Source organism: Humulus lupulus, chromosome 6, assembly GCF_963169125.1.
Source record: "Humulus lupulus chromosome 6, drHumLupu1.1, whole genome shotgun sequence".
Taxonomy (NCBI): Eukaryota; Viridiplantae; Streptophyta; class Magnoliopsida; order Rosales; family Cannabaceae; genus Humulus; species Humulus lupulus.
Genome location: NC_084798.1, coordinates 71,749,221 through 71,893,399, shown reverse-complemented (window position 1 = coordinate 71,893,399; position 144,179 = coordinate 71,749,221). Strand labels below are relative to the sequence as shown.

The 144,179-nt window shown below is 37.8% G+C and overlaps 3 protein-coding genes and 1 non-coding gene across 4 annotated transcripts; 2 read left to right on the top strand and 2 right to left on the bottom strand.

Moving 5' to 3' along the window:
- The first annotated feature begins 19,683 nt into the window (after positions 1–19,683).
- On the top strand, positions 19,684–19,790 carry LOC133787322 (small nucleolar RNA R71). Its single transcript, XR_009872350.1, has one exon. It is a non-coding gene; the product is annotated as a small nucleolar RNA R71 (small nucleolar RNA).
- A 4,066-nt stretch (positions 19,791–23,856) lies between these two features.
- On the top strand, positions 23,857–24,360 carry LOC133785207 (uncharacterized). The gene has a single exon (XM_062224459.1). It carries the CDS (start codon positions 23,857–23,859, stop codon positions 24,358–24,360), a length of 504 nt encoding a protein of 167 aa, XP_062080443.1.
- A 24,067-nt stretch (positions 24,361–48,427) lies between these two features.
- Positions 48,428–93,965, bottom strand: LOC133785206 (zeaxanthin epoxidase, chloroplastic-like). Its single transcript, XM_062224458.1, has 9 exons — positions 93,490–93,965; positions 76,956–77,118; positions 76,742–76,816; positions 51,985–52,097; positions 51,422–51,521; positions 49,383–49,613; positions 49,090–49,181; positions 48,903–49,017; positions 48,428–48,538 (listed from the first exon to the last, which is right to left on the bottom strand). The coding sequence occupies exons 1-9, from the start codon at positions 93,963–93,965 to the stop codon at positions 48,428–48,430; spliced, it is 1,476 nt and encodes a 491-aa protein (XP_062080442.1).
- A 27,663-nt stretch (positions 93,966–121,628) lies between these two features.
- LOC133785205 (secreted RxLR effector protein 161-like) lies at positions 121,629–122,535 on the bottom strand. The gene is made up of 2 exons (XM_062224457.1): positions 122,005–122,535; positions 121,629–121,742 (listed from the first exon to the last, which is right to left on the bottom strand). The coding sequence occupies exons 1-2, from the start codon at positions 122,533–122,535 to the stop codon at positions 121,629–121,631; spliced, it is 645 nt and encodes a 214-aa protein (XP_062080441.1).
- Between the last annotated feature and the right edge of the window lie 21,644 nt (positions 122,536–144,179).

Genomic DNA, 144,179 nt, shown 5'->3' with positions numbered 1-144,179 from the left:
TTTGTTGTGTCTTCTATGCCATTAATTTTTATATATGCTTTGTTTTAATAAAACATGTTAAAAATTAATTAAAAATAGTATTGAAATGAAAAATTGCACAAAAAAAAAATTTCGGAAATTTTTTTGGCCTAGCTGCCCATGCGCACGCAATGAACAGTACCGGGTGCTGTTCATCCGATTTTTTTTTTTTTAAATTAAAGAACATAAAAAAAATTGTGGAAATTAATTATTTATAATCAAACCCAAAAATATAAAATTTGTTTTCGTATTTAAAAATGTTTTTTTTTAATAAGATATTTTTGTTAGTTGAGATTTAAATAATTATATATTTTCTACAAAGATTCAAATTCAAATTTAAAAATAGACTAACAACTTAATTTTAAATCTTTTAATATGTTAAAATATTATAATTAAGATATCAGATATTTAAGATATTTTCTTTTAAATTCTTGATATTTTTATTAATTTTTTATTTGAAAATATAAACATCTTTTTATTCTATAGTTTTTAATATTTAAATTATTTGAAATTTGAATATTATTAGTTAGATATTTTTATGAATATTTGAATTTGATTAACTGTTTTAAGATATTTTAGGGTTGATATAACTATTAATATATATTTTTTAAATGGTTAAAATATTTGCTAATAGTTGTAACAACACAAAATATTTTTTTAAAAACAGTTAAGATATTGATTTTAAAATTTTAAATTGGTTAAATTTTGAAAAATATCATTTCTTTCAACCAATTAATAAAATATTTTTTTAATAAATGGGATTTAAATTAATTTTGGTTAATTGTTGATAAATCCTATTTAAATTAATATATATATTTTTTCAAATTAACCTAAAACAAGTTGATTGTTGATAAATGAAATTTAAATTAACTAATGTTAATTGTTGGTAAATTTAATTTAAATTGACTTTTTTTAAAAAAAATTTAATTAATTTGAATTTTTTGATAAATTCTAGAAAATTAATTGTGGTATTTTTTCAAATGAAATAAATTGTTGTATTTTTGCATAAATTCATAGAATTTCTCATATAGTAACATGATTAGGCCCATCCAATTATAACATGTCTGTTTGCACTATATGTGATATTTTTGCAATCGGGCTTAGATGCATATAGTGGCCCATATGTTTGTTTGATATATGGATTTTTCCAAATAAAATATTCATAAAATGATAGGTTTTATTTGGGCCCATTAGAAAATGTAAAGTTTAAATTCCTCTCTTGTAAGTGATTCCACTTGTGAAGGCTCATTTGCTTTGCATGACTATAGTGGGCCTAATCAATTAATAACAATTAATAAAATGAATGTTTAAATTCCTGTCTTTTGGACCTTGTATGGAAGATTGGGAGCCTTTGTAGTGGAAACGACATACTGGACTCAGCCCTCCTCCATACAAGACCAATTGTTAAGGCCCATTTACCTGAGTTGGACTTAATTGTATAGGTTCATTATATTGGTTAAACCTAAATATTGATTAGCAACAAATTAATTCTAAATTTATTGAATTTGTTTCAATGTGACACTTTAGAATTAATAGGAAATTATAGAACTTTGGTTTTAAAAAAATTAAACTTTTTTCTTGAAAAACCATAGTCATTAATTTTCTAAACATAAATAATAAAAATATTATTTTTTAATTTTATAATGAGCTTATTTTAAGTATTTTTATTTGATCTCCACCGTTGGTTTAACATAGTCAATAGCTTAATGGGGCCTCGAGGCGCTTTGATTCGTCCCCCTACAAAAGGTGTTCATTAGTTATTTTGACAATGTTAGATTTCGAAAGATAGATAATTATAGGTCAAATTCTACTAGACTCACCCCTACGGTGACTACTAGGAATAAATCTATGATTATCGAAATCGTGAGTCTAGCTCATAAAATAAGAGATTTTTTTTTCTTATTTTGATCGAATAGTAGGTTGTTAATAGTGGTGTCCATTATTAAATGATTTTACAACTCTATTAAACTAGTGTTATTTTTTACTATTGCCAACCAAGAAAAGGATATCATAGATTAGTTAAAAACCTAAAGAAATAGAGATATGATTGTTTTTGGTATTTTTTCTCATATCTTACATATTTTTTGTATATGTTGTGCTATAACTTGAAATTTTGTGAATAGAAGTTTTATTGAGCAAAAGTGATTGATTTCTATTTTATTGATAATTTGTAGTTTTAAGCTAAGTAGTGGCTGTGTCTACTCCCATCCTTTCTCAACTTTCGATGGAGAAACTCACTGGAGACAACTTCCTTAATTGGAAGCAGAGTATCAACATAGAGTTGAAAGGTGACAACTCTGAGTTCGTCAAGATTGAGGAATCCCCAGAACGAGCACCGTGTCCACACGTTCGTGATGGCACCGTCAGTGCTCATGATGACACCATAAATGCTTGGATAGCACCGTCTCCGCACATTCGTGATGGCAACGTAAATTCTCGGATGGCACCATGTCTGCACGTTCGTGATCAACTCAACTATGGTTTGACGCAGCTCATGAACGAGCATCAGACTTTCGAGTCTATCATGGGTGGACCTAGTAAGGGAGGAGAAAATAAGACTACTGTTGTTGCTGCTAATCCAGCTAAGGTTGAAGCTAACCAAGCTTCGTCTTCGAAATCTGGAAACAAGAGAAAACATGGACAAAACAACAACCCCAAGCCTGCAAAGGCTACAAAGACGAGTGCACAACCAAGTGCACAGACGCCTAAGGGGAAGAACAAGAAAAACAAGAAAGGTAAAGGTAAGTGTTTTCACTACAAAGAGAAGGGGCATTGGAAACATGATTGCTCCAAGTTTCTAGTAGCGAAAAACAAAGGTAATGATTATAGTTCATTTATCTTAGAAACAAGTGTTTTAGAGAATGATAAATCCATTTGGATTATTGATTCTGGAACTACCAACCATTTTTTCAACTCTTTATAGCTTCTTGAATCGTGGGAGGAAGTGAACAAAGGCATCTTAAATCTTAGAGTTGGGAACAGAGCATTCGTTAAGGTCCAAGCTAGAGGAATAGTTCGTTTGAAGTTCAGAAATAAATACTTAATTTTAAAAGATGTATTTTTTATTCCAGATTTTTGTAGAAATTTAATTTCAGTTTCCATGTTGCAATTAGAACAATTTGTTATGACTTCCACAAGTTCTAATATATCTATTTCTTTCAATGGATCACAATTGTGTATTGCATGTTTGGAAAACGGGCTTTATATTCTACGACCTAACAAACCCCTCGTTTTTAACAATGATTTATTCAAAGTAGCTAAACCTAGGACCAATAAACGTCAAAAGACCGATAACGATAATATGACATATTTATGGCACTTGAGACTAGGTCACATTGGCTATGATAGGATTCAAAGACTTACAAAGGATGGGCCTTCGAGGGAACTCACATTAGGTGAATTACCTATATGTGAATCTTGTCTAGAAGGCAAACTGACCAAGCGTCCATTCTCTTCAAAGGGTGATAGGGCCAAAGAACCACTTGGACTTGTTCGTTAAGATGTTTGTGGACCTTTGAATGTACAAGCCAGGGGTGGTTTTGTGTATTTCGTCACTTTCATTGACGATTACTGTAGATACTCATGTCTTTACCTAATGCATAGGAAATCAGAAACATTTTCAAAGTTTCAGGAATTCCTAGCAATGGCTCAGAACCAATTAGGTAAAATGTTAAAGATCTTGCGATCTGATAGGGGTGGAGAATATTTGGATATGCAATTCCAAGATCATTTAACTGAACTTGGGATTTTATCACAACTTAGTGCCCTAGGTACTCCGCAACAAAATGGTGTAGCGGAACGCCGGAATAGAACTTTATTGGAAATGGTTAGATGCATGCTTAGTTACTCAACTCTACTATCTTCATTATGGGGACATGTAATTGAAACCGCGAATGACATTCCCAATGTCGTGCCGTCTAGATCAATCCCCAAAACACCTTTAGAACGCTGGAATTGTCGTGAACCTAGTTTACGCCATTGTAGAATCTGGGGGTGTCCCGCCCACATCCTAAGGAAAAAGGAAGGAAAGCTAGAACCGTGAACTGAAGTTTTTATGTTTTTTGGCTATACTAAAGGTACTCGGGGTGGACTTTTCTATAGTCATTCATAAAAGAAAGTGTTTACTTCTACGAATGCTACTTTTCTGGAAAATGACTATGTCCAAAATTTCAAACCTCGCAGCAAAGTAGTTTTAGAGGAGATGGTTAAAGAATTGACTCCAACCAATGTTCCATCGTCATCAATGAAAGTTGAAGATTAAATTCCCACTCTTCATGTCCAACCGACATAAGTCGATTTAAATGAAGAAAGTACCACTGTTTCTGAGCAAACAGTCATGGAGCCCGTCGTAGTGGGAGGGTTTCTAGGAACCCAGTTTGCTATGGGTTGGATGGTGAAACCAATATGGTTGTTGGTGACACTAGTGATGATGATTCGTTGTCTTTCAAACAGGCAATGGCTAGCCCTGAAAAGGAACTATGGCTCAAAGCCATGAAACAGGAAATGGAGTCCATGTACTCAAACTCCGTCTGGGATCTTGTGGAAGCAACTAGTGACTTTAGGGCCATTGGGTGCAAGTGGATCTACAAGACGAAATGAGGTGTTGATGGAAATATCGAGACTTATAAAGCTCGATTAGTGGCCAAGGGTTATACACAAAGAGAAGGCGTGGACTATGAGGAAACTTTTAGTCCGGTAGCCATGCTCAAGCCCATTCGAATCCTCCTATCCATAGCAGCCGCTCTCGACTATGAGATCTGGCACATGGACGTCAAGACAACTTTTCTTAATGGAAAGCTTGACGAAGTCATTTATATGGATAAGCTAGAAGGATTTAAAGTAGCCGGACAAGAAGAAAAACTTTGTAAGTTGAATAGGTCCATTTATGGACTTTAGCAAGCTTCTCGTTCCTGGAATCTTCGATTTGATGAAATAATCAAAACCTATGGCTTTGAACAAAATATTGATGAGCCTTGTGTTTACCAACTGAAGGCAAATCAAATAGTGGTATTCCTGGTTCTTTATGTAGAGGATATCTTACTCATTGGAAACAATGTTAAGAAATTATTAGATTTGAAGAATTTGTTGAGAACTCAATTCCAGATGAAGGAATTGGGTGACGCAAGTTATGTTCTAGGTATCCAGATCATCAGGGATAGAAAGAACAAACTCTTAGCTCTATCTCAAACAACTTACATAGATAAAGTGCTTGAACGTTTCTCTATGACAAATTCCAAGAAATGGCATCTACCATCTCGCCATGGAATTCATCTTTCAAAGAAGCAGTCTCCCCAGACTGCTAAAGAGGAAGATGCAATGAGAAAAGTTCCATCTGCAGTTGGAAGTCTGATGTATGCCATGTTGTGTATGCTATGTAGTGGGAGTAGTGAGCATGTATCAGTCAAACCCTGGACCGGAACATTGGATAGCCGTTAAGCATATCCTGAAGTATTCAAGGTAAACTAGGGATTATATGTTAGTCTACAAGGGTGGTGTTCTGAACCCTGTAGGCTACACTGATTCATATTTTTCAAACAAATGTCGATGACAGGAAATCTACTTCTGGAATGGTGTTTACACTTGGGGGTGGAGCTGTGATATGGAGAAGCGTAAAGCAGTCTGCAATCTCAGATTCCACCATGGAGGCTGTGTACATAGCCGCGTCAGAAGCAGCTATGGAAATAGTCTGGCTAAACACGTTCTATTCAGATCTTGGTGTTATTCCAGAAATGGATAAACCGCTTGTGTTGTTTTGTGATAATACAGGAGCGATAGCCAACACGAAAGAACCTCTAAGTCACAAGAGGAGTAAGCATATAGAAAGGAAGTATCACATTATTCGAGAATATGTGGCCAGGGGAGATGTGAAGGTTATGAAGATTACATTTGAAGATAGTCTTGCAGATCCGTTTACAAAGACATTACCAGAAGCTACATTTGACAAGCATATCAAGGAAATGGGATTAGTAGAATTAAGGCATTAGTTTCAATTAGTGCAAGCGGGAGTTTGTTGGGGTTTTATGCCCTAATTAAAACCCAATTTCTTTGTAATCTCATTTTATTATCAATAAAAGAATAGAAATTATTTTTTGACTTGGTCATTCACTTTGCTCACATGTTTTATTTTCATGATTATTTGTTTAATATAAACTTCTATTAAATCCTGAGAATATAGCTAATCGTATTTATAGTGACGTAATCACATTGGAATATTAATATGATTATATGTTCAAAATAAGTTAGTCCTAAGATTAGTCAGTGCACAGGATTTACACTGACTTGCCAATCTACGATATGATCTACTTACACATTGTGGTGTTATGTTCTTTCTAGAACATTAGCAAGGTAGATAAGATCGGATGCATTTGTTACATCGGACAAGACCGATATTGACAGTTGATAAGATAAATAAACATACCGTTATGATCTATTCTAGTCATATCATATAGTTGACCATAGGTCAATTCAATCTCAATTTTGAGTGGTTAGTATTCTAACTGATTGCATTATTTGAGTTCTTTGACTTGTTCATTACCAGCTTACCCTACGGACTAGCCCATACTTATATCTTGGGAACTCGATAGTATAATTGAGTGGGAGTGTTAATCATAGATATGAACATCTATAGCTTCTGATGAAGAAGTGAAATGATGGGTTCCTTTTAGTTTGGTTCAAGATGTTAAATGATAGAGATCTCTTTTCAGTAACTGAAATATCATTTACAAGGAACTAAGTGTTTTAAGGATAAAATACAATGAGGGGTAAAACAATATTTTAGTCCCATCTCATTGTAGACTGTCTATAGAGGATTGAGTGACAATTATGGTTGTAACAATGGATAATTAATAGCATATCTATATTTGTTATAGAGCGTTCTATGAATTCAAGAGTGCAATTCCGAGTCTTTAGTGGAGTCACGAGCAATTAATAAGTTAGTAAATTTATTTGTTAGATTTATGATAACTTATTGGAGCTTGATTTCATAGGCCCATGGTCCCCACTGTACCTTGGATAAAATCATCTATATACTCTCAATTAATTGATATATTATCAATTAGAATTATCAAAGTTGACCAGGTCAATTTTGGATAGTTTCACAGAGTTATGTAATTTTGAGAAGAAAAGTGAAATTAAGGCAGATTTATTAATTAAGATAAATTGGTATCTAAATTAATAAATAAGTTTAAATCAAGGGTCAAATTATAAATAATTAATTTGATAAAAGATTTAAATAATTATTTAATTAATTAAATCAATAGAAAATAATACAGACTTTGGTTGTAAAGTCCAATGGGCTTATAATCAAATGAGAAATTTCACGGGCCTAAAGCCCATGATAATTTCGACCTAGGACTTAAAATTGGCTATTATTTTATTGATTTTTTAATTAAATAAATGACATAATTGAGTCTATAAAATGAGTGCTTAGAGAGAAGTCAAAACACAAGTTCACAAGTCACAAGTAAGATTTTTTCATAATTTTTAGATTCTTTCTAAACATAAGTCATTTGCTAAGCCTCTTTGTTATTTTCTATTCTTCTCTCTGTGTCTATCTCATGTGTTGAGAATTTCCCACTCTAGTCTAGATGATTCTAAGGATACTTTGGAAGACTGGGAAGAAAATTGAAGATCGTTTCAGTTTCTTGATAATACTCTGCGACAGAAAGTATACAAGGGTTAGTGAAACTGAAGGAATGACTCATTCATTCCGCTGCGTATACTGTAAGTATTCTTATCATTGTTTCTCTTTGAATTTAATTTTAGAAACATGTTCTAGGTAATCTCATATTAATTTGTTTAATATTAGATCTACATGAAAATAAATAAAGATCATGTATGAGTTTTCCCAACAACATATTGTCTACTTTCTTATATGCAAAAAGATAGAAAAAAAATTCAAGTTTATCTAAAAGCGGAAGCTAAACTAAATTTCTCTAAAAATTTGAAACATAAAAGATATTATTAAAAACAAACTTAAAAGTAGACTGCAACTCAAGGACATTCGTTCCTATATAGCAAACTTTAACTCTAATATCATTTCCTACTTTTACCTTTGACTCCCTCTCACTTGGCTTCATGAGATCCTTTAGCCCATTCTACATTGTTCCTCTTTTCTAGCTAGGTCTTAAACTTGCGACATTTGTTATTGGCCTTCTTCAAAGCATTATTCTTATTGTTTTTGTATGTCCCTTTCCCTTTATTGGGGTTGAGTTGAGTGACATAGTGAATAAATTCTTTCTTTTTTTTTTCTTTTCAGCTTGTCTTCCTTACAACACACTTGGAAATTAAATGAAGCAGATTTAATTATATGTGTTAATAGGTCATCTTAATATGATTAAATGACACAGTAACAGAATTAAGAGTATGATGAATGTTGAAGTTGTCAGGTCAAGGAATCTTGTGATCTTTCAGTTTGGACTGAACATGCACAATTTTTAAGATATAAACTTTCGTTCCCTTAGTTCCATCATACTTGATGCTTACAATTTCATTCGTCGGAGAGTCAGTTTTAACATTTTCAATAGTTTGATTTCTATCCCACTACAGTGAAAAATTCTTTGACATTTGTTGTTTCTAGCAGGCCACTCAATAGATGCTCAACAATAGACCTTTTCATGGTTATGATGCTAAGACGATTTGAATTTTCTATTGGATAAAGTAATTCCTCAGTAGTGCTCAAATCAATAAGAGCAGCAGGTTGTGGCGCAAGCACATGTCTATGTTCTTTATCCCTAAACTAAAATCTACGCCTTGTTTTCATTTCTTGAAGTTCAATCGAGTTAGGACTTGAATAGTGATGTTATTGTTGTTCACAGAAAAGGAGTGTATATTCATAAATGAACGACTTGATTAAAATATGAGCAACTAATTAAGAAAATATTCAAATAGAGTCAAGATAGTCATCATAAACGTCATTTTGAGGCATATAATCTCTCTTCTTGAAGCTTAATAGACAAAATATATATAACTTAAAAATTTGTTCTTAAAAAGATAAATATGTATATATTTTGATTCAAACCAAAAAAATAAAAATATACACATTAAAAAATTATTTATCTTGGTCAAACAATTTTAAACACGAACATTTTTCATAAACACTTCATAGTTCATTAAATAATATATGTAAGCAAGTAATTACACATATTAATCAGACAAAAAGAATATTTTCTATGAACAAAGAAATCATTGAAAATTAAGATGATAAAATCATTGTGGTGATAATAATCATTATAATTTTCATACAAATTTTTTTTTAAAAAAACTTCCTCATATATATTGGATGATTAAATCAAAGTGTCCCACCATAATACCTTTTTATAATCATCAACTAATCAAGTGTGTCACTTAGAACAACAAAAGAATATAGTTTAATTAAGAAAACTCAATACATAGTGTTGTCCGTATTTTCACCTTCGACACGTGGCAACCCCCAGGGACTGGCTTGGACGTTCGTAGGCATCCTCGAGGCATGTTACTACTCGAGGTCTTTATTCGGAGCAAGGGTCCTCTTAGGTGAGACCTTGCCTTTGACAGTGGGCCGTGGGTGCCTCAGTAGATTACTCCCCAATGTTCGTTCTCGGAGCTAGAGGTTCTCCAGCACAAGAAGTTAAGGCGAGGGGTCTCGTCTCCCAGGTCCGAGGTTCTGGTTCTCAGACCTAAGATAAGGTGCAACGTGTCAGCAAATGCGGATTTTTAGAGCCAGAGGATCGTTTGACAACCTTTATGGGCAATCCGTCAACAGTGTTGGCAAGTGTACGACTCGACAATTTGCACACCCACTACGACGCCTGACATGGAGGTACTTACAGCACGCCTTGAGAGTACCTAGGGCGTGTTCCCTATAAAGTATGTGAATTTCGGCAGTGGGCCCTGCAAATCTCATTTGGGCCATGATCTCTATTCAATGCAACCCAATGCATTGAATTGGTATTAATCCTTCAATAATGGGAATAATGTGTATTAATTACTTACGATTAGTATTAATGACCCCAACCTCTATAAATAGGGATGAGAGTCTCATTGTAAAGGGTTCAGTTTTTTAGAGAGAAAACACCTTGTACTCAGAGCAATCTAAACACTGCCTGAGAATACACCATTTGAGCTTGCAATCACAAGCTGACAATCCTCTTAATACTGGAGACTCGTGGACTAGGGTTCTTTTATAGCCTGAACCACGTAAAAATCCTTGTCTTCTTATAGTTTATTTCTTTATTATCTCTTATTAAGGTAGAGACCCTCATGGCCTACATTAAGTGATTCAAAGAAGAAGCAGCGAGAACCAAGAGGGTCGATGATGGCCAGCAGTTGATGGTATTGTAGGCTGGCATACGCGCGGGGTCCCCACTTTGGGATGATCTCCAGCGGAGGGGATGCCGGCGTTTCGATGACTTTATTCGTCGAGTACAAGAGTACATCATCTGGGGAGACGCCCAGATCGGGGCATTCGGAGCGCCCGCCCTCTTCCCTACGTCAGCCACACCTGGCCCTGTGGCCTTGGGGATCCAATAGTCCCCCTATGTTCACATTCAACAAGGCTCGGGGGGAGTCCAACCCAGCCAGGGTGCCACCCCTTCCGGTTACAGCGCCATGTCTTCTCCTGGATTAGGTATGGCTCCGGCAGGGTTCGGGGCAGCGCCCACCGGATACAGCGCTTTTCAGCTTGCATTCAGTGCTGGAGTTGTTGCCCCATCCCAGCCTGTTGAATCTAGTAGAGCTCCCAATGGCACAAGGCACGTAGGTAAGGGTAAGGACCGCAAACCCAGAGGGAGCGAAACCACACAACCCGAGTAGGGAGTCACATCAATCGAGAAGTATGTCTCCCAGTATTCCGAGTACACTGACTTGGTAGACTCCCGAGAGAACATCTTTGTGGCCACAACACAACATGTTCATTATAGGAAGCCGCAGCCCATCCGAAGAGACAAGGATAGGAAAGACCCTAGCAAAATTTTTCATTTCTACAATGACATAGGGCACCACACCAATGAGTGTCATCAACTCAAGGATGAGATTGAGAATCTCATCAAGCTGGGACACCTCCATCAATATGCTAAGGGTGGAGCGCGTCAAGCACAGCCTCTCGTGGCAGAACCGGTGGTTCCACTTGTCGCACCACAGGCCTGGGCAACAGCTCCTGTAGTTCCCCAACATCTAGTGGCCCAAGGACCTCCTCCAATGAACGATCAGGTAGGACCCATCTCAGGAGGGCCTCACTTGGGGGACACTTCATGGAGCTCGCAGAACAGGTATGCGTGAGCTTTAAATCACAATGATGAGGTAATGACTTTGGCCCAGCTGCCTACCCAAATGCCATGAATGACTGACCAAGTCATAACCTTATTCGAAGACGATGCTCGGAGAGTGCATTTCCCACATCATGAGTCGTTGGTGATTGAGAGCCAAATCTCCAACAAAATGGTGGCATAGATTCTAGTAGACAGTGGGAGTTCGGTGAATATCTTGTATAAGTCAGCCTTCAAGAAGATAGGGTTGACTGCGACAGACTTGTCCCCATGCGCCTCGACACTCTATGGATTCTCGGGAGAAGCCCTCATCTCGATGGGGCAGATAAAGCGCCCTATGACACTTGGAGAGGTACCTTGCCAAGCCTTCAAATATTGCACCTTCATAGTGGTGGACTGTTCCTCGGCGTACAATGCCATCTTGGGATGACCTGCATTGGTGGAGTTTGGGGACGTCACCTCTATCCGTCATCTGTGCATAAAGTTCCCCATGGATGCAGGTATCGACACAGTCCATGGTGACCGGATAGAGGCAAGACAGTGCTACAATGTCTCCATCAACGCTCTAGTGATGATGGTAAGGGAAGAAGGTCCCGAGAAGTTCGAGGCCTCGGAGGTACAAGTTGCCCAATAGTCAGGGCCCGACGAGATAGACCCAAGGGTTCAAGAAGAGAGGTCCATTAAACCAATAAAGGAGGTGGAGGAGATAGTTCTTGATACCTCCACCCAACAGGAAAGTAAAATTTGGGGGAAGCTTGAAAACGGAAGTCTGTGAGGCATTGATGGGCTTCCTCTGAGGAAACCAAGAAGTGTTTGCATGGTCACATTCCAACATGACTGGCATTGATCCGAATATCATATGACATGCCTTGAATGTTGATCCTAGCTTTGCTCTCGTCCAGCAGAAGCAACGGACGTTTGATCAAACTCGGAAAGAAGCCCTTAAGGCTGAAGTGGACAAGCTCCTACCCAATGGGTTTATTCGAGAAGCCCAATATCCCAAGTGGCTATCCAATCCTTTCCTCGTGCCAAAGCCGAATGGCACCTGGAGGACATGTATTGATTTCTCGAACCTTAACAAGGTCTGTCCGAAGGACTGCTTTCCACTTCCCAAAATAGACCAGATGGTCGATGCCACCTCTGGTTATGAGTTGTTGTCGTTCATGGACGCATACTCGAGATATAACCAGATATCCATGCATGTCATCGACCAAGAGCACACTAGCTTTCGAACTGACAAGGGTGTCTATTGTTATGTCGTGATGCCTTTTGGGTTGAAAAACGCTGGCACAACCTACCAAAGGCTGGTTAATAAGATGTTCAGAAACCAATTTGGTCAAAACATGGAGGTCTCTGTGGATGATATGTTGGTCAAGTCCAGGACTGTCCTAGATCACGTAGGCAATCTGGCTGAGGTCTTCACGGTGCTCCGCCGGTTCGGGATGAAGCTCAACCCCCAAAAGTGCACATTTGGGGTAGCCTTCGGCAAGTTCCTATGCTTCATCGTAAGCGCTCGGAGGATTGAGGTGAACCCCGAGAAGATCAGGGCTCTAATCGAAATGCCCTCTCCCTAGAAGCATAAAGATGTTCAAAGCCTGACAGGAAGGATCACAGCTTTGAGCCATTTTGTCTCCAAGGCAACAAACAAGTGCATCCCTTTCTTCAATGTTCTCAGAGGAAGTAAAAGGTTTGAATGGACAAAAGAGTGCAAACAGGCATTCCAACAGCTCAAAGCGCACATGGAAAAACCTCTGATCCTACCCAAGCTAATAGATGGAGAGCCACTCTTGCTCTACATGGCTGTGTCAGAAGATGCCATCAGTACCGCATTGGTAAGGGAAGAAAGTCGTGTTCATTACCTTGTCTATGATGTCAGCAAATGACTCATCGGGGCAGAGTCTAGATACCCACTGATGGAGAAGTTAACCTTTTGCTTAATGGTTTCCTCTTGGAAGCTAAGACCCTACTTCCAGGCACATCAAATTAAGGTCCTCACAAACCATCCCCTCAGACAAGTCCTTCAGAAGCCTGAGTTTTCGGGAAGGCTTTTGAAGTTGTCGGTGGAGTTGAGTCAGTTTGACATCATCTATCATCCGAGTACTGCCAGAAAAGGTTAGGCATTCACCGATTTCATTACCGAGTGCAACGAGAATCAAGAGAGGACTGAGTGCACCATAGTGGTCGGATGGGCCTGGAAGTTGTTCATGGATGGGTCTTCGAACGAAAATGGCACTGGGGCGGGTCTTATTTTGGTTTCCCCCGAAGAACATAGGGTGCATAGTGCCCTCTGCTTTGGGTTTAGCACCTCTAACAACGAAGCAGAGTACGAAGCCTTAATAGCTGGGCTCTGCGTGGTACTGGAGCTCAAGGCCGAAGGACTCGAGGTCTTTAGTGATTCCCAACTCGTGGTAACCAATTTCTCAGAGAGTACTAGGCCCGGGGAACAAAGATGGCAGTGTACTTGGCAAAGGCTCAAGAAATGCTGCATATAACTTCTGAAGATTCATTATTCGGCAAGTGTCACAGGAGCAAAAGTCCAATGCAGACACCCTGGCTAAACTGGCCATGACAAAAGATGCTGAATTAATCAATGTGGTCCTCAATTACTACTTGGAGTCTCCTAGTATCTTGGCTCCAGACGAGGTGGAGTCAATACAACCCCAGGATGGGTGGATGGAGCCAATAGTTAAATACCTTGTCTCTGGGGAGTTGCCCCAAGATAAGAAGGTTGCTTGAAAGTTGTTGTACCAAGTATTGAGGTACATAATTATGGACGGTAGGCTTTACAAGCAAGGTTATTCTTTTCCTTTGCTTCGTTGTGTATCCAAGCGGGAGGCCAGTTTAATACTACGAGAGGTACACGAAGGTTTTTGCGGAAATCATGCTGGGGGGCAGAGCCTATCCAAGAAAATCTTAAGACAAGGGTATTTTTGGCCCACCATGAATGGAGACGCGATGGATTACATCAAGAAATGCAACAAATGCCAATGCTTCACCAACATCCCCCGAGCACCTCCAAATGAGCTTACTCAGATAACCAGCCCATGGCGTTTTGTTGTCTTGGGCATCGACCTTATCTGGTCCCTACCTACAGGGAAGGGAGGGGTGAAATATGCCATAGTGGTCGTCGACTACTTCACGAATTGGGTTGAGGCCGAGCCACTCGCCACAATCACCTCTGAAAAGGCCTTGGATTTCATCATAAACAATATTGTTTGTCGGTATGGGCTTCCGAGGAAGATAGTCTCCGACAACGGATTACAGTTCAATAGTGAAGTGCTCACGGACTTTTTTCAACGACATGGTGTCATCAAGAGCTTCTCTTCCGTGGCCCATCCACAGACCAATGGCCAAGTGGAAGCAGTTAACAAAACACTCAAGTCCACTTTGAAGAAAAGGCTGGAGTAGGCAAAAGGAGCTTGGCCCGAGTAGCTACCTAGGGCATTGTGGAGCTACCGCACTACTGCCCGGACCTCCACCGGCCATTCTCCCTTCTCGATGGCCTATGGGTATGAGGATATGCTCCCAGTTGAAACAGAAATCTCCACACACCGACAGGATACCAATGATCTGACCACGAACCATGCTTTACTTCAGGAGTCTGTAGAGTCCAAGAACTTTACTTAGCTAGTTAGATATTAGTAGTAATAGTAATGGCTAGTAGTAGTTGTAGTATGTTTATGACTGTGAATTTTGGTTCAAGCCGGGACTTAGTTGGACACTCGTAGTAACACTTGTAGATTTTATAAGTTTAACCTATAGTTTAAGAATATTAATTATAACATAAGGTTTGATTAATATTGCTGGTTATTAATATGACAATTATTATAACCTAAGGTTTAGATAGAGCCAATAAGAATATGACACTTGTCATATGCATGATTATTAAGGAATTATTATTTTAATGATAAAATAAGGGAAATATAAGACTTAGTCTTCACCAGAATCTGTTAGGAGCATGACATTTGTCACAATTTTATTTATTTGTGGATTAGGTTGTAAATAAATTTTTCGTAACTTTAGGGTACTGTAACTTCCAGCCTATTTTTTTCCTAGTTATGTTATGAATTGCTAAAAATAGTATTTCTAGAAAGTTGTAGATAATTGAATTTTCTTTCTAACGATATAAAGAGAGTCTAAATCAGAGTCCTACAGCTCCAGATATATTGATTTTAATACAGGTGAGTTTAGAGTTGTGAGATTTAGGGAGTTAGAAGTTAGGATTCTATTTGTTTTTATTATTTTTTTAAAAAAAAATCATGCTTTGACTACTTAAACCTCTCTCTGAAAAATTTGACCAAGTCCTAAGCCTTTGGCTGAAGAATATTCAAATATTTTCAATTAAATTCATTATTTTTATTCAAAGCCAAAAAGAAGATTTTTATTCCTAGAACTCTATAAATAGGACCTAGGACCAAGCCTTTTCATTCATTCTTCAAGCATTGATCAGAGCCTTCTAGATGCTAGTGAGACTATAGAGTGATAAACACTTGGGTTGGGGTTATAAGCTTAATAAACACTTGGGAAGTAAGGTTATAGTGTATTTCAGTTTCGAGGTATAGTTCGGTCATAGAAGCATTCAAGGTATTCCTAATTCTAGTTCCTTTCTGTATTGATTCTTATAGCTTTTCTACTCAAATCCTAACTCGTATTCTTTATTCTTGGTTAGGCATCTAAGTTCTTTGAACTTAAGATTTTCGTTGGTAAGTATCGTTTCGATGGTGTACTTTATTCTTTCCATCTCTTTTCTTTAGTATACTCACCTCTCTATTATGGTTTTTAGGAGTGTTCCAAAGTCCTGATCTTGTTCTCATATTCCGATATTTTTGGTAAGGAAAATAGGGTAGATTTGTATGCTTTTATGTTGTTGATATATGTTTATGTTGTAAGTATGATATGTTTTTAGTTGTTTTATGTATATGGATTGTTTAGATAACAATCACATAATTTGTTTAGACAACAAATATATATAACTTGTTTAGATAACAAGTCCCAATAGTAGATTCCTTGGGCATATGATTGTTTAGATAATAGCCCCATAAATTTATATGACTTGTTTAGATACTAGCCCCGTAAATTTATGGGCATATGATTGCTTAGCTAGCAAGTCCCAAGAAGTATGATGGCCATTGTAATAGATGTTGTAGTTATATAGTTATATGATTATAGTTTACAGTTTATAGTTTATAGCTTATAGTTTATGTGTATGTATATGTTCCATGCTTATAGTAGATTTTCCTTGTTGGGCATTAGGCTCACTCCTTTATGTTTTATATGTGCAGGAAAATAGTTATGGTGGCGGGAAGATTCTTGGCAGTTTGGGGATGTATATTGAGACAGGATGGAATCGGTGGATTGCGCATTCAATTTGAGGATGAAGTTTTTAAGTCTTTTAGCTATGATTTCTATGTATTATTTTTCCACACTTAATTTTGTAACCAAATTGTTTAAGTTATGTTTTGTTTTATTTTCAAAATAATGGGATCCCATATCCTAAGTGAGATTTTTATGTATTTAAACCTTTACTTTACAATTTTAAATAAAGTTATGGTGTTTTCATACGTACGTTTTCTTAAGATTAGTATAGTAGTTATTAATGGTCCAAGGTCTAGAATAGTTGGGTCGTTACAGAGTCCCTGGACCTTGTGGAGGAGCTATGCGAAGCTTCTCAGCTTCAAGTAGCATCCTACCAGTAGAAGGTAGCCAGATATTTTAACTCCAAAGTAAAAGATAGAAAATTTGGGGTCGGAGACTTGGTGTTGCAAAGAGTCTTCTTAGCCATCCCAGACCCTGGTGCGGGTGTGTTGAGACCTAACTGGGAGGGTCCATATCAAGTCGAGAGCGTTGTGTGTCCGGGAACATACAAGTTAGCCCGAATAAGAGGGGAGCAGATTCCTCACGCCTGGAATGCCGAGCATCTTCGCTGGTATTACCAATAGTATGAGCAGCAAATATTGTCTATTTCTGTAATACCCCATGTAGCCTTCGAGCACATATAATGGAAACTGTGTATGTAAAACACGGTAAGAAATTTATTTTCTGCTTATATTCCTTGTTTCCCTTTACTTTCTATTAATGTTGTGTAAGAACACCCACTTGCCTGGATAAGTGATCGCAGACTAGTCTCTGATCACCTGGGGGGCATAGAGTTAGGGTAGCACTACGCCTCACAAGGAACGACCTAGGAGACTAAACTTGTTAATTGTCAAGAGTAAGCCTAGCGTCACCATACTGATAATATAAAATCCTAGGAAACTAATAAAGTCTGGCCTAGAAGGCCGCTTGTTCTAGGTAGAACTAAGCTTAGCACCTAGGAGATAGATAACTCAAGTAGCGCGAAAATAAACTGTTGTCACCTCCCGTGGACACCAAGCCCGAGGAGCTCTGGCTAAGTCTCTTGGTCTCGAGGTGCAAACGGAAGGTTGAGTACCCTATACTTGGCCTCGTGATATCCATGACAGGGGAAGTTTGGCTAGTCGATGAGTGAAGTGCCCCTAATGTCACTATATCCCATATCAAGAAAACCCAGTGTAGCACAGACTAAGAATTTAGGTTACCTCTCGAGGATAGCGCGCGTCCAGAGAGTAATAACCAAATCCTAATATGTGCGATACAAACGGATTCCTAGGCAGCCTACGCCTGGGCACCTCGTTAACATCACCCCTCGAGGAGGTGTAAGATGGCAGGGAAACCCCGACCTCTCGAGTAGTACATACTTAGGGGACAAGTGGTTTCACATGCGAGGGCATGAGACGCTGAGTGAAGACCAACGGTGAATTCTGCGTCAAAGTTACTTCTAGGACTACGGGCCTACAAGGGATTGAACGTGTGAGCCACTGTTGAGTCTAGTTTTTTTTTCATGTTTAGGTGGTGCTTTAGGTAGTCTTTTATGTCATTTTTCTTTCATTTAGTGCGGGTTTATGCTTTTGTTTGTTTGTTTTGCAATTTTTGTGAATAACAGGAAGATTTGAGTACTTGGAGGAAAAATGTCCAAAAAGAGAAGAAATATCAAAGTTTTGATAATATTTTTTACAATGGATGGATCTCAACATGATTTGGATGTGTTGGTGATTTTTCGGGCTTAAAAAGGCATGAGTTGAAAAATTGCTTAAGAGCCGCGGCATGAGCACTGTAGAGCCGCGACTAGCCCTTGAAACAGAACTTATGTTTCGGAGGAGAGACTTGAGCCGCGACATGGCTAAGGAGGGCCACGGCATAGAAGGGCCAAAACCATGAAATCAAAGACACAGGTCGCGGCATGGCTTTGGGAGAGCCGCGACCCAGCATTTCAGATCCTTGTGAATTTGGGACACGGGCCGTGGCATGGAACATGTAGAGCCATGGCCCGCCTCCTCAAAAATTGAAAAGATTAGGTTTATTGAAAAAGAGGAAATGAGAAAATGAGATAGATGGATTTTGGAGCATCTTGGAGGCTAAGAAGGCTACTGCATGTTTTTCATCTATTTTCTTATGTTATTTTTAAATTTCTTTGTGATTAGAATTACAATTATGAACTAATTTGCTGTTTAGGATTTTTAATTGAATCACTTGAATCCCTATTATGAATTAATGCAATTTCAATTTTCTTCTTCAATCTCTTTTCAATTCCTTATAGCCCGTTCTTATTGATTGATTATTGATTGGCCATCTATAGTCATTATTTATATGTTTTTGAATCAAAATCTGAGAAGTGTGATTTGAATTTGCTTTGGTTATATTGGACATAATTCTAATTTGGAACGAGAGTATCTAGATTAATTGTGTAACTATTTATTGAGTTGTTAAGATTAATGCTATCTTTGTGATTCAATTTACCATAGAAATATAGGAAATTGTCACTTAGGTTGAGTTTATAATTCATAATATGATTATAAGCTGTTGTTGTCAACTTGTTAATTGAAATAGGCAGAAAGAAGAAGAATTTAGTGTTTTGTATTAGGGAGGATAGGTGATGAGATTTAATATACTAATTACTCTTTCATTGTTTAAATCCAAGGTTTTGCTATTATTCGTTGTTTTATGTAATCTTTAATTATTGTTTTTGCATTTTATATTTTCTTTTGCTTTGTCTACAAGAATCAAAATTCTAATTGACCAAATAGACAAAAAGATTAATTGACTGGTAATTGAGGATTCGGTCCTTTAGGACTAAACTTGGTTTTACCAAGATTATTACTAAATTGTGATACATGCACTTGTGTAGCATATAAAATCTGCAACAAGTTTTTGGTACCGTTGCCTTTCGTACCCCAGATGACCTCTCCTCAAACCACTGATGATTATTTGGGCCATGTCCTCTAGAAGCTCATATGCTTCATTGGCACTCTTACTCATGAATGCCCCACTAGCTGCAGCATCGATAATCGTTCTTGTTGTACCACACAACCCATTATAAAAATTGTGAACCAGCATCCACTTCTCTATACCATGGTGGGGGCATTTCCTCAATAACTCCTTGAAACGCTCCCACGCATCATATAATGACTCTCCATCCATCTGATAGAAGTTATTAATTTCCCCCCTCAATTTAGCATCCTTTGAGGGAGGGAAAAACTTAGCCAAAAATTTCTGAGCAAGGTCTTGCCAAGTATTGATAGAATTTTCCTGAAGCGAATTAAGCCAGCTCTTAGCTCTTTCCCGTAGAGAAAATGGGAAGAGTCTCAACCTTATAGCATCATCACTGACCCCATTGTACTTGAAAGTGTCACACAACTCCAAGAAATTCGCCAAGTGCATATGGGGGTCTTCAGAAGGAAAACCACCAAAATGAACAGTGGACTGCACCATTTGCAAAATTGCCGGTGTAATCTCAAAATTATTGGCCTCCACCGCCGGTGGTCTTATACAGTTCTGTACTCCCGTTATAGTGGGCAGTACATAGTCTCTCAGACTCCTGGCAGCAGGATTCTGAACCGGATGTTGCAGAACTTCGGGAACCTCAGTATTCCTCTCATTTTGTGCCATCTCTACCGTCTGATGAGCCAACCTCTTATTTCTTCTGTTTTTTTTGCACGTCTTCTCAATTTCAAGATTTATAGGAACAACACTACCTGCCCCTCTTTTGCTACGCATATAACACAACCACTTGAAATTTACAAAGGAACGCAGCTGAAACAAATTAGAAACAAGACAAAATAATCAAATTAGAAATAAAATCAATTAGACTGATGCAATTACTACTCTGACAGCACAAGTGGCCTCCTTGACAAAACAATTACAACAGAGCACTATATCTGCTAATGCAGTTCAGATGGCAGCTAGGTGTGAAATTTGTGGTGGTCCTCACTTTATTGATCAGTGTCATACTAGCTGTAGTAATAACATTCCTATGGACCAAGCTCAGGTTCAAGCAGTGGAAAATTTTCAGAGGCCATTCAATAATCTATTCTCCAACACTTACAATCTTGGGTGGAGAAATCATCCTAATTTTTCTTGGAGGAACAATCAGGGCCAGCAACCTCAGTTTTAGGGCCACCCTTAGCAGAATATGGCTTAGCAACCAATGCATCAAGCCTCTTCATCACAACAACCTAGGCCTCAACAACTAATGAATCAAGCTCTACCAGATAGGCCTAATGAATTGCAAGCTGCATTATTGACCCTCACCAACACTCAAACTCAATTCATGACAGAGACTAGATCTTCTATCAGAAATCTAGAAACACAAGTGGGGCAGTTGGCTAATATGCTTAATAACAGACCACAAGGTAATTTGCCTAGTAATACTGAAGTCAATCCTAAGGAGCAAGTTTAGGTAGTTACTCTGAGGAGTGGTAAACAAATCGAGCAGCCTAGGGTACAACAGTCAGCGGTTAAGAATGAAGAGATGGGTGAACAGTCTGATACAGCAGAACAAAGGGTTACTAAAGACCACCAGAGTTCAGAAAAGAGTCCTCCAGTTTTTGATGACCAGCCAGTTCGAGTTCCATATCCTCATAGGCTTAGAAAAACTACTCTTGATAAACAGTTTTCTAAGTTTTTAGAGGTGTTTAAAAAGCTGCATATCAATATTCCTTTTTCTGAGGCCTTAGAGCAAATGCCCAGCTATGTGAAATTCATGAAAGAAATTCTTTCCAAGAAGAGGAAGATGGAGGATTACAAGACAGTGGCGCTCATTGAAGAGTGCAATGCAATATTGCAGAGGAAGTTGCCCCAAAAGTTGAGAGATCTGGGTAGCTTTACTATACCTTGCACAATTAGAAAATTTGAATGTAAGCATGCTCTATGTGATTTGGGGGAAAGTATTAATCTGATGCCCTTACCTGTGTTCAGAAGAATTGGTTTGGGTGAGGTAAAACAAACTACAGTCACTCTACAACTAGCAGATCGATCGGTGAAGCATCCATGGGGTATCATTGAAGATGTTCTTATGAAGGTGGATAAGTTTATTTTTCATGCTGACTTTATCGCTCTTGACATGGAGGAGGATATGGATGTACCTATTATTCTTGGTAGACCATTTCTAGCTACAGGCCAAGCTCTCATAGATGTTCAAAAGGGAGAGCTTAAACTCAGAGTTCAAGGAGATGAGGTGGTATTTAATGTCTTCAAGGCCATGAAGTATCCGGTGGCTAGTGATAGTTGCTATAGTGTGGATGTGATAGAGAAGGCAGTCTCGAAAAGAAGGGTGAGTAGTGATGCTGTAGAGGCAGTGTTAACAGGTGATGAGGTAGATGATGATGATGCTGAGATGAGAGAATATGTAAACTGGATCAATTCTTACAAACCATACAGGAAGAAGTTTGAAGAATTAGCAGAGGGGCCTGAAAGACCACTAACATCCATTTAGCAGCTGTCGCAGTTGGAATTAAAGGCTCTTCCAGATCATTTGTGCTATGCAAACTTGGGAGAGGAGGAGACTTTACCTGTAATTGTTTCAGCTAACCTCTCAAAAACAAAATTGGAAAAATTGTTGAGGGTTTTACGGGATCATAAATTGGCCATTGGGTGGACATTGGCGAATATTAGAGGATTAAGTCCCTCAACAGTAATGCATAAAATTTTATTGGAGGAGAATAGCAAGCCATCTATAGAGGCTCAGAGAAGACTCAATCCAGCCATGAAGGAAGTTGTACTTGAGCAGATTCTTAAATGGTTGGACGTCGGAGTAATCTACCCAATTTCTGATAGCGCATGGGTGAGCCCAGTACAAGTGGTACCTAAGAAGGGTGGTATGACCATGGTAAAAAATGAAAACAATGAACTCATTCCAACAAGAATTGTGACGGGGTGGCAGATTTGTAGTGATTACCGCAAGCTCAACAAGGCAACAAGGAAGGATCATTTTCCTTTGCCTTTCCTTGATCAAATGCTTGACAGATTAGTAGGCCACAGCTAGTACTATTTCTTGGATGGGTATTCAGGGTACCATTAGATTTATATTGCACCAGAGGATCAAGAGAAAACAACATTCACATGTCCCTATGGCACATTTGCTTTCAGGAGAATGCCATTTGGATTATGTAATGCTCCATAAACATTTCAACAGTGCATGATGGCCATCTTTTCAGATATGGTGGAAAGGTATGTTGAGATTTTCATGGATGATTTCTCTGTTTTTGGCTCATCGTTTGACCTCTGTTTGGGTAACTTGGAAAACGTGTCGAATCGTTGTGAAAAGGAAAATCTAGTGTTGAATTGGGAGAAATTCCATTTTATGGTAAAATAGGGAATTGTTCTGGGACACAAGATTTCTAGAGATGGTATTGAGGTGGATAAAGCAAAAATTGCAACAATCGAGAAATTACCACCTCCAGTGTTAGTAAAAGGTGTGAGAAGTTTCCTTGGCCATGCAGGATTTTATCGACGATTCATCAAAGATTTTTCCAAAGTGTCTAAGCCTCTCTCTTCATTGCTAATGAATGGTGTGGTTTTTTATTTCAATGAAGAATGCATTAATGCCTTTAAGGTACTAAAGGAGAAACTCATATCTGCACCTATAGTTGTGGCTCCAAACTGGGACTTACCATTCGAATTGATGTGTGACGCTAGTGACTATGCTGTGGGTACAGTTTTGGGGCAGCGTATTGATAAGGTATTTCGCTCAATTTATTATGCTAGTAGAACTCTCAATGATGCACAGTTGAATTACGCCACAACAGAAAAAGAGTTGCTAGCCATAGTCTTTGCTTGTGACAAGTTCAAACCCTATCTGATTGGTAATAAGGTGATTGTGTATACTAATCACTCTGCTATCAAGTACTTGATGACTAAGAAGGACGCAGAGCCTCGCTTAATTAGATGGGTTTTATTGCTACAAGAGTTCGATATGGAGATTTGCAATAAAAAGGGTATTGAAAACCTTGTAGCAGATCACTTGTCTAGACTAGAAATAGATGAGAGTCAGAATGAGAAAGCTGTGCAGATCAATGACTCCTTTCCAGATAAACGGTTGTTTGGACTAAGTAAAAATTCTATTGTGCCTTGGTTTGCGGATATTGTGAATTTCCTTGTTGCAAAGGTTGTGCCTCCGGAGATGACAAGGTAACAGTTGAAGAAATTTTACTCTGAGGTGAAGCATTACTACTGGGAGGAACCTATTCTCTATAAGCATTGTGCTGATCAAATTATTCGTCGTTGTGTACCTAAGGATGAAATGCATTCTATTCTTCACCACTGCCACAACTTGCAATGTGGTGGACATTTTGGAGCCACGAGAACATCAGCTAAGGTATTGCAGAGTGGTTTTTATTGGCCAACTTTATTCAAAGATGCTAACTTTTTTGTAAAGGCTTATGATCGGTGTCAGCACACGAGCAATATCTCCAGGAGAAATGAGATTCCTCTCAATGTGATTTTGGAAGTCGAGCTGTTTGATGTTTGGGGCATTGACTTCATGGGTCCATTTCCACCGTCGTACAATAATGAGTACATTCTGTTAGCTGTTGACTATGTGTCCAAATGGGTGGAAGCTGTTGCGACAAAGACCAATGATAGTAAAACTATGTTAAACTTTCTCCATAAACACATTTTCACTCGTTTTGGTACACCCCGAGCTCTCATTAGTGATGAAGGGAGTCATTTTTTTAACAAACACCTTGATACACTTTTAGCTTGCTACGACGTATACCACCGCACTACATTGCCATATCACCCCTAGTCAAATGGTCAAGCTGAAATTTCAAACAGGGACGTGAAAAGTATCCTTGAAAATACTGTGGATAGTTCAAGGAAAAATTGGTCAAAGAAGTTGGATGACGCACTATGGGCTTACAGAACAGCTTTTAAAACACCGATAGGCATGTCCCCATATCACTTAGTTTTTGGGAAAGCTTGCCATCTTCCAGTAGAGCTAGAGCATAGAGAATACTGGGCAATGATAAAAGTTAAACTTGGATTGGACTGCTGCTAGTGAAAATAGAATTTTGCAATTGAATGAACTTGATGAATTTCGTAATGAGGCATACGAAAATGCAAAAATCTATAAGGAGCGTACAAAAGCCTGGCATGACAAGAACCTAGTCAGGAGAGAATTTCAACCTGGACAGCAAGTACTTCTTTTTAATTCACGGTTGAGGCTATTTCTTGGCAAACTAAAGTCCAGATGGTCGGGTCATTTTACTGTTGTGAAGGTGTTTCTGTAAATGTGGGAATTCTTCCCTTGTGAATTCCATTCACAGGTGAACCTCTACACTACGAGGCATCCTAAAGGCTACTTATTGCCCGCACAAGGGGACAAGGACGTCACACGGTGTTGAAGGAATTGGGCTAAGAGGGCCACCCTCGCTATGCGAGGGCCCTCGGCTGCTTACCAATCCTAACGCCACCCTCGCTATGCGAGGGTCCTTGGCTGGCCATCTGTGTACGCCCCGTCCACTCAAGCATCGAGCCTTGCCTCGCCTGCAAAAGGGAGAAGAAGCCAGCCTCGCTACGCGAGACACCATCGCTGTGCGAGGGTGTGGCCTTGTTACTGCACCCGTGTCCCGAGCCTCGCCACGCCTACACCCGGGGGGAAGAGGGGCAGCCTCGCTATGCGAGACACCCTCACTATGCGAGGGTGCGACCTCGTTGCACTACCCGTGTCTTCAGCCTTGCTATGCGAGACACCCTCGCTATGCAAGCGTGTGGCCTCGTTGAACCGCCCGTGTCTTCAGCCTCGCCTCCATGTGACCTGCATAGGCCAGCCTCGACTCCTAACGCCTTGGCTTCTCATGACACATATAGGTTGAAGCCTCCTTGACATTGGCACGAGGAGCACTTAGAGACACTTAATGGGTGCGCCAAGCGAACATTAGGCATCAAACGAGGATTGATGAGGACGGCCGCGTACAGGACACGTGTACTGACACGAGGTGTACAGTTGTGAAGAGAACAGGGGCACGACCCTGTCATCTGTGTCTGAGGAGTAGTGGCAGTACGGACCTGTATGAAGAGTAGTGGTACCACTCGAACACCTCCGACCATACGCCAGAGCCGACAGTACTATGTCCTAGGCCACGACTCTGGCATTATCAGGGTAGACACCACTACGCCCTGAGCCACTACACTATCAGAGTACCCGCGTACGTCCCTGTCTCCTGGGACTTGTTTGTATCAGGGGCCAATAGAGCCCACCTATAAATAGGCTCCAACCCCTCAGGTTAAGGGGTTGGAAAACGGATTGTATGAAAGAGACTTAAGAAATACATGATCCTTTTTTCATTGTTGCTCTGGTTTTTTCTATTGATTCAAGTTCTTTCCATCTGATTCTAAGCTTTCCGTAGTATAGAAATCTAAGTTTTCTAGCCTTTAATCGTTGACGAGTTCTTACCGTCAACAGTTTCCATATGGCTCGGTGGAGGTGCAAGGAAAAAATGGAGAGCCTTTCAAGGTGAATGGTCAACAGTTGAAGCCATATCTGGGCAGTATGTTTGATCAGGCGAAGTCAATTCTTCTTTTTGAAGCCTCTTTGAAGAGGAGTTCAGCGTCTGACTAAATGACGTTAACGACAGCGCTTGTGGGAGGCACCCTACTTATTTGTATTATTTTTATTACATTCACACTTGTAAATTATGGATATTCGGTTTATTTTTGGACTTTTGGAATCGTGAAAGCGTGAAAAATGAAAAAAATAAAAAAAGCAAAAAAATAAACAAAAATCCTTAAGGGTCGCGGCATAGTCATATTGAGCCGCGGCATAGCTCCTTCCAGAGGCCCAGGATTTTTGAAAGAATGGGGTGGGCCACGACATCGAGATGTAGAGCCGCGACATTCATATTCGGATTTCTCATAATTTTGAGGCGAGTCACGGCATGGATTGACTAATGCCGCAACATTCTTCCCCATATTTTTTTTTAATTTTTGAGGCGGGCCGCGGCATTGAATGGCTAGGGTCGCGGCCCGTGTGCGCAGACAGGTTTAAAAACTCTAATTTTCTGTCCTTTTCTTCATTTTCTTTTCAAACTTCTCTCTTTCACCATCACCAAAAGCCTCCTTTCTCTCTCAATTGTTACAACCCATTTCCCAATTGTGAGTATTTCATTTGCCAAGGACACAAAAAGAAGAAGGATTTTCACATGCAAGTAAGTGTCTCATATCCTTTCTAGTGATTTCTCATTGGAAGCTTGGACATATTCTGTCATTTTGAACTATATAGTGACTTTTCTTTGAGAAATTGAGGGGTTTTGTCTGGTATAAGTGGTTGGGTTGCTTGTTTATTGTAATTTGGTAATTTTTGGGGAGTGGAAAAACAAGGGGAGGTCTGCTCAATTTTTCTTAGAACATTTGGGGATATTTAGTGTGTTGTTGTATTGGTGGAATGGGTCCTAAAAGAAATCCTGCAAGAGGTGCCTCTTCAAAGAAAGCTTCTTCATCCCGAGCTCAACAAACACCACCTCCTCCTGCTGATTATGATACTAACTTATTTGTCAATAAGCAGGCGGCTGATATGTTTAAAAAAATTCATGAGAAATCTGTGGTTAGGGAGAGGGGGTTTGAGTTTCAAGATGAACCGTTTGAAAATAATCCCACCTATGATCTCATTCGGGCTGAGATAGTGAGACAAAATTGGGGTGTTTTCTGTGACTCTACCCGTGATGGCATGGCCAATTACTCCCAAATGTTTGATTTCTACGCCAATCTCCCGTACCTTGATGCAGAAAATCACAACTTTATTCGGGGTAAAAGGGTGCCTACTGAAATTTATTCCTTTAACTCATTACTGCACCTCCCTACATTGTCTGCGCTTGACGATGAGCATTGATAGTTGGCTCACTTTAGCGAGCCAGATTATGATGCAGTGGCTAAAGTTTTGAGTATGGAGGGGGTTCGTTTTAATTATCACCATGGCAAGCCAAAAGACATGAACCAGTGGCAACTTAATCCACTTGCTAAGGCCTGGGTTTATTTTGTTAGTTCCCGCCTGTTGCCGACCTCTCACTTATCTACTATTGATAGAGAGCGTTGTTTATTGGTATATGCTATCATGACAAAGATGACAATTGATGTGGGCCGAGTCATTCGTTACAGCATTCGCAACATCATTAGATTCAATACTACCGCTGGTGTTTCTCATGGTAGTTTTATCTCAACCCTGTGTGCTACTTATGATGTACCGGTCTTTGCTAGTGATCTGGTTCGGAAGCCCATGGGGCCAATTAATCAGACTCTGTTTGCTGTCTTTCCTTCGGCCTCTCTTATCCCGCCGTCACCTGGGCAATATTATAAGTGTCGACGGGCTAATGAAGTAGCTGACACTGACCATGTGGAGGAGGAGGGAGCTAATGACGCGGATCCTAGTAACCCACCTTTAAATTTGGCACTTGGTGGGCCTATTGATGAGCACACTCAGCGTACGCATGATCGATTGAATTATCTCATCTGCCAAAATCAATATTTAATCCAGTCGCATCATGCGCAAAATCAACATTACAATGACTACTTGGTACAACAGAATGAGTACGGGCGTGTTCATATAGAAGAATTGAATGCTTTAGTCACTAGGTGGACTATGAGTTCTGCTAATGAAAACTACTTCATCCCCCCGCCACAGTTTAATCCATACAACCCACCACCATCACCTCCGCCATACTGATGTGGCGTGCTTTCTGAGGTAAGTTTTCTCTCCATAGTCTTCATGTCACATTAGGGACAATGTGAAATTTAAGTTTGGGGGAGGGGATTATCATTTTGACTTTGTTTTTATTTTTATTTTTATTTTTTTTCTTTTAGTTTACTGTGTGTTTTTTAGTTTTGTCTTTATTGTTGAACAGTTAACCCGATGAAATTTCGTTAATAATGTTGTTTGTCATCATTTGTGAAATAGTGATTGCGTGAATAACCGTGTGCTTGGTTGATTACTCTTTGGATTAATTTTAATGCTTCTTGGAAATTTGAATATGTTGTGTAAATGTGGATAATTAGCATATGTTATACATGTTTTACTTGGGTATGAAGAATGAATTGTGGAATACAATAGAACTTGCATTGCTTGTCTTTTGAGACAAAATTCTTGATAACATGTGTATTGGAAAATGATTTAGGCAATTTTGTTGGAACGTTTGAACCTTTCAAGCCTACCAATATTATTTTTTATCCTTAGTTTGCCCCTTATGTGCTTTAGCCTATTTGATAAATTGTTTAACCACACTATTAAGCCAAAAATGTACCCATTCTTATGTTCCATTGTCCTTGAGTTATGCCATAAGCTTAGAAATAATTTTGAGGGAAATGAAATGTATTGGGTAAGATTGTTGAAATGTGGATAAATGATGTACCTTAATGATTGAGAGAAATGTAAAAGCTCTTGTAACATCCCTTATTTATTTGAAAAATAAATAAATAAACGAAAAAAAAGAAGCAAGAAAAAGAAAAAAAAATAAGAAAACTTAAAGAGTGAAAAATAAGTAAATAAAGTGATGTTGGAGCAGTGTTTTGTGATTTTCTCAATTTGTTGAAAAAAGTGGTGGATTTGGGAAAGATTATGAAAGGCAAGAAGGTTGGTTTGATTAGTTTTTGATATGCTTATGGTATAATGAAGCCTATATGTCTTTTCAACTACCGTTACCTAAGCCACAATGTTATGAACCTTAAAAGTCCTGTTGATTCCAAAACATGTGTTGTTGACATTAGTGGAGAAAGGCAAGTATGCAAGCATATTGAATATTGGTTAGTGGATTGTTGAATGAGTAAGACATGTATGATGCATTCTAATTGCTCATTTTGTTATTTGCAAATCATATTCTAATTTCCAATTGAGGCATTTGGGTTAATTTTTAGAGTGATTGAACTGAAATTCTGGTTGTAAAATGCAGTTGATATTTTGCGAATGATGACAATGTGTTGTGGATATAATGGAGGCTTAATTGTTTGTGTGTCGTGTTATGTTTTAAGTTTGAAGTCAATCTTTACTCGAGGGCGAGTAAAAGTTAACTTTGGGGGAGTTTGTTGAGTCTAGTTTTTGTCATGTTTAGGTGGTGTTTTAGGTAGTCTTTTATGTCATTTTTCTTTCATTTAGTGTAGGTTTATGCTTTTGTTTGTTTGTTTTGCAGTTTTTGTGAATAACAGGAAGATTTGAGTACTTGGAGGAAAAATTCCCAAAAAGAGAATAAATATCCAAGTTTTGATAATATTTTTGACAAAGGATGGATCTCAACATGATTTGGGTGTGTTGGTGATTTTTCGAGCTTAAAAAGGCATGAGTTGAAAATTTTCTTAAGAGCTACGTCTAGCCCTTGAAACAGAACCTATGTTTCGAAGGAGATACTTGAGCCACGGCATGGCTAAGGAGGGTCGCGACATAGAAGGGCCAAAACCCAGAAATCAAAGACACATGTCGCGTCATGGCTTTGGGAGAGTCGCGACCCAGCAATTTAGATCCTTGTGAATTTGGGAAACAGGACGTGGCATGGAACATGTAGAGCCACGACCCGCCTCTTCAAAAAATGAAAAGATTAGGTTTATTGAAAAAGAGGAAACGAGAAAATGAGATAGGCGGATTTTGGAGAATCTTGGAGGCTAAGAAGGCTACTGCATGTTTTTCATCTATTTTCGTATGTTATTTTTAAATTTCTTTGTGATTAGAATTACAATTATGAACTAATTTGCTGCTTAGGATTTTTAATTGAATCACTTGAATCCCTATTATGAATTAATGCAATTTCAATTTTCTTCTTCAATCTTTTTTCAATTCCTTATAGCCTGTTCTTATTGATTGATTATTGATTGGCCATCTATAGTCATTATTTATATGTTTTTGAATCAAAATATGAGAAGTGTGATTTGAATTTTCTTTGGTTATATTGGACATAATTCTAATTTGGAACGAGAGTATCTAGATTAATTGTGTAACTATTTATTGAGTTGTTAAGATTAATGATATCTTTGTGATTCAATTTACCATAGAAATATAGGAAATTGTCACTTAGGTTGAGTTTATAATTCATAATATGATTATAAGCTGCTGTTGTCAACTCATTAATTGAAATAGGCAGAAAGAAGAAGAATTTAGTGTTTTGTATTAGGGAGTGATAGGGAGGATAGCTGATGAGATTAAATATAATAATTACTCTTTCATTGTTTAAATCCAAGGTTTTGCTATTATTCGTTGTTTTATTTAAACTTTAATTATTGTTTCTGCATTTTATATTTTCTCTTGCTTTGTCTACAAGAATCAAAATTCTAATTGACCAAATAGAAAAAAATATTAATTGACTAGTAATTGAGGATTCAGTCCTTGAGGACGATACTTGGTTTTACTAAGATTATTACTAAATTGCGATACGTGCACTTGCGTAGCATATAAAATCTGCAACAGCCACCAGTAGAGTAGTTTGAGTTCTTGTTCTCGTGACATCTGTGTTATGTTGAATTTATAGAACCAAGTGTTTAAAACGGTCTGAGTTCTTGTTCTCGTGACATTTGTGTTACGTTGAATTTATAGAACCAAGTGTTTAAAACGATTTGAGTTCTTGTTTTTGTGACATTCGTGTTACGTTGAATTTATAGAACCAAGTGTTTAAAACGGTTTGAGTGCTTATTCTCGTGGCAATTTAAGTTATGGAGAATTCATAGAACTAAACCAAATAAAAAGCAGGGCAAGCTACATAATTCTTAAACGGGTGAATAATTACAACTATGCTCGGGGGCTCGAACGATTATTTGTCTATACCCCAATAATTTTATGGTGCACATGCCTAAGTGCAAAAATTATAATCAGTCTTCAGGAACCTCCGCCACCAGTTCAATAATCAGATCTCCACTCGGGGCACCCCCTGCTCGGGCCATCTCAGTAGCTGGGGTCGCCTCAATTGGTTGAGTGGCATCGGCAGATGGGGATGCCTCGGCTGTTGGAACCACTTGGGTCGCCTCGGTAGCTTAGGTAGCTCAGAGGCGCTCGGTGAAAAGGATTTTATACTTCTCGGGCTCCCCAATGAAGTCTAATTTCATGTCTTGGTTGTGATACCAGGCCACATAGATAGCGTCCTCGGAAATAGTCTCGGTTTCTCATTTGAGCTTCTCCACCTGACACTGAGCAAAACTTCATCTCCATGGCTTGGAGAGCCTTCCTCTCGGCTAACTTAGCTCAGTTGCTAGCCTCCTTAGCTTGCTCTTGAAGCTGGGAGTTCTCCAAGACCACTCGATCGGCCTTGATTGTGGCTTTCTTAGCCTTCTCCTGGGCCTGCTGCATGTCCTCAACAACCGCCTTTGCTTCCCCTTTGGCTTGCTGTATATCCTCGGAGGCCTTCTGGATGATTTCCTCAAGCTCCCAAGAGTATTTTTGCTCGACCTCGAGGGCAGCCTTGGCTCAGGAAAGTTCTTCCCGAAAGCCTTTCATCTTCTCCTTAGGGGAGAAAACCTTGTCCTGGGACTTCTGAAGTTCGTATGACTTCTCCATCATGATGTCTCCCAGGCGCTGGCAGGCCAAGGCAGACTGCAAAACAAACAAAAAAATAAAAGGAAGGAAAGTGTAAGCCTAATAAAACATGCTGAATCAAATTCAAGTGCCTCTCTCGGGGTGGTTTGAGTTGACGAAGGGCCTCGGTTGTCTTGTGCAAAGCTTTGTTGCCTTCTTCTAGCCTTTCTTCAAAGTGTTGAAGCATCTTGTTGTACTGCTCCAACAAAGCCCCCTCATACTTCTCAGGGTACACCAGGAGATGGATTTGGGGTGGCATCTCCTTCTGCTCCGAGTCTTGAACCGACCCTTGATCCGGTTCCGGGACCTCCTCCTGCCTTGCCTCTTGACCCACCTCTTCTGACCCAGACAAGGAGGGGATCTCCACTACCGGGGGCAAGTCAGTTGTAGGGACCTCTGTGGGGGGAGTGGAGACTCTCTGCCTCTTGGCCAGAGGACAGGGTTCGGGTTGCTCCCGAGGATGCGGCGGCCCCTCTCCTGCCGAAGAGCTGGGGGGCACTGCTAACCTTAGTGCAGACCGGGCAATGTCCACCAATCCCATGTGAGCTGCAGGATAAGTTAAATAGTTAGTGTACATTATACACAAAAGGACAATGCAATAAAATAAGCTCTTCGGAGGCTCACCATGAGTTGAGCCTCAGTGCAAACAGTGAGGGTGTACTATCCTATTCCCGACCTCACAAATAATGTTGGTGCCATATTGGCAAAACCAGCTCGAGGTGAAGGATGTCACTTGGTCTAAGGGTACGAACCCATGAGAGATGGACTGCCTCCTAGGGCAGTGGAGATAAATGTCTTTGAGATCTAGGTAATCCTGGAATTCTTCCCTTGTCCAATGCCGATGAGAGATTTGACCACAACGAAGGAGTGCTGGGGAAGCCCAGACATGCTTTGGACTTACCCTATCACCTACTTGGAAAGCAGAAGTCAGAGCGAGAGGTGATTTGCCTGAGTCCAGATGGGAAGCTTCCATCCCTGCTTGAAGCTCTTCCTTGAGCTCCCGATCCTCTTGTGCCTCTCGGGCCTTTTCTGTAGCACGCGCATTCACTAGTCTTTCCTCCGCCAGCCGTCTGTGAAACACTTTTTTGGTCAGCCCTTCTATGTAATTGATATGAAGGGACGCCAACTCCCGAGACTTCTTGGACTGGGGGTATTTGGTCAGCTCTAAGTTTCTTATTCGTTGTTTGACGTTGAGAAGCCCTGACCTAGTAAGATTCGATTATGTTACCAGGACGCTAAGGTCCAAGTCTCAGTCGGGGAGAGCCTTCATTGCCTGAAGATGATCCTTGAAGAGCTGAACATAGGGATTTCGGCAAAAATGACCTATCCAAACGGAAATAACTAAGCATAGAATACAAAAAGGCCCTAGTGAGGCAAGGAATAATCGCGTTCGGAAAGATACTCATCTATTTGGGCGAAGTCGAGAATCAAAGTTGGGTTACTAAGGGTCAGGAAGCCGCCCGTGCAGAAGACGACATCCTTGTAGTCCCGAGTGTGATTCTCATTATGGTGGGGAGCCTTGTAACTGAGTAACGAAGCTAGGTACTTCTCCAGGGCATAGTATTCATCTCGCTTGGGGCCCTTCTTCTAAGGAGTCGTTTTGAAACTGTAGAAATATAAAATCTCTCCCAGTGAAGGCTTAGGCCATTTGTGCTTCCAGTACAAAATATACATCCCCATAAGCACTCTATAGCTGTTGGGTGAGATCTAGAAGGGGGCTATCCCCATGAACTTCAGGAAGTTCACGAAATATTTCTTTAGGGGTAGGGTAGCCCCCATCATCAGGTGGGCCTGGCTCCAAGCGCTCAGGTCATAGACGTTGCGATGCGCCCTCTCAGACTCGCCACAGAGGCAGATGAGGCATCTGTCTCCGACTGAGTAATATCTCATGATCGCCTTGAGGGCCTCGAGATGTCGAACTAGAGTGTGGAAATCCTCTGATTCGAACACATCACCCTCGTATTTTTGCGTAGGGTATGGAGTGGGTATCCTGCTCCAAAGTGAGCCCCTGGTCTTCAGGCATGTTGGGCTTCATCACCACTTGAAGGCCAGGATGAATGACTAGCTCCTCATCCTTACATTTCTTTCAGAAGCATCTCGTGCTCGGGCCATATCGGAGATCTTCTGGTCGAAGAGATAGAACTCGTGTTCGTGTAGTTGATGGAGTTCCCTGGACATCTGAGACAAAAAAACCAAGCAGTTAGTATTCTGACCAAAGGAAAGATGGCCAAAACACGAACGAATTTAGGAATACTGCTCGGGAAGGAAATGAGAGTTTTGGAAATGCGAGGTATCCCCGGCGCCTAATGACAAGCCGGAGAAGATGAACCTACCAGAATCTGGAAAATTCCCAGATTCTGGTCACAGGCTCAGAAATGCAAAGTTGACAAAAAGACTCTTGAAGGTCATTTCGAATGAGACTAATATTAAAATGTGCCTAAAACGACTCGTGAAAACGAGAAACAGGCTCCAAAATTCCATACTACTACCATTCCTAAATATATATCGAAAAACACCAAGCACACACAAAAAACAAAAAAGTGGGTCGAAGGTATTTACCTGAGATAAAGTGAAGGTAGGTGCTGTGGCAAGTCCTAACCTTGAATAACTATTTACCGTCTGACCAGAAGTAAGAAGATTCATGCTAGTCGTCCAGAACTCCAGGAAAGGGTTGAAGATGAGAGACATACGAGAGAGAAGAAAGTGTGCTGGGAAAGTTTTTTATTTTTGAATGGTTATAGTATGAGAGTGAAGGTTTTTTTTTGGGATTTTATACCTAGTAAAACGTGTTAGGGAAGCAACTTCCCCACAACCGTCAGATGGCTTGCCCTGGTAAGTTCACGAAGGTGATCCGACGGTCAGGGTTCGAAAGGCGCGAATCACAATCATTGTTTCTTCAGGAAAAGACGGCTCAAGCGCAGAGTGGACGTTTGGGATATCGAGTTGACCCATAATTAAATGCACAGACTGATGGGCCCATCACGTTGACACGAGGTTTTTCTTTTCAAAGTGACATCAGCAGAAGCCCAAACATTTCCTGTCCGAGGACTTTTCGAAGTCCTCCTCAGTTTGAAGTCTCCACTGTCCGAGGATGAGTAGAAACTTGGGAGGCAAATGTTGTCTATATTTTCACCTCCGACATATGGCAACCCCCAGGGACTGGCTTGGAGGTTCGTAGGTATCCTCAGGGCATAGTTGTAACACCCTGGTTACCCCAGAACCGATACGGTGAACGGTGAACCAGAAATTTGACCCGCTACCCGAGTCCTTTGGTTAAAAACGTGCTCTAAGTGTTATTAACAAGCTAAGTTGAAAATCAACAAAAAGGAAATGATATGTTTCATTTAATATATAAAACTGTTCATGGGCCCGCAAGAACATTTACAAGTTATTTACAACTCAAAAAGGTCATTACTGTTTCAAAATTACAAACTCCGCTGGCCTAAGCGGCAAAAATAGGGTAAACCCCATAGTTCCCCTGAGTACTCCTTGGTCGTGGTGGTCAAGCGGCCGCATATGTACACATCACCACCTAAGCTCTCCACTCAAGGCTGGGTGAGCTTTTCTTTCCCTTTACCTGCATCACATAGTACCCATGAGCAAAAGCCCAACAAGAAAACACAGCATTATATACAAACATTATCAAATGATTATCATTATAATCACACAGAGCTTATAGCTCTTAAATAGATGAGTGAATATCACTTGAGGTTCTAGTAAACCATTCTAAGTGACTGACAAGCAAGTCACTAATTAAACAGAAGAGTGGCTGCTAGGTAAGCCACTAGCCTTAAACAAATGAGAGACTGATAGGTAAGTCTCTAACTTAACAGTTGAGTGACTGATGGGTAAGCCACACAAGCGCTTATAGTATTCATCGAACTTGAGGTCGATCCTGCATTAATGCTCTTTGAGTCATCCAATGCAGATATCGATTAGATATAATCTTTGTTGGCTTGCATTGAACACGCTAAAGCCGTCCTGACTAATGAGTCAGCACCGTGTGACCAGTGCCCAGTACCACTGCCGAACCTGACTAATGAGTCACAACTTCACAGTTGATACTGACACCTTTGCCAATTCTGACTAATGAGTCAGTGCTATACACAAGTGAGCAAGATTTACTAAGCATTCGATAATCAATCCATGTCCACATTTACACAATCAACATGCCTCCAGAATAATCATGCATGTCACATATGGGGTGCAGTTTTCTTACCTCTGGTTCGAGCGATAAGTAATAATAAGAATGACTCCTGAGAACGACCGACCTTTGTTTCCTTAGTGGTCACCTAATCATAACCAATTATAACCTCCATTAATGAAAACCAACATGGATAGGTTCTTAACCTAAGCACCACTCTCGGGACCTCGAAACATACCCACACAGTGAGTAGATTCGATCCCGGGCCTTAAGGATTGAAACCCTAAGTCAAAAACCCTTAAAAACACTCAAAACGGGACTTTGAAGAAACAGGGTAGCGCTACAGCGCTAATCCCTAGCGCCCCAGCACTATACTCAGAACCTCCAACATGCCCATTTTCCCCCTGAGTAGCGTTGTAGTGCCCTAAGGTGGGCGCTATAGCGCTACCTCCAGACCAGAAATCCCCTGAAACGACCTTCTTCATCTCCTTCGATTCCCACCTGATTCCAGAGCTTCCAAATCCTATTTTTGATGCCAAATGAACCCAAAAACCATCTCAACATACCCCAAACATCCCAACCATAAGAAACCTAGCCAAAACTCCCATCAAAACCAAGATCTCAACCTAGAATTCACAACTGCAAAAAAGAACTTAAACAGGGCAAACCAGGGAATTCTATGGTTAGAAACTTACCCAAAGCTCAGCTTATGATGCTCTTCAATGGGGAAACACACTCCCAAACTTTCAAGGCTTGCTTCCCAAGCTTGAATCCTCAAGAATGATTCAAAAATCACAAAGAAAACTGAAGGGAAGATGGTACGGGAAAGCTCTTGAACTTACTCTATTTTCTACCTCTTCCTCAACCAAAAATGGCTTATATCTATCCTACGGGTGAAATGACCATTATACCCCTAGGTCAATTAATAGTTTCTAAAGGCTCCTAAGGGAAAAATTGGTATTTTCCACCTATCTCGTTAATCATAATTAACGCTCTCCAATTCCCGCTATTCTCGATAATCTCAAACACCAATAATTCATATCTCGTTACCCTTTAACTCCCGGTAACACTCTAAACATTAAAATCACCCCGAGACTCAACCCGAGCCCCGAACTTAAACCTGTTGTGACTAGACCGCTAATCAATAATCCAAGATCGTCTCATGCTGAATAGCTCGAACAAACCCACATTATAATGTGGTCTCAACAACATATCACCGACATGCATACAAATATACATTTATACCCTCAACGGGCCAAATTACCATCACACCCCTGTAATTATAATGTGGACCCACATGCATGCATTTAACATCATATTATAATATAATTCACATATACATGCACAATATCATTTAATGGCATAATTAAGCAAGTATGGCCCTCCCGGCCTACTATTCCCGCCATTAAACCACATCGGAGAATTCGGGGCATTACAATGATACTGCCCGAGGTCTTTAGTCAGAGCAAGTATCCTCTTAGGTGAGACCTTCCCTTTGACAGTGGGTCGTGGGTGCCTTAGTAGATTACTCCCCGATGTTCGTTCTCAGAGCTAGAGGTTCTCCAGCTCGGGCAGTTAAGGCGAGGGGTATTGTCTCCCAGTCGTCTCCCAGGTCCAAGGTTCTAGTTCTCGGACCTAAGATAAGGCGCAACGTGTCAGCAAATGCGAGTTTTCAGAGCCAGAGGATCGTCTGACAACCTTTATGGGAAATTTATCAACAGTGTTGTCGTGTGTATGACTCGAAAATTCACACACCCACTACGCCGCCTGACAAGGAGGTACTTACAGCACGCCCTGACAGTACCTGGGGTATGTTCCCTATAAAGTAGTTGCTTTTCGACAGTGGGCCCCGCAAATCTCGTTTGGGCCATGATCTCTATTCAATGCAGCCTGATGCATTGAATTTGTATTAATCCCCCAATAATGGGAATAATGTGTATTAATTACTTATGATTAGTATTAATGACCCCAGCCTCTATAAATAGGGCTGGGAGTCTCATTGTAAAGGGTTCGGTTTTTAGATAGAAAATACATTATACTCATAACAATCTAAACACTGCCTAAGAATACACCATTGGAGCTTGCAATCACAAGTTTACAATCCTCTTAATACCAGAGACTCATGGACTAAGGTTCTTTTATAACCTGAACCACGTAAAAATCCTTGTATTCTTATAGTTTATTTCTTTAATCTCTCTTATTAAAGTTGATAGCGAAAAAGGCAGTCAACACATAGTATTTGGATGTTTTGCTCCTTAACTAAAATACTATTTTTTGAAAACAAGTAATGGTGTTTGGCATTGTTTTCAGAAAATAATTTTAAAAAACAAAATTACAAAAATTTGATAACAACAAAAAGTTGTTATTTGTAGTTTTTAATTTGTTTTGTCTATTTTTTTCTCATGTCAATGTTTTAAGCTATTTATTATAATTCTATCTCTGCCTAAACTGTATTTGATAATAAGTAAATTACGAATAAGAGAATTAACTAAAAATCACAAGAAAACCATAAATTGAATTTTAATAATTATAGGAAAAAAATGTCGCAAATGTGGCTAGAAACATTGACATGCACCGCACGCGCCACATGTCGAGAGTGGGCTTCGCTCCAAAAACCTTGTCTTCAACCTTTAGCGGGTTTGGTTCTCAATTCTTCGACGCAATTTACTGTACCCATCGGGTCTGAGTGATCTTCAACCAAACAATGGCGATTTCCAGCAAGTAATGGATGGGTTATTATTGTGAGAAGATTTTTAATGAATCTAGGTGATTTAATTTGATTGAAATGAAGAAACTAGAGGAGATCTATAGCTTAAATGAATGAAAATATAATGAAAAATATTTCCGATTTCTTCATGATTTGTAAGACAATACATCAAATTAAATCTTCATAAAAACAATTTTATAGCATTTATCACATTAAAAAATCATTTGAACAATTTAGCGATTCTAAATTAATTTCACAATCAATTTTATGAAAAAACCCCAGAAACTTAAACAAAAATTTTTATCTTATTTATCAATGAAATGAATCATAAAATATATCAACAGAAAACTTATGATTTAAGGAATAAAACCCCTAAAGTTATATGATTAAAAAAATTTAAAAAAATTGACATAAAATAATAAAATTGATTGCGAATCTCATTAATTCATATCACTACAAAAAATGTTGTTTTTACCAAGAACCTATGCCGAGAACATGTTCTCGGTAGAAACATTTCAGAATTGCGCCAAGGCTACGCTGTATTTTTTCATTTTAATTGATATATCGAGAACATTTGTTCTCGATAGAAGTCCCTTATATGACGTCTTCTTCCCTGAATAGAGGTCATTTCCTCTAAAACAAAACAAAAAAAAAAACCCAAAGCCCATTTCCTCCGATTTCTCTCTCAAAAAACCCCCCACTCTCTCACTATAAAACCTATTTAACTCCAATTTCGGCTCTCCCATGGTTAGATTTTGAGTTTCATTCCAAGATTTGAAGGTATGTTTGTGTTTTTCTTTGAATTTTTTTTTTGTTATTGTGTTATTTTGAATCCAAGATTTATGTGTATTTTTTTTTTTTTATGAAGTATTTTTGGTTGATTTGGTGTCTACATACACATTCCAAGATTGACCCGACTCCTATTGGTAAGATTTTGAATTTTTTTTTTTTATTATATTTCACCATTTTTGTTATTGTGTATAGGTTTATATATAAATATATTTGTTATTTAAATAATTAATTAAAAATCAGATTTTAGTTTAATTAATATGTATGAAAATGTGTTGTATAATTATAAATGAAAATATAATATTCGAGTGTTAATTTTTTAGTTTGGGATAATTAATTTGAGTGTTACATTATTTTAGAGAATGGGTTAATAAAGTTAGATTAATAGATTGAGTTGATAAAGTTATATTATTACATTGGTTTTTTTATTTTGTTAAAATTGATATTTGTTGTTGTTGTTAATTTTTTTTAATCTTAGTGTTGATGAATATTGATACTTTGTTTTTGTTTTGGGTGGTGTTGTTTTTTTAGTGAAATTACGATATTTTGCATAATTAATAAAATTAGGACTAATAGTTTTATGTGTACTGTTTTGTGTATGTTCTGGGTCTGGATATTTTTTTATGTGTTATTTGCAAAATTTTTAATTTATGGATAGATGAAAATATAGTCGTTATGTTGCCGATTTTTTTTATAGAATTGTAAAATTTAGAGATATTATGAATATTAGTAGAAGTACTCAATAAAATTTCTAATTTAATAATTGGTGAATTGATAAGTAAGATAATATATTATTTAATTATGATTAAATTAAGTTAACAATAACATTATGCAACCAAATTTTAATCAAAATAAACATTAATCTTGAATATTAATTAAATAATTTAAGTAATAAATTCTAAATTATTGAATAATTTTTTACCTAATTTTAGAAATTTTGTGTGAATTAATAAAACTATTCAATAAAGCATAAGTAAAATATGTAATTTAATAAATAGTAAATTAATATGTTAAAATAATAATATTTGTTAGTTCTGATTAAATAAAATTAACAAATATATTATTAGAAAATCAATTTTAAACATAATCTTAATAATTATTAAAATTAATTTAATTGTAAAAGATTAACCATTAATTGTAATTAAAATTAAAATTAATATTTGAAGTTAGAAAAAAATATGTCAAATTTCAATCATTTTAATAATATTTGCACTCAAATATATTATAGTTAGATATCATAAAACAATATAATTAACTTCAAAGAGTATAAGACATTATAAAAACAATATTTAATAAAATTTGTTTTTCTTTGGTAATAAGAAATTATTACCAAAAATATGATAGTGTGTTATTATCACATAGTGATAATTTTTTATTTTATTAGTGTTCATCACAAGAAGCCTTAGACCCGTTTGGAGAGGGTGAGTCATTGAAGACTCTTAAATTTGCCTCTCTCTGAATTTGGACACACACACAAATTGATTGTAAGTTTGATGATAAGTAATCCGTGTAGTGCGACATTCATATAATGTCGATCGACAAGAGCTGGATTAATTTGACAGATCGATTATCTGATGAGTATGAAGCTGGTGTGATGGATTTTCTTCACAGAGCTAGGCAGCGTGTTGAATCAAGGGGATTGGTGAAATGTCCGTGTAGGAGGTGTGTCAACGTTGAATTTCAGACGATTGATGTACTAGAAGATCATCTCTTTGTAAATAGTTTTCTACGGAAATATACCAATTGGCATTTGCATGGAGAGGATGAAATAATACCAATGAGGAAAGTGATATATCAAAATGATGAAGATGAAATGATGGATGTTCTCAATGATGTTATGCAAAATGACAATGACGAATATGAAGAGAATGAGCGCAATCAAGAGATACCTACAACAGACTACAGGTGTAGGCAACATTATAACGATTTGTTTGCTGAGATCGAGGCTCCATTATTCCTTGGGTGTCAAAATTACACATCATTGAATTTCCTAGTGAAGTTGATGCATTTCAAAGTGTTGGGAAAAATTTCCAACAAAATATTTGATGGAATGCTGGAGTTGTTACATGATGCATTTTCAGCTCAAAATAAGCTTCCAAAATCGCATTATGCAGCGAAAAGGTTATTGTGTAAACTTGGATTGGGCTACGAGTCAATCCATGTCTGCAAGCATGATTGCACGCTGTTTTGGAAAGAACATGCTGGAAAAAGCGAATGTCCTATTTGTGGGGAGGATCAGTGGGTGGACAAGAACACCAAAGGCAAGAAAGTGCCTCATAAAGTGATGTGTTATTTTCCTTTAACCCCTAGGTTAATGCGAAAACATGCATCGAGGCACATTGCTCAACATATAAGATGGCATCACGAGCAACGTATAAAAAAAGATGGTGTATTGCGTCATCCTACTGATTGAAAAGCTTGGAAGGACTTTGACCGAAATAATCCAACGTTTGCAATGGAGCCCAGGAATGTGCGCCATGGATTGGTTGCAGATGGATTCAATCCCTTTGGTAATATGAGTCTTTATTACAATATGTGGCCAATTGTGTTGACGACATATAACTTGCCACCATTATTGCGCATGAGAGAAACTAATTTCATGTTGAGCTTATTAATTCTGGGACCTCATTCGCCAAGAAAATATTTTGATGTTTTCTTAAGACCATTGACTGATGAGTTAAAAGAATTATGGGTGACTGGTGTACAAACTCGAGAGGCAGTCGATTGTAGTTTCTTCACTCTTTGAGCAGCTTTGATGTGGACTATAAACGATTACCCAACAAGGAGTAGCCTTTCTGGATGGACTAGCCAATGTTATCATGCTTGCTCTACTTGCAATGTGGCAACATCATCTATTCGTTTACAAAAGAAGGTTGCTTTTTATGGCCATAGACATTTTTTACCAATCAAACATGCTATTAGAAGGGACAAGAAGACATATGGTGTTGTTGAAAAAAGACTACTACCAAAGTCATTAACCATGCAAGATATATTCACACAAATGAGTTTTATACCTGATTCTCTTCCTGGTAAGCATGTAAGATATGGTGGCCAAAAAAGAAAGCGTACAAAAGAGCAAGTAGGTAGGCGAAAAAAAAGTATATTTTTTGAGCTCCCATATTGGGCCAACATAATCTTGTGACACAATCTAGATGTTATGCATGTTGAGAAAAATGTGTGCAATAGTTTAGTAAGCAAAATAGTTGGGCTGGAGAATATGACCAAAGATACAGTTAGTGCCAGAGTAGACTTGGAGAAGATGAAGATGAGACCAGAGTTACAACTGAAGAAGTTGAATGGTCGGATACAAAAGCCAGCAGCCAAGTTCACTTTCACTGTTGAAGATCGCTAAAAGTTTTGTCGATTTCTTAAATCAGTGACGTTTCCACATGGTTTTGGATCTAACCTAAGGAAGAATGTGATTGATAATGACAATAAGATCATCAGTTTGAAATCGCATGATAGTCACATCATTATGCAACGCCTTTTTCAAGTTGGTGTGCAAGCATTCATAGAGAAATTGATTAGTACAACTATTAATTAGTTATGCACTTTCTTCAAGCTCATTTGTGCGAGAATTTTAAAAGTCTCAGCTTTAGAAAAAGTCACAACTTCAATTGTTGAGATTATTTGCAAGTTATAAAATATTTCCCCTTGCTTTTTTCGATATCATTGTCCATCTACTAATACATTTATCGGAAGAAGAAATACTTGGAGGACCAGTTCACATGAGGTTGATGTATCCTTTTGATAGGTATATGAAAAAGTTGAAGAATTATGTCTGTAATAAAGCATGTCCAGATGGGTCAATAGGAGAAGGATATGTGGTTGATGAGACATTAACATTTTGCTCCATGTACTTGAAAGGAGTTGAAACAAAATTCAATCGTTCAGACCGAAATGTAGATGTTGGTCTATCACTTAAAAAGATGTTGGTCTTTCGATCTTAGGGTCGTCCAATTGGTAAGAAATCCTTGACAATTTTGAATGATGAAGTGAAGAAAACAACGGATTGGTATATTCTAAATAACTGCAATGAGATCTTGCCATATATTCAGTAAGTAATTAAAGTAGTTCATTCGTTCATTGCATGATTATTACAATACTTATTAGTAACTCTTAAATTGATTGTTTTTGTTCGTTGTAGAGAGCATATGGAAATTTTTCAGACTCAAGGTGTTGAAAACCTAGACCAATTACGTAGAAAGGAATTTCCTAATTGGTTTTATAATAAGATTTATCATCTACGGCAAACGGGTTCCTCGGAAGTACATGAAGAATTAATCTCTTTAGCAAATGATTCTTCAACTCGCGTTTCTTCGTACCCTGGGTGTGTTGTAAATGGAGTTATATTTTTGTGTTATAACAGGGACAAGAATCACAAAACTCAAAATAGTTGAGTCTTTGTAGTGGGAGTTGAAAATAATACTTATTACAGCCAGTTTGAAGAAGTTTTAGTGATGTCATATCTTTCTGGTTGTTCTGTTGTATTATTTAAGTGCAAATAGTTTGACACTAATCGGTCTTCAGGATTAAAGTCTGAGCAAAACATAACGAGTATTAAAACTAACTCAGAAGCCTTCAAAGATGATAAATTTATCTTAGCAACTCAAGCTAACCAAGTTTTCTACATTGATGACCTTAAAAATAAATCTCACTAGAAAGTCGTCCAAGTAGTGCATCATAGAAATGTGTGGGATATCCCACTAGTTGAAGAACAACTAGAGGATGTAGAAGTAGATGTTATACACGACACTAGTTCCTTTGATTTCCAATTATTCGTTGATCTTGGTCCGTTGCCACAAATCAGCTTTGAACATACGAGGGTTCCATTACAATTTGTTGAGATAGATAATGTTGCAATTAAAGAGGAGAGGGAGGAGGAAGAGGAAGAGGAGGAGGAGGAGGAAGAGGAGAGGGAGGAAAAGGAAGAGGAAGCTGAATTCATAGAAAAAGATGATGAAGAGGAAGATGAACACATAGAAACTGATGGTGATAGTGAAGATTATTATAGTGATGATTAAGTGGTAATTTTATATTATGTTGAAGTAATTATGTTTTACAATAATTTATTATTATAATTATTACGTTTAGCATAAATGTAATTTTAATATTGATTAATTTGATAGATATGGCTGACGTTATTGCTCGATCTCACGGGGGTGATGGTGGAAGATGCGATCCTCCACGTGGATCGTCAGATATCCCAGCTGATTTTGAACGAGATAATACATTACACATTGATACACTTCTTAAAGTTTAACAGTTAATACATATTAATTTTTAAATACAAAATTTGCATATAATAGGGCCTCCAAACAAGCGTGGACGCCACAAAGGATTGAACATGCAAGAAAAAAGGAAATAGTTGGGGCGTCCTCTCCCTCTCGAGTGGGACATGCGAGGGAGAACATATAAAGAGATCAGAGATTACAACTCAAATTTCTCAAGAGAGCTAGGATTACTTGTTCGACAGTACACAGATCCAGACTGTCCTCAATGGTCAAAAGTACCAAATGCCTCAAAACAAATAATACTTGCACATATGGAGGTAAGTAATTTCTATATTTATGTTAATTCTATTTAATTATATATCATATTTACTAATAATTGTTTGTAATTTAGGATGATTTGTTTGATATCAGGCATACCAGATATGGACAATGGCACATGCTTGGGATCTTGAGAGGTATTGATACATCATGTGCCAAAAAGTATTCTGATTGGAAGTACGATATTAATGAACATTTAACGATTAATGGGCCAGAAAATCGTTATGGTGGTTGCACAGATACGCAGTGGCAAAAAACAATTCAATTTTTCTGATGCCCAGAAATTATGGTATTAATTTCTTGCTAAATTTAACTCTCATAATTAAATATATTACTAACATAAACTTTTTGCATAAACATTCTGGGGTCAACAAGGAAAATAGGAAGAAACTAAAAGAGCTTAGCTATGGAGGTTCTAAGTCAATCCCAGCGCTGCGCTATAAAAAAGTTAATTAATTAATTCTTTTTAAGTTTGTTTTTCTTATTTACGTTTAATTATTATTTTTATAAAAATATATGTACGTGACAGCGCAATTTAGAGACTGGGCAACTTGAGCCGATCCCGGATAGCTGGATGGATACTCACAGTAAATTAGACACAGGGTGGGTGACAGAAACAACCAAAAAAACTTGGGTACGTTAAGTTTTTTAAACATTTTGAAATTTTTAATTGTTTGTTTATAATACATAATTACATTATATATTGTATCATAGGATGAATTGCGTGCATATCGCAACACACAGCAGACACAAACAACTGATACTAAGAGTTCCACACCAGTTTCGAGTGCACCTAAAGATGGCGACTTATCTTTGGTACAAGTTGTCTTCAGAAAACGACGTGGCCACCAGAAAGGATATGGACGTATCCTTAACATAAGGGACCGAACTTCATTTACTATTGATCCTCCACAAACTAGAGATGAAGAGATGACTAAGATGAGAAAGCATGTTCGACAATTAGAGGAGTACATCCAGACTCATTGTATCACCTCGGGATCTCAATGTGCCCCACCACCACCTGATGATCCCGATGTTGGAGCACTGAGTCAGTAGGACTTATGTATGAGTTTTATTACTATGGACTATTACATTTTCATGTTTAAGACAACTCTTTATTTTGATTGAGCAAACGTACTCTTATGTTTTTATTTATATGTTTAATATAAGTGTTTTAATTTTAATCTTTCATTTTATATTTAATTCAAATTAAATCAATAATTAAATGTATAAATGAATAAATATTGCCCATATAAAAAAAAAATTCAGTTCAGTCTATCTCAAGGACAGTGTCCTCGGTATAGCCCATCTAGATGACAAAATTAGACAGGTTTCACCGACGATATTATCAACTCTATACCAAGGAAAATTTCCTCGGTACATCCTATATTGAGAACATATTCAATGTCCTCGATAGAAGTTTTCATCTACCGATGAGGATGTATCGAGAACCTTCTACCGAGAACAAGTTGTCGATAGAAGCTGTACCGAGAACATTCGGGCTTCTACTGACGACTTTTGTTCTCGATATAGCCCTTGTTTTTTATAGTGTATGGATAAATGTAAATAATTGTTTCTAAATTACATATAATTGGCTCTTGATACCACATTTTAAATAAAACATAGAATACAATTCATTATATTGCATGTAATTTAGAACACTATGAATAGTTGAACAATAGAAAACATACCTAATTGATCCATTGAGATAATCTTATTTGGTTGTACAGTACTAACCTACTAAGTATTTCTTTCTAGATCTCTGTCATGACAGATTATCCAACTATACATGTGTGATGAAATAATATGTATGTATAAAGTTAGGGAGATGACCTACCTAGAAAACTCTAGTTTGACTGGATTTCCTTATCAAAAACTTCAAGAAACTAGAAAGTATACACTTCTACTTTAACTAGACTTTTATAGATGATAAGCCCATTACTTATAAAATAACTTAAATGGTAAAGACAAAATCAGCAACAAAAAAAAAAAAGCTATTCATCAACTCATATTTTATTAATGTAACCCATATAAAAATTCTAACATAACCTTGTTAGGTGAGGATTCTTGCATAATTTTGTTGCAATTCCTAATTTTGTATGTATCTAAAATTTTCTTCTTGGAAACACCCCTCAAAATCTTCTTTTACTTCGTGTAGGTTATGGATTGTGCACGTAATTTTGTCTCGTTTTGTTACTCACAAACTCCTTTATATGTGATTCCGCTTGTGTGAAATTTTTGTTTGGTCTCTTTTTTTAAAGGTAACCTACAAAAACAAACATCATATGAAAATCATAGTTGATCACTGATTCATAAATGATAAAAGATTTGGGAGCGACTATAGTATTGCACTCTTTTTATATGATATTGTACTGCATGCTCCAGTTTATGCACATGCGGAAGTTATAATCTCAGTTTTTTTAGACATTCATTATAGTTAAAGTAGGCATCTTGTGTATTTTTGTGAAATTTAGAATAGTTTAGGGTGCTAAAATCAGAGCCCACAACAGTCCAGATAGAATATTGCGCGTGATGGAAGTAGAAGTATATACCCTATTTTCGGCACCCTAAATTATTCTAAATTTTCTGAAAATGTACAAAATGTCTACTAGAAATAATATCGTCATGTAAAAAAAAACTAGAGCTATAACTTTCACATTATGTGTGTAAACTAGAGCTATACCATACCCCGTTTCCAAAGATTTGAGAAGATTGAATAAAGGAAGAAAATATAATAAATTGCAATATTAAATATATATATAGAAAGAGGTTACTATGAAGTGTAATTTAAATTTTGACAATATTGTCTACTAATTAGTCCAATTTAATTTGAATACATCCTATGACATCTAATTCAATTTTAATTGGGTATCTAATTTTCACTAATTAAATTTGATTACATTGAATCAATAAGTAGGAGTAGGCAGGTCTGTTGATCACCCTAATTGTTACTTTGTATTTTTGGTTATGTTTGCAATACAAAGTTTCTATTATTTTGTTTTAGAATTGATATTTTATATTATTTTTGTCGTATCTCGTGTTTCTCTATTTTCGGATAAAATTATTATATAATATGTTGATTTAGTTTCTATTTGGCACATGAAATTATGAAGGATTTCTTGTTATTCAAAAAATATAGATTTCTCACCCATGACCTGTTATTGCCCAGTCCATAAATGGTGCCGAAAACAGCTGCATGATTGCTCTAGCCACAGGAATTGCAGGGTGTGTTATCTGCAGAGTTGAAAGAACAGTCTACAAGAAAAAAAAATTATGAAATATTTATTAAAAGAGTAAGTACCTTTGGTACCCCAAATTATATAGTACATTTGGTATTGATATTTACTAAAATATTATATATTTATGTGTAAATACAAGTTAATAAAATATGTTATAAAATATAACTTATTATAATAAATACTGACATAATAAGATGCATCAAATTTATCAATATACACTTTAACATTTGTTCTTAGTGAAGTTACCTGTATAAATATATATATTATTCATTATTTAAAATTGACATATCACTTAGTAACAATTTTAATTTTAAGTACAAATTTTGTGTTTGTTTGTAGCATTTTTTTTATTAAAAGTATATTAGATTTTGAGCACTTACAGATAGAGGTCCTACTTTGAACTCGATATAAGAATGGTATTGGGAAAGCATTTTTGATGCTGTTCTGCTAACTTCGTGCAATATACCCACACGGAACATTCTTTTCTTCTCGTATCTGATTATATTGAGACAAAAGCTCGTCAAAATCAATTTCTTCTATTATTAATCAAAATTATGCCATATATACCTTCTAAGTGCGGATATGATTTCATCTGACATATGAACATTAAAACCATTTTCAGAAACACGACCAAGCTCGAGTATAAGGTGGTAACAATCCTACAAATACAACATACAAGAAAAAAAAAGTACTTAACCAAATAACACATTACACACCTATATATATTTTCAATAAATTGTGAATTTTTTGAAGATAAAGGAAAAATAAAATAAATGAAATCTTTTATTCTCAACAAAACCCTAATAATATATAGTATTTAAGTGTTAGTAGTGAAAATTGAGATAAGTAAAAACACGTACTTCAATTGCCATGCAACCGCCTAAGCCAAGATTAGGTTGCATGGGATGAGCAGCATCACCTAACAAAGTGACTCGTCCAATGCCCCATGACTTATAAATCATATCTCTGTCGTATATGCCTCTTTCGATTATCATTTCTTCTTCAGTTATCGAAATTGCAGCAATCACTCTATCACACCAGTTCCCAAACACATCCAACAACCTCTTCTTTTTGTTCCCTTTAATCAGTGTCTTCATAATTAGTTATATTAAAAATAAATGATTGATAGCTTAACAACCAAAACATAAGGAAAAATTACCTTGTAGTCGACTATTCATAAGGAAAAATTACTCATATTACATATATATTTCAATGCTCGCATAAAATAGAAATGTTATATTTATATTTTCTATATAAAAATGTGTATATATACTTCGATATTTAATAATTATGTTTATATAAATTCAAATGTTATACAATATTATTATAATAATATATAATGCATAATTCTAATTTTTATGAAAGTTCAATGGAATAAATATTTAGTAATTATATTAATATAAATTTAAATATTAAAAAATATCATTATTATAATAATATTTGATACAAGACAAAATATTTAATAATTATATTAATAAAAATTCAAATTTTATAAAATATTATTATTATTATAATATAGAATTCATAATCTTAATTTTTATTAAATTTTTTATTATTTATATTTAAAAAGAAAACATGTTATTTTTTTTTAATTACTTAATCGAACTTATATAAATTTATTCATATTAAATAACAATAAATATTATATTTATATTGTATATATAAGTATCGTGTGTTCAAATATTTTGATTATATTTACATTATATATAATTGTCGTGTGTATCTTGAATAAGGTAGTTTGGGATCTAAAATCTTATAATATTATTTTTTTTTAAAAAACAACCCATATACAATATTTTGATTTTATTTTTCTTTTAATATGTGTATGCTATTTTTTTATATATAATATTGTTTATTTATTTAAAATTTATACGACAATCACAAAAATATAATAAAAATAATCAATAAATTTTCTAAATAAAACTAAAAAAACGTGCATAAAAATAATTCGTGGTGGCTTTTGTAGTAGTGTTAATTAAGCTGAACGTAGAACAATGACTCATGGAAAGTGTGAGCTCTGTCTATAAGGCTATCATTAGAATGCTTAAATTTAAAAGTTAAAGTAATGCTTATTCCTAGAAATTGTATTGTGACAATAAAACTGCCATTAACATTTCCAATAATCCTATGCAACATGATCGCACGAAGCCCATTGAAACGGATAATGATTTTATACAAGAAAAACTCGACAATATATATGTATACAGAAATACTACGGTGTTGATAGTGTTTTGTCAATATTAGTATTGAAAAAATTTAGTTTCGGTATGTGGATAGTTATAAAGTCTAATTGTTCACTATCACCGTGCATATTGTAGTCATTTATAACATCCCACAAATTTTCAAGAAATTTCGAATAATTTACGGTGCCGAAAACAAGGTTCAACAAAATAGTCAAATTTTCCACGCGTGCTTATTTTTTAGTGCAAGCATGCAACAAGCTGTTTTATCCTTGTTTTCAGCACTGTAACTTATTCAGAATTTCTTGAAAATTTATGGGATGTTATAAATAACTACAATATACACTGTGATAATGAACAATTAGAATTTATAACTATCCACATGCCGAAACCAACTTTTGTCAATGCCGGTGTTGACAAAACACTGTCAACATCGTAGTCTTTCCCTGTATATGTATCATGAACATAGTATGACAACATATTATATTATTAGGTATTAAATATTATGAAAATAATCATTTCTCTTATTTAATTAGTTGTTACATTTTTTTCTTCATTAGAATCAATTGTTACAAAGGCAACAATAAGTTTCTTACGTTCTTTGTTTGTATATTTTGGTCTAGTTTTGGTTTCTTGTCAGAGTATATACAACTAACTTCTATATTTATAGGTGGGAGAGTATACATTAGTATAAATATACCTTTGGAAGAGCTATTCACAGTAAGAGGAGGCTCCTTAATGAATGCATACCATTGCATCCTTCCTTCTCCAACATCGCATAAAACAAAATATTGATTGCATCCCAAAAATGCTTGATACCTTCATACCAAAATAGCAAAATATAAATATATATAGGGGAGCACTTTGGTGCAGCATGTAGAGTATTTCAGCAATTAAATAATTTAATTTTTTTTATAATAATGTATATTGTAGTTAAATATTTATCAAATTTTCAAAAAATTCTGAATAATTTACAGGGTCAAAAACAAGGTTGTTGCACGTGTGCCTATTTTTTATATGTGGGTGTAAAATTTAACTTTTTGAATATTGTTTTCAGTACTATAAACTACTCGGGATTTTTTTAAAATTTGTAGGATGTCTTAAATGACAACAATGTACCCATCATAAAAAAAATTATAAAAAAAGATTATTTAAGTGCCAAAATAGTCAAATGGTTGCACCGGTGCAACCAACCATGCCCTTTATATATCAATTACTTAATTATTAATTAGTGTATAATATTTAATCTTTAAATAAGATAATTAATTAAGTAATTAAATACCCAACAGTGCTAGTAGTTTCAGGAATATGATCTGGGGCAATCTCTGTTAGACCACTATAGCAGGTAAAATTGGAATAGCTGGCTTCTTGTTTTCCAAACATTTTCGAACGTACCTGAAATAGGAAACACAATATTCAACTGAGCTATTATATTTTCACTTCAATTTTAAATTTCATTGTTTTTTATTTCATTTTAGATTTTTTGTTAATTTTTTTACATGTCTTTGTACATAAGGATACGCATATTGCATAACATAATTTGTTTCTAGATTTTTTTTTTTGAGGGGATTATATATAATTTGCTTTCACCATAGCTGAGTTGGTTTTGTTACAACCAACCTTTATAAACATATTTTATTGATGAAATTTTGAATTTGGTGAAGATGAGCGTCAAGATTTCATTCAATTTTGTCTCTACTTATACTTTCTACAGTTAGTTTGCGATAGCTATAATTTATGCAACTATGATCAGTAATAATTGTGCTGTAAAATATATTTATGGTGCTGGTTCAAAATTCTTAATGGTGTAGTAAAATAGTTTAATTATATTTTTAATATTACATATTATTAAATATGTTTTTTAGCAAATTACTATTTTAATATTATAATATATGAATATTAGTTTTATTTAATTAGTTTTTATTTTAAAGTTATTTTGATTTTTAATATTTTAATAATATTATATTATCAAACCATAATATTGACCGAAGATTTATTGAAGGTCGGGGCCAAGAATAGAGACATAGAAGGGATTGGAATACAGATAATGATAAGGTTGAGCCTGCTCCCACAAAGTGTGTTTTTTAGACATTGGAGTGATAATTATAAAGGTTTGTTATTAAAAAAAATAATTGATAGAAAAATTCAAATGTGAAATTCTAATTCCAATAGTAACGTTGCTATAGACATCAAATGTAAATAACTAATACTTACAAAAACGATTATTTATCCAAATTATCATTTTTTTTCATCGTCATAATACACTAAACGACAAAATAGTAGGGAACGCAAATTCAAATATAAAAATTTTATATACCAATAACAATATATCTTCAAATATAAAATGTTTTACTTGTATAAACAATTATTCATCCAAGAAATATCGTTTTTCATCATAATAACACTACACCAAATAGTAACAGCAAGTATTAGAGAAAATAATTAAACACAAATAATATAAAAATTCCAATACCAATAATAAAGTAGCTAAAGAGTTAAAATATAAAAAGTTCCAATACATAGATGAACAATTATACATTTAAAGAGAAACAAAAAATTTAAAATAATTAACGTGTTGATCTCGTGATCAATATTCATTTCTCAAACAAAGATTGTTTTAGGGTTTCACGGTAACTTTTGAGTATATAAGACTTTAAAGGCTACAATGACGTCAGTTTAGTTACAACGTTAAAAGTTTTGACATTTTTATTTAGGTACAACCGATCGAAGTAAAAGTTATTAAAAATGTAAAATTTTAAAACATCATTACTTTATGCTTGGATATTCAAATGATGCAATTATTTTTTTATTTCGCGTAACTTCTCGAGAGCTACACATGTGAGCAGGTAGTTTTATTATTAGGAGGACCTTTAAAATCAGTTTTGATATAAAAATTCACGTTAAAAGCATTACTGATGTAAAAAAAACTTTAAAACATTGTTTTTGAGGACGGTTTTGATATCAAAACCAACATTAAAACTATAACTGTCATACAAAAAATTAAGTAGAAACACCTCTTATTACTGTTTTTTTGTAATTTAAATATTTTTATAGGAATTTCAATTTGTCAATATGTCTATTTTTTTTTTAAAAAAAGTTTTCAAATATATTTAGTTTTTCGATTCTCATATAAATATTTAAGTTAACAGATAAATCATAAAAAGAAAATGAGATAATTTAGTTGTAAAGTTGGAAACTTAATTATTTAAAATACCATATATTACAGGACTTTTTCCAAATGTTAATTTAAGAAAATTAGTAATATGTAGAGCAGTATTTTTATAAATTAAATTTTAAATAAACCATATATATAAAAAAAAAACTCCCAAAATATAAATACAAATGGTTATAATAACTTCGGTTTTGTAGTATTATTTTGAGTTTAATTAAGACTTATAAGTGGCATTTGTGCCTACAACAAGTGATGAGAAAAAAAAAAATGGCAGTAGTATATATATATAGACGATCCATTTATTATTAGTGTTTATGTGTTTCCTGAGGATTCTTTAATCTCTTTGAAGTATGAGAATATCAGTCTTTCAATCAATCAATCTTCTATAGTAGCTAAGTACACAAAGTTCCACGGTAAATGACACTACAAGAAAAAGAGTTTTTAGAGGCGGAAATATTACCGGCGGAATAAGTCCGCCGGTAATGTTCAATATATTAGCGGCGGAGTACTGGGTCCGCCGCTAATAATGGAAAAATCAAAATAAAATATATTTTTTTTTTATTAGCGGCGGACTTTCCAGTTATTAGAGGCGGATTGTCCGCCGCTAATACAATGCCCGGGAACGGTTTCAAAATTATTACCGGCGGTTAATAGCGGCGGGCCCGCCGGTAATAGTGCATTACCGGCGGATTAAATGCGGCGGGACCCGCCGGCGTTGTGGTATTACCGGCGGAGACCCGCCGATAATGTTGTAATACCGGCGGAAACCCGCCGGTAATAATGGTATATAGAGCCTTTTTTCAGCCTTCTTCTTCTTCTTCTTCTTCAACGTTCCTCCGTCCGAAAACTCCCTCTGTCTCTCACAGATCTCTCGCTGGTTTTCTCTCGCCAGTTTTGTCTTCAAGATTGTATCCAAGGTACAATCTTTAATTGCTGTTATCATTTTGTTTGTTTTATGGTTTGATTTGGTTTTCTAATTTTTGTCTACGTAGTTTACCTGATGTTCTTGTCATCATGCATGGTATCTTTCTTCTAATGTATGTTACAATTCCCAGTTCATGTTTTTAGCCTTCCCTCACAGTTTTTGAATCGATCTTTGAAGTGTTAGGTGCTGGAAGTCTTCTCGAAACTTGGAGAACGGTTTATTTTGTCGAGGGGTGACCGCAAGAACAAGTTTGTACAAACCAGTTCTACCTTCTCAGAAATCTCTCTGCTTTTTGATGTCTTTGTAGGCAACATTTGTATGTGAACACGACACTGCTTGTTAATTGAGGAAATGTCATAAAGAGTATGTCAGCAGTAGTTTATGTAATTAATCTGATTCTGAAATGGGTTTTATAGATTTCTCTCGAATGCTTCGTCTCTAGGAGAAGTAATCAAATTTCAATAGACTATCTGCTATACAGTGAGTATCAAATTTTCAATTTAAATTTTTTATGTAACATTTTGTCACAATAGACTATCTGCTATACAGTGAGTATGCACCCTGATTTAAGGCTTTATCTCACGTTTTTTTCAGAGTCAAAGGGACTACTGGAGTTGAACTTGCATCTGGCTTTCATTGGTATTTAAAGTATTTAGGGGCAAAGATCTCGAAGATCCAGGTAACTTTTATATATATATATATTAAATTTGTGTGATTGGGTGATTTCTTTGAACTTTTTCATATATACATATATATATTGATTCATATATATAATATATATATTGGGTGATTTCTTTGAACTTTTTCATATATAGGGATTAAAAAAATAAGAATCTTTTATGTTTCTTAGTTTAATTGCTTCTTTCTAGTAGTTTTTTTCTTAGTTTAATTAATTAAATAATAAAATTTTGATTCAACATTATTTAATTAAATAATTTAATTTAATTTTTTATTGAATAACATTATCTAATTGAATAATTTAATTTAATTTAATACAAATCTTAAAAATTAATAATGATTAATTAAATAGTTAATATTGTTAATTATATAATTTAATAGTTAATGTTATCTAATTAATAATATTAACTATTATTAAATTATTTTAATATAGAAATTAAAAAATTTATTTAATAAAATTTTTTACAATTAATAATGATTAATTAAAAATTACTACATATCTTATAATAATTTATTTTTTAATTTTTTAATTAATTAAATAATAAAAGTTTGATTCAACATTATTTAATTAAATAATTTAATTTAATAAGTCTTTAAAATTAATAATGATTAATTAAATAAATAATAAATTATTTTAATTTATTTATTAAATATTATTATCTAATTTTAACTAATATTAAATTATTTTAATATAGAAATTAAAAAAAAAATTTAATAGAAGTTTTTTACAATTAATAATGATTAATTAAAAATTACTACATATCTTATAATAATTTATTTTTAATTTTTTAATTAATTAAATAATAAAATTTTGATTCAACATTATTTAATTAAATAATTTAATTTATTTTTTTATTGAATAACATTATCTAATTGAATAATTTAATTTAATTTAATACAAATCTTAAAAATTAATAATGATTAATTAAATAGTTAATATTATTAATTATATAATTTAATAGTTAATGTTATCTAATTAATAATATTAACTATTATTAAATTATTTTAATATAGAAATTAAAAAATTTATTTAATAAATTTTTTTACAATTAATAATGATTAATTAAAAATTACTACATATCTTATAATAATTTATTTTTTAATTTTTTAATTTTTTAATTAATAAAAGTTTGATTCAACATTATTTAATTAAATAATTTAATTTAATTTTTTATTGAATAACATTATCTAATTGAATAATTTAATTTAATTTAATACAAATCTTAAATATTAATAATGATTAATTAAATAGTTAATATTATTAATTATATAATTTAATAGTTAATGTTATCTAATTAATAATATTAACTATTATTAAATTATTTTAATATAGAAATTAAAAAATTTATTTAATAAAAATTTTTACAATTAATAATGATTAATTAAAAATTACTACATATCTTATAATAATTTATTTTTTAATTTTTTAATTAATAAAAGTTTGATTCAACATTATTTAATTAAATAATTTAATTTAATTTTTTATTAAATAACATTATCTAATTGAATAATTTAATTTAATTTAATACAAATCTTAAAAATTAATAATGATTAATTAAATAGTTAATATTATTAATTATATAATTTAATAGTTAATGTTATCTAATTAATAATATTAACTATTATTAAATTATTTTAATATAGAAATTAAAAAATTAATTTAATAAAATTTTTTACAATTAATAATGATTAATTAAAAATTACTACATATCTTATAATAATTTATTTTTTCTGTCCCGGTATGCTTGTGATTGATGGTTGTTGACTACAACCATCGATAACAGGGATATCGGCACAGAAATGATAAGTTTAAAGTATTAACAATAAAATAATGAAATGAATTTTTTTTAATTTGAATAAAATTATATAATAAAACATCATAAAATAACATAAGATATTATAATATTGCATAAGATTTAAAAAATCATAACAAATTTTTTTGTTATCCATTCCTATTCACATTACTAAAACTCACAGACTCTTGTAACACTTTAGATGGCGATTGACAAGACTTGGACAACATTGAGAAATCGTGCTTGTCAAGAATATTGGAATGGTCTACAATCTTTTTTGAGGATGGCCTCGGAATATAAGGATTCTGATGGAAGAATTAGGTGTCCGTGTGTCAGCTGCATAAATAACAGGCTTGAAATTTTACCTGTTGTCGAAGCACATGTATTCGATAGGGGATTTTATCAAGTGTTATACCCAGATTTCGAGCCATAGTGAATGTGACCTCGAAAGCTGAGTTCGCAACAAATGGTCTCGCAAGGATTGGGGGATGCTCAAGGATGGTATATCGAGTCTGAGAAGTACGATGTATGATCTCGAATGTGGTGACCTCGAAATGATCTCGATCTCGAAAGGTAGCTCCGAGGAACACCCTCATCTTCAGGAACAACTTCGGAGCAGGGATCTTGAGCTCGATGTACTATCTCGAAAGCAATGTTAGCTCGGGAGATGTCAGTGGCTCGCACAATGACGTGAAACCTGAGATGCTAAAGCCTTGGAGATACGCTATAACCACCTTGAATATCTACAAGTATTGCAAACATGAGATGTAATCCTCATTTATTGATGTAAATCCCCAAGAATCGTGGGATATTAATTAGTCAGTTATGCGTTTCCTGGTCTTCAGGGACGTTTCCTTTTTTATCTGATTAAAGGCATTTAAAGCTATTTATTTTATTCATAAAAGACTAACTACCCAAAATATGTGGGATAGTATTCTGCATCCTTCTCTATAAATAGAGAAGCCATGCCCCATTGTAATGGACCGAAATTCTGATCCTTGAGAGAAAACTCTGGAGAATTCATACTAAAGAATTGTTCAGAGATAATCTTAAGATTAATAACAGAGACTCGTGGACTAGGCAGATTTAACTGCTGAACCACGTAAAAAACCGTGTGTTTGATTTGTTTGTTCCGTTTGGCCATCGTCATTCATTGTTTTTGTGCTCTTCTTTTATCTGATTGACGAAAAACGGCGTCAACAGTTTGGTGCTTTCATTGAGAGCCTTAAGCATTCATCTCTGAGAGATTCATGGCTGCAAACAATCAGAACACTCCTGAAGAAAATTACCCAAGGCGTCCTGGAAAACAACCAATGGAGAACCTGGATGCTGATGAAAGAAGTGGGTCCTCTGATTCCCGGGGACCACCTCCACAATCAAGGGATGAGGACATGTACTACAATCATGAACGTTATGTTCCTATTGTAGAACTAGAAAATCGGCAACTGAAACAGCTGCTGGCAGAAGCCAACAAACGGAATGAGGAGTTGACTAGGATGGCCGCAGAGGCGCAGGTGGCTCAGCCCCCGCCTCCGCGCGAAAACCAAGTCCCTCCTCCGAGGGACGTGCATGTTCCTCCCCGGAGGCCCCGTGGACGTCCACGGAAAGATGCTGCCACAAGGAGGCCGACTCAACCTCCGGCACCAGCAGAGCCATCTGCTCCTTCTAGGCCCCAGAGGAGTACCCGAGCTCGGGTCCCGCCTAATCCACCTGTGGAAGTGCCTGCAGGAACTGAGAATAACCGAGCTCCTGACGAGGCTCGGACTCAGGTTCCTGGTAGTGCACCGAACGCGACTGACCCATCTCGGGCAAATTCTGGACCCTCTAGGCCGAGGCAAGGGCGGCCACCACCGTCGCCTATACGGTTCCCTCCGTCTCCCGTAAGATATCCTTCACCCCCCCGTAGAAACGCTCAACCTGATCAAAATCAGGATCAAGGGTGTATAGGGGAAAGGCAGGAAAACAGGGAGACATTCCGGGAGCGAAGAGGCGCACCATCTGAGAGAAGTCAGACGTCTCGGTCTCGCACTGCGGAGACGAGGCGACGTGGGAAGAATCCACCACGAAATGACCGATCAATGAGTTTCACCAGTGACGAGTTCGGAGAGACCAGGTCCGTCAGTAGACACGACCGAGGTCGCAAAAATACTGGAAGTCGCTAGAATCATCCTGACTTGCGGAATCATCTAAATCAGAGCAGGGGGAAGGGAGATCGGACAAATCCGGAACTAAGGAATCACCTAAATGGGTGTAGAGATCCCTCACGGAGGCGCGAGCCTGGGATCATGATCAATGACTGTCAATTCCAGACACCACGTAAGGACCCAGTCCAAGAAAGGATTGATCAGCTCGAAAAAGCCTTTAGGCTTTTAAAGAATGAACGAGGGAATGGTCGATACGAGGACTCTGATGAGGAGCTCGAGCCGTTTGCTCCTAATATTTCCAACACTCAGTTTCCTCAAGGGTTCCGGATTCCTCACGTCCCAGCATTTGAAGGAAAAACCGACCCATGTAGCCACCTGAGTACATTCAACATTATTATGAGGGCTAGTAACGTGGGTTACGAGCTCAGGTGCATGTTGTTTCCGACATCATTGGCCGGACCTGCCAAGAGTTGGTTCGAGAAGTACAAGAGACACTCGATAACTTCATGGGATCAGTTGTCTAGAGACTTCAAGAAGCAGTTCCGAGCTATGATGGGAGTCAGACCAGAGGCATCCACTTTGACTAACGTCCGACAACAGCCGGGCGAAACACTGAAAAGCTACCTGACAAGATTTAATCTAGAGGTCGCCCGGGCTCGAGATGTGGATGACAGTGGGCACCTGATGGCTATCCGAGCTGGTGTGTTACCCGGAAGCGCCCTTTGGGATGACATGCAAGGGAAACCGGTAAGGTCAATAACTGAGTTTAACAGACGAGCGCAGAGATTTGTCAATGTAGAGGATGCGAGGTCAACGCTCAAGGTGACCTCGCAGACCAAAACTACAACGATAAACATTAACTCCGCCTCAACCTCGGCTGACCCAGCAGCTCCACAGCCTACCTCGGAGAATCCCTCCAAGAGGAAAAAGAGCGAGGGAAATAACCCCGAGGCTGAAGGAGGAAAGAAGAAGAAAGGAGAAAGGTATTTCTCCGTATATAAAGTGCACACCGAGCTCAACGAGTCTCGAGAAAACATATACCTGGCTAATGAAAACCAGGTCCCCTTCAGGCGTCCGGACCCAATGAGGAATCAAAAGTCCAAAAAGGATTCCAGCAAATATTGTCGGTTCCATAGAGACACCGGACACACAACTGATGAGTGCCGACAGCTGAAGGACGAGATCGAAGGGTTGATCTCGAGAGGTTATTTCAGGCAGTATGTCAAAAACCAGAGTACTGGACAGACTACTGCAAGCCAGAGAATAGCCGCGCCTTCGGCGACACAGAATAATAACTCCCGATCTCGGGAAGAAGACAGGCCCCCGCCGATAGATGGAGAGGACGTAATAACCATCTCGGGAGGTCCTCATCTCGCAGGAGGGGGTAGAAATGCTCAAAAGTGATACGTGAATGAGTTGAAGACAGGGGGCGGGTCTCCTTATGAACCCGAACCAAGGGCACCAAAAAGCCAAAGAGTTGAAACTCAACCTATAACCTTCACCGAGGAAGATGCCTCTCATGTCCAGTTCCCTCATCATGATCCATTAGTCATTACCCTGCAGCTTGCCAACAAAAGAGTGCGCCGAGTTCTCATAGACAATGGGAGCTCAGTTAACATTCTTTATAAAGCAACACTAGAGAAAATGGGACTCTCCCTTCGCGACCTGAAGGCTTGTGCAACCACTTTGTACGGCTTTTCTGGAGAAGGAACCGCCTGTATGGGGTCCATCGAACTCCCTGTGACCTTGGGAGACTATCCAGTCTCGGTGACCAAGATGATGGAGTTCGTGGTAGTAGAGTTACCATCTGCCTACAATGTACTGCTCGGGAGACCCGCCCTGGTCGGGCTGGGGGCAGTTTCATCTGTAAGGCATCTAGCCCTTAAGTTCCCAACTTCGAGCGGGGTCGGAACATTAAGAGGAGATCAATTGGCAGGGAGAGAATGCTACAACATCTCTTTGAGGGGAAAGAAACAAACGAGCGCTCAAGCACTCGTTATCATACAAAATAAAGATGGGACGGTTTTAGAAATTGACAAGGAAATCGATCCAAGGATTGAGGAGAAAGTTGACCTCGAACCATTAGAAGAGCTCGAAGAAGTTCAGCTCGACGAAGCTGAACCCTCGAAGAAGGTAAAGGTTGGAAAACACCTCCAAGGCGAGGCAAAATAGCAATTAATTTGCTTCCTCAAGAAAAACCAGGATGTCTTCGCATGGTCACACTCAGACATGGTGGGGATATGCCCAAATGTTGCGAGCCACGCATTGAATATAGACAAAAGCTTTCCCCCGAAGCAACAAAAGCGAAGACAGCTGGACGAGGATAGAAAGAAAGCACTAAAGGAGGAAGTTGACAGGTTGAAAGCAAACAATTTCATCAGGGACGCTTTTTACCCTGACTGGGTAGCCAATCCAGTGTTGGTCCCGAAGCCCAATGGGACGTGGAGAACCTGCATTGACTACTCGGACCTCAACAAGGCCTGCCCGAAAGACTGTTTTCCGCTGCCAAGAATTGACCAGCTCGTGGATGCCACGGCGGGGCATGGCCTGATGTCGTTCATGGATGCCTATTCTAGATATAACCAGATTCCCATGCATGCCCCCGACCAAGAGCATACGAGTTTCATCACAGATAAAGGGCTCTACTGCTACAATGTCATGCCATTCGGACTCAAGAATGCTGGAGCCACGTACCAGCGACTTGTAAACATGATGTTTTCAGAGCAAATAGGGAACAACATAGAAGTTTACGTTGATGACATGCTTGTAAAGTCTCAACTTAACAAGAACCATGTTGACGATCTCGAAGAGTGCTTTGCGTACTCAGAAAATACAACATGAAGCTAAATCCTATGAAGTGCACTTTTGGGGTGTCTTCAGGAAAATTCCTGGGCTTTATTGTCAACTCTCGAGGGATCGAGGCTAATCCCGACAAAATAAAGGCCCTGATTGATATGCCTTCACCTCGGAAGCATAAATATGTCCAAAGCTTGACTGGGAGGATGGCCGCCCTGAGCAGATTCATCTCGAAGTCAACGGATCGTGGCCTTCCATTCTTCAACTTATTGAAAGGAAGTAAGAAGTTTGAATGGACAGAGGAGTGCGAGCTGGCCTTTCAGGAGATCAAAAAGCACTTAGCCGAACCGCCTATCCTCTCGAAGCCTGAGACGGGAGAAGTATTGTTCCTGTACCTCTCAACCACCGAACACGCGATAAGCGCGGTGCTCGTTCGGGAGGAAGAGAGGGTGCAGAAACCCGTCTATTACATCAGTAAAAGATTACTGGGGGCAGAGTCAAGATATCCATTGATGGAGAAGCTTGCCCTCAGCCTAATCCATTCATCTCGCAAGCTCCGCCCTTACTTTCAGGCACATCCCATCCATGTACTGACAGACCAACCACTTAGGCAAGTCCTGTCTAAACCAGAGGCGTCAGGTCGGCTCCTTAAATGGGCTGTTGAGCTCGGACAGTTCGAGATCACTTACCATCCGAGAACGACCATTAAGGCACAAGCCTTGGCAGACTTCATAGTGGAGTGCACTGGTATAGCTGACGACGAGGTAATAACCACGGCCCACGAGCTGTGGAAACTTTACGTCGACGGCTCATCAAATGAAAATGGAGCGGGGGCAGGAGTTATTCTGATCACTCCTGCAGGGAGAAAATTTCACTCTGCTTTAAGATTTGGCTTTAAAGCATCTAATAACGAAGTTGAGTACGAGGCTTTACTTGCGGGACTACGAATAGAAAAAGAACTCAAGGCCAAAGCTATACATTGCTACAGCGACTCCCAGCTCGTGGTTAATCAAATCTTGGGAGAGTACCAGGCTCGTGGCACAAGAATGGCAGCTTATCTGGAGAAGGCAAAATCCGCATTGGAGTATTTCGAGTTTTATGCAATCGAGCAGGTTCCCCGAGAACAAAACTCAAATGCAGATGCCTTAGCTCGGCTTGCCACTTCTGCCGAAAATGAAGAGCTGAATGTTATACCCGTAGAACACCTATCAGCACCCAGCATTGCTGAGCCAGACGAGGAAGATGTGTGCATGATTGAAACAGAGCCAACCTGGATGAGTCTGATAGTTGATTATCTCGAAAATGGAATTCTTCCAAGAGATCGAAATCAAGCTCGAAGGTTGATGTATCAACTTCCTCGTTACACCATTCTGGATGGAAAGTTATACAGAAGAGGGTACTCCATGCCGCTGCTTAGATGTGTAACTCCTCCCGAGGCTAAGAAAATCATTGAAGAAATTCATGAAGGGTTCTGCGGAGACCATACCGGGGGGCATAGCCTATCCAAGAAGATTATACGCCAAGGATATTTCTGGCCAACCATTAAAACGGACTCCTTCGAGTACGTGAAAAAGTGCGACAAATGCCAGAGATTCGCCACGATACCCCGAGCTCCACCTTCCGAACTGACCATGTTGACATCCCCATGGCCTTTCGCGGTATGGGGCATCGACCTCATAGGCTCACTCCCAACTGGAAAAGGCGGAGTTAAATATGCTGTGGTCGCCGTTGATTACTTCACGAAATGGACGGAGGCTGAACCATTGGCGACCATAACTTCGAAAAAGATCCTTGATTTCGTGGTAAAGAACATCGTATGCCGATATGGAGTACCAAGAAAGAATGTATCTGATAACGGAACCCAGTTCGATTGTGACTTATTCACCAACTTTTGTAACAAGAACGGTATAATAAAGAGTTTTTCATCAGTGGCTCACCCTCAAGCGAATGGTCAGGTCGAAGCCGTTAACAAAACTCTCAAGAGCTCTCTAAAGAAAAAGTTAGAAGAGGCAAAGGGACGATGGCCCGAGGAATTGCCTCAAGTCCTTTGGGGATATAGGACTACAGCTCGGACATCAACAGGACATACTCCGTCCTCTCTAGCGTACGGCTGCGAGGAAATGTTGCCCATCGAGGTCGAAATTCCGACGATCCGAACTCATATTTACGATCAAAGTTCCAATCATACTCAGCTCGAAGAAACCCTAGACTTGATCGAAGAAAAAAGAGAAGAGGCTCAGCTGAGAAATGCTGCTTACCAGCAACGAATCACGAGATATTTCAATAAGAGGGTCCGAGATCGAAAGTTCGGAGTGGGAGACCTGATTTTGAGACGAGTATTCTTAGCAACCCGAGATCCAACAGCTGGGGTGCTCGGGCCGAACTGGGAAGGACCATACCAGATAGAGTCAGTCATCCGACCTGGCGTATACAAACTAGCGAGATTAGATGGGAGCCTGATACCTCGAGCATGGAATGGCGAACACCTTAGACCATATTATCAATAGTGTAGAAAGTGTCGCCTGTAACCATGATTTTCTATCTGTATTTAGTTTGTTTTTGAATTTCATCAAATAAAGGGTCTACTTTGTTTCACATGTAATTTATTTTTATTTTTGCATTCTCTCTTAATTTAATAACCTATGGTCACACTCATAGGATATTAAGGGGGCATCATTGGTATACATACCACCAGCTTAAAAAATAAAAAATATACATAAAGTATTTGGAGATAACCAAGTACGCGAGCTTAGATAGTTCGGACATAACCGAACTACCAAAGAGATAAAAGTATTTGGAGATAACCAAGTACGCGAGCTTAGATAGTTCGGACATAACCGAACTACCAAAGAGATAAAAGTATTTGGAGATAACCAAGTACGCGAGCTTAGATAGTTCAGACATAACCGAACTACCAAAAACCTAAAACGTTTGGAGTTAACCAGATGTGCAAACTTAACAAGTCTGGAACAAACCAGCCAAAAAATTAGTCGATGATAAGTAGGAACCTAAACCTATGTCGAGATACGTCAAGATCGAGGCTGGAATATCTTAAAGAAATAGTTTCGAACTCTTAACCTCGGAGCAAGAACTGAGGATGAGGAAAAGTGACTAAACAAAAAAAAAAAGATATAACCAGATCATTCATATTACACACCATATAAGTACTCTCGAGTTCATGGTAAAAGTAATATCCGACCTTGATAAGTAACGAGGTCGGAAGCAGATAATTCGAATAAACTATGGATGAATGCATCGAATTTCGAGCCTAAAATCCAAACTATGTTTGTATGAATAAATAAACATAACCGGTTCATCAATATAAAAATGTGCAAAATATTTCGAGCCAAGAAATGTAAGCATATAAAAGAATAGTAAAGGGAATTGTATCAGCCCCGTGGGCATCAATTAAAATAATTACAGAAATAAGGGGACGCAGCCCCGATAACTGATCTCCCCGAGGTCAGATTCAAAGAAGAGGAGTCTCCTTGGCCTTCTCAGCATCAGTGGCACCGGACCCCTCAGGACGAATAGCATGACTATCCTCCTGAGCTTCCTCCGAAACAGTGCCCGGAGCAGCCTTTTCCTTCTCGAGCTGCTCAGCCTTCTCCTTCTCAAGCCGTTCAGCCTCTTCCTTCTCGAGCCGAGCATTCCATCGTTCAAGAAACGGCGCCTCGTGGGGACCCAAAAAGCTGGTGTCCAGCTCTTCGTTATAAGCCCACATCCGGTACATGGCTGAGTCGACCGCCGTTTCCTTCTTTTCTTTGTACTCGGCAGTAAGGCGAGCTTTGACATCCTCTATAAGGTCGAAGGTGGAGTTCCTGTCCTCCTCGAGCTTCTTATTGGTCTCCCGAAGCTGGGTGTTATCTTTCTTTTGCTCCTCGAGTTCAGTTTTCAGCTTTCCGAGCTCCTTGGCCATATCCTCGAGCTCCTTAACCACTACCTCGAGCTTAGCATTCGCCGCCTTCAGATCATCGTTCGCTCTAAGGTGGAGGTCCTTCGCCTCTTGGGCATGAGTCCTGCTCGAATGGATCTCGTTGTTAAGCTCATAGTTGAGCTGGGCCGTGAAGGCAAGAGCCTGAAAAAAGGAAGAAACCACCATTAGCCTCAAGACAGCATGGATATAAGCGAAAGAAATATGGAAAAATACTTACTGCAACGGTGTGCTCGATACTCTTCTCGTAGAGAACAGTGCGGTCTCGGGTGCCAGTTAGGCACTGCCACTGGGGAGCTTCGAAACTGCCATAGCTCTGGCCGATCCGGGACATGACGTCCGAAATCAACGTAGATCCATGAGGTCCGGCAGCGTTGTCCACCACATATGAGTCCATATGGGTGGAGATGGTTAGCTTCTGAGCTCGAGAAGCAGAAGGTCTCTTGGCGAGCTGAGCAGAAGACGTTTGACCCACCACAGGAGTTTGGGACTCAACCACGATAGGGGTACCAGCCAGCGAGGTCGGTGCCACCGCAGAGACGACGGCCTGCGAGGATGGCATCGTCGTGGGGGCGCTAGTCTGGCCAGTCGATGCAGCAGCAGAGCTCGAAGCCGGCGGGGGAGGAGGAGGCGTTTTCTTAGATCTCTTGGAGCCTTTCCCCGGCTGGCTGGTTTTCAGTCCCCCTGCCCTGGGGCGTTTGCTCCTCTTGGCACCCGCATTGTCAATAAGGGTGTCAAGGTCGGAGTCCATATCGCCTGCACAAGTCAACACAGTGAGTCAGTAAAAGAGGTGTACAAGTTACTTCTGTATCATAGACGTATAGAGTGATGGTAGAAAAAACCTAACTGGAACTTTCCCCCGAGCTTGAGCTTGGGGACCATGAAATTCCCCCGTCTTCAGAAGAGGCGAGGGGAGTGCCTTCCCTATAAGTTGGTGATAACCTCGAGAGGTCCCTATAATCATTGGTCCCATACTGCACAGCTATCCCATTCCACACCTCGTCCGTGGTGTACATAGTGTCGTATTTCCCGAGCCCACTATCAAACCTATGGACACAGTCGTCTACCCAACTCCATATGTAGAAGTGGTATCTATCCTGTGGGCACGAGACTAACCTATTGGGCCTGTGTTTTAGCAAAGTAGGGGACCACATTCTCGAAGTAGAAAGGGTTTTACCTTCATCTGAGTCCGAGCTAGAGGCCTCGTCGTTGGCTTCATTCCCAGATCGCGGACTCCTCAAGCGAACTGGGAGAGGTGCTCTCTTTTCTCTCCTCGGAAGAAGGGTGCTTGTGGGCTGTGGCACCTCCTCCCAACGTTCGTATTTTTTGTTAGACCAGTCAGAGGTCGACTGGCCTTCTCCCAACAACCCACAGGCTCGGAGCTGGTCCTCATGAAGAAGATATGAGAGGGACCTCCTACCATAAGGAAGTCTGAGCAAGGCCTCTCTGTGTTCCCTCATTGTCTTGGAGGGGGAGGGACGCTGAAAATTAGCTGAAAGGCGAGGCACATTTCAGCTAAGTATGGTCTTAAGGGCTAAAAATCCGAGCTCAAAAAAAAATAACAGTAACAAGAGTACTTACGAATCCGCCTGAAAGAACGATGTCGAGACGGGGACAGACCGTCTGTCCAGAAAAAAGCCTTTTTGGAGTCAGGAGGGTGGTTTGGAAGATCTTCAAAAATCTTCGTCTCTTTGGGATAGCTCGAGAGGGGTTACTTTTCAAACAAAAGAGATATAAAATCTCTTGGGGTGAAGGTCCTTTCCACTGCAGCTCGTGATACAAGGACCTCAGGGCAGACAGCACCCTGTACGAATTGGTGTTGAGTTGGAATGGAGCCAACCCAACGAAAGCAATGAAGTCTCTGAAGAAGGACTTCAAGGGCAGCAGAGCTCCCGCCCTTATATGTTCCTGGCTCCAGGCCGCGTATTTCACACTGGCATCGCGGCCCCCAGGGGCGAAACAGCTCCGTTCATGACTAGCCGGAGCTCGACACTTCAGGGTGTCCAACGAACTAAGGCCATGGAGGGCCAGGATGTCAGTTATTTGGTCGGTGGTGGTAACCGAGCTCTGGTAGAACTCAGCTTCGAACATCTCCCTCCTAGGCTGCGAAGACGAAGGCTCCGCCATTAAAGAAAATTGGAGTTCCCCCGGATGATATGCAACCGTGACTTTTAACGCAGGGTCGAGGGGGATTGGCCTAGGTCCTGGGTTGGGCTCCGGATAGATGGCCTCCCGAAGAACTCTTCTCTTATTTTCAATGACCTCGTCTATCTGACGGCGATAGTGAGCTCGAGTGTCCTCTTGCTTGCGCGCAAGCTCGTATTCTTTTATCCGACGCTGATTCCGGGCGAACAGCGATTCTGGGCTCGGAGATTTAGGCTCGTAAGGGATGGCTCGCAATGACCCCCACCGTCTTTCCAGATTCTGTGACATCTAACGAGAAAGAAAAAATGGTGAGGGCCATGCATGCAAGAATCACGAGCTCAGTGGTATGAGCTCGGGGATTTAGGAACAAAAAATTAAATATTGAGACCCTTACTAAAGAGTCAGAGCGTGTGTTCCACAGGAAAGAAAAGGAGCGTGGGTGATCTTTTGAAAATCCCGAAATTCAAGGGAAAGAAAGGTGGCGGTTAGCCAGGAGGGGCATTCTTGGGTTTCGCGCATTTGTCAAGGACAAGGGTTCTTACCCGAAAACTTAATGTACAAGAAACATGGCCTAAAATTTTCAAAACCCAGAAAGTTGAAACTTCGCTCAAACGTTAAAACTGGATATAAACCAGTGATGCGAAATCCAGCAAGGGAAGTCTAGGAAACTTGAAAGCCTATCGAAACGAAACCCCCTATCTTATTATGCTAAGAATGTAAACTAGCATACACAGCAAAAACAGTATAAAAAAAGAACAACAAAAATGGCGTACTTACACAGTGATGGTGATTGCAGCGAAATCGTCGATTGGAGAAGAGGTTGCAAGAAAGAACTCACTGACTCGAACAGACCAGGATTTCTTTGTTTCTTGGGTCGAGAAAACATGCGCGGGACAGAAGCTTTTTAGGAGAGTCTCTGGTTCTCTGGTTATTTTTCTTTTCTTGCTTACGATGGACAAACGTGAAGAAGAAGACGAAGAGGGGGGTCTTGTATATATAGGTGGGAAAATGGAATTAATCAGGAGCGTCGAGTGAAATTCTCACTAGATCGAACGGATGGGGATTAATGACAAGAAGGCGCCGAAAAGTTGTCAGACGGACGATCGTGGGCGTGTTCCCAAGGTACTCAAGCACCTAAAGTGAGCAATACCCAGCCGACACGTGACCATTTTCGAAAGTGTATGACGGTACGGTTCCTAGAAAAGGTAGTTCAAAAGTTTCCTTCTCTTAGGATTCGAACAAATACTTTTGAGGGGGCAAAATGTTATACCCAGATTTCGAGCCATAGTGAATGTGACCTCGAAAGCTGAGTTCGCAACAAATGGTCTCGCAAGGATTGGGGGATGCTCAAGGATGGTATATCGAGTCTGAGAAGTACGATGTATGATCTCGAATGTGGTGACCTCGAAATGATCTCGATCTCGAAAGGTAGCTCCGAGGAACACCCTCATCTTCAGGAACAACTTCGGAGCAGGGATCTTGAGCTCGATGTACTATCTCGAAAGCAATGTTAGCTCGGGAGATGTCAGTGGCTCGCACAATGACGTGAAACCTGAGATGCTAAAGCCTTGGAGATACGCTATAACCACCTTGAATATCTACAAGTATTGCAAACATGAGATGTAATCCTCATTTATTGATGTAAATCCCCAAGAATCGTGGGATATTAATTAGTCAGTTATGCGTTTCCTGGTCTTCAGGGACGTTTCCTTTTTTATCTGATTAAAGGCATTTAAAGCCATTAATTTTATTCATAAAAGAGTAACTACCCAAAATATGTGGGATAGTATTCTGCATCCTTCTCTATAAATAGAGAAGCCATGCCCCATTGTAATGGACCGAAATTCTGATCCTTGAGAGAAAACTCTGGAGAATTCATACTAAAGAATTGTTCAGAGATAATCTTAAGATTAATAACAGAGACTCGTGGACTAGGCAGATTTAACTGCTGAACCACGTAAAAAACCGTGTGTTTGATTTGTTTGTTCCGTTTGGCCATCATCATTCATTGTTTTTGTGCTCTTCTTTTATCTGATTGACGAAAAACGGCGTCAACATCAAGGTTATGAGAGGTGGATTTATCATGGGGAAGCGGAACTAGATGTTGTTGATGAGGTAGTTGATGATGATGAAGTTGACGAGATGATCCCCATAGTGGAGGACTTCCTCTTACCGACAACTGAGCAAGTAGACAATAGTGGCGCAAGTGAATATTACGACGAGTTATTTGAGGAGATTGAAGCTGAGTTGTATCCTGGATGTGATTGGATTTCTTCCCTTAACTTCTTAGCTAAGCTATTACATTTGAAAGTTAGAGGGAAGATTCCTAACAACATATTCGATGAATTATTGAAGTTGTTAAAGCTTTCCTTTTCGAAGGAAAATAAAATTCCATCAACATACTACGAGGCTAAAAAGAGATTGAAGAAATTAGGGTTGGGATACGAGTCGATTCATGTGTGCCAGTATGATTGCTGTTTATTTTACAAAGAGCATGCAAACAAAGAGGAATGTCCAGTTTGCGGAACTAGTCGATGGGTTACTTTTGAAAAAACTAAAGGAAAAAAGTTGCCGCATAAGGTGATGCGTTACTTTCCATTGACACCCCGGTTGAAAAGACTATACAGCTCAAGGCTTACAGCGAAGGACATGCTATGGCACCACACTGGGAAATCGAAAGATGATGGAGTGATGCGACACCCGGTGGATGGGACGGCGTGGAAGAACTTTGACGTCAATCATCCTGGTTTTGCAAGTGATCCTAGGAATGTTCGTTTAGGCTTAGCTGCTGATGGATTTAATCCATTTGGCAACATGAACCTCGCATACAGCATGTGGCCTGTGGTGTTGGCGAACTATAATCTTCCACCTTGGTTATGTATGAAAGACAACAATTTGATGCTGACCATCCTTATTCCTGGTCCAAAATCACCGGGTAAGGACATAGATGTATTTCTAAGACCATTGGTGGATGAGTTGAAGGAGTTGTGAGCTAACGAAGTTGTTACGAGAGATAGTACGACCAACACTATGTTCAAGCTGCGCGCAACCCTTTTATGGACAGTCAATGATTTTCCAGCTCGAAGTAGTTTGTCTGGATGGAGTGGTCAGGGATACAAAGCTTGTCCTACATGTAATGAAGACACATCTTCCATTCGAGTGATCGGTAAGACATCTTATGTTGGTCACAGAAGATTCTTGCCCAGTACACATCGAATGAGAAGGAACACTGAGTTTGATGGACAAATTGAGAGAAGACGTCCTCCTAAACAATTTACTTGTGAGGAAATATTAGAACAAGTGGACAACCTTCCACCCCAAGTTCCTGGAAAACACTTGCAGTTTGGAGGTGTGAAACGTAGAAGAGTTGCGGAAGATAGAAATTGGAGGAAAAAAAGCATCTTCTACGAGCTTGATTATTGGAGTACAAACATTTTAAAACATAACATTGATGTCATGCATGTCGAAAAAAATGTGTGCGATAGTCTCCTCGGCACAATCTTGGACAATGATAAGTCTAAGGACACTACTAATGCAAGATATGATTTGAAGAAGATGGGGGTAAGGGAATCATTGTGGATTTATGAAGATGAGAGTGGAAAGTTGATGAAGCCGCATGCTTCTTACGTGTTAACTCCTGCTCAGAGACAACAATTTTGTCAATTTATTAAAGAAGTGAAATTTCCAGATGGCTTTTGTTCAATTTTGAAGAAAAAAGTAATCGAGAATGAAACAAATATCATTGGGTTGAAATCCCACGATTGTCATGTTATAATGCAACGATTATTGTCTGTGGGTGTTCGCAAGTTTCTCCCAAAAGATATATCGACCACCATTTCTGAACTATGTAGTTTTTTCAGGCAACTATGTTCGAGGACTATAAATGTTACAGATATGGAGGAAGCACAAAAAGACCTTGTTCTGATATTGTGCAAGATGGAGTTGATCTTTCCTCCGGCTTTTTTTGATATAATGATTCACTTGGTCTTACATTTTCCTGAAGAAGCAATTTTGGGTGGACCGGTATTTATGAGATGGATGTATCCTTTTGAAAGGTACATGAAAAAATTGAAGAACTACGTGGGAAATAAAGCTCGTCCTGAAGGGTCAATAGCTGAAGGCTATGTCGCTGATGAGGCTATGACATTTTGTTCGATGTATTTCAAAGGGGTTGAAACTAAATTTAATCGTCTTGATCGCAATAAAGATGAGGTGTATGTCCCACGACACCTTACTGTGTTTCAATCTCAATGTCGTCCCCTAACAAAGGGAACTCTCAAGCCTCTCGATCTTGCGACTCGTGAAATGGCTGAATGGTTCATCATTAACAATTCACCCGAAATTCAGGATTACTTAGAGTAAGTTTATTCCCTTTAAAGTGAAATTTATGTTTATTCCAAATTATTTTATCTAATGTAGTCAAAGCTTTCAAATTTACAGCGAACACCTAGTAGAGATCAAACTGAAATTCCCAGATGGTGATCATAATCTTTTACAGAAGAAAAATTTTCGCCAGTGGTTTCATAAGAAGGTAAAATTGAGATTATTTTTAAACCTTTATTATTGTAATGATATTTTTATCATTCTAATATAGGTTTATTAATTTATTTAGATATATGACTTGCACAAACAAGGATCTTTAGAGAATGGTGATGAGTTGCTAGCTTTAGCATCTGGGTCAGATCACTTGGCAACATACTACGAAGGTTGTATAGTTAACGGTGTTCGATTTATCGCTTATGACCGAGATCAAAAGCGCACCACACAAAATAGTGGAGTGTCTGTTGCGGGAACTGAAGGTTTTAACTATTATGGCACGCTTCAAGAAGTACTGGTCTTATCTTTCACTGGTGCATATTCAGTTGCATTGTTTAGGTGTAAATGGTTTAACACTGATCCAAGCAAGAAGAAAACAATCACTGAAAATAATATCACCAGTATAAACGTCAGTAGCGAATGGTACAAAGATGAGCCTTATATACTTGCTAGCCAAGCTAAGCAAGTATTCTATCTCGATGATCTACTTAGAGGCCGACACTGGAAAATTGTTGAGGATGTCAATCACCGTCAAATTTGGGACATCAAGGACGATGAAGCTGATGCAGATGTTGATGTTGTACATGACAGAAACTCATCAAATTTTGTGTTGACCGTGGATCTCGGTCAGTTGGTTATGGAATCTCATGAACCTGCAACATATATATTGGCACTGTACAAAATTCACCTGCTGATCAATTAGAAGAATATTTCATAAATGATGACTTAGGCGAAGAAGAAGTCGATGAAGAAGATGAATTGCTAGTTGATATTTGTGAAGATGATGTTAATCATGTGTCTCTGATTGATGTTAATTTAATTAATGATGAAAGCGATAGTGATTATTCTACTTAGTTTTTATATTTTTGTAATAAAGACAATTGTTTAAAATATAATATATGAGACTTGTAATCATGATGTTCATTTCCATTGGTGATATTTGATACTAACTAACAATTTAATACTAACTAATCATTTTTGTTCCTAAGTACAATGTCAGCAGATATAGCCACCTCTCACGGCGGAGATGGTGGAGGTCTAGACTCGCCAGATCCTAGTAGAGTACCCTCTTCCTGCGAGTCAGGTTAATAATAATTTTCAAATTTTGCTCATAGCTTGAAAGTCAAGCTCAACGAATGTTTAAATATAATATTAATATTTCAAATTTTGGTTATTCTTCAAAATGTGGATAGCTGAAGTGCCGAGATGAAAGGGTCGTGGCCTGGCTAATTCGAAGCCACTTGAAATTCGAAGGCGAAATGCTGGGAAACCACTAGATCTTCAGCTTGATCCTAGGACGGACAAAGTGGTTGGCTTGGAGGACCAAGATTTTGTCCGCGAGATAGGCCTCCAAGTCACTTTGTTGTTGCCAGGACATTACTTGGATTTCGCTGATGTACCTCAACAATTTAAGGAACAAGTCGTACAAAGGATGAAGGTACAAATTTAGAACAAGTCTTGTGGTATAATTTTTTTTATTAAAATCATTTACAAACTAAACTAACGTGTTATTTTTAATGTAGTATTTTTATAATGTTGATGGTCATCCAGAACCCGAGAGAGTTATGAAAACTATCTACACAGAGATGCGCAAAAGATATTCTGAGAGAAAGAACATCAGACATACTCACTTCAAAAAATATTACTCTAATCCGAAAGATTTGCAGAGTGTTTTAGTTGCCCCACCTGACCATTGCTCCAAGGAGAGTTGGAAAGATATTGTTCAGTTGTTTTTTAGCCCAAAATTTATCGCGCGATCCAACCAAAACAAGAAAAACAGAAAAGAAATGAAGTATACATCGACGCAAGGCACAAAATCGATGGCAGCTAAGCGTCACCAATTTGTAAGTAAAAATATTAATTTAATTTAACAAAATTTTACATTCTAACTTCCTATCTCTAAATTTGTATAGGCGAACCCTGATGAACATGTTATTGATACTTGGAAAGATAGCCATTTGAGAAAATCGACAAAAGTTTTTGTCAACGACACAGCTCGAGAAACTTTTGTAAGTTTAAACTTTTGTGTTATTATTTTCATTAAACTATGTTACTGATGTGTTTCTAACACTTTTTATGAACAGGAAAAAATTACGGAAGAGCTTGAGAGGGCACGACTTCAAAGCCAATCTCAAGGACCGACGGAGGGATCTGAAACTGGATCTGCTGCTGAATCCTCGTCGATCGATCAGTACGAGATTATGAGTAAAGTACTTGGGGAGAGGTCTGACTTTCAAAGATGAGTAGGTTACAGCAAAGGCAAAGGGAAAAAATCAGCTTCCAGCTCCACAAGTCAAAGTCAGTCACAGGCCCAACCTGCTCATACACCTCAAGAAGACATGGCTACTATGGCGGAAATGATGAAGTCAATGCGTGAAGAGATCCGGATGTTGAAATCTCAACAAGGTCCATCTGGTAATCCTCAGCATACCAGTACAGAAGCTGAGTTGCGGTTTGAAAGCCTTCTCCAACGATATTTACCATCACAACCTGAAGGTGGTATATCTTCTCAAAGTCCACCTCCTTGGTCGATGCCACAACAACAACATGTGTATCTACCTCAACAGAATTATCCAAACACGTATGGACGCTCCTCCCAGTCCCCTCCTTTTTATTACCCCGACCTCCCTACAGGATCTCAGACGTCACATCCTAGGCAGCAGCATCCACAGCAGATGTATGGTCAATTTGTGAGTTCGTCGCAGTAGCAGAGGTATGGTCAGTTTGAGAGTTTTTTGCATCAGTCTCCCTCGCCGCGACCACATGCTCGACAATTTAGGTCATCTTCGCAGCATCACTCTACACAAGCACCACAGTTTGCTTCACCACCGTTGCCGCGCCCTAATACTAGTGATCAAGATATTGATCTTAATGAATATTTTACACCAAGTTGGCCTGATCAAAACAATAATAATTAGATTATGTTTTTTAATTATATTAAGACTGAAATTTTATTATGTTTATTTTATAATTAGTTTATATGTAATTAAAATGAGACAATTTGTATTTTATTAAGGTAATTTTATGATTAATTACAATGTTATTTTTGTTTGATGAATATTAATTGTGTTATTAATTATAATATATGTTAAATATTATTATTTTTAAATAAGTATTATATGTATATTTATTAAGAAATAAAATAAAATTAATTGTTTTATTTTAATATTAGTAATGTAATACCGGCGGATTATTAGAGGCGGAACCCGCCGGTAATAAACGGGTCAGACGGGGGTCAGCGTTGCACATCACCGGCGAGGTCCCGCATCTATTAATCCGCCGGTAATAATACAATACCGGCGGATGGTGTCAGTCGGTCGGTAATGGTGATAATACCGACCGATTATTAACGGCGGGTTTTTACCGGCGGACCTCCGCCGGTAATATATAATACCGGCGGATTCACCATGTATTACCGGCGGGATCCTCCGCCGGTAATTGTAATTTTTGTTGTTGTGTGAAATTTGTGTAATTTCTTGGTTATTATCATTGATCAAGAATTTTCAAGTTTAGTCTTGTTATTTTGTGACAATCATGCAACCTTGCACTATGTCTGCAAATTTGGTATTTCAGGATTGTATATCAAGCATATTATGATTGATTCTCATGTTTGTCATGATAGAATAATATATAATATAAGACTGCATGCTTCCATTATTGACCAAAAAGCTCTTCACTCAACTCGATGAATTTTAATTTTTATAGGCAAGATAGAAATTCTAAAAATATTTTAATTTCTGTTTCGTTTAGTTCTTTTTCTTTTTTAAAAGCTTACACTATTAAAAATAATGATATAGTAGAGTTTGTTGAGTTGTTGTTTGACTAGTAGATTCGTCTATTTTTTTAAAACTGGTATGTAAATTAGCTGCACGTGGTATTTTGCATTATATGTATATGGAGAAAGTTTATTACCCACCCTGGGCCAAATGTCATCTGCGCCAACTAAAATATCGCCTTCATACTGCTGTCCATCTTCAAGTATCACCTTCACCTATACAAAACAATTTGTTTGGAAAATAACAAGACAAAACGTGCACTACATTTATATATTTACAATTCATATTATATATTTATATAGATATATATATATATCATGTAAAATTTAATTAGGGTACGTATAACTTTTCAACCTTGTTAGGCTCTTGAATGAAGTCAGCAACTTTTGACTTGTTTTTCAAAATGTGAGGGCCAACTGCGTTAGCCAATGTATCTTGAAGTGTCATCCTACATACCACTCGTGTAATAGGAAGTCCTTTCTCCATAGCAGGAGTTGATAAATCAAATTTGGTAAGCCTGTCACAAAGCACAATACAATTAATAATTATTTAACAGGAATGACACTTCTGTTTCATATTCCTAAAAGCTAATCAAGTAAGAGAATTACTCTAATTACCGATACTAAGCGGGAATGCATTTTTATTGACCACATAAAATAATAAAAATATATGTGCATAGGTGATAAGATAATATATAATAGAAGCACACATATATGAGAGGAAAGATATAATTTTTTTTTAAATAAAAACTAAATAATTTCTTTTTTAGAAGAGCATATTTCTAAGAGTTTATATAAAATAGGATAAGATATGAAAATATATATAATTATTTTATTTTGAAGAAAAGAATAGATATCGTATTATAAATGAGATAGACATGTTATGAAAGAATGAAATGTGTAACTTTGATCAGCCAAAAATATTGACATTTAAAGGTTGAATAATGTGGTTACTCCGATAAAATTAATTGTTAAATAATAAAATAAAAGGATATTATTGACAAAAATCACTAACCCCTTTTATTTTGTATTTCACTTATATCTCTTTTATGTAATAAGAGTGTAGATAAAGAAAATTCTTTGTTTTAACGGTTTTTTATCTTTTTTCGTTAACTTTAACTAAATATTCTTACATTTAACAGTAGATTGTAAACATGATTTAAACATAAATCAAATTAAATAAATAATTAATTAAACAAATTAAAATATGATATTTTTTAGATATTTTACAATAACAATTATTTAAAATTAATAAAACCATACGTTTTATAACTTAAATAAAATTTAATTAAACTTAAACTTAAACTTCACGTATTAAAATAATATCATATTAAACATATAACAACTACAAAAATTTCAACAAAAATAAATTAATTAATTAAAATAGGACATTTTAAAGATATTTTATGATAATTTAAATAATTAAATTATAAAATAAAGTCATACATATGATTTTTTTATCTTATAAATTTGTGTGATAATTTATTTTTTATCAAGTGATTTGAGTTCTTTTTCTTCATCAAATTCACCAAAAGACATTACGAGATACATTAGAAACTAAAAATAGTTGATTCATGTATACTACTCTACACTATGAATTTTTCTATTCTTATTTTATTCCATTATTAATTTCTTTTTAAATATTATTGTAATTTATATATATATATGTTATATATCCATGTAAATATATATTTATGTCAATGTTGTATTTAGATGTCATATATGTATAGATTATTAATATAAATATTTGTTGACGCCGTTTTTCGTCAACAGATAAAAGAAGAGAGCACGTTAAAAAATTAAAGACAGTAGCTAAAACAAACAAACAAATCAGACACACGGTTTTTACGTGGTTCAGCAGTTAAATCTGCCTAGTCCACGAGTCTCTGTTATTAATCTCAAGATTATCTCTGAACAATTCTTTAGCATGAATTCTCCAGAGTTTTCTCTCAAGGATCAGAATTTCAGTCATTTACAATGGTGCATGACTCCTCTATTTATAGAGAAGGATGCAGAATACTATCCCACATATTTTGGGTAGTTACTCTTTTGTGAATAAAAATAAATGGCCTTAAATGCCAATAATCAGATATAAAAGGAAACGTTCCCCAAAGATCAGGAAACGCATAACTGACTAAATAATATCCCACGATTTTTGGGGATTTACATCAATAAATGAGGATCATATCCCATATCTACAACACTTGTAGATATTCAAGGTAATCATAGCGTATCTCCAAGGCTTCAGCATCTAAGGTTTCACGTCATTGTGCGAGCCACTGACATTTCCCGAGCTGACATTTCTTTCGAGATGGCATATCGAGCTCGAGATCTCTGCTCCGAAGTTGTTCCTGAAGATGAGGGGCTCACAGAGCTATCCTTCGAGATCGAGATCATTTCGAGGTCACCATATTCGAGGTCTGTACCATACTTTGCAGGCTCCGATTTATAATCGTAGAGCATACCCTAACCCTCGCGAGACCATTTAATGCGAACTCAGCTTTCGAGGTCATATTTGCTATGGCTCGAAATCTGGGTATAACATTTTGCCCCCTCAAAAGTATTTGTTCGAATCCTAAGAGAAGGAAACTTTTGAACTACTCTTTTCGGGAACCATACCGTCACACTCTTAAAAACGGACACGTGCCAGGTGGGTATTGCTCACTTTAGGTACTTGAGTACCTTGGGAACATGCCCACGATCGTTCGTCTGACAGCTTTTCGGCGCCATCTTATCATCGATTCCCCTCCATTCGATCTGTTGAGGATTTTAATCAACGCTCCTGATTAATTCAGTTTTCCCACCTATTTATACAAGACTCCCTCTTCTTCTTCTTCACATTTGCTCATCACAGACCAGAAAAAAGAGAAAAACACTCCCTAAACCTCTTACCACAGTTTATGCTCATTGCATGTTTTCCAGGCCGAAGAAACAAAAGAATCCTGGTTTGTACGAGTCAGTGAGTTCTTTCTTGCAACCTCTTCTCCACTCGACGATTTCGCTGCACTCCCCATCACTGTGTAAGTACGCCATTTTTGTTGTTCCTTTTATACTGTGCTTGCTGTGTATGTTAGTTTACGTTCTTAGCATGATGCGATAGGAGGGTTTGAACCGATAGGTTTTTAGGTTTTCTAGATTTTACTCTGGAAGTTCGTCTCTGGTTTATATCCAGATTCGACGTTTGAATGTGGTTTCAACTTTCTGGGTTTTGATTCAACTTTCTGGGTTTTGAAAATTTTAGGCTATGTTTCTTGTACACCAAGTTTTCGGGTAAAAACCCTTATTCTTGACAATTACACGAAACCCGAAAAAGCCCTTTCCTGGCTAACCGCCACCTTTCTTTCCCTTGAACTTCGGGATTTTCAAAAAATCATCCACGTTCTTTTTCTTCCCTGTGGAACACGCGCTCTGACCCTTTAGTGAGGGTCTAAATTCTTAGTTTCTTGTCCTTAAATCTCCGAGCTCATTCTATCGAGCTCGTGATCCTTGCATGCATGGCCCTCACCATTTTTTCTTTCTCGTTAGATGTCACAGAATCCGGAAAGACGGTGGGGGTCACTACGAGCAATTCCTTACGAGCCCAAATCTCCGAGCCCGGAATCGATCTTTGCCCGGAACCAGCGTCGGATTAAAGAATACGAGATCGCACGGGAGCAAGAAGACATTCGAGCCCACTATCGTCGCCAGATAGACGAGGTCATCGAAAAGAAGAGAAGGGTTCTTTGAGAAGCCATCTATCCGGAGCCGAACCCCGGACCTAGGCCAGTTCCCCTCGACCCCGCGTTAAAAGTCACGGTAGCATACCACCCGGGGGAACTTCAGTTTTCCTTAATGGCGGAGCCTTCATCTTCGCAGCCTAGGAGGGAGATGTTTGAAGCCGAATTCTACCAGAGCTCGGTTACCACCTCCGACCAGATAACTGACATCCTGGCCATTCATGGCCTTAGCTCGTTGGACACACTGAAGTGTCGAGCTCCGACAAGGCATGAACGGAGCTGCTTCGCTCCTGGGGGCCGCGATTCCAGTGTGAAATACGTGGCCTGGAGCCAGGAACACCTAAAGGCAGGAGCTTTGCTGCCCCTGAAGTCCTTTTTCAGGGACTTTATCGATTTTGTTGGGTTGGCTCCATTCCAACTCAACACCAATTCATACAGGGTGCTGTCTGCCCTGAGGTCCTTGTTTCACGAGCAGGGGTGGACAGGACCTTCACCCCAAGAGATTTTATATCTCTTTTGCTTGAAGAGTAATCCCTCCCGAGCTCGGGGAGGAGATAGTTTCTACTATCTTTCGAGCTACCCCAAAGAGACAAAAATCTTTGAAGACCTTCCGAACCATCCCCCTGACTTCAAGAGGGCTTTTTTCTGGACAGACGGTCTGTTCCCGTCTCGACATCGTTCGTTTAGGCGAATTCGTAAGTATTCTCGTTACTTTCTATTTTTGAGCTCGAATCTTTAGCCCTTGAATCCATGTTTTTAGTTGAAGTGTATCTCGCCTTTCAGCTAACTTTCAGCGTCCCACCCCCGACGAGACAATGAAGGAGCACAGAGAGAGCCTGCTCCAACTCCCTTATGGCAGGAGGTCTCTCTCATTTCTGCTACATGAGGACAAGCTTCGAGCTTGTGGCTTGTTGGGACAGGGCCAGTCAACCTCTGACTGGTCCAGTAAAAAATACGAACGCTGGGAGGAAGTGCCTCTGCCCACAGGCATCCTTCCTCCGAGGAGGGAAAAGAAAGCATCTCTCCCAATTCGCTCGAGAAGTCCGCGGTCGGGAAATGAGGCCAATGACGAAGCCTCGAGCTCGGACTCCGATGGAGGTAAAACCCTTCCTACTTTGCGAATGTGGTCCCCCACTTTATTAAAACACAGGCCCAATAGACTAGTCTCGTGCCCACAGGATAGATACCACTTCTACATATGGAGTTGGGTAGATGACTGTGTCCATAGGTTTGATAGTGGGCTCGGGAAATACGACACTATGTATACCACAGACGAGATGTGGAATGGGATAGCTGTGCAGTATGGGACCAATGACTATAGGGACCTTTCGAGGTTATCACCAACTTATAGGGAAGGCCCTCCCCCCGCCTCTTCTGAAGACGGGGGAATTTCATGGTCCCCAAGCTCAAGCTCGGGGGAAAGTTCCAGTTAGGTTTTTTCTTTCACCACTCTATATATAGTGTTGAAGTAACTTGTATTTCTTTTACTGACTCACTGTGATGACTTGTGCAGGCAATATGGACTCCGACCTCGACGCCCTCATCGACAATGCGGGTGCCAAGAGGAGCAAGCGCCCCAGGGCAAGGGGACTGACAACCAGTCAGCCTGGGAAAAGCTCCAAGAGATCTAGGAAAACGCCTCCTCCTCCCCCGCCGTCTTCGAGCTCTGCTGCTGCGTCGACTGGCCAGACTAACGCCCCCACGACGATACCACCCTCGCAGGCCGTCGTCTCTGTGGTGGCGCCGGCCTCGCAGACTGGTATCGCTGCCGTGGTCGAATCCCAACCTCCTGTGGCGGGTCAAATGCCTTCTACCCAGCTCGTCAAAAGACCTTCTGCTTCCCGAGCTCAGAAGCTAACCATTTCCACCCATATGGATTCGTATGTGGTGGATAATGCTGCCGGTCCTCACGGGTCTACGCTGATCTCGGATGTAATGTCCCGGATTGGCCAGAGCTACGGAAATTTCGAGGCTCCTCAGTGGCAGTGTCTAACTGGCACTCGGGACCGCACTGTCCTGTACGAGAAGAGTATCGAGCCACTGCCGCGGTAAGTATCCTATATTCCCTTTGCTTACATTCATACTGTCTCGAGGCTAATGATGGTTTCTTCCTTTTTTCAGGCTCTTGCTTTCACTGCCCAGCTCAATTACGAGCTGAATAACGAGGTCCATTCGAGCAGGACCCTTGCCCAAGAGGAGAGGGACCTCCACCTTAGAGCGAATGATGACCTGAAGGCGGCGAACATTAAGCTCGAGGCAGTGGTTAAGGAGCGTGAGGAAATGGCCAAGGAGCTTGGGAAGCTGAAAAATGAACTCGAGGAGCAAAAGAGAGATAACATCCAGCTTCGGGAGACCAATAAGAAGCTCGAGGAAGACAAGGCCGTCACCCTCGACCTCATGGAGGATATCAAAACCCGCCTTACTGCCGAGTTCAAAGAAAAGAAGGAAACGGCGGTCGATTCAGCCATGTACCGGATGTGGGCCTATAACGAAGAACTGGACACCAGTTTTTTGGGTCCCCTCGAGGCGTCCTTCCTCGAACGATGGAATGCTCGGCTCGAGAAGGAAGAGGCTGAGCAGCTCGTGAAGGATAAAGCTGCTCCGAGTACCGTTTCGGAGGGAGCTCAGGAGGATAGTCATGCTATTCGTCCTGAGGGGTCCGGTGCTACTGATGCTGAGAAGGCCAAGGAGACTCCACTTCTTTGAATCTGACCTCGGGGAGATCAGTTTTCGGGGCTGCGTCCCATTATTTCTGTAATTATTTTAACTTATGCCCACAGGGCTGACACAATTCCCTTTATTATTCTTTTATATGCTTACATTTCTTGGCTCGAAATATTTTGCATATTTTTATAATTGATGGACCGGTTATGTTTATTTATGCATACAAACATAGTTTGGATTTAGGCTCGAAATTCGATGCATTCATGCATAGTTTATTCGAATTATCCGTTTCCAACCTCGTTATTTATCAAGGTCGGACATTACTTTAACCATGAACTGAAAAGTACTTATATGGCATGTAATATGAATGATTTGGTTAATCTTTTAGTCACTTTTCCTCATCCTTAGTATCTTAGCTCCGAGGTTATGAGTTCGAAACTATTTTAAGATGTTCCAGCCTCGATCTCGACATATTTTGTGATGGGTTTAGGCTCCCATTTATCATTGATCGATAATTTGGCTGGTTTGTTCCAAACCTGTTATGCTTGCACATCTGGTTAACTCCAAACGTTTTTGGTTTTTGGTAGTTCGGTAATGTCCGAACTATCTAAGCCCGTGTACTTGGTTATTTCCAAATACTTAATGTTTTTGATAACTCGGTTAAGTCCGAAATATCTAAGCTCGCTTGGTTAAGTCCGAACTATCTAAGCTCGCGTATTTGGTTATATCCAAATACTTTTTTGTTTTTGATAACTCGGTTAAGTCTGAACTATCTAAGCTCGCTCGGTTAAGTCCGAACTATCTAAGTTCGCGTATCTGGTTATATCCAAATACTTTATATTTTTATTTTTTTATTTTTTAAGCTATATATACCAATGATGCCCCCTTAATATCCTATGAGTGTGACCATAGGTTATTAAATTAAGAGAGATTGCAAAAATAAAAATAAATTACATGTGAAACAAAGTAGACCCTTTATTTGAAATTCAAAAACAAACTAAGTACAGAAAATCATGGTTACGGGCGACACTTCCTACACTATTGATAATATGGTCTAAGGTGTTCGCCATTCCATGCTCGTGGTATGAGGCTCCCATCTAATCTCGCAAGTTTGTATACGCCAGGGCGGATGACTGATTCTATCTGGTATGGTCCTTCCCAGTTTGGCCCGAGTACTCCTACTGCTGAATCTCGGGTTGCTAAGAATACGCGTCTCAATACCAGATCTCCTACTCCGAACTTTCGACTTCGAACCCTTTTATTGAAATATCTTGTTGTTCGTTGCTGGTAAGCAGCATTTCTCAGCTAAGCCTCCTCCCTTTTTTCTTCAATCAAGTCTAGGGTTTCTTCGAGCTGAGTATGATTGGAACTTTGGTTGTAAATCTGAGTTCGAATCGTTGGAATTTCGACCTCAATGGGCAACATTGCCTCGCAGCCATATGCTAGAGAAAATGGGGTATGTCCAGTTGATGTCCGAGCTGTAGTTCTATATCCCCAAAGGACTTGGGGTAATTCCTCAGGCCATCGTCCCTTCGCTTCTTCCAACTTTTTCTTCAAGGAACTCTTGAGAGTTTTATTAACGGCTTCGACCTGACCGTTCGCCTGAGGGTGAGCCACTGACGAAAAGCTCTTGATTATACCATTCTTGTTACAAAAGTTGGTAAATAAGTCGCAGTCAAACTGGGTTCCGTTGTCAGACACAATCTTTCTTGGCACTCCATATCGGCATACGATGTTCTTTACCACGAAATCTAGGATCTTCTTTGAAGTTATGGTCGCTAGTGGTTCAGCCTCTGTCCATTTTGTGAAGTAATCAACCGCGACCACAGCATACTTTACTCCTCCTTTGCCAGTTGGGAGTGAGCCTATGAGGTCGATGCCCCATACCGCAAAAGGCCATGGGGACGTCAACATGGTTAGTTCGGAAGGTGGAGCTCGGGGTATCGTGGCGAATCTCTGGCACTTGTCGCACTTTTTCACGAACTCGAAAGAATCCGTTTTAATGGTTGGCCAGAAATATCCTTGGCGTATAATCTTCTTGGATAGGCTGTGCCCCCCGGTATGATCTCCGCAGAACCCTTCATGAATTTCTTCAATAATCTTCTTTGCCTCGGGGGGAGTCACGCATCTGAGCAATGGCATGGAATACCCTCTTCTGTATAGTCTTCCATCCAGGATGGTGTAACGAGGAAGTTGATACATTAGTTTCCGAGCCTGACTTCGATCTTTTGGAAGAATTCCATTTTCGAGGTATTCAACGATCGGGCTCATCCAGGTCGGTTCTGTCTCGATCATGCACACATCTTCCTTGTCTGGCTCAGTAATGCTGGGTGCTGACAGGTGCTCTACGGGTACAACATTCAGCTCCTCATTTTCGGCGGAGGTGGCGAGGCGAGCTAAGGCATCTGCGTTTGAGTTTTGTTCTCGGGGAACCTGTTCGATTGCATAAAACTCAAAAAACTCCAATGCGCACTTTGCCTTCTCCAGATAAGTTGCCATTTTTGTGCCACGAGCCTGGTACTCTCCCAAGATTTGATTAACTACGAGCTGAGAGTCGCTGTAGCAATGTATAGCTCTGGCCTTGAGTTCCTTTGCTATTCGTAGTCCTGCCAGTAAAGCCTCGTACTCAGCTTCATTATTAGATGCTTTAAAGCCGAACCTTAATGCAGAGTGAAATTTGCTCCCTGCAGGAGTGATCAAAATAACTCCTGCCCCCGCTCCATTTTCATTTGACGACCCGTCGACGTAAAGTTTCCACAGCTCGTGGGCCGTGGTTATTACCTCGTCATCAGCGATGCCGGTGCACTCCACTATGAAATCCGCCAACGCTTGTGCCTTGATGGTCGTCCTCGGATGGTAGGTGATCTCGAATTGTCCGAGTTCAACAGCCCACTTTAGGAGTCGACCAGACGCCTCTGGTTTAGACAAGACTTGCCTTAGTGGTTGATCTGTTAATACGTGGATAGGATGTGCCTGAAAGTAAGGGCGGAGCTTTCGAGATGAGTGGACCAAACTGAGGGCGAGCTTCTCCATCAGTGGATACCTTGACTCTGCCCCCAGTAATCTTTTACTGATATAGTATACGGCTTTCTGTATTCTCTCTTCCTCTCGGACGAGCACCGCGCTTATCGCGTGTTCGGTAGTTGAGAGGTACAGGAACAGTACTTCTCCCGTCTCAGGCTTTGATAGGATGGGCGGTTCGGCTAGGTGCTTTTTGAGCTCCTGAAAGGCTAGCTCGCATTCATCTGTCCATTCGAACTTCTTACTTCCCTTCAATAAGTTGAAGAATGGGAGACCGCGGTCTGTTGACTTCGAGATGAACCTGCTCAGAGCTGCCATCCTGCCAGTCAGGCTTTGAACATCTTTATGCTTCTGAGGCGAAGGCATATCGATGAGGGCCTTTATCTTGTCGGGATTAGCCTCGATTCCACGAGAATTGACAATGAAACCCAGAAATTTTCCTGAAGACACCCCAAAAGTGCACTTCTGAGGATTCAACTTCATGTTGTACTTTCTGAGCACGCCAAAGCAATCTTCGAGGTCATCAACATGGTTCTTGTTAAGTTGAGACTTTACAAGCATGTCGTCAACATAAACTTCCATGTTGTTCCCTATTTGCTCTAAGAACATCATGTTTACGAGCCGCTGGTACGTGGCTCCGACATTCTTGAGTCCGAATGGCATGACATTGTAGCAGTAGAGCCCTTTATCTGTAATGAAGCTCGTATGCTCTTGGTCGGGGGCATGCATGGGAATCTGGTTATATCCAGAATAGGCATCCATGAACGACATCAGACCATGCCCCGCCGTGGCATCCACGAGCTGATCAATTCTCGACAGGGGAAAACAGTCTTTCGGGCAGGCCTTGTTGAGGTCCGAGTAGTCAATGCACGTCCTCCATGTCCCATTGGGTTTCGGGACCAACACTGGATTGGCCACCCAATCAGGGTAAAAAGCGTCCCTTATAAAATTATTTGCTTTCAGCCTGTCCACCTCCTCCTTTAGTGCTTTCTTTCTGTCTTCATCCAGCTGCCTTCGCTTTTGCTGCTTTGGGGGAAAACTTTTGTCTATATTCAATGCGTGGCTCGCTACATTAGGGCTTATTCCCATCATGTCAGAGTGGGACCACGCGAAGACATCCTGGTTTTTCTTCAGAAAGCAAATTAATTGCTATTTTGATTCGTCTTGGAGGTGTTTCCCGACCTTCACCTTTTTTGAGGGATCAGATTCATCGAGCTGAACCTCTTCGAGCTCCTCCAAAGGTTGGAGGTCAACCTTCTCTTCAATCCTTGGATCGATCTCCTCATCAATTTCTAAAACTGTCCCATCTTTATTCTGTATGACAACAAGTGCTTGCGCGCTTGTTTGTTTCTTTCCCCTTAAGGAAATGCTGTAGCACTCCCTTCCTGCCAATTGATCTCCTTTCAATGTTCCAACCCCGCTTGGAGTTGGGAACTTAAGGGCTAGATGCCTTACAGATGAAACTGCCCCCAGCCCGACCAGGGCGGGTCTCCCGAGCAATACATTGTAGGCAGATGGTAACTCTACTACCACGAACTCCATCATCTTGGTCACCGAGACTGGATAGTCTCCCAAGGTCACAGGGAGTTCAATGGACCCCATACAGGCGGTTCCTTCTCCAGAAAAGCCGTACAAAGTGGTTGCACAAGCCCTCAGGTCGCGAAGGGAGAGTCCCATTTTTTCTAGGGTTGCTTTATAAAGAATGTTAACTGAGCTCCCATTGTCTATGAGAACTCGGTGCACTCTTTTGTTGGCAAGCTGTAGGGTGATGACGAGTGGATCATGATGAGGGAACTGGACGTGGGAGGCATCCTCCTCGGTGAAGGTTATAGGCTGAGTCTCAACCCTTTGGCTTTTTGGCGCCCTTGGTTCGGGTTCATATGGAGACCCGTCCCCTGTCTTCAGCTCATTCACATATCGTTTTTGAGCATTTCTGCCCCCTCCTGCGAGATGAGGACCTCCCGAGATGGTTATTACATCCTCTCCATCTATCGGCGGAGGCCTGTCCTCATCCCGAGATCGAGAGTTATTATTCTATGCTGCCGGAAGCGCGGCTACTCTCTGGCTAGCAGTAGCCTGTCCAGTATTCTGGTTTTTGACGTACTGCCGGAAATAACCTCTCGAGATTAACCCTTCGATCTCGTCTTTCAGCTGTCGGCACTCATCAGTTGTGTGGCCGGTGTCCCTATGAAATCGACAGTATTTGCTGGAATCCCTCTTGGATTTTTGATTCCTCATAGGGTCCGGACGTCTGAAGGGGACCTGGTTTTCATTAGCCAGGTATATGTTTTCCCGAGACTCGTTGAGCTCGGTGTGCACTTTATATACGGAGAAATACCTTTCTCCTTTTTTCTTCTTTCCTCCATCAACCTCGGGATTATTTCCCTCGCTCTTTTTCCTCTTGGAGGGATTCTCCGAGGTAGGCTGTGTAGCTGCTGGGTCAACCGAGGTTGAGGCGGAGTTAATGTTTATCGTTGTAGTTTCGGTCTGCGAGGTCGCCTTGAGTGTTGACCTCGCCTCCTCTACATTGACAAATCTCTGCGCCCTTCTGTTAAATTCGGTTATCGACCTCACCGGTTTCCCTTGCATGTCATCCCAAAGGGCACTCCCGGGCAAAACACCAGCTCGAATGGCCATCAAGTGCCCACTGTCATCCACGTCTCGAGCTCGGGCGACCTCTAGATTAAATCTTGTCAGGTAGCTCTTTAGTGTTTCGCCCGGTTGTTGTCGGACGTTAGTCAAAGTGGATGCTTCGGGTCTGACTCCCACCATAGCCCGGAACTGCTTCTTGAAGTCTCTAGACAATTGATCCCACGAAGTTATAGAATGTCTCTTGTACTTCTCGAACCAACTCTTGGCAGGCCCGGCCAATGATGTCGGAAACAACATACATCTGAGCTCGTAACCCACGTTACTAGCTCTCATGATAGTGTTGAATGTACTCAGATGGCTGCATGGGTCAGTTTTTCCTTCAAACGCTGGGACGTGAGGAATCCGGAACCCTTGGGGGAACTGAGTGTTAGAAATATTGGGAGCAAATGGCTCGAGCTCCTCATCAGAGTCCTCATATCGACCGTTCCCTCGTTCATTCTTCAAAAGCCTAAAGGCTTTTTCGAGCTGATCGATCCTTTCTTGTACTGGGTCCTTAGGCGGTGTTTGGAATTGATAGTCATTAATCACGACCCCAGGCTCGCGTCTCCGTGAGGGGTCTCTACGCCCATTCAGATGATTCCTGAGATCCGGGTTTGTCTGATCTCCCTTTCCCCTGCTCTGATTCAGGTGATTGCGCAGGTCGGGATGGCTCTTGTGATTCCCAGTATTTTTACGACCCCGGTCGTGTTTACTGACAGACCTAGCTTCTCCGGACTCATCACTAGTGAAACTCATCGATCGGTCATTTCGTGGTGGATCCTTTCTACGTCGCCTTGTCCCTGCAGTGCGAGATCGGGACGTCTGACTTCTCTCGGATGGCGCGCCTTTCCGCCCCTGGAACGTCTCCCTGTTTTCTTGTCTTTCCCCTGTACGCCCTTGATCCTGATCTCGATCAGGTTGAGCGTTCCTGCGGGGAGGTGAAGGATATCTTATGGGAGATGGAGGAAACCGTATAGGTGACGGTGGTTGCCGTCCTTGCCTCGGCCTGGAGGGTCCAGAATTTGCCCGAGATGGGCCAGTTGCGTTTGGTGCACTACCAGGAACCTGAGTCCGAGCCTCGGCAGGAGCTCGGTTGTTCTCAGTTCCTGCAGGCACTTCCACAGGTGGATTAGGCGGGACCCGAGCTCGGGTACTCCTCTGAGGCCTAGAAGGAGCAGATGGCTCTGTTGGTGCTGGAGGTTGCGCTGGCCTCCTTGTGGTAGCATTTTTTCGTGGACGCCCACGGGGCCTCCGGGGAGGAACGTGCACGTCCCTTGGAGGAGGGACTTGGTCTTCGCGCGGAAGCGGGGGCTGAGCCACCTGCGCTTCCGCGGCTATCCTAGTCAACTCCTCGTTACGTTTGTTGTCATCTGCCAGCAGTTGTTTCAGCTGCCGATTCTCCAATTCTACAATAGGGACATAACGCTCAGGGTTATAATACATGTCCTCATCCCTTGGTTATGGAGGTGGTCCCCGGGAATCGGAGGACCCACTCCTTTCTTCAGCGTCCGGGTTCTCCATCGGTTGTTTTCCAGGACGCCTTGGGTAATTTTCTTCAGGAGTGTTCTGATTGTTTGTAGCCATGAATCTCTCTGGGATGGATGCTTGAGGCTCTCAATGAAAGCACCAAACTGTTGACGCCGTTTTTCGTCAACAGATAAAAGAAGATAGCACGTTAAACAATTAAAGACAGTAGCTAAAACAAACAAACAAATCAGACACACGGTTTTTACGTGGTTCAGCAGTTAAATCTGCCTAGTCCACGAGTCTCTGTTATTAATCTCAAGATTATCTCTGAACAATTCTTTAGCATGAATTCTCCAGAGTTTTCTCTCAAGGATCAGAATTTCAGTCCTTTACAATGGTGCATGACTCCTCTATTTATAGAGAAGGAGGCAGAATACTATCCCACATATTTTGGGTAGTTACTCTTTTGTGAATAAAAATAAATGGCCTTAAATGCCAATAATCAGATATAAAAGGAAACGTTCCCCAAAGATCAGGAAACGCATAACTGACTAAATAATATCCCACGATTTTTGGGGATTTACATCAATAAATGAGGATCATATCCCATATCTACAACACTTGTAGATATTCAAGGTAATCATAGCGTATCTCCAAGGCTTCAGCATCTAAGGTTTCACGTCATTGTGCGAGCCACTGACATTTCCCGAGCTGACATTTCTTTCGAGATGGCATATCGAGCTCGAGATCTCTGCTCCGAAGTTGTTCCTGAAGATGAGGGGCTCACAGAGCTATCCTTCGAGATCGAGATCATTTCGAGGTCACCATATTCGAGGTCTGTACCATACTTTGCAGGCTCCGATTTATAATCGTAGAGCATACCCTAACCCTCGCGAGACCATTTAATGCGAACTCAGCTTTCGAGGTCATATTTGCTATGGCTCGAAATCTGGGTATAACAATATTTATATATACTATAAAACTATAATTCATTCTATTATATATTGAAGAAAAAAAAAGTGAACCGGTTTTTATTAAAATTATAGACAATGTTTACCCTAATTTTTTAATACATTTATATCATACATTATATTAAACATATTTTATTTATTTTTATGATATTGTTTATTTATTTAAAATTTATATGATAATTCAAAACAATAAAATTAAATACATGTTTGAATAAATATGTTTATAACTTTAAAATTAAGCAAACGTGCATTGCATGTTATTTTTACCTAGTATATATATATAAATATTAGGTGCAAGCAACCTGCATTGCATGTTGCTTAGTTTTATTTAGAAAATTTATTAATTGTTTTCATTAAGCTTTTATGATCGTCATATAAATTTTAAATAAATAAATAATATTATATATAAAATAATGACATAAACATATTAAAAGAAAAATTAAACCAAAACATTGTTTATCGTTTTTTTAAATAATATGATAACCTTTTAGATCACAAACTACCATATTTAAAGTATAAACATATTCATGATATTATTCAAATCACACATCAATCATTGAAGAAGAAACTTCTTTATTCTTGATAGAATATACATGTTATTCTAATTTCTTAATTAGTTACACAGTCATACTATTTGTACACACACAATACTTATATATAATGTATTTATTATGTATTATATATTATTACAATAATAATATTTTATAACATGTAAATTTATATATTAATATAATTATTAAATGTCTAATTTTGTATTAAATATTATTATATTTATAATATTTGAATATATATTAATATAATTACTAAATATTTATTCTAGCAAAATTTTATAAAAATTAGAATTATATATTATACGTTATATACTATTATGATAATGTTTTATAATATTAATATAATTATTAAATATATAATATTAGTATATATTATTATAATAATGATATTTTATAACATTTAAATTTATATTAATATAATTAATAAATATTTATTTTAATTATTTTTAAAAATATATTCAGTTAAATATTTAGAATATTTCATTAAAATTAACCAAAAAAAAACCGTTAAATATACTTTTATAAAAGATATATTCATATGCTTATGCTATTTAAATTAACTATGACGATTTTATTTTATATTGAAAAAAAATATATGAATACACACTTTTTCTTGTAGTACTTTATTTTAAAATATTTTTTTTACGATTTGTTTTACTATATTTGGAATATATATTTATATATAAGTGATGTATATTTGGTATATGATTAAGGAAAATTTACAGCAAAAGTTAATAAATCATATAAAAGATTGTACATAACTGATTAAGTAGTTTTTTTTAGTAGCAAAAGTTGGTATGAAATAATGCATATAATAAGTTACATGTATAGTATATATACTTTATAAAAATCACATTTTACATAGATTTAGTGGAGCTAATTAGTTCATTAGTTTTCACAGAGGATGATGAATGGTCACACTAAATTGGTATAAAATATAATTTTTACAGCACAAAAAAAATTTAATAACTTAAGTACAATATTCATACTATATTCTAGTTTTTGCCTAAACAAAACTATTTAATGTTTTAAGTATAATCTTTCAGACTACTTATTCACTTTTGCCGCAAAGATTTGAATATAAAAATAAAGATGTATAAATTCTCGAACGAAAAACCTAGTTTTATTGTACTTAGAATATATATGTTTTAATTATTAACATAATGATTGAAACACTCAAATATTACTCCCAAATATTATTAGAGCATATTTTTTATTTAATCAATAATATTTGATCGAGTGCAATATTTATGCGCCTCAGTACGTATGAGATACAAAATTCTACTGTTATATGAGAAGTGTTAGAACACTCAAAATGGGTGAATTATAATAGCTAAAACTATAAAATTTAGCTCAAAATCATCAAAAGCACACTTCATTGGATGAGCTAAACTGTTATTCTATTTTAGCTCACCATATTTCAACTCCACATGTAACTAAAACTTACCTCTCCTTCAAACAATTTTTATTATTATTTTAGTCATTTTTATTCTTTCTCTTTCTAAATCATTTATTCTTTATCTGATTTTTCTATTATTTTATTTAATAAAAAAGTTTAAAAATATAATATTTAAATAATGTAGAGAGAAAATATAAAGAACCTGATGTATATACAGTATAATATAAAGTTTGGGGTAAAATAAAAAAATTGAGATTTTAGTGAGTTAATTTAAAAGATAACATATAACACTCATTGAGAGTGATCTTAGTTACATACTTTTTCACTCTCTATTAAAAGTAATAAAGAGATGTCTACATGTCACATGAGGGTATGTAAGAAGGTAAAAAAGAGTAAGAAAGAGATTGTGTTTATATTAGCATTAATTTGTCTATCTATTTAAGCAAAAATGAATAAATAGATTACGTACCAAGCACGAGAAACGCCATCGGCAAAGCCGTTGACCTTGTTCCCAATAACACAACATACTTCCTCCATAATTTTCTTTGCAGCATCTTCATCAATGGCCTTTAAGACTGCCAAGGCACTGCTCGACAGCTGAATGGAGCCGCGGTGGCGACCCTCGCCTCTCAAGGCAGTTGAATCAGCCTTCTCAAACACCTCCACATCGAATCCCCTGTGCTTGGCAGCCAAAGCCAAAACTAGGCCCCTAATGCCCCCACCAGCTACCAAAATCCGAAGCCTCTTATTACTCTCATTATTATTGCTACCAATACTAATTGTACTCTTCTCTTCTTCTAAATGCATGGGATTGTCACTTTTCCTACACAATACAGAAAAACTTGATCTTGTTGTCGCCTTCACTCCTCTTGATCTAAACTCGGGGAGTTGAATTACATGATCATTACTCCAAGTACTAATTAAGCTACACTTCATAGATGCCATTTTTGTTTTGCTTTCTAAAAAATGTACCACTATATATATATATATATATAAATTCAAGTAATGTTATCTCTTGAAATAATTAGTTAGTTGGTGGTGTGCCTAATATGCTAAACAATAATTCAGTTTGAATACAATATTTAGGTCCATTGATTGGACATAATTTAAACATAGGATAATTATTCTCTATACGTATACTGTTTGTAGATCGACAAATAACTAGCCAAACATATAACATATTAATTATACTCCTTGAAAATTAACATATAGTCAAATAGACAGTAATTAACATATAGTCAAATAGACAGTACTACAAAAAAAAAAGTCTATACCGAGAACACTATACTGAGATCGGTGCGACCCCCCCCCCCCCCCCCTCTCTTCTTCTTCCTCTTTCCCTCATTTTTTACAGAGACGAATCTCTCTTTCTTGTCCGCCTCTCTCTACCGAAATTCACAACAAGGAAAAGGGGCTTTTACTTCGGTTTTTAAGCTTGATTTACTTCGATTTTCGCTAAAATTCGCAACCGCAGTAGTTCGGAGCGAAGTAAAAACTCGCTAAAAACCGAAGTAGAATCCCCACTTTCTACTTCGGTTTTTACATAATAACCGAAGTAGAAAGTGTATATACGCTAGCATCCTGGGCACTTTCTACTTCGGTTTTTAGGGAAAACCGAAGTAAAAGGTGTACTTTCTACTTCGGTTTTATCTAAGAACCGAAGTAAAATGGCACTTTCTACTTCGGTTCTTAGGTAAAACCGAAGTAGAAAGTGCCCGACTTTTTTATTTAATATATGTTTCTAATTATTTTTAAATGGATGGTTTCTATTTATATATATATATATATATATATTTTGGCCTAATTTTATTTAATTGATCTAATTAATTTTTTTTTTTGGCCTAATTATTTTTCAACAATTTAATTATATGATATTACAATTATATATATTTTTACAATTGAAATTGGTTAAGAATTTTTTTTGAATGAAAATATGATAACTTTTATTAATTAAAAATGTTGTACATAAACATATAAAATACAAGTACTTAAGTAAGATAACTAGCCTTAACATTAATACATTTACAAAAGACTAAACTTACAACTAAACAAAATAGACTTACTGATAAATGTATGGTATCAATTTGCCTAACCATTCGTGTTGGATTGGCAAGAGGTCTGCAATCTCACAATATTGCGTCTTCCCACCAAACTGTAAAATTAATAAATATAAATTAATTTCATAGATTATCGATAGCAAATAAATTATAAAAAATGAACTTACTTTTTCTTTTAGGGTAGTCATTGCATTTGATGCCCGTACAAGATCTCTAATGTACTTCAAGACATAAAAACCACATTCATGACTTTGTGGTTGTCTTGGACATGTAACATTGAATATCTTTGTGGGATTGCCGAGTAATGCATTGGAAGAAGCTCTATAATATGCACTATTTAAAAAGAAAATTAACAAAAATTATTAAAATGTAGTAACATGTAATATTTGTTGCATATTAAGAAATATTTTAAAAAATTTAAAACTTACCTCATTATCATTGAATCAATTTCTTCTGGACGTTTGTGTGATTTCAATGGATCTAAGAACACGATTTTTCCTTTTGGCATAGCAATCACCAACATCCAATGTTCCCTAAAATAAGAAGCGTATGTTAAGTAAAATAATTAAATTTTTAATATATGACTAATCAAATAAGAAAATTTTACACTATTTCTTACCGTATGTTCCAAGGTATAAAGTAAAGTTGACCAACTCTATCCATGGTCATCAACCAATTCGCCAAGTCAATGGTTGATCGCTCTACATCATTAACATTATTAATGCTAAGACGTTCAATGTCATAAAACTTGTAATAGACACGCTGATTTGGAAATAGGGACTCCCAAATGCATCTCCAAAATTTTCTTTAGTGTTAAATATTTTGAAAAATTTCGGCAGAGTTTCCCCTATAAATAGGACTTCCCAAACCTGTAAACATTCAATGTCTATGAAAATTTTCAACAGATCACAGAGCAGTACTCATAACTGATTCTAAATTCCTATCATTCCAAAGAATTAGTTTAAGGGATACCTTAATCCGAATATCATTGCTGAGCCTCCAATCATATGCAAGGTAGCAACTTGTTCCACATCCTCTGAAGTTAGGAATATTGACTCGCGATTCATGAATGTTGGGTCCACTGGAATGGAGACGACTGAGTTTATTCCCTTAACTCTGCAAAATTCTCTCACCATAAACTGAAGGCTAACATGGATGCGATTCATGATGTGATCGGCAAATGGTTGGCCTTCGGTCAGAGTGTTTTCTGGATTGACGTGAGACCCAGCTGATGACAGATGCGGGCTAGTCATAGGAGGTTTTGACATATCCTTGGATGAACTTTTTGACATAGGAGGTTTCTTTCTTAGAGGACCCTACGCAACATCAAGTAAAAATAATATTAAAATACTGGACCAACAAATATTTTAATAGGTAACAAATTAAAGAATTCGTTTATACCTGGTCATTCATAATTAAATCTTTTGGCCAAGGAAGGAATGTGTCATAAGTATCTCGAACATAGTGTATCTCCCCAACAGAACATGGGATTTCAGCATCCTCTTGTAACATTTTGGTGACTCGCACCCTCGCGTATTCGTCTGTCAGTTGAACACCATGAATAGTCAGTGGACCCACCCCATCAATGATAACACCCTCTGCCACCACATTATGAATATTATCCGAACAAAGTAACACATCCTGCATGTACGGTGTGTCATCCTGCATGTACGGTGTGTGGTATTCTTCGTCGCTCTGCTCGTCATCATTGTCGTGTTCATCCATATCATCTATCCCACCTGCTTGTTTAGCTTTTTCCTCCTCTAAAGCTTTAAGTTCTGCTTTGAGCCTCGCAATTTCTGCATCTTTCTTACTAACAACATCAGCCATTTCTGTTGCTATTTTTGGTTTTCTTCCAAAGATGGACGAAATCTTCGCAAACGACCTACAATAATCAACCAAATTTATTTTAAAACTAAAATATTATAGAATTAAGTTAAATGCAACAAATAAAAAATAATATCATACCCAAGTGCTCTAACACGCCCTGGGTGCTCAGGTGTCCCTAAAGCTTGTGTTAATATGCCATTCCGACCCTTTGCAATGATTTCTCCACTACTAACTTTTTCTTTCAGCTCATTCTGTGGAACAAACCAGTGGTCACTTATATTAGTGACTTATAAGAACTTTATCATTCCTAAATTACTTTAAAATACTTGCTTGAAACCACTTACAATTCTTGCTTCAATTTGTTTGTCCAAATCTGTGACAAGAACCTTCCTCTTTTCTCGTGCTCTTATCCATACTTGGTACCGTTCTACATCTGCCACACCTAGTTCAGTTTTCTACAACATACAACAATTAATTAAAGTTGGTGAGTGCAATATTCTTCATAACAAGTTGACAGTTATAAAATAGTGATGCGAATTACTTACCAGGTCCTCTCTAACATTGGCAAGCCCTCTACGAGATGTACGATGCCTCGAAGTATATTTGAGAGCTCTTTCACGTTGTGCTTCCCGCAAAGCCTACATTAAATAGGTAACAATAAGTTTTTAAGCAATTATTAGTATTTCAAAACTAATAAATCATATACATAATAGATATACATAATAGTACCATAAACTCAGGAGATAAACGGTGGCTAACAAATGTCCTCCAATCTTCTAGGTCAAGTTCTGGATATTTCTTAGGAAGGATTTGGAGTTCATCTATCAGACCGTCTTCTGCCAAAGGATAGAAGTAGTCACTAGTGATGTTGGTCTTAAAATCTCTCATCATTCTTCCCGCACTTTTCATTAATTCTGGTTTCCAATTTTCTGGAATGTTAAAGGCACCCTGAAATAGAAAGAAAATGATTAATGAAATGCAAAGTAATTCATGAAAATGATCAATATATTCATGAAATATTTTCTTACATATACATCCTCCCATATTCTATTCTTCAATTCTTGTGGGACTTGTCTCCAATCCTTATAATTGAGAGAGACCGTTCTCCTAGTTTTAACTCCAAGGTACGATTGCATCTCACTATATGCTTTCCCTATAGGTTGACCTTTATCATTAAACTGAATATTTCTCTTTATTCCCTTAGCTTTTTTATTATTGATATTGTTCTTCTTTGTTGGGCCTCGCCTATTTGGTGTGTTCTCACCTTCAGAAATTGTCATCTGCACATAAACAAGAATTAACGTTACAATCATGACATAAATAAATACATATTTAACATAAAAATGAATACATTACTCACTGGACACATTTTCTTTTCTTTTTTCTTTTCTTGGTTGATCCACAATCTACCCAACATTGTTGTCCACCCAAGAACACTTGAGCAGAGGAATTTGAAATAAGGAATAATCAAGCTCCCATATTTCTTCAACAACCCCATAATATGCCATAGTACCAGCAACTGGATTATTGTCTTTTGCACTAGCGAAATGCACTGCTTCTGCCACAATACTTACTCCACTATTTTGAACCATTCGAGCATCATCTCGTGACTTTGTGTGAAATCTTTTTCCTCCAACAATGTAAGCATTGTGCTTTATTACATGAACACTTGGTCCAAATGATATGCGTTTTAACTCTGTCGACACTCCATGGTTTTCTTCTCCCAACCTTGCTAGAATAATATTTTTCAACCATCGACTAAATGTTTTATTGTGCTCATCTATAATCCATTTCTATTTATTTTTAACCTTGTTGGGAATCATTGATTGTAATAACTCCATGTGCTCACTACAATACAAAGTACAACATATTAAAATTTCAATTATACATAAAAATGAGCATAATGTTTATTAAATCTATAACTTACGTTATATAGGGTTAAACTTCGGGATTGTTTTCCAACACAACTAAATGAGCTTGATCTAATTCTGCACGAGATATGGTCACTACTGTTCCTTTCCCTCGTAATCCTCTATCAACTCCATCCGAGTTATTCCGTGGTTTGCTAATTCTGATTGTGTCGATTCCAACCATGTACTCTGAACAAAATTCCACAGCTTCTTCAGCTAAATAACACTCAACCATACAAGCTTCAGGGCGATGGTGATTACGTACATATCCTTTCAACACCTTCATATTCCTTTCAAATGGATACATCCATCTCGCCCAAACTGGCCCACACAACTTGGCTTCTCTTACTAAATGGACCATCAAATGTATCATGATGTCAAAAAATGATGGTGGAAAATATTTTTCAAGCTTGCATAAAGTTTCAACTATTTCATCATGCAATGCATTCAACTTCTTCATTTCCAATTCTTTTCCACATAGTTGATTAAAGAAGATGCACACACTTGTCACACTATCTCTAACTCTTTTTGGTAAAACTGACCGAATGGAAATTGGAAGTAATTGTTGCATTAATATATGACAATCATGTGATTTCATTCCAATTAACTTCAAATCTTCCATAGACACCAAGTTTCGAACATTCGATGAGTAACCATCAGGCACTTTCATCCCTGCCAATGATTGACATACGGCTTGCTTCTCTTCTTTAGACAATGTAAAACAAGCAAGAGGCAAATATGTGCGAGCCCCTTTTTCTTCAGGTGCCAAGCGGTGTCTTATACCCATTTCAACAAGATCTAAACGACTAGACAAACCATCTTTGGTTTTACCTGGGATATCAAGTAATGTACCGATTATACTTTCGCATACATTTTTTTCTATGTGCATGACATCCAAGCAATGTCTAACGAGTAAATCTTTCCAGTAAGGAAGTTGAAAGAAAATTGATTTTCTTTGAAAACATCCATTGACTTTTTTGTTTTTATTCTTCTTCCCATACCTAAAGTCAACTTTTTCTACTTCCGTAAGAATTTGCTCACCTGACAATGGCAAAGGAGCAATGTCTCGTTCCACAGTACCGTCAAATGCTTTTTTTTAATTTCTGTCAGGATGACTTAAATGCAAATATCGTCTATGACCCATATAACACATTTTGCGTCCATTTGACAAGCGACGGGCCCTTGTGTTGGTGCAACAAATTGGACAAGCTTGGTAACCTTTTGTGCTTAAACCTGATAGGTTACCATATGCTGGAAAATCATTAACAGTCCATAACAACACCGCTTTCAAATTAAACACTTCTTTTTTAAAACCATCATATGCCTCAACACCATTTTCATACAACTCTTTCAAATCATCAATTAATGGTGCCAAGTAAACATCGATATCATGTCCTGGTTGTTTTGGGCCCGAAATCATTAATGAAAGCATCATGAACTTCCTTTTCATCACCAACCAAGAAGGAAGATTGTACATAACCAGGAAGACAGGCCATGAACTGTGCCTACTACTAAGAGATCTATGCGGGTTTACTCCATCAGCAGCTAAACCAAGACGAAGATGTCTTGGTTCATTTTTGAATTCTGGATTGATATAATCTACCTTCTTCCAGGCCTGTGAATCTGCAGGATGCCGGAGTTTACCATCTTTCACTCGTCCAGTCTCGTGCCATATTAAGTTCTTAGAGTGTTCTGCACTTCGATATAATCGCTTCAGCCGCGAAATCAAAGGTAAGTACCATATCACTTTCTGAGGAATAAGTTTCCTAATCTCTTTACTTTTGGTAGGTTTGTACCGTGATAAACCACATTCTGGGCAAGCGTCCATGTCTGCATACTCCTTACGATATAAAATACAATCATTCGGACATGCATGAATCTTCTCATACTTCAACCCTATCAAACTTAATGTCTTCTTTACTTCATATGTAGACTCTGGAAAACAATTTTCTAGCGGCAAAATCTCCTTGAAAGCAGCTAAAAATTGATTGAAACACTTATCACTAACTCCATTTTCTGCTTTTATGTTATAAAATTTAACCATTGTGGGCAATCTTAGTTTATTGCAACCACTGAACAATTGTCTGTCTGCATCTCTAACCATACTATCAAATTTTTCTGGATTATGAAAAAACTCTTCTTGTGCTTCATCAAGCAATTCTATAGGATGATCATCAAAATCATTACTCTCAAAATCATCTACACCTAGCCTACCTAATGGATATGGGTCATCATTTAATAATTCTCCATGCCAATACCATTTACTATAACTCATATCAAATCCCCGACAAAATACATGATCCTTTATCATGGTAATATTCCCCTTTACTCCATTACCACAATCGATACAAGGACAACGAATTTTTTGTGGATCACTACAATTCTTTAGGAAAAACTCTAAAAATTTGTTGAATCCATCTTGAAATTGTGATGTTTCTCTCCTCTCAAGCATCCATGATTTATCCATACTAATAACAATATTCAATTCCTAATAAGTTAGAAAAAAAACTTATATTAGGTTCTAGTCTTATAAATTTTTTAAAAAATTCGGCAGAGTATCCTCTGTTTCTATAGCATACCGTAATTTCATAATTACCTATAAAATCAATACAAACAAACACAATAATCAAGCATATATGAATCCATCATTATTAGGTTCTAGTCTTATAAATTTTTTAAAAAATTCGGCAGAGTATCCTCTGTTTCTATAGCATACCGTAATTTAAAAATTACCTATAAAACCATTTAAAACAAACACAATAATCAAGCATAGATGAATCTATCATTATTAGATTCTAGTCTTATAAATTTTTTTTAAAATTCGGCAGAGTATCCTCTGTTTCTATAGCATACCGCAATTTCAAAATTTCCTATAACAACAACACAAACAAACAAAATAATCAAGCATAAATCAATCCATCCTTATATCACCACAGCACGCAAATTTCCCAGAGCCTACTTTACTAATTTTCAAACATAACTTTCACTAAATCTAATATGCATGATTACATTAGTCTTATCTTTATACATAAATCTTATAGTAATATAAATACAAAAAATAACTAACCTTCAATATTAATCTTCAATGCACCCGAAATGAACAACAAAGTTCACCACTCAATCAACGACCCTACTAAAACATTACATAATTAGTAAACTACATAATTAATTATCAAATCAATAAAAAAAAAATCAAACTAGTTAATGAAACTAATGAACAACACTTTGATCATCTTCAAGCTATTTATTTTTTTTCAAATATTTAAAAAACAAATTTATCTATTGTCAAAATTTCTAAAACTAACTAATATGCATATATATATTTATAATAAACCTAATTTTTATCACATTATTTAAACAAACAAAATAAACAAATAATTATAAAAATTAATAAAATATTAATTATATTAATTTTAAATTCGGAATAATAAAAAAAAATTAAAAAAACATAGAAAATTAAAAAATTATCATCAAAACCACATTTTAGTAATCTATACCTGTTTTGAAGCTCAAAATCCCCTTGCAATGTCAAAAATCCGGTCAAAATCCGGCAAGAAACACCACTTTCAAATGGAGAAAAAACCCACGACCAAATGCTTTTTTTTCTCTAAAAAACAAAAAAAAAAAGATTTTTGGACTATATTTCGGTTTATAGGGTAGAAATATTGCAAGAAATAAAGAAAAAACAAAAAAAAAAGGCTTGGATAATCAAAATGGGTGTTGGCTCACGGTGGTTAATGGAGGTTTTGGGGGTTTCTTTTTGCACAGAGGGTAGAGAGGTTTTGAGAAGATGACCGTTCGGGTCTAGGGAAGGGGCTTATAAACAACTTTTAACTTCGGTTTTTGGTAAAAACCGAAGTAGAAAGTGGACTTTCCACTTCGGTTTTTACCAAAAAACCGAAGTTAAAGGTCCTTAAGTCATACCTCTTGGACACTTTTAACTTCGGTTTTTTGGTAAAAACCGAAGTGGAAGGTACACTTTCTACTTCGGTTTTTACCTAAAAACCGAAGTTAAAAGTGCACAAGGGCCGCGTTTGGTTTGACCAGTTTTTTGCATTTTTACTATCTCTAAACATAATATAAGGGCTTGTGCAAACAAACACGGCCCTCTCCACTATGAATTTTTCACTTCGTTTTTTTAAAAAAGCGAAGTAGTAAGTAATTTTTTTTCAGAGCGCCAATTTGAAAAGCGAAGTAAAAGAGTTTGAAAAGGTTTTTACTTCGCTTTTTTTGTATGCTCACTATAAAAACCGAAGTAAAAACCTATATTTCTAGTAGTGATTGCTCAATTTCCATCTAAAAAATATCATTTTTAGGTCCAAAAATCTCCCAAATTAAGGAGTTTCTCTCTATTCCTTAAGGTACGATTCATTTCTTCATTTATATATATATATATATCTTTATAAAATTGTAATATATTTTTGGATTTTGTGGATTTTTTGTTTGAAGGTGTTGGTGCGATTTTTCTTGAACTACAGTGAAGGATTTGAGGTTGGCGCTCTTTCAAGATTCAAAGGTAATTTGTTTTTAATTTTTCTGTTTTGTTTGATTTTTCTTTTCAATTTTTGAATGATTTATGTTTTTTATATTAATGAATTAATATTAGTTTTAATAAAAATTCGTTATTATATTAGGGTGAATGTATTTATTATTAGATTTTAAAAATGTAATAGTAAAAATGAGATTAGGAATTAGAAAATTGTTAGATGGGTTAATTAGTATTTTTTTGTATTAAAATAGATTCTTTGTTGTTTTAGTAAAAATGATGTATTAAACATATTAGTAAACATATTAAATATTTGAGTGTTAATTTGGAATTTTTGGGTGCTAATGTTAGTATGTTGTTGTTGTTAATTTTTTTTTGGTTATGTTAGTAGTAAAAAATCAGATTTTATGAATATTAAAGATTTGTTGTTGTTAATTTTTAGTAGAATTATGATATTTTGATTAGAAAAATGAATAATTAATAAAATTTAGACTAATAATTATAAGTTATATAGTCGTTTACAATGTATTTGTATTGCTCTATGCATGTTTTAGGACTGGATATTTTTTATGTGTTATTTGCAGGTTTTTAAATTTTAGGATAGATGACAATACAGTCGTTATGCTGCCGAATTTTACATAGAATTATAAAATTTAGAGATTTTGTGAATATTAGTAAAAACAATCAATAAAATTTTTAATAGGTTTAGTAAAAAAAATCATAAAGTAATTAAATAACTTTGAACCAAATCCTAGAAATTGTGTGAAAATTAATTAAATTATTCAATAAAGTAAAAGCAAAAAATTTAATTTAATAAATAATTAATTAACATTTATAATTTCACTATTTTTTTGTAATTAAAATTAAAATTAAAATTAATATTTGAAGTTAGAAAAAAATATGTCAAATTTAAATAATTTTAATAATATTTACTCTCAAATATATTGGAGTTAGATATCATAAAACAACATAATTAACTTCAAAGAGCACAAAACATTATAAAAATAATATTTAATTTTATTTGTTTTTCTTTGGTAATAAGAAATCATTACCGAAGATATGATAGTGTGTTATTATCACCTAGTGATAATTTTTTATTTTATTAGTGTTCATCACAAGAAGCCTTAGACCCGTTCGGAGAGGGTGAGTCATTGAAGACTCTTAAATTTTCCTCTCTCTGAATTAGGACACACACACAAATTGATTGTAAGTTTGATAATAAGTATTCTGTGCAGTGCTACACTCATACAATGTCAATCGACAAGAGCTGGATTAATTTGACAGATTGATTATCTGATGAGTAGGAGTGTAACGCCCTGAATAGCCAAGACTGTTACACTGTATATTTATAAAGGTGCAGGACTTGCTAATCAAGTCATTAAGTTGAAAACGTGTCAATAAAATCGCTCATGAACTAGGGTTTAAAAAGGTTTTGGTCATAAAAGACACATTTCATAAAATTAAACGTTTTTGTACAAGGGATCTCAAAAGAAACAACGTTTGAAAGTCAGTTTACAAAATTTCAAGGTATAAACCATTGTTGGCCACTCTAAGGGCAAAATAAGCATTTATGATCCTCTTGTTCCCGTCCATTCCTCAACTGTGGCGGCTAAGCAACTAGTTATGTACATTCTGCCTTCAGAGCTCTCTGATCAGGGCTGATCAAGCTTACCATTTCCTTTACCTGCACCACGTAGTACTCGTGAGCCAAGGCCCAGCAAAAAAACATAACATCATAGCACAAGCACTGAAAATAATCATATAACTCTTTAAGCATGTTTATACACTTAGCAATCCCTAAAAATCACATAATTCATAGACATACTCATGATTCCATAAGCTAATACTTAGCCACTTAGCAACTCATATACAACAATTAACAATGACAATCATATCACACAATAATTAGGGTCGACGCCCTTAGGTCGCACCCTCTGTTTACCCCACTGACTCCGGTCCGCTTAAACCGAGCTCAGTGAATATTAAGCTGTCCTCAGCTACCAGTGGCTGAGCCGCGCCCTGTGCGCCAATGTAAACCCCGACACTATTAGGCCGTTGGTTTAATATTCTCATGGCATAACACCAACTTTCATAACGCATACAAGAATAGGGAACTCTTAGTCTCATTATTAACTCACAACCCGGTGCAGTTTTCTTACCTTTGATTTCTAAATGCTTAGATAATAAGAGATGCCCCCTGAGCACTATCCGTTTCCCGAGCCCTAGCTTTACCTAGTCACAACCAAGATAAGGAATTCCATTAACAATTGTAAAAAGGTTTTCGATTGAAGTTGTAGCTTCTGGGACATTGAATTCCACCAAACACGGTAGTAGAATCGATCCCGAGCATCCTAGACTAGGTTCCCGCACTTAAAACCTCCAGAAGGCTAAAAGTGCCCTTAAGGGCCGCGGCCCTTAAGACCCATGCCGCGGCTTGCCCCCTAAAACAGAGGCTAGGCCTCCCTGAACACAGACACGTGCCTCGGCCCTGCCCCTGTGGCGCCGCAGCGCTCCCTTGCCTCAGAGCCTTCCTGGCTCTTCCTTGCTCTGTAGGGCCGCGGCTGTCTAGAACAAAGCCGCGACCCATCCCCTCGAACCTAGAAAAACCACAATTTTTAACACTCAAAATCATCCTAAACCATCCCAATTCCACAACTCAACTATCACAAAACTTCTAACACGTTTCCAGCAACATAATCTAGCAAAAAACTTAGCCTAGAAACTCATCAAAATCCCACTTCAATCTCTGAAACCCAAAAGCTTAAAAAACATCAAAACCAATCAAGAAAACACCAAGATTCAGACATTAGATCACAAATTCGAGCTTACCTTCACTGAAGAACCAATTCTCTAAGAAACTTCTGAGCTAACTCCCAAGTTCCTAGCTTTAATTCAGTCTTCAATTTCAAAACCCAAAAACCTCTTAGAACTCAGTCAAAACCACAGAATTTAAATAACCAAGAGTGTGGTTCAAGTCTTACCTCAATCCTGGTTGAACTCCTTAGCTAAATACTAAGTTAATCTTCCAAAACTTCAGCTCAAATCACTGAGTTCCCAGCCAAATTTCCTTAGTTTTCAGTAGCTTCCCTTGAGAGAAAAAGAGAGGAAACGAAAGTGAAAAGCTGAAAGAAGGAGAGAGTCGGTTTGGGTACCTTCTAGTGTTTTGTAATCTTTAACTTAGTCTATCCTTAGTTGATTAAGTCAATCCCGAGGTTCGGGGTACCAAAACGTCACCGAGGGCAAAAATGGTAAAATTCCTTAGTATTCCCACCTAGGCTTCCTATCCTCAAATATATCTCCACATATTTATTTTCATAACCCGATAACCAAGATAACCATCTAATACCCAAAATACCCCTTGACTCGACCCACGCCAAGTATTAGGTCCCGTTGTGACTTTCCCGCTAACTAGCTCCCTAGGATCGCCTCAAGTCGCATACTGCAAAACATATCCACATAATAATGTGGTCTCCACAATTTATCAAATTTATACCCTCAACGGGCCAAAATTACAAATATGCCCTAATATTCTTCACAGGGCCTACATGCATACTAATTCTCATAATCATGCATCTCATTTATTCATATAATCATATAAGCATGCTCATCACATAATCATGCATTAAATCATTTAAATCATACATAAACCAATTATGCCCTCCTGGCATGCTAACCAAGCCCCTTAAGCCTTATTAGCAATTTCGGGTCGTTACAATGAGGCTGGTGTGATGAATTTTCTTCAGAGAGCTAGGCAGTGCGTTGACTCAAGGGGATTGGTGAAATGTCCGTGTAGGAGGCGTGTTAACGTTGAATTTCAGACGATTGATGTATTAGAAAATTATCTCTTTGTAAATGGTTTTCTATGGAAATATACCAATTGGCATTGGCATGGAGAATATGAAATAATACTAATGAGGAAAGTGATAGATCAAAATGATGAAGATGAAATGATAGATGTTCTCAATGATGTTATGCAAAATGACAATGACGAATATGAAGAGAATGAGCACGATCAAGAGATACCTACAACTAGAGCTGTAAATGTGGGCCGCCCGGCCCGGCCCACATTTTTCGTGCCTCCGGTAAATTCGGGCCATATTCAATTCGTGCCGTGCTCGTGCCGGCCCATTTTTGAAAGAGTAGGCCCAGCACGGCCCATGGGCCTGGCCCATGTAGTGCTGTGCTCGTGCCGTGTCGGGCCCAAGTCGGGCCGGCCCACTTTCCTTATTCGGGCCCACTTTTAGGCCCACTTTTTTTTTGCTAAAAAATGTGAGGATGGAGAATTGAACCCTCCACCTCCTCTTTAACCATCAATGGACTTACCACCAAACCAAATACATTTCTTTGTTTAAATTATAATTTTAGATATTTTTATATACTTTTTAACAATATTTTAACCAAAATTATATCAAAGATAATTATTAGAATTTTAATACCTACTAATAAATGCTAAAAATTTAACTAACAAATCTTAAAATAAATTAATATAATTATAAAAATATAAACATTGAAAAAAATAAGACATATATTATCATTTTAATTTATTAATTATTGACAAATAAAAATTTATTATGATTATTATTGTCAAAATATCGGGTCTTTTATCGTGTCGTGCTTTCGGGCTAGTTTGTTCGTGCTTTTGTGTCGTGCCTTCGGGCTTGTCGTGCCGTGCCATGCTAAGCCCGTGTTGTGCCGTGCCTGGCCCAAGCCCATATTTTTTCGTGCCGTGTCGTGCTCGTGCCTCCCGGGCTCGTGCCGGTTTCGTGCCGTGCTCAAAATCCCGGCCCGTATTTACAGCTCTACCTACAACAGACTACAGGGGTGGGCAACATTATAACGATTTGTTTGCTGAGATCAAAGCTCCATTATTCCCCGGGTGTCAAAATTACACATCATTGAATTTTCTAGTGAAGTTGATGCATTTCAAAGTGTTAGGCAAAATTTCCAAAAAAATATTTGATGGAATGCTGGAGTTGTTACATGATGCATTTCCAGCCCCAAATAAGCTTCCAAAATCGCATTATGCAACAAAAAGGTTGTTGCGAAAACTTGGATTGAGCTACGAGTCAATCCATGTTTTCAAGCATGATTGCACACTGTTTTGGAAAGAAGATGCTGGAGAAAACAAATGTCCTGTTTGTGGGGAGGATCAGTAGGTGGACAAGAACACCAAGGGAAAGAAAGTGCCTCATAAAGTGATGCATTATTTTCCTTTAACCCCTAGGTTAATGCGAAAATATGCATCGAGACACATTGCTCAACATATGAGATGGCATCACGAGCAACATATAAAAGAAGATGGTGTATTGTGTCATCCTACTAATGGGAAAGCTTGGAAGGACTTTGACCGAAATAATCCAACGTTTGCAATGGAACCCAAGAATGTGTGGCTTGAATTGGCTGCAGATGGATTCAATCCATTTGGTAATATGAGTCTTTCTTATAGTATGTGGCCGGTTGTGTTGACGACATATAACTTGCCACCATGGTTGTGCATGGTATTAATTTCTTGCTAAACTTAACTCTCTTAATGAAATATATTACTAACACAAACTTTTTGCAGAAACGTTCTGAAGTCAACAAGGAAAATATGAAGAAACTAAAAGAGCTTAGCTACGGAGGTTCTCAGTCAATCCCAGCGCTGCTATAAAAAAGTTAGTTAATTAATTCTTTTTAAGTTTGTTTTTCTTATTTACGTTTAATTATTATTTTTATAAAAATATATGTACGTGACAGTGCAATTTAGAGACTGGGCAACTTGAGCCGATCCCGAATAGCTGGATGGATACTCACCATGAATCAGGCACAGTGTAACGACCCAAATTCACTAATAAGGCTTAAGGGCCTTGATTAGTGTGCCGGGAGGGCATGATGGGAATTATGTGTGACTATTGTGATTAAGATGCATGATTATGATTTTAAGCATGTTATATGATTATGTGAATTATATTATGTGATAATTATGATGTGTGAATTGTACCACGTGGGTGTTGTGATACCAGTGTGATGCACGTGCCGAGACGGTCCTAGAAAGCTAGATAGTGGTAACTGGTGATTTGGTAATCCGCGTAACTGTTAGTAACCATAGAGAGTAACAGGTTTTATGGGGAAAGTGGTAGAATTGCAAAGCTGATGAAAGGACTAGTATGCCCTTGAGGTTTAGTTAGGAGGGAGTATTAGTGGAAAGGTAGAATAGTCAATTGGTAGGATAAATGACCATTAGCTGAAGGGAAAGAATCATATACGTATAACACTTGGAGAAATGGGTTTATGCTGAAAATTGGAGACCTAGAGGAAGAGCAAACTAAGAAGAAGAAGGGAGAAGCTGAATTTAGCTTTTGGAAAAAGAATTAAGGGTGATTGAAGTTGTCAAGCAAGCTTAGATCAAGAATACTCAGAGGTAAGATTTTGATTATAATATATCCAAGTTTTAAGTCTGAAATTTTAGATAATGAATGTGAATTGAGGCAAGTTGGTGGCTGGTTTTGTGTGAATTCAGAATTGGGAAATCAAGGGGGAAGGAGGTTTAGAGCTGGAGGTTGGACTCATCACTCAAGGTAAGGTTTCTGTGTGATTATTAGGCTTGTTTCTGTTAAGGTTTAGGGAGTTTGGAGTGTGGTTTGTGTTTGAGTTCAAGTTGTTCTTAATTTTCTGGTTTGAGTTGTTAAGTATGAAATTCAAGAGTGAATTTTAGGAATGATGGTGTGAATGAGCTTGGGCATGATGTTTCTGGGTTGTTGTGAGGTTTATTAAGGGTTTAGAGTTGGTTTTGGGACTTAGGATGGAGTTTGGGGTGATTTGGAGTGAGTTAGGCTCGGGAAAAACGCGAAGGAAAACCCAGAATTCTGGGCCTGCGAAGGTGTGCCGCGGCACAGTTTTTGCGTGCCGCGGCGAGGAGCCCCTGACTTGCTTGGTGCCGCGGCACAAGGCCAATTTCAGGATGTCATTTTTGGCAATTTTAGGCCTTTGCTCCGGGGGTTTGGGGGATGTCTCCGGGGTGTTGTTTTAAGGTTTTGGGGGTTCCGAGAGTATGGGTTAGGTTCCGGGAAGGTAGTCTTGGATTGGTTAATGACAAAGAATATTATATTTGTGTTGTGTTTAGGACTTTGGAGAGGCTCGGGGTAGAGGACCGTGCTTGCGGCTACGTGGCATCGAAAACCAGTGAATTTAAAGGTAAGAAAAACTGCACCCGAATGGATGATTGTAATGGGACTAAGTGCTCCCGAGAGTTGTATTGTGTCAATGTTGGTATTATGCCAAGGGACACATAAAAGCGGTCTAAGAGTACCGTACATGATTTTAGCGCACGGGGTGCGAATTGGCCACTGGGAGCCTGAAACAAAAGGATAACAGAGGGAGCTGCCTGGGAGCGCCAGCCCTGGTTATCGTCTGTGCATTGTGTATTATGAGCTGAGATGCTTAGTATATGAAATACTTGACTGATGATATACTTGTGTTTATGAGATGCTATATGTGTAATTGACTTGCTTGCTAGTTGTTCATGCTCTGTTGTTGCTGTGTTTTCTTGCTGGGCCTTGGCTCAAGGGTGCTTCGTGGTGCAGGTAAGGGCAAGAGCAAGCTGGACCAGGCCTGAGGTGGAGAGCTCAGCGGTGAAATGTACATAGCCAGCTGTTCGATCACCATGGTCGAGGAGTGTGTCAGGACAGGGAATTACCTAATTGCTCGTTTTTGCCTTAATATGGCCAGTCAATGTATTTAAACTTTGTAACTTTTGTAAATGGCTTTTAAACTGTCATTTTTGGGATCCCATGTAAATAAACGATGTCTAGTAATGAAAACGTAACTTTTGAGACCAAAACACTTTTAACCCTAGTTCCTCTACTGTTCCAGTAACACGCTTTTACTTTAATGACTTGATTAGCAAGTCTGACACTTTATAAACACACAGTGTAGCGGTCTTGGCTATCCAGGGCGTTACAACTTGGTATCAGAGCGTCCTAGGTTTATGGGTCCTGAAGACTGGCTGGGTATGTACATTCGCTGCGGGAGACAAGCTCAACTCAGGGTTTGGTAATTGTATATGCATGATTATGTGTTTAAATGATTTGAGTGAGATATGAATGTTGATATCTGTCTGATGAATAGGGAGCATGAGATTCTGATAGGGCCTGGCCCTTGACTATTGCATGATGCTGTTGAGGCGTGCTTATTAGCATTGCTGTGCATGTGGATGAATATCTGGATAAATTGTTATACTTGTTTGCTTGTGAATAATTGGAGTTTCAGTGGTGGATTATGGAGATTATTGCCCTGTCATCATAGCCTAATTGCCGAGCCGTTGTTTGTAGATTGACTTGAATAGTTATGCGTTCAAGGAAATCCACACGACAAGCCGGCAGGTCTGGGGCTAGAGAGGATGACCAGGGCCCAACCCCTCCACCAGTCCCTGAGAACTGGCAACAGTTAATGGCTGAAATGCAAGCTAGGCTTCAGAGCCAAGAGGAATTGATCAGAATTCTACAGTAGGCTCCATCTGGGAGTGTTGCCCCTGCTGGACCACCGGCACTGGTACCTGTGGTACAGCCCGTTGATGTTGGTAATAAAGTGGAACCGTTGTATGAGCAGTTCAGAAAGCAGCAGCCCCCGATCTTTGAGGGTGGACCGGATCCACTAAAGGCTGAGCAGTGGATGACCCTGATCACCGCCATACTTGATTTTATGAGAGTAGAAGGGCATGATAGGGTGGCCTGTGCCACTTATATGCTGAGAGAGGATGCCTTAATCTGGTGGGAGGTGGCATCACAGACTAGAAATGTTGCCACGTTGACTTGGGAAGAGTTTAAGGATTTGTTCAATCAGAAGTACTATAACGTTGCCATCAGGGCAGCGAAGGTGAATGAATTTGTGGGGCTGGTTCAGGGCAGTATGACCGTTACAGAATATGCTTTGAAGTTTGACAGACTTGCAAAGTTCGCACCAGATCTTGCACCTACCGATGCGACCAGGTTAGACAGATTTGTTAGAGGGCTAAATGTCATGATAGCCCGGGATGTAAGGATTACTACAGTTCCTGAAGTGACTACCTATGCCCAGGCTGTGGAGAGGGCTCTGACTGCTGAGGAAGCAGAGAATAGGATATGGAGGGATAGTGCAGCAAGAAGGGAGGGCCGTAGGCCGGTGCCTCCATATTCTGGTTCTAGTAGAGGCGGAGGTATCAGTGATTTGAAGAGGAAGACTCCTGATGCCCCAATCGCTCCTAGGTTTGATAGGGGAGGTCGGGGTACTCAGGGTGGCCGTCGGGGAGGCGGAGATTCGTGGAGGACTTACCCAGAATGCACGAGGTGCAGGAGACGCCATTTGGGCGAGTGTCAGGCTAAGGCCTGTTATGTATGCGGGGTGGTGGGACACCTCAGGAAAGATTGCCCAACAGTGAAGAAGGGCGAGGCAGGGAAGGTGGACAGCTTGACTCCAGCTCGAGTGTTCACTTTGACGCAGGCAGAGGCCGAGGCTAGTCCCTCGGTAGTGACAGGTCAGCTTTCTAGTGCTGGCACTTCTTTTACTGTTTTAATTGATTCTGGTGCTACGCATTCATTTGTATCTGATAGGGTGATTGATAGGTTGTGTAGACCTAGTGAGTTTAGTGCCTCAGGGTTTGGGACTATATTGCCTACGGGAGAGCTGGTGGTGTCTAGGAGATGGGTTAGGGCACTGCCAGTGTTAGTTGATGGTAGAGAGTTGTCAGTGGACTTGATTGAGTTGAGTATGGAGGACTTTGACATGATTTTAGGTATGGATTGGTTGGTTAGATACGGAGCTACCATTGACTATAGAAAGAAAATGGTGACTTTTGAGCCAGAGGGTGAGGATCCCTTCGTTTTTGTGGGAGCGGTGCGTGGACCCCGCGTACCCAGGATATCTGCGTTGAGAGCCAGCGATTTGCTACAGGGTGGATGTATAGGCTTCTTGGCTAGTGTGGTGGATACCACCAAAGTTTCACCAGTTGGGCCGGAGGAGACCAGACTGGTTTGTGAGTTCTTGGATGTGTTCCCTGAGGATTTGCCTGGGTTGCCGCCACGTAGGGAGATTGAGTTTGTTATTGAGTTGGCACCGGGGACAGAGCCAGTGTCGAGGGCACCATACAGGATGGCACCAGCGGAACTGAAAGAGTTAAAGATACAACTGCAAGAACTTCTGGATATAGGGTTCATCAGACCTAGCTATTCTCCATGGGGTGCTCCAGTTTTATTTGTTAAGAAGAAGGATGGGACTCTGAGAATGTGTATCGATTATCGGGAATTGAATAAGTTAACTATTAAGAATAAGTATCCCCTACCGAGGATCGACGACTTGTTCGATCAGTTGCAGGGTAAGATGGTGTTCTCAAAGATTGATCTTCGATCTGGTTATCACCAGCTGAGGATCAAGAATGAGGACATACCTAAGACGGCCTTCCGGACACGGTATGGGCATTATGAGTTTTTGGTCATGTCTTTTGGTTTGAACAATGCCCCAGCAGCTTTTATGGACTTAATGAACAGAGTGTTCAAAGATTTTCTGGATCAGTTTGTTATAGTCTTCATTGATGACATCCTGGTGTACTCCAGTTCAGAGGCAGAGCACGAGTTTCATCTTCGACTGGTTCTTCAAAGGTTGAGGGAGCATCAGTTATATGCTAAGTTTAAGAAGTGCGAGTTCTGGTTACCTGAAGTGGCATTCCTTGGACACATTGTAGGTGCAGATGGGATTAAAGTGGATCCGTCTAAGATAGAGGCAGTTAGAGATTGGCCGAGGCCAAGGAACGCCTCAGAAGTGCGGAGTTTTCTTGGTTTGGCAGGCTACTACAGGCGGTTTGTAGAGGGCTTCTCAAAGATAGCAGCACCGATGACAGAATTGACAAGAAAGAATCTAAAGTTTATTTGGTCAGACAAGTGTGAGGGCAGTTTCCAAGAATTGAAGCGACGACTTTTACTGCACCAGTGTTGAGTTTGCCTTCAGGAGAAGGGAAGTTTGTTGTTTATTGTGATGCGTCGAGGTTGGGCTTAGGCTGTGTGCTGATGCAGAATGAGAAGGTGATAGCTTATGCATCCCGACAGCTGAAGGAGTATGAGCAGCGATATCCTACTCATGACCTAGAGCTGGCAGCAGTGGTTTTTGCCTTGAAGATCTGGCGGCATTATCTTTATGGGGAGAAGTGCGAGGTGTACACCGACCATAAGAGCCTGAAATATTTCTTTACGCAGAAGGACCTGAATATGAGACAGAGGCGTTGGCTGGAGCTGGTGAAAGATTATGATTGTGATATTCTTTACCATCCAGGAAAAGCCAATGTGGTGGTTGATGCATTGAGCCGCAGAGGTCCAGGTCAGTTATATAGTACTGTTCAGATCTCGAGAGAGTTGGCTGATGAGATGGTTAGAGCAGGGATAGAGTTGGTTGTGGGCCGATTGGCTAATATTACTCTACAGTCGACCCTGCTGGAGCGGATCAGAGAGGGGCAGTTGACAGACGCTCAGTTACAGAGGGTTAGAGAGGATGTTTTAGCAGGAATAGCTAAGGACTATTCTGTTTCAGAGGTTGGTTTACTTCGGTATCAGGGGCAGATTTGTGTTCCAGCTGACGAGGGGATCAGACGGGAGATACTGGATGAGTCTCATACGACGCCGTACTCGCTTCATCCGGGTGCCACAAAGATGTACCAGGATTTACAGACTTTGTATTGGTGGCCCGGGATGAAGAGGGATGTGGTAGAGTACGTTGCCAGATGCTTAACCTGTCAACAGGTGAAAGCTGAGCATCAGCGACCGTCAGGGTTGCTTCAGCCTTTGGGTATTCCTGAGTGGAAATGGGAGGATATTACTATGGATTTTGTGGGAGGTTTACTCAGGACAGTGGGACTTCATGACTCAGTATGGGTTATAGTGGATAGATACACCAAGTCAGCCCATTTCCTTCCAGTAAGATCAACTTTTACTGTGGATCAGTACGCTGAGTTGTACGTGAAAGAGATCGTACGTCTCCATGGGGTTCCTAAGTCAATTGTGTCAGACCGGGATCCTATTTTCACTTCCAAGTTTTGGGAAGGTTTGCAGAAAGCTTTAGGAACTCAGTTGAAGTTCAGTACCGCCTTTCATCCTCAGAATGATGGACAGTCTGAAAGGATGATCCAAGTGCTGGAGGATATGCTCAGAGCTTGTGTGATTGACTTTGAGGGTTCGTGGAGTAAGTACCTTCCGTTGATTGAATTCTCGTACAACAATAGTTATCAGTCAATGATTGGAGTGGCTCCCTATGAGATGTTGTATGGGAGGAAGTGTAGATCGCCTATCCATTGGGATGAGATGGGTGAGAGGAGATACTTAGGGCCAGATATGGTTCAGAGGACAGGTGAGGCTATAGAGAAGGTCCGGGCTAGGATGCTCGCATCTCAGAGTAGGCAGAAAAGCTACGCTGATCCTAAGCGTAGAGACGTGGAGTTTCAGGTTGGTGATCACGTCTTTCTGCGGGTTTCACCCCTGCGAGGTGTGAGGAGGTTTGGTAAGAAGGGCAAGCTGAGCCCTAGATTCATTGGACCATTCGAGATCCTAGAAAGGATTGGTCAGGTGGCTTACAGGTTAGCCTTGCCGCCATCGTTGTCTGGAGTTCATGACGTGTTCCATGTCTCCATGCTTCGGAAGTATGTCTCAGATGTGACTCATGTCTTGAGGCATGAAGATCTGGAATTACAGGCAGATTTGGCTTATGATGAGCGACCAGTTCAGATCTTAGATCGGAAAGACAAGGTGTTGCGAAATAAGACGATTCCTTTGGTTAAAGTGCTGTGGAGAAACAATATGGTCGAGGAGGCGACCTGGGAGCTTGAGACAGCTATACGAGATCAGTATCCGGAATTGTTCAGGTAAATTTCAAGGACGAAATTCTCATTAGGAGGGGATAGTTGTAACGACCCAAATTCACTAATAAGGCTTAAGGGCCTTGATTAGTGTGCCGGGAGGGCATGATGGGAATTATGTGTGACTATTGTGATTAAGATGCATGATTATGATTTTAAGCATGTTATATGATTATGTGAATTATATTATGTGATAATTATGATGTGTGAATTGTACCACGTGGGTGTTGTGATACCAGTGTGATGCACGTGCCGAGACGGTCCTAGAAAGCTAGATAGTGGTAACTGGTGATTTGGTAATCCGCGTAACTGTTAGTAACCATAGAGAGTAACATGTTTTATGGGGAAAGTGGTAGAATTGCAAAGCTGATGAAAGGACTAGTATGCCCTTGAGGTTTAGTTAGGAGGGAGTATTAGTGGAAGGGTAGAATAGTCAATTGGTAGGATAAATGACCATTAGCTGAAGGGAAAGAATCATATACGTATAACACTTGGAGAAATGGGTTTATGCTGAAAATTGGAGACCTAGAGGAAGAGCAAACTACGAAGAAGAAGGGAGAAGCTGAATTTAGCTCTTGGAAAAAGAATTAAGGGTGATTGAAGTTGTCAAGCAAGCTTAGATCAAGAATACTCAGAGGTAAGATTTTGATTATAATATATCCAAGTTTTAAGTCTGAAATTTAGATAATGAATGTGAATTGAGGCAAGTTGGTGGCTGGTTTTGTGTGAATTCAGAATTGGGAAATCAAGGGGGAAGGAGGTTTAGAGCTGGAGGTTGGACTCATCACTCAAGGTAAGGTTTCTGTGTGATTATTAGGCTTGTTTCTGTTAAGGTTTAGGGAGTTTGGAGTGTGGTTTGTGTTTGAGTTCAAGTTGTTCTTAATTTTCTGGTTTGAGTTGTTAAGTATGAAATTCAAGAGTGAATTTTAGGAATGATGGTGTGAATGAGCTTGGGCATGATGTTTCTGGGTTGTTGTGAGGTTTATTAAGGGTTTAGAGTTGGTTTGGGACTTAGGATGGAGTTTGGGGTGATTTGGAGTGAGTTAGGCTCGGGAAAAACGCGAAGGAAAACCCAGAATTCTGGGCCTGCGAAGGTGTGTCGCGGCACAGTTTTTGCATGCCGCGACGAGGAGCCCCTGACTTGCTGGGTGCCGCGGCACAAGGCCAATTTCAGGATGTCATTTTTGGCAATTTTAGGCCTTTGCTCCGGGGGTTCGGGGGATGTCTCCGGGGTGTTGTTTTAAGGTTTTGGGGGTTCCGAGAGTGTGGGTTAGGTTCCGGGAAGGTAGTCTTGGATTGGTTAATGACAAAGAATATTATATTTGTGTTGTGTTTAGGACTTTGGAGAGGCTCGGGGTAGAGGACCGTGCTTGCGGCTACGTGGCATCGAAAACCAGTGAATTTAAAGGTAAGAAAAACTGCACCCGAATGGATGATTGTAATGGGACTAAGTGCTCCCGAGAGTTGTATTGTGTCAATGTTAGTATTATGCCAAGGGACACATAAAAGCGGTCTAAGAGTACCGTACATGATTTTAGCGCACGGGGTGCGAATTGGCCACTGGGAGCCTGAAACAAAAGGATAACAGAGGGAGCTGCCTGGGAGCGCTAGCCCTGGTTATCGTCTGTGCATTGTGTATTATGAGCTGAGATGCTTAGTATATGAAATACTTGACTGATGATATACTTGTGTTTATGAGATGCTATATGTGTAATTGACTTGCTTGCTAGTTGTTCATGCTCTGTTGTTGCTGTGTTTTCTTGCTGGGCCTTGGCTCACGGGTGCTTCGTGGTGCAGGTAAGGGCAAGAGCAAGCTGGACTAGGCCTGAGGTGGAGAGCTCAGCGGTGAAATGTACATAGCCAGCTGTTCGATCACCATGGTCGAGGAGTGTGTCAGGACAGGGAATTACCTAAGTGCTCGTTTTTGCCTTAATATGGCCAGTCAATGTATTTAAACTTTGTAACTTTTGTAAATGGCTTTTAAACTGTCATTTTTGGGATCCCATGTAAATAAACGACGTCTAGTAATGAAAACGTAACTTTTGAGACCAAAACACTTTTAACCCTAGTTCCTCTACTGTTCCAGTAACACGCTTTTACTTTAATGACTTGATTAGCAAGTCTGGCACTTTATAAACACACAGTGTAGCGGTCTTGGCTATCCAGGGTGTTACACACAGGGTGGGTGACAGAAATAGCCAAAAAAAATTGGGTACGTTAAGTATTTTAAACATTTTTCAAATTGTTATTTTTTTTTTTACAATACATAATTACATTATATATTGTATCATAGGAGGATTTGCATGCATATCGTGACACACAGCAGACACAGACAAATGATACTGAGAGTTCCACACCAATTTCGAGTGCGCCTGAAGATGACGACTTATCTTTGATCTTTGGTACAAACTGTCTTCGAAAAACGACGTGGCCACCAGAAAGGATATGGACGTATCCTTAACATAAGGGACCGAACTCCATTTACTATTGATCCTCCACAAACTAGAGATGACTGAGATGAGAGAGCGTGTTTGACAATTAGAGGAGCACATCCAGACTCATTGTATCACCCTGGGATCTCAATGTGCCCCACCACCACCTGATGATCCCGACGTTGGAGCACCGAGTCAGTAGGACTTATGTATGAGTTTTATTACTATGAACTATTACATTTTCATGTTTAGGAAAACTCTTTATTTTGATTGAGCAAATGTACTTTTATGTTTTTATTTATATGTTTAATATATGTGTTTTAATTTTATTCTATTGATTTATATTTAATTCAAATTTAATCAATAAATAAATATATAAGTGAATAAACATTACACATATAAAAAAAATCTCAGCTCAGCCTATACCGAGGACGCCCATCCATATGAAAAATTTGGACAGGTTGTACCGAGGACATTGTCAACTCTATATCGAGGACAATGTCCTCGATACAACTTATACCGATGACATATTAAATGTCCTCGGTAGAAGTTTACCTCTACCGATGCGGTTGTACCGAGAACCTACTACCAAGAACATGTTCTCGGTAGAAGCTGTACCGAGAAAATTCAGGCTTCTACTGACGACATTTGTTCTCGGCATATGCCTTGTTTTTTGTAGTGTGGGCATAAGATGATGATGATGATGATATTCATGTAAATTAAACATATCATTTAGCACTAAATTTGCAATAAGAGGAGTTGTATTTACACTCATCAATTTATACATATACACCCCAAATTAAATACATTATATTCCACAAACTAAATATATTTGTAATTATAATTACACCACGTATACATTTCATTCATTAAGTGTTCATTAATTATACTAATTTTGTAAAATGAAAATAAAATTACATCGTGTACAACAATTAAATGCACGGGATGGTCAGTTCCCCAAAACAACGTGAAATGACTTTTTCCACGTCACTTTGTATTTGAGATGACGTTTTCTCCCCGACAGTACGATACAGGTTTCTTTGAGATATTTATAATATATGTTCGTGTACAATGACGTGTGCATGCAATAATTACATGTAGACATATGTCGTTGTCCAAAAATTACCAACTGGGGTCTTAATTGGATATTTAAAAATGAATAAAAGCATCATTAGCAACAAGAAGATGATAATAATGTATGAGTAGCTCTTGCTGAGAATGAGTAATAACTAATAATGATAATAATGTGACTCAAGTTCGTTGTGCGTGAGAGGATGTACTTGGACAATAAAATTGTTAATCAATAATAGAGGCAATAGTTTTGGTAGACTTTTGCATTTTATTTCTCTTTCGGTGGATTACGATTTCCCTCGGCCTTGATTGTGGACTTCCTCGCTCAAATCAGACAAAATCTGATGCACTCACGAAATTGCGGATGAGTTGACAATTTTCATAATGTTAGAAAAGGTGGAGAATCTCGTATGAAAATTTATATTATTATTTGAAATTCATCTAATTTTTATATATATTTTTAAATTAATGTAATAATATATTTTATCAAAATAATAAATAATATAACTATAAATAGCAAATGATATTTTAAAAAATTATTAAATTTTATTATAATTTATAAACAATTTTATTTATAAAATAATTTTTAACAGAATTAAAAAATATAGTTATTAAATACTAGAATTAAGTATGATTTTAAAAAAATATAAAAATGCTTTTATTTTATTTTTAATAATATTTTATTTGTTATTTTAAATTAAAATAATATATAAAAGCTTTACATATAATTTTTTTTAAATAAACAAATATTATTTATTATTTTATAGTTTGATATATGTATATTAGTTTTCATATTATAAGCTTCAAAGTTAAAATAAGTCATTAACTAAAAAAATATTGGTTTAAGATTTTTTTTTAAATAATAATTTTTTTGAAGTGTTTCATATTTTTTGGTATCTGAAAACTACCCGTCGAGATGAGTTTCACTTAAATCCAGAATCAGAAAAAATTAAAACACTTGTGTTACGAAGAATGATGAATCTGAAGATGGCAGTCCCACTCTCAAAGATAACAACGAACAATAACAAAGTACACACACCAAAAGAATTATGCGGTTCGGTTGAATGACTCAACCTGTATCCACGGGAAGCAAAAATAGCAAGCTCTTATTGATCTCTCTCTAGTTTCTGTACAAGTGATTCTAGCCATCTATTTTACAAGACAGAATGACCATATATAGCTAAGAGCTAGAGGCAACAAAACACACTAGAAGTAAATGGTCATAGTGGACCTTAGTTACATATAAAGAAAGGATAATAGAATTAATGGTCATACACAACACTCCTCCACCTTGAACATTAATTCTGATACACAAAAGAATTTGAGACTTGTAGCTTCCGAGATCACCTTCTTCACTCATTGGTGATCATAAGCAAACTCAGACATGTCTGAATTTGGCTGATGGTAATGACTTGGTGTAGGAATTTTACTGTAATGACCCTACACCAAACAAATATTCACTCAGTACTTTCAAGGTCAAAAGAGACCTTTAACACCTCTGCTTTTGACTAAGGGTCAAAAGGCAAAAACGACACAGCTTTAGTATGAATCAGATATAGAGTAAAACAAATCAATCTGAAATCAAAGAACCCCCTTTTGATTGTAACTCGAACCCTAGCAGACCAAAATCCCTAAGATCCCCAATCTGAACCTCAATCCCAAAACCCAAAAATGTAACCCACGAAATCAATCAACCCAGAAAATATTCAGTAAACTTAGTTCAACAAAACCCAACAAACAGAAAAGAAAAAACCAGAGAAGAAGACACCCAGAATTTTTCGAGGTTCGCCCAAAAATTGGGTTACATCCTCGTTGAGTTGCTCCTCAGATGGAAAGCTCGGATCTTCACTATGAAGTTGCTGTTACAAGGTTTTGGCAATGGATTCCAAGTCACAGATGAATCGACAAGGTAATCCCTTCTCACTGAGCCCTTTATTGTTATTCTCTATTTTTCTTCTTTACAAAACTCTCACTAACTCTCTCTCTTGTTTTTCTCTGTCCTCTCACTTTCTCTACTTTCTTTGAGCTCTCTCAGATCTGCTTTCAAGAAGATGATGATCATGATTATGTATTCTTCTGGAGCTGGCTAAGAGGTATATAAAGGGTAAAGTCTTCTGAGTAATGTATCTGTTTAGACTGTTTTGGGTTTGTTAGAAAAACTGTTAGGATCTTGAGCTGGTTTCTTTGAAACTAATTTGTAACAAAGCATGAAATTTTTTTTTTCCTCTTTTGTAAGCCTTCAGGCAAGTGAGTTTAAAACTTGTAACTGTATTTTACTTGTAACAGTTTAAGTGGGGATTTATCCAATACTTGGTAAGCATATCTAAGGGATTCTCTTCGGTACTCACCTTTTCAAGCTTCACTTTTCCCTCTGCTATGACATCTCTGATAAAGTGCAGTCTTACATCAATATGCTTGATTCTTTCATGAAAAACCTGATTCTTACTGAGATGCAAAGCACTCTGACTGTCACTAAATATCGTAACAACTCTTTGATCAACACCAAGCTCCCTTGTCAATCCTTTTAACCATAAAGCTTCCTTCACTGCTTCAGTACATGCTATATATTCGGATTCGAATATGGACAGAGCTACTATAGATTGTAAGTTAGCTTTCCAACTGATGGTGTAATTATTTAGCTTAAACACAAAACTAGTTTGTGATCTTTTTGTGTCCAAATCCCCTGCATAATCTGCATCCACATATCCATATGCTTCTGGCTTGCTTGATTTTGTACTGTAGAGCAGTCCCAAGTTAGCTGTCCCATTAAAGTACCTCATTATCCATTTGACAGCTTCCCAATACTCACTGCAAGGATTTCCCATATACATACTCACAACACTAACTGCATGACAGAGATCAGGGCGAGTACACACCATGATATACATTATACTTCCCACCACGCTTATGTAGGGTACTCTATGCATATATTTGATATCTTCATCTGAAATAGGAGCTTAAGTAGTAGATAGCTTGAAATGTTGGGCTAAAGGAGTTGCCACAGATTTGGCATTGTTAAAACCAAATCGTTTTAGCACTTTGGTGATGTATCCTTGTTGAGACACCAATAACCTTTTGAACTTTATGTTTCTAACTATTTCCATTCCTAAAATCTTCTTTGCAGGACAAAGATTTTTCGTCTCAAATTCTCTACTCAACATCTCCTTTACCTTATTGACTTCAGTAGTAAATTTACCTGCAATTAACATGTCATCAACGTATAATAACAAGTACAGGACTGACCTTACATTTGCTGTCTTAACATACACGCAACAATCATAAGAACTCCTCTTAAAACCAGATTTGATTGCAACATCGTCCAATCTTTTGTACCATTGTCGAGGTGACTGCTTTAGTCCATAGAGTGACCTCTTAAGTGAGCAAACATGGTCTTCTTTCCCTTTTACTTCAAAGCCTTCAGGTTGTTTCATGTGAATTTCTTCTTCCAATTCCCCATGTAGAAACACAGTTTTGATGTCCATTTGTTCAAGTTCTAAGTCTTTAATAGTTGTCAAAGCTAGCAGCACTTGGATTGATGTGTGCTTCACCACTGGTGAGAATATCTCTGTGTAATCCACCCCTTCTCTTGGTGTAAAGCCCTTAGCCACCAATCTCACCTTGTATCGTGCCTTTTCTACACCTGGAATTGCTTCTTTATACTTGTAGATCCACTTACATCCCACTATCTTTTTGCCTGCAGGTTTCTTAACTAGTGTCCAGGTATCATTTTTATGTAAGGAGCTAATTTTTTCTTGCATTACAACCTTCCATTCAAGCTTATCATCACGTCTTATTGTTTCTGCATATGATTTTGGTTCACCGTTCATACACTCAAAAACATTTAGAGCATAATGAATAATATCTGCAAAACCAAATCGATCTGGTGCTTTAGAAGTTCTTCTTTCACGGTCTCTAGTGAGCTAATAGTCTTGGATGTCTTCCATTTCTTCTGTTTCATTGTTCTCCTCTTCTATCTCGGCATTATCTTCATCTTCAGCTACTGAGTTTCTTTCCTACTGTTTATCTCTAATTTCATCTTGGTTCTCCTCCTCAAACTGAATAATTTCATTAAACACTTCTAAGTTTGTTCTCTACTGAGTTTCTAAAGTGTCTTTGTACATTATATCCTCTTCAAATGTCACGTCCTTGCTGATGAAATACCTCTAATTGTTGCCAGCTTTTAAGCTCCACATTTTGTATCCTTTGAATCCTCTTGGATGTCTAATAAAGACACACCTTACTACCCTTGGTTCCAATTTTTCTTGCCTTGTGTGAGCATATGCAACACATCCGGAGGTTCTCAAGTGACCATACTTGGCTGGATGTCCTAACCATATTTCTATTGGTGTTTTAAACTTGATGGCCGAGGAGGGACAAAGATTAATCAAGTAACAATTTGTAACAATAGCTTCTGTCCAGAAATTCTTGGGTAAACCAGAGTAAATTAACATGCACCTTACTCTCTCAAGGATTGTTCTATTCATCCTTTCTACAAGTCCATTTTGTTGTGGAGTTTTCCTCAGTGTTAAGTGTCTTGCTATACCAGCTTGTCTACAAAACTTGTTAAATTCATCAACATGAAACTCTAAACCATTGTCAGTCGTCAATCGTTTAACTTTCTTTTCAGTTTGAGTCTCAACCAAAACTTTCCATTCTTTACAGGTTTTAAATGCATCATTTTTTTTCTTAAGTATATACACCCAAACATATCTAGAATAATCATCAATTAGAGTAAGAAAATACTAGCTCCACCTCGAGAAAGAGTTATAGATGGCCCCCATAGATCTGAATGTATATAATCAAGAGTCCTTTTTGTTCGGTGTACACCAGCTTTAAACTTGACCCTTGTTGACTTACCCAAAACACACTGTTCACAAAAGGTCATATCTTGAATTGTTTTCTCTCCAAGCCAACCTTGTTTTTCAAGAATTTCAATTCCCCTTTGGCTAACGTGACCCAACCTTCTATGCCAAAGCATTGTAGAATTAACCATAGCCTTTGATGCAACAGTAGTCAAGTTCCTTGCTGTATTTCCTTGTAACACATATGCACCATTTATCATAGATCCTTTCATCAATACCATTGAGCCTTTTACAACTTTCATGACACCATTTTCAACCTTAACTAAACAACCTTCTTTGTCTAACATAGCAACTGAAATGAGATTTCTTTTAATCTCGGGAACATGCCTCACCTACCGGAGTTCAATCACATGGCCTCCAATCAACTCCAATTTAATTGATCTCATTCCTATAATATAACAAGCTCTATTATCCCCAAGTCTCACTGTCCCACCCTCATTCTTCTTGTAGTTACTGAATTGAGTTTTGTCTGGATAAACATGGAAAGAGCATCCTAAATCAATTACCAAGATGACCCAGAGCATCCATTTGCAACCACCAACACCCCACCACTGTTGTAGCCTTCACTATCTTCTCCATCAGAGACAACATCAACATTGCCCAGTCTCTTGTTGCTCCCTGATCTCTTCTCCAACTTTGGGCAATCCTTCTTAAGATGTGGAGTTTTATGACATATGAAACACTTTCTATTGTACTTTGAACTTGACTTTCCTCTCTTTTGATTTTCTTGTTTCTTGTTTTCCCTTTTATCAGTTCTTCCCCGAATCAATATCCATTTACCCGAGACTTCTTATCTCTGTTCTGACTTTCTCTTCATTTCTTTAGACATTAAGGCACTTTGAACTTCTTATAATGTCAAAGAGTCTCTCCCAAACATCATGGTGTCCATGAAATGATCATATCTCTCATTTGGAAGAGAATTTAGAACTATGATGGCTTGATCCTAATGTTCAATCTTGATTTCAATGTTCTCTAAATCAAGAATCATCTTATTGAAATCATCCAAGTGGTCTTCAATAGATTTACCAGGTGCCATTTTGAAAGAATACAACTTTTGTTTCAAGAACAATCTGTTTGCCAGATATTTTGTCATGTAAAGTTGTTCAAGTTTCTTCCATAAACTTGCTGCACTCTTGAATTCATAGAATGTATTTTTCAAACCATAAATATGTTATTTATTGTTATAACCATTATAGTCACTCAATTGTCTATCGATGACATACAAACGAGATGGGTGCAAATTACCGTTTTACTCCTCATCAGTATTTTATCCTTAACTCTCACTAAGTTCCTTATAAATGATATTTCCGTGAACTTAATCATAGAAATGAGATCTTAATCATTTAACCTTTTGAACAAAGCAATTAAGGAAATCATCTTTTCACTTCTCATACAGAAGTTATAGATTTCATATCTATGAATAATACCCCCACTCAATTACACAACTAAATCTCCAAGATGTAAGTATGGGCTAGACCGTAGGGTAAGCTGGTAACGAACAAGTCAAAAGATTTAAATAATAGAATTAGCAGAATATTATCACTCAGAATTAAGATTGACTTAACCTATGGTCAACGTTGTGACATTGATTAAATTCGATAACAATGATACTTATTTATCAATCAAGAATCAATATTAGTCCTAGTCCGATGTAACTAAATACATCTGATCATATCTACTTGGTCAATGCCTTGGACAAGACATCACACCCCGAATGTGTAAGTAGATCATATCGTAGATTGCCTAATCAGTGAAAATCCAATGCATTGATCTAATCTTAGGACTCGTTCTTTTGAACATATAATTACAACTATAATCCACCGTGACCTAGTCACTATAATTGTAACTATCCATATGTTCAGAATTTTATAAGTGTTTGTATTTTTTCAATAATCATGTAATAAAACAAGCAAGCAACACAGTTGTCAAACTAAATGATTTCTACCACTTTTATCGATAATATAAAATTGTGTTACATGTCCGACATGGTTTTATAAGGGCATAAAACCCAACAAACTCCTACTTGCCCTTTTAAAAAAAATGGGACATGTTTCTCAAAACCATGCATTCTACATGCTTCACAATTATGCTATCTGCTTATATCTTCGTAAAGGGATATGAAAGATTTCCTTCCAATGCTATATTCATCACCTTCACATCACGCCTTCGCCACACATCCTCGATAATGTGGTACTTTCTCTTTATATGCTTTGCTCTTTTGTAGTTTCGAGGTTCTTTCGAATTTGCTATTGCCTTATTACAGTCACTAGTAAAAATGAGTGGTTTATCCATTTCTGGAATAACATCAAGATTCGTATAGAACTTCCTTAGCCACCATAGATGCAGCTATGTACTCAGCCTCCAAGGTGGATTCTGAAATGGCAGATAGCCTTGTTGGTTTTTATAGATCAAATCAGAGATTATACGCAGTGGAACAACAATCAAAATTGTTAATTTAACCCCACAAGATTTCTAGATCTACTTCTTCACATACATATATATATATTGAATCAAAGAGATGAATAAAAAATTACCTCAAGTCCTTCCTTGCTGCTATCTTTTTGTACAGCAAAAACCCTTGAGATCTCACACTAGGATCTTCCAAAATGTTCTCAGCACACAAAGAACGAGTGTGGGCTCGCTATACAAAACAATAGGAAAAATCTATTTATCAGATGTTCTCAACACATGAGATCTTATAAAGTTTGGACCTAAGTTTGTGATGAACAGTGACCTATGCTTGTATCACTGTTCTATTTTTCTCAGAGAGATTTCACGATATATTTTCTATCACTGAAAAAGTATCACTCTGAAAAACTGATCTTCTATATTTAATATATCCAATATATTAAAAATAATATATTAGTTATTTAAAATAATTTAAAAATAACTAATCAGTTATCAGATTATGTTTAAATAATAATATTTTAATCATATTACAATATCTCATTGTTTATTTAATATTTAAATAACTAAAATTGTGGAACAAAGAAACTTCTTGAAGCTTCTTGAGCGTGTAGCACAGTGACTATGCATTGTGCTACACGTGTACCACATGCCAATGAATGCATGTGATTTTTCCCAATTTTTATTATTATTTAAATACCAAAAATCCAAAAAAATAAATTAATTCAAAATTAATTATATTTTTGTTAAATCAAATAATTAATTAATTAATTTTCAATTAATCAATTACACATAATTATAGAATAATTATGTTTAGTGCAATGAAAAATATTTTACTTATCAAATAAGTCTTTTTGCCCATTTTTGTATTTATCTTTGTGAGTGTTTGTTTGAGCCATTTCGGGGACCATGGACCTATAACATTAAGCTCCAATAAATTAAAACTAAATAATTAAACTCTTTAATTATAATAGTTAATTTATTAATTCTGATATTTCTCTACTATAAATTCAGAATCGAACTCTTTATGTTATAGATATACTTTTACAGAAATCTTATTTTAAGTTGTCCATTAATATAACCATCTTACAATAGTTCAACCATCTAATTAATTAGTTCATAGATTAGAATGGAAGAATTACCATTTTACCTTTCTAATTTACTTCTTCTTCCTTAAGTACCATTAATTCACTAGTGAACAATTAATCTATAATCTAATTATAGATTTGAGCATAATTTCATTCAGTTCCAGAATTAACCCTTAAGAGAACTAATATACGATCTGTTAGGAAAGATTAGATTCTGTATTGTTGATTCATGTTCCCAGCCATCCATGATATTAAATCTCCACAACAAAAGTCATCATCCTCATTCTATGAAGAGACCTTAACGAATGAATCAAAATATTTAATAAACATGAACAGGAGTTCATGAACACTCAGGATTTAGGTTGATCTATAAATGATCATCAATTATTATATGAATTACAAGTCTTTATTATTAAATGTTTTTTTGATAAAGACTTTTATTCATATCGGTTCATGTCATATATAATCATATTATATAAAGCACATTTACTGAGATGTCTTACCACATCAATAATCCGAATCTAGATTATTTGTATCAACATGATACTCAGAAAACCGTACTTACAACCCCAATTAAAGAATTCAATAGCTTCAATTTGGTGTTGTTGACTATTTTTATTCATTCATGTATTCTTAATTATCTCGTACTAATACAAGATCACATCCTCAATAATGAATGTGGAATTTTTCTGATATTTACAAAATTATTCAAACAGTAATTTAATAATCTAAATATAACAATAATAAACCATTGTATTTATTTATTCATCAAAATAATAAATGTCTTTTGCATGCTTTTAGGACATACTCCTAATAATCTCCCACTTGTACTTAAAGCAAGTAAGACATTTCTCTTAATCCCATATTATGTACATGACCCTCGAATTGCTTTGCAAGAAGCATCTTCATAAACGGGTCTGCCAGGTTGTGTTCTGATGCGATTTTCAGAATGGACACATCTCCTCTATGTACGATTTCTCTGATTAAGTGGTATTTGTGCTCTATATGCTTTCCTCTCTTGTGGATTCTTGGTTCTTTAGAATTAGCCACTGCTCAACTGTTGTCATAGTAAAGAACAAGTGGTTTCTCCACTTCTAGAACCACTTCCAGATCCGTGTAGAACTTTTTCAGCCAAACTGCTTCTTTAGCTGCTTCACAAGCTGCTATGTATTCAACTTCCATGGTTGAATTAGCTATACTTGATTGCTTAATGCTTCTCCAAACAACAGCTCCACCACCAAGAGTGAATACTAACCCAGAAGTACACTTTCTACTATCTTTGTCTGATTGAAAATCTGAGTCAGTATATCTAGTAGGTTCAAGGTCACTACCCGAATATACTAGCATATAGTTCCCCGTTCTCCTGAGATACTTGAGAATATGTTTCACCGCAATCCAGTGTTCCAAACCTGGATTTGACTGATAACGACTGACAATCCCTACTGCATAACATATGTCAGGTCTAGTACATAACATTGCATACATTAGGCTCCCTACAGCTGATGCATAGGGATACTTTCTCATGTCCTCTTGCTCTTGTGGTGTCTTTGGACACTAATCTTTGCAAAGAGTAATTCCATGTCTGGTTAGAAATTGACCCTTTTTGGAATTTTACATAGAGAATCTTTCAAGCACTTTATCAATATAATTTACTTGTGAAAGTGCCAAGAGCTTTTTCTTTCTATCTCGTAGAATTTCAATGCCTAGAACATAGCTCGCTTCTCCCAAATCTTTCATTTGAAATTTGTTACCCAACCATTTCTATACATTTGATAATGTCTCTACATCATTCCCAATGAGTAGGATATCATCAATGTAAAGAACTAAGAAAACCACAACTTTCCCTTTGATGTTTTATAAACACATGCTTCGTCAACATTTTGTTCGAAGCCATATGTTTTGATAGTTTCATCAAATGTTAAGTTCCAAGATCTTGATGCTTGTTTCAATCCATATATGGATTTCAACAACTTGCATACATTTTGATCTTGATCCTTCTTAATAAACCCTTCTAGTTGTTCCATATATATGGTTTCATCAAGTTGGCCATTTAGAAAGGCTGTCTTGACGTCCATTTGCCAGATCTCGTAATCATAGATGTCAGCTATGGATAAAAGAATGCGAATGGACTTAAGCATGGCCACAGGAGAAAATATTTCTTCATAATCTACACCTTCTCTCTGTGTGTACCCTTTGGCCACAAGCCTTGCTTTATAAGTCTCTACATTTCCATCTGCACCCCTTTTCTTCTTGTAGATCCATTTACATCCAGTGGCTTTGACATTGTCAGGCAGATCTACAAGTTCCCAGACTGAATTGAAATACATTGATTCCATTTCTTGATTCATGGTAGCTTGCCACTTATCAACATCAGGGTCTTCCATTGATTCTTTAAAAGTCAATGGATCGTTCTTTTCAGTATCTGATACAAGAACGTGTGCCTCTTGTTCGTAGCGAATAGGTTATCTCACAATCCTCCCACTACGACGTTGCACTAGTTTTTCCTTTTCAGGAATTGTGGTTTCTTTGGTTGTTTTATCATAACTGATGAAGAAGATGGAGATGAAATTTTAGCTGTTATTAGTTCCTGTAAAACTACTTTGCTCCGAGGTTTAAAATCATTCATATAGTCGTGTTCTAAAAAGGTTGCATTCGTCGAAGCAAATACCTTTTGATCACTTGGACTATAGAAATATCCACCTCTGGTTTTTGGAGCATAGCCCACAAATATACACACTTCAGACCTTGAATCCAGTTTGCCAGATTTAGGTCTTAGCACATGAGCAGGATAACCCCAAATACGGAAATGTCGTAAACTAGGTTTATTTCCATTCCATAATTCTAGTGGTGTCTTTGTCACAGCTTTGGACAGAACTACATTCAAAATGTAATTAGCTGTTTGAAATGCATATCCCCAAAATGATAATGGAAGTGAAGAGTAGCTTAACATAGACCTGACCATGTCCAACAAGGTTCGGTTTCTTCTCTCTGAAACTCCGTTTTGTTGTGGTGTTCCAGGTGCTGTGAGTTGGGATAGAATACCATGCTCCAGCAAGAAATCTTTGAATTCAGAATCCAAATATTCACCACCACGATCAGATCGGAGTGTCTTTAAAGATTTACCTAATTGCTTCTCATCTAAGGCTTTGAAGTCTTTAAACCTATCAAAAGTTTCTGACTTCTTAAGCTTTAGGTAAACATGACCGTATCTAGAATAGTCGTCAGTAAATGTGACAAAATATTCATAACCACCTCGAGCTTGTATGTTAATTGGACCACATACATCACTATGTATAAGCTCTAGTGGTTCTTTGGCTCAATTTCCTTTTGAAGTGAAAGGTCATTTTGTCAATTTTCCTTCTAAACAGGATTCACAAACCGGTAGGGTTCTGACTGTTAGTTCCCTCAAAGGTCCATCTTTAGTTAACCGGTTTATCCTTTCTTGACTAATATGAACTAATCTTAAGTGCCAAAGATACGTGTCATTTTCTTTAGAAACCTTTTGTCTTTTGTTACTTTGTGGTTTAGCTACTTTGAATAATTTAGAATTACTGAGCGATTTTTCAATTGGATTAAGCATGTATAGTCTGTCCTTTTGTTTTGCATGACAAATATTGTTTCCATTCCTTGAAATAAACATCACATTATTATTAAAAGAAATGTCAAAATTTTGTTCATGTAACAAAGATAAAGAAATAATGTTTATAGTAATTTCAGGAATAAAGAGAACATTATTCAAAACTAGAAAATTGTTCTTAAAATTTAAACGGACTGTTCCACATGCTTTAGCTGAAACAAGTGCTCCACTTCCCACTCTCATAGTCATCTCTCCTTGCTCCAACTGCTTTGCGGACTCAAGCATCTGCAAACAAGAACAAACATGGTTAGTGGAACCAGAATCAATTATCCATAATAATTTATCATGTTCCACCATACAAGCTTCGAGTACAAGTAAATCTAATTTACCTTTCTTTTTCTCTTTCAGCTTGGCGAGATACATTGGACAGTTTCTCTTCCAATGACTGTCGACATTACAAGGGAAACACTTTGCTTTGGGTGCCTTTTGTTTGGGGTCATTGTTCTTTTTGTTCTCGGGTGCCTTGGATGACTTCTTTGCCTTTTTCGGATTGTCCTTTTTAGGTCATTGTTATTGCTTTTCCTTTTCTTCTTAGAAGAAGATGGTTTTGCTTCATAAACATTTGCTTCAGCCTGACTTGAGATTGTCTTGTTCAAAGACTCAAAAGTTTGTAATTCATTCAGTAATTGTGTCATGTTAAATTCTAATTTATTCATGACATAATTTGTTGTGAGTGTAGAAAAAGCAGGAGTTAAAGACTCAAGTATAATGCTTACTTGTGTCTTTTCATCCATGACCGCTCCATGTGTCTCAGCTTCATGGAGTATACTGATCATGTTCAAGACATGTTCACACACATATTGACCTTTCTTCATCTTAGCATTCATGTAGGTTCTAGTAGCCTCATGACTACTTTGATCAGATGGGCGCCCAAACATTTCCTTAAGAGATTCTAGTATCTCAAAAGCAGTTTCCATGGATTCATGCTTTCGTAAGACATCACTCATGCTTACAAGCATATAGCACTTAGCTTTGTTATTGGATTGAATCCATGCATCAAATTTATCCCGAACATGTTTTGGGGTAGTGGCGCCAGGTTCTTCAGGACATTCCTCATTTAGGACAAACTTGTGGTTTTCACTAACCAACAATAGATTCATATTTGATTTCCATTTTATGAAGTTATCACCAGTTAATTTTTCTTGTGCGATTAAAGCAGTGATTGGATTACCAGAGATAGACATATTCTGAATAAAAAAATACAAATACTATTATTATATTTAGAAAAATAAATATCAAAGTTTCGGAAATTAAACGTGATGCATGAGCACAATTAAAACACATAAAATAAATTTTAATTTCTACGATAAAACTTTCTAACAATTAAAGTGCCGCCTTAGGGTCGGTCAAATTAATCTTAGAGAATTTATAAGACGTTCTTATCTTTATTGTTTAAAACTTAAAATAACTCATTATTTTCTCTTTTAAACATTAAAATACCGCTTAGTTTGGTCAAGTTATCATTATCCACTGCAAAAACTTAATCATAACTTTGTGAGTGTAACCCATTATTTCGGAGTTCATGACTTAACTTAGGACATGCCGCCTTAGGGTCGGTCAAACCTAAAATACATCATTAGTTCCTATCTTTGTATGAAATATAACCTTGCTATTGACATGTCTAGGCACCTTCCTTAGGGGGATGAAAACAAAGTCGTCGCGAGGCGCTATTCATATCTCACGGTGTTATATTAATAATGGAGACCACGGGTTATGTTGAGTTATCAACCCTCTCCCACTCACTATTTTGAAATAAGTGTTTTTAAACTAATTATAGATTCTTTAAACTTTATGAACATAATTAAAATTAGTAAGAAAACAAGTTTCTAGGTCCATATCTAATTTTAAATTACCAATTATGCTCATCTAAACTTTACTAAAAAACAATTTTAAAATAAAGTTGGTTTAAAGAAATTAAGTCATAAAGACTAAAAAAAAAACGGTGTGATATTTTACCAAGTTTTCAAAGAATAAAACTAAGTAATTTATATGCAATTGGTTTCGCAAAACAAATCATATAAACATATAGGACAATCCTAATAATTATGTTTCTACCAATGAGATGCATGATAATGACTGTGTGAGTTTTTTATGTATGGCACAAAATGCATGAACAGTTATCAATCACATGAAAATAATTATTTAAATAAATGAATAAATAAACAATAAATGTTGAACCGGGTGTTTTTGGGTATTTCTAATTTTACAATCTCTTTATAAAATTAAAATAAAATAAAATAAAACCGCCTTGATCTCCATCGGGCTTCTTTACTTTACTTTCGGTAGGATATGTGTCGTTGGTCCTGAATAATAATAAGAAAATAATTTTCTATTTATCTTGATTAATTAAAACAAAACTTTTAAATAATAATTATTTTATTTTCCTTCTAATTAAAACAACTTTTAATTAAAAAATAGAAATTAATTTAATTAAAATATGTTATTTTAAAAATAAATTATTAAATAAGATATTAAAAAATGTTTGTTAGGATAACATAATTATTTCATTATTTAAATATCAAATTTCTAACAAATATGATATTTAACATTTTAAAATTTTAAAAAAATAACAGATTAATTTCAGAAAAATAAAAAAAATTCTGGACCAGCAAGACGGGGACATGTGGCACTTGGAGGTGCTGTCGGGGCCCACTGTACGCAACCGTACGGATCTATATGGATGTTCGTACTGTTAGGAAAACTTATACAGGATCTTTATTTATTTTCATGTATATCTAATATTAAACAAATTAATAAGAGATAGCCTAAAACATGTTTCTAAAATTGAATTCAAAGAGAAACAATGAATAGAATACTTACAGTATACGCAACGGAATGAAAGAGTCCTTCCTTTTGTTTCTCTAACTCTTGTATCCTCTCTGTCGCAGAGTATTATCAAGACACTGAACCGATCTTCTATTTTCTTATCAATCTTCCAATGTATCCTTAGAATCACCTAGACTAGTGTGGGTAATTCTCAACACATGAGATAGATATAGAGAGAAGAAGAGAAAATAACAAAGAGGCTTAGAAAAGGACTTGTGTTTAGAGAGAATCTAAAACTATCAGAAAACTAGTGATTAAACTTATGTTTTGACTTCTCCCTAAGCACTCATTTTATAGACTCAATTAGGCCATTTAATTTAAATAAAAAATAAATAAAATAATAGTCATTTTAAAGCCCTAGGTTGAAATTGTCATGGGCTTTAGGCCCGTGAAATTTCTCATTTGATTATAAGCCCATTTGACTTAAAATCAAGGCCAGCATTATTTTCTATTGATTTAATTAATTAAATAATTATTTAGTTCCTTTATCAAATTAATTATTTATAATTTGAACCTTGATTTAAACTTATTTGTTAATTTAGATACCAATTTATCTTAATTAATAAATCTGCCATAATTTCTCTTTTCTTCTCAAAATTACATAACTCTGTGAAACTATCCAAAATTGACTTGGTCAACTTTGATAATTAAATCAATTAATTGAGACTATCTAGATGATTTTATCCAAGGTACAATGGGGACCATGGGCCTATGAAATCAAGCTCCAATAAGTTATCATAAATCTAACAAATAAATTTACTAACTTATTAATTCCTCGTGACTCCACTATAGACTTGGAATTGCACTCTTGAATTCATAGAACACTCTATAACAAATATAGATACGCTATTAATTATCTATTGTTACAACCATAATTATCACCCAATCCTCTATAGACGGTCTACAATGAGATAGGACTAAATACCGTTTTGCCCCCCATTGTATTTTATCCTTAAAACACTTAGTTCCTTGTAAATGATATTTCAATAAACTAATTTAATTACTGAAATGAGATCTCTATAATTTAACACCTTGAACCAAACTAAAAGGAAACCATCGTTTCACTTCTTCATCAGAAGCTATAGTTGTTCATATCTATGATTAACACTCCCACTCAATTATACTACCGAGTTCCCAAGATGTAAGTATGGGCTAGTCCGCAGGGTAAGCTGGTAACGAACAAATCAAAGAACTCAAATAATACAATCAATTAGAATACTAACCACTCAGAATTGAGATTGAATTGACCTATGGTCAACTATATGGTATGACTAGAATAGATAATAACGGTATGTTTACTTATCTTATCAACTGTCAATATCGGTCCGGTCTGACATAACAAATACTTCCAATCTTATCTACTTTGCTAATGTTTTGGAAAGAACATAACACTGTAATGTGTAAGTAGATCATATCGTAGATTGGCAAGTCAGTGTGGTGCACTGACTAATCTTAGGACTAACTTATTTTGAACATATAATCATATTTATATTCCACTGTGATTACGTCACTATAAATAAGATTAGCTATATGCTCGGGACTTAATAGAAGTTTATATTAAACAATAATCATGAAAATAAAACATGTGAGCAAAGTGATTGACCAAGTCAAAAAATGATTTCTATTATTTTATTGGTAACAAAATGAGATTACAAAGAATTTTGGTTTTAATTAGGGCATAAAACCCCAAAAAACTCCCACTTGCACTAATTGAAACTAATGCCTTAATTCTACTAATCCCATTTCCTTGATATGATTATCAAATGTAGCTTCTGGTAGTGTTTTTGTAAATGGATCTGTAAGATAGTCTTCAGTAGCAATCTTCATAACCTTCACATCTCCCTTGGCCACATATTCTCGAATAATGTGAACTTTCTTTCTATATGCTTACTTCTCTTGTGACTTCGAGGTTCTTTTGAGTTGGCTATCGCTCCTGTATTGTCACAAAACAACACAAACGGTTTATCCATTTCTGGAATAACACCAAGATCTTAATAGAACTTCTTTAGCCAGACTCTTTCCTTAGCAGCTTCAGACGCGGCTATGTACTCAGCCTCCATGGTGGAATCTGAGATTGCAGACTGCTTTACGCTTCTCCAAATCACAGCTCCACCCCCAAGAGTAAACACCATTCCAGAAGTAGACTTCCTATCACCGACATCATTCTGAAAATCTGAATCGGTGTAGCCTACAGGGTTCAGAACACCACCCTTGTAGACTAACATATAATCCCTAGTCCGTCTCAAATACTTCAGGATATGCTTAACTGCTATCCAATGTTCTGGTCCTGGGTTTGACTGATACCTGCTCACTACTCCCACTGCATAGTAGATATCTGGTCTAGTACACAACAGGGCATACATCAGACTTCCAATTGCAGATGCGTAAGGAACTTTTCTCATTGCATCTTCCTCTTTAGGAGTCTGGGGAGACTACTTCTTTGAGAGATGAATTCCATGGCGGGACGATAGACACCCTTTCTTGGAATTTTTCATTGAGAAACGTTCAATCACTTTATCTATGTAAGTTGCTTGAGATAGAGCTAAGAGTCTATTCTTTCTATCCTTGATGATCTGGATACCTAGAACATAACTTGCTTCACCCAAATCCTTCATCTGGAATTGAATGCTCAGCCAATTCTTCACATCTAATAATTTCTTAACATTGTTTCCAATGAGTAAGATATCATCTACATAAAGAACTAGGAATACCACTATTTGATTTGCCTTCAGTTGGTAAACATAGGGCTCATCACTATTTTGTTCAAAGCCATAGGTTTTGATTATTTCATCAAACCTAAGATTTCAGGAACGAGAAGCTTGCTTAAGTCCATAGATGGACCTATTCAACTTGCAAACTTTTCCTTCTTGTCCAGCTACTTTAAATCCTTCTGGCTGATCCATATAAATGACTTCATCAAGCTTTCCATTAAGAAAAGCTGCCTTGACGTTTATTTCCCAAATCTCATAGTCGAGAGCGGATGCTATGGATAGGAGGATGCGAATGGATTTGACCATGTCTACCGGACTAAAAGTTTCCTCATAGTCCACGCCTTCTCTTTGGGCATAACCCTTTGCCACTAATCGAGCTTTATAAGTCTCGATATTTCCATCAACACCTCGTTTCTTCTTGTAGATCCACTTGCACCCAATGGCCCTAAAGTCACTAGGTGCCTCCACAAGATCCCAGACGGAATTTGAGTACATGGACTCCATTTCCTGTTTCATGACTTCGATCCATAGTTCCTTTTCAAGGATATCCATTTCCTTTTTGAAAAAGATCAGATCATCATCACTAGTGTCACCAACAACCATATTGGTTTCACCATCCAAACCATAGCGAACTGGGTTCCCAGAAACCCTCCCACTACCACGAGGCTCTGTGACTGTTTGCTCAGGAACAGTGGTACTTTATTCATTTAAATCGACTTGCATTGGTTGGACATGAAGAGTGGGAATTTCATCATCAACTCATGTTGATGACGATGGAACATTGGTTGGAGTCAATTCTTTAACCATCTCCTCTAAAACTACTCTGCTGCAAGGTTTAAAGTTCTGGACATAGTCATTTTCCAGAAAAGTAGCATTTGTAGAAGTAAACAGTTTCTTTTCTGAATGACTATAGAAAAGTCCACCCCGAGTACCTTTAGGATAGCCAGCAAACATGCAAACTTCAGTTCACGGTTCTAGCTTTCCCTCCTTTTTCCTCAGGACGTGAGCGGGACACCCCCAGATTCTATAATGGCGTAAACTAGGTTCACGACCATTCCAGTGTTCTAAAGGTGTTTTGGGGATTGATTTAGATGGCATGACATTGAGAATGTCATTCGCGGTTTCAATTGCATGTCCCCGGAACGAAGTTGGTAGAGTTGAGTAACTAAGCATGCATCTAACCATTTCCAATAAAGTTCTATTCCGGCGTTCCGCTACACCATTTTGTTGCGGAGTACCTGGGGCAGTAAGTTGTGATAAAATCCCAAGTTCAGTTAAATGATCTTGGAACTGCATATCCAAATATTCTCCACCCCTATTAGATCACAAGATCTTTAACCTTTTACCTAATTGGTTCTGAGCCATTGCTAAGAATTCCTGAAACTTTGAAAATGTTTCTGATTTCCTATGCATTAGGTAAAGACATGAGTATCTAGAGTAATCATCAATGAAAGTGATGAAATACTCAAAACCACCCCTGGCTTGTACATTCAAAGGTCCACAAACATTTGAATGCACAAGACCAAGTGGTTCTTTAGCCCTGTCACCCTTTTGCAGATAATGGACGCTTGTTCAGTTTGCCTTCTAGACAAGATTCACAGACAGGTAATTCACCTAAGGTGAGTTCCCTCAAAGGTCCATCCTTTGTAAGTCTTTGAATCTTATCATAGCTAATGTGACCTAGTCTTAAGTGTCATAAATATGTCATATTATTGTTATCGGTCTTTTTACGTTTATTAGTCCTAGGTTTAGCTACTTTGAATAAATCATTATTAAGAGTGAGAGGTTTGTTAGGTCGCAGAATATAAAGCCTGTTTTCCAAACATGCAATACACAATTGTGATCCATTGAAATAAATAGATATATTAAAACTTGTGAAAGGCATAACAAATCGTTCTAATTGCACCATGGAAACTGAAATTAAATTTCTACTAAAATGCAGAATAAAAAAATACATTTTTTAAAATTAAAAATTTATTTCCGAACTTCAGACGAGCTCTTCCTGTAGCTTGGACCGCAACGAACGCTCCGTTCCCAACTATAAGCTTTAAGCCGCCTTTGTTCACTTCCTCCCACGATTCAAGAAGCTGTAAAGAGTTACAAACATGGTTAGTAGATCCAGAATCAATAATCCAAACAGAGTTATCATTCTCTAAAACACATGTTTCCAAGATAAATGAACTATAATCATTACCTTTGTTTTTATCTGCTAGAAACTTGGGGCAATCCTGTTTCCAATGCCACTTATCTTTGCAGTGAAAACATTTACCTTTACCTTTCTTGTTTTTCCCCTTAGGCGTCTGTGCACTTGGTTGTGCACTCGCCTTTGTAGCCTTTGCAGGCTTAGGGTTGTTGTTTTTTCCACCTTTCCTCTTGTTTCCAGCTTTGGAAGATGAAGCTTGGTTAGCTTCAGCCTTAGCTGGATCAGCAGCAGTAGTAGTAGTTGTCTTCTTTTCTCCTCCCTTACTAGGTCCACCCATGATAGACTCAAAAGTCTGAAGCTCATTCATGAGCTGCGTCAGACCATAGTTGAGTTTATTCAACACATAGTTGGTGGTGATTGGAAGGAAAGCCGGATAAAGACTATTGAGGATTAAGCCAACTTGAGTTTCCTCATCTATTATGGCTCCGTGCAGTTCAGCTTCCTGAAAGTAGTTCGTCATCTTGATCAGGTGATCACGAACATGTTAAGAAGGTGCCATTCGAGCATTGGCATATTTCTTGGTGGCCTCAAAATGAGTCTGCACTGACTTGGCACCAAACATGTCTTGGAGCTGATCCATGATTTTGTAGGCTGTCTCGACATTCTCCATCTTTGTCTTGAGAGTGTCGACCATACTAGTCAACATGTAGTATCACACCTTGTTGTTAGCCGCCTGCCAACGCTCATACTTGTCCCTCACAGACTTGGTAGCTCCTTCAGTTGGAACTTTCGGGGATTCCTCAGTCATGACAAGCTTGGAGTTGTCACCAATCAACACAATGTTGATGTTTTGCTTCCATTTAAGGAAGTTTTGTCCAGTGAGTTTCTCCATCGAAAGTTGAGAAAGGATGGTAGTAGACACAGCCATAACTTAAAACTACAAATTACCAATAAAATAGAAATCAATCACATTTTCTCAATAAAACTTCTATTCACACATATTTCAAGAAATAGCACAACATATACCAAAAATATGTAAGATATGAGAAAAAATACCAAAAACAATCATGTCTCTATTTCATTAGGTTTTTAACTAATCTATGATATCCTTGTCCCGGTTAGCGAGAGTAAAAAATACCACTAGTTAAATAGAGTTGTAAACTCATTTAATAATGGACACCACTATTAACAACATATTATTCGATCAAAATAAGAAAACAAAATCTCTTATTTTATGAACTAGACCCACGGTTTCAATAACCATAGATTTAGTCCTAGTAGTCACCGTAGGGGTGAGTCTAGTAGAATTTGACCTATAATTATCTATCTTTCGAAATCTAACCTTGTCAAAATATCTAATGAACACCTTCCGTAGGGGGACGAATCAAAGCGCCTCGAGGCCCTATTAAGTTATTGACTATGTTAAACCAATGGTGGAGATCGAATAAAATTCTTAAAAAAAAACTCATTATAAAATTAAAAATAGTATTTTTATTATTTATTTTTAGAAAATTAATGACTATGGTTTTCCCAAAAAAAAATTAAACAGATTAATTTTTTTTTTAAAACCAAAGTCCTATAATTTCCTATTAATTCTAAAGTGTCACATTGAAACAAATTCAATTAATTTAGAATTAATTTGTTGCTAATCAATATTTAGGTTTAACTAATATAATGAACCTATACAATTAAGTCAAACTCAGGTAAATGGGCATTAACAATTGGGCTTGTATGGAGGAAGGCTTGGTCCAGTATTTCGTTCCCACTACAAAGGCCCCCTATCTTCCATACAAGGTCCAAAAGACAGGAATTTAAACCTTCATTTTATTAATTGTTATTAATTTATTAGGCCCACTATAGTCATGCAAAGCAAATGGGCATTCACAAGTAGAATCACCCACAAGATAGGAATTTAAACTTTACATTTTTTAATGGGCCCCAATAAAATCTATCATTTTATGAATATTTTATTTGGAAAATACCATATATCTAACAAATATATGGGCCACTATATGCATCTAAGCTCAATTGCAAAAATACCACTGTTGACCACGATTTTGGCCAACGACGAGTAGGCGTCAAAACTACAATAAACCTTCAACAGAAAAATACGACACTGATAATTTTATAGTGGTTCAGCCCCAATTCATTGGTAATAGCCTAATCCACTTGGAGTTGTGATTTATATCCTACACTTAAGATCAGATGAACTTGAGCCAACTGAGTTTCTTAAGTGTAAGTAGAAAAATACATAGTTTCTTTCGTTCATCAAATATCTCCCTTTTACCGGGTCTTTCGTTCTTCCAACAGACTTTAATTAATAAAATATAATTAAATTTAAATAACAATAATATAGGTATTATTCCAGGATATCTGAGAGATTCCCGCGACAGTTGAGAATGATTCGGGTTGAAGCTGTTACTGAGGACATAAGTAAGCACCTCTCTTCGGCAAAGCACACCTCTAGCACACCTCTGGTCGGTATAGGCAAAGCACTCCTCTAGCACTCCTCTGGTCTAGCATGACACATCTCTGGTCTAGCAAAACACTTCACTGGTCGGCCAAACACTCCACTGGTCGGCCAAGCACTTCACTGGTCGGCCAAACACTCCACTGGTCGGCCAAGCACTCCACTGGTCGGCCAAGACAGGTGACTGGTCAGTCAAAAATCTTTACCGGTCGGACAGAAATTCTATCACAGGTCGGTCAGATCACTTTATCACAACTCCGAAGAGCCAATACATTTATTGACTATTAATGTGCCATTTACTGACCATGCATCACCACTTGTCACTTCTGATTGCCACATCATCGAACTAAAATTTTGGGGATAACATTTACCCCCCAAGTTTATTATATGATTTACTCGTATGATAAACTTTTTCTGTAGAAAAATGTTTTTGAGGTCATCCAAAAGCTTCCATTCAGTTAGTAACCTTCACTTTTGTAATAAACCCACGACTTAACTTTTCTGTCCATAAAAACGGTAGTTATCAATTTCCCATTTCCATTGCTCTTTCGGGTTCATGGGTATGCTCATGGGTATAGGATAACCATTGACGTTATCTTGAAGTTTTTTGAACCCTTGAAATTCAACTTGTTGATCTTGTTTGCATAGTTCAAAATTAAAAAAATAGGTTCCCCTTTTAGCCCATCAAACCCATAACCTTGACCACTTTCAACTATTTAGACCACTCGGATTCATGCCCGTACTTCCCAGACACACCAATCCAGCTCCTCGGATGGCCAGCCAGCATCTCCTCGGACGCCTCTCGACGCCTGAATCTTCGGACAAATGAACCATAACTCTACAGATGCGCTAGGCCCCTCGGATGCACACATGCCAGCCCCTCAGACACGCAAACAGCAGCTCCTTGGATGCGCACTCCAGGTTGTTCGGACGCATGAACCACAACTCTGCGGATGCGCCAGGCCCCTCGGATGCACACATGCCATCCCCTCGGACACGCAGACAACAACTCCTTGGATGCACACTCCAGGCTGTTCGGATGCAGCCCCAGCCGCTCGGACGCAACCCACACCCACTCGGACGCAGTCCCAGCTACTCGGACACAGCCCACACCCGCTCGGATGCAGCCCCAGCTGCTCGGACACAGCCCACACATGCTCGGACACAGCCCCAGCAGCTCGGACGTACCCCAAACCCGCTCGGACACAGCCCACACCCGCTCGGACGCAGCCCCAGCTGCTTGGACACATCCCACATTCGCTCGGACGCAGCCGCAGCTACTCGGACACCAGCCTTCGGATGCGCGCGCGGGCCTGGTCGGGCGCACTCGGCATCCGCTCGGTCATCACCGAACCGATCGGGCATATGGCATAGCTATTTAAGCACATGCCTAAAACTTATCCCTCTAAACACCATCAAAACACCTTGTCTGAATCTCTCAAAAGTATTTTGAGAGATTGATTTCTCTCAATCAATCTTGGGGAAAATTGACTTCTCTTCTCAAAAACATTTTTCCACTATGTAGTATTTACTTTGCATTCATGTGTTCGTGTTTGTTTGATTCACTCTAGGGACTCATCGTTGTTAGTCATGCTCAACAACAGAGTTTCCTACTCGGCCAGTGATATATGCTCAGCTGACCAGGGAGTTGTATCTGGTCTCCCGACCAGGAAAACTTTGCACCTGATCAACTAAACTTTGAACCTGGCTAGTAGTTCACTCTTTTTTCTTGTGAAGACAATTGTTGCTTAGCAGCTTTGATATTTTTCTCGTACAGCCGAGCTGTTGGCATTTATACTTTACTTTTCTTTCCTAACTTGAAACATTCTAAGTCTTTTTAGACTTAAAAAGTTATAAGTTTTTTGTGAATACTAAAGTCACTCTGATGTATGCCTTATATTTTCGCATGAGTACTTAGTTTTCTAACTTAGAAATTCTAGACATTTCATAAGTCCCTGCTAAGTATACTTTCTCACACTCTTATTTCTCTAACATTTTATGAGCATAATGTTTATTGTCACACGAATATTTGCTTCTAACTTGAAATTTTGAAAAATTCAAGTTACTTAAGATTTGTCAAACAAGTTAGCTTAATGGCCTTTTTTGACTTCAAAATTTTACAAGTCAGCCTAAAAAAATATGTTTACTCATGCTCTTATTGCCTATGTTAAATTATATACCAACATACCCCATGTGCCCCCCAATCGATCGAGGTTTGAAAGATCCTGGGTCACTTGCTACTTGACCAAATCTGTTCGAGAAGTTAATTGCTCGTGAAACACATAGAATATATTGAAAATATTCGAGCAGTTGAACACTGCTTGAATGTATCGATCAGTTGAACACTGTTCGAATAATTAACACACATTCACATTTGTAG

Coding starts and splice junctions, on each gene's coding strand:
- LOC133785207 (XM_062224459.1), top strand. CDS start 23,857: ATGCATTCTATTCTTCACCACTGCCACAACTTGCAATGTGGTGGACAT.
- LOC133785205 (XM_062224457.1), bottom strand. CDS start 122,535: ATGGTGTGTACTCGCCCTGATCTCTGTCATGCAGTTAGTGTTGTGAGT. Junction 121,743..122,004: donor GAAAAGTGAAGCTTGAAAAG/GTGAGTACCGAA, acceptor TATACCTCTTAG/CCAGCTCCAGAAGAATACAT.
- LOC133785206 (XM_062224458.1), bottom strand. CDS start 93,965: ATGGCATCTATGAAGTGTAGCTTAATTAGTACTTGGAGTAATGATCAT. Junction 77,119..93,489: donor GATGGCGTTTCTCGTGCTTG/GTACGTAATCTA, acceptor GCTTTGTGACAG/GCTTACCAAATTTGATTTAT. Junction 52,098..76,741: donor CAGATGACATTTGGCCCAGG/GTGGGTAATAAA, acceptor TTCCTATTTCAG/GTACGTTCGAAAATGTTTGG.